The sequence below is a fragment of the Hemicordylus capensis genome, chromosome 5, assembly GCF_027244095.1.
Source record: "Hemicordylus capensis ecotype Gifberg chromosome 5, rHemCap1.1.pri, whole genome shotgun sequence".
Lineage (NCBI taxonomy): Eukaryota > Metazoa > Chordata > Lepidosauria > Squamata > Cordylidae > Hemicordylus > Hemicordylus capensis.
This window is the reverse complement of record NC_069661.1, coordinates 139,891,091-140,035,269: the sequence shown is the minus strand read 5'-3', so window position 1 is coordinate 140,035,269 and position 144,179 is coordinate 139,891,091. Positions and strand designations below refer to the sequence as shown.

General features: G+C 44.0%; 1 long non-coding RNA gene across 3 annotated transcripts; it reads left to right on the top strand.

The window, feature by feature from the left end:
• Positions 1-54,046: 54,046 nt before the first annotated feature.
• On the top strand, positions 54,047-136,869 carry LOC128328562 (uncharacterized). 3 transcript variants are annotated; one of them, XR_008309288.1, is made up of 6 exons: positions 54,047-54,612; positions 109,150-109,271; positions 111,835-111,909; positions 115,618-115,725; positions 135,247-135,467; positions 136,149-136,869. It is a non-coding gene; the product is annotated as an uncharacterized LOC128328562 (long non-coding RNA). The 3 variants fall into 3 exon arrangements; XR_008309289.1 differs by having other exon boundaries at positions 136,126-136,869; XR_008309290.1 differs by lacking the exons at positions 135,247-135,467; positions 136,149-136,869 and adding an exon at positions 126,943-127,886.
• The last annotated feature ends 7,310 nt before the right edge of the window (positions 136,870-144,179 follow it).

The window sequence follows — 144,179 nt, the reverse complement described above, 5'->3', positions numbered from 1 at the left end:
GTATATAAATATTCGTAGTAGTAGTAGTTTTGGTCAGCTCTCTGCCCTTTCTCAGAACTAGACTGAATACTTGTATGCTCACACAGTTTCCTCCACTATTTGCTGTAGCTAGCTGTGAATGTTTTGCTAAATTGCAATACAGCACGTAATAAGCAGGCATTTGTTGTAGCTCTGAGGCCTTTATCTTGCATTGTGATGCAGCTGTAGCAAGAGATTGACCAGGTCTCTGGCTGTGTCTGCACTAATGTGAAATGAGAAATCAGATGCACATCAGATACAGTGAAGGTGCTCTGCAGAAAACAATATTTCACAGCCCTGTATGCTGAGGCACCTGAATTTTGGGTATACATGAATGCAAACCATGAACATGGCGTGTGTAATCTAATATAGTACAGAAGAAACATCTATACTCACGTATATCAGCCCATTGACTACTGTGTCTCTTGGTTACACAAGGCGTCCAGTGCAAGGACCTTCTTCTTCCCTTATCAAACAGTGGTGGCTGGTGAGGGTGGCGGCAGGGAGGTAGCGAGAAGCACCTTTAAAAATAAATTAGCAGATGCTTACCAGCATTGTCACAGCACCTGCATGCTGCCTCAGGCAGCAGTGCTCCACCCAGCATCACGTGTGGGGAAGCAGTGCTTCACCTGGCATCCCACGCAAGGCTGTGGCACAGTCCTGACCTCTGAGCATGTGCAGAGTCCATTTGCATGGTCAGCATGGTCTCTGTGCACACGCAGAGGCCAGCGCCGCACCACCACCCCATGCGGGATGCGGGGTGGAGTGCAGCTGCCTCATATGAGATGCCAGGCAGTTGCTTGAGACAGCTTGGAAGTGCTCAGTAATGCTGGTAAGCCTGCCACTAGCAATGCAAGGAATCTGGTGGAAGGGAGGGAAGAGAGGCAATGGGAGCTTCCTCACAATTCACACGTCCCCTCTCTCTCTTTTTAAAATAGAGGACAGTGTGAATGACTTACTATTGACTTAAGTGGGAGATGTTATAGAGCTTCAGTCAGGTTGAATATTGGCATTTGGGAAAAATCTGCCACTCTCACCTGAAACTGTGGTAGCAATTGGTTGGGCAGGAGACTTTGCCTCTACTCTGTCCTTGCTTGCTAGGGTTGTGCTTTTTTTTTTTCTGTTTTGTTTTTGGCCCAAATCTGAAACACCCCCATTTTGTTCTTTGTTCGAAATCAGCCAAACTGAAACACCCCAATTTTGTTCTTTGTTCAAAATTGTAAAATACGAATCTGAAACATTTTGGATTTTAAAAAATGGCCCCAGGGCAAAACTAGTGGGTGGGGGTGGTAGTGCCCAATGGGTGGAAACTACCACCCAAATTTCAGAGGAATTGGGCAAAGGGCTGATTTTTGGTGAATTTTTGAAGTTTAAGGTTTTTCCCTTAGGGAAGAATGGAGGTTTCAACAAAAGTATAGCTTCATGTTGGGGGGGAAGGGGTGGCCGAGAGCAGAGCAGGGTGTCTGGTAGTGCCCAGTGGGGGCAAGGAAGCTGCCAGAATTATTTCAAAGGAATTGGGCACAGGGCTGATTTTTAAAGATTTAATGGAGTTTACACGTCTTTAAAGTTCTTCCCCATAGAGAATGATGGAGATTTCAGCAGCCCCATAAATGCACTTGGGAGGCACCAGGGTGGCCCAGAGCGAGTGGTGGAGTAGAGCACATAGGATGCCAACCTTAAAGACACGTAAACTTCAACAATTCCTAAGAAATCAGCCCTTTGCCCTATTCCTTTGGAATCTGGGTTGTGTCAGGCACTCCTTGGGGCACTGCCACCCAACCCACTGTTTTGCCAATCAGGCCCCCTTTCTGCCCTGAATCTGCCTCAAAGCATTTCAACTTCAGAAATTCTTTAAAAATCAGCCCTTTTCCAAATTCCTTTGGAATCTGGGTGACAGCAGGCTACTACCACCTGACCCACTCTTCTGCCCCCAAAGCCCCCTTTCTGCCCCCAATCCACCCCAAATAACATCAACATCACACATCAACAACTGCAGAGCTTTGCAAAGAACCAGGCAGATTTCCAAAGGTCATGCACATCCACCCCCCCACCCCCGAAATGCAATTGATCTACACACAACAGTCTGAAACAAAAACAATGAAATGCACACTGGCCAATGAGGGTAAATTTTACCCTCAAATTTCCTTAAAAGGAATAAGGAGGCATTTGCCAGCAGATCAGCCCATGCTTTTGCTGGCCAATCTGCAGGGTGGAAGGGCTGGAAATTCAAACAGATGTCAAAGCTCAAAATGGAGACCGAAGGAGAAAGACTTTTCGCGATTGCAAAATGGAGTTCCAAAACAACTGAAACAACAAAATGTGTTGTATCCGAAACAGGAACATTTTGTTTCAGCTACAAAATTCTCTGTTTTGAGCATTGGGTGTTTTGTTTTGGCTACAAAACAGCCGAAATGGCCTGTTTTGTGCACAAAACGTTTTGTATCCAAAACGAAACGCACATCCCTATTGCTTGCAGGTCTTTTACATTCTCTCATCAAAACCAACTGGCACTTCTGAGTGGTAGAGAAGAAAGTGAAGGAATTGCCATGGGGAATTGTTAAAATGAGAGGCCAAGGTGTCTTTGCCCCAGATTGATGCAAACTCAGAGGTGTGGGGCTGGACCATATGAATGATTGATGTTTAACTCTCTTCCAAAAAAAGTCAAAACTAAATAATAATTTTTAAAAATTGGCCTGCTACTTGTAGAATCCAGAGGAAAGAGTTGTGGTAAGGACAAAACAGAGGAGTGGAATTAGGAATATTAATAGTTGAATGAAATAGATATTATGTACAGAGAGGCAAGTGCAGACTGTTTTTCTGTGCTCTTGCTGCTAGCTCTTTGTTAGCCCTGCCTCTACTTCAGGACTGGAACACAAAGTAACTAAAACACCTTTCAAAAGCTTGGCCTGGATCAAGGAATGGATTAACCAAAAACACCACACTCAGTCACTGCGAGGCAGTGGCACGCAGAGCCTGTTACATCTTGGTTCCTCCGGTCAGATGGAGGAACCTCTGTGGCCCATTCTTACAACTTGCAAAGATAAAACTGTCTTCATCTGCCATTATTTGGATATTAACAGTCCCAAATGAAGAACCCATGGCATCTGTCTGCTCTGTAATTCTGGATTCTTCCAGTTCGTTTAGTCTGAGATTACAGACAAGATTATTGGGAGTGAGAAGACATCCACACACACACTTGATCCTTTTTCTTTCAGGTTGGTGAAGGTGATGGCCATGGAGGTGAGCCAGTTGGTTTAAGGGGGATGTTTAATGCTCAGTGGTGGCAAAATGCATTAATGGGTGGGTGAGCAACCTCATATTAGATTTCTGAAACAGAAATGGGGACAATGAGGGGCAAACCACTTTTCTGGGAGATTCTAGCCCTCCTGCCTCCACTCTGGAGCTGCCCTTGTTGATGCAGCTTTGGCAGGGGGTATGGGGATGGTGCCACCAACCCTAAAGTGACTCAGTTCCAGAGGTACCTGTATGAAACAGATAATCTGTATCCTTTTCAGTCCAGCTTCCAGCCCAGTTTGAAACCCAGCTTGATTGCTCTAGTGTAGGGATGTGCACGGAACTGGTCTGGAGGCCCTTTATGGGCCTCCAAACCAGTTCGAAGAACCTGTGGTTCCGCCAGTCCGATGCCGGCGGGGGTGGTGGAGGCTCTTTAAGGGTGGGGGAGGGTACACTTACCCCTCCCGCCGCTTTTCCCCCGCTGGCACTCCATTCATTTTCCAAAATCCATGGGGTGGCAGCATACCTCCCTGCTGCCCCTTCCCCCATTGTTGGCCAGAAATGCAGAAGTACTGTGTGCATGTGTGCCCGCTGTCGTGCATGTCCGCCGGCTATGCACATCACACATGACGCACGCACATCACGCACATAACTGAGTACTGGTGGGGGGAAAGTGGCGGGATGGGTGGGTGCTCCCCTGCCGTTAAAGAACCACACACACCCAGTGTCGGACTGCAGCTCCACGGTTCCATGCACATCCCTACTCTAGTGTATGCTGGGAACTGGGACAGGGAAAGTACAGCACTGGGGTGGTGGGGGGTGGGAGGATCAGGAGGTTCCCATGTGCAGGACTTGAGGGGAAATCCAGCGAGTGTGCAGGCAGGTGAATAGAGAAGCAAGCAGTGGCCCAAGTCCTTACAAAACCTAGAACTGGCAGCCAAGCAGCAGACACAGAGAAGACTGCCTGTTGTCCCAGCAAAGGCCAGCACTGAAATCTCTTGGAGTCGAAGACAGGGAAAAACAGTGGGTTGTCAGGATAAGTGGAGTCACTCTGCAGGCTGAAAGATCATAATGATATTGAGAGCCTTTTAAGTTGAAACTGCTGCTTGACTCATGAAGTAGAGTTCCAGAGGTCCTTAATTCTAGCTTCAATAGTTTCTGATAACTACCCGCTGCTAACAGAGCAAAGAGGCACCTTTTAAAATTGGTTTTTCTCTTTATTTAGCAGGGGGAGAGCTACTGGCCCTATCCATCCCCAGCACAGCATCCCTCCAGTGGCTGTTGCTGGTGTCTATCTTATATATCTTTTCTAGATTGTGAGCCTTTTGGGGACAAATCTTTATACTTAATTCTCTAAGGTATACCCGTGGTTAATCCCATGTATAGCAGCTCTCGCAAGAGTTCAGAGAGCTGTTGGATAGGCTAACCGTGGGACAGGTGGGAGGGAAAAAATGACGGCAGTGGCCGGCCGACTGGCCAGCTGGCTGGCGGTGGCGGCAGTGGGCAGAAGGAGGTGGTGGGGACAGATGGGGAAGAAGGAGGTGGCAATAGGTGGGCAGGGGGCAGGATGAGGCACCAGTGGGTGGGGGAAGAAGGAGGCAGCAGTGGGCGGGTGGAAGAAGGAGGCCATAACAGGCCGGGGGGAAGGGAGGGCGGTGGGAGGGCAGGTGGAGAAGGAGGCGGCAATGGTTGGCTTGGGGGAGAAGGAGGTGGCAATGGGTGGGCAGGGGGAAGGAGGCAGCAATGGGCAGGCAGGGGGAGAAGGAGGTAGCAATGGCTGAGTGACAAAACAGGCACAGTGACAGGCGACAAATTTGAGGTGCAGATGCTCTGTGCCTGGCCCAGCTAGTTTTATTTATTTATTTATACCTACCTACCTATGTAAACTGCTTTGGGAACATCTGTTGAAAAGCAGCATATAAATATTTGTCATCATATAAGGCACAGAAACTTACACCATCTAACAGAGGAGCATTCCCAAAATCCTGTTTCCAAGGATTCAATAGTCTTACAGTAACAAATTGTGACAAGGAGCAGGAAGCAAAACAAGTTTGTTTGTTTTTCAAAATGGACAGTTCCAAACACATGAGAAATATGTTGCAATGCAACATAACATTTATAAAGAATCTCCCCAGTATTTCATATGATAACTTGTCAAAGCTGACTATTTTTGATTAAATAAGCTTGGCGTGACCATTGCTAAAAGTGTAATTAAGAGCTTTCCAGTACTTCCTTAGTTTGGACAGAACACAACAAGCTGTGCTAATGGGGTTTTTTTTTACCCTCCAAGCCACATTTTATAATTGCAGACACATGACTTGATATGAGCACACTAGTGCTTTCCAGAGATTTGTAGTACCCATAGAGAAATGTTGCATGTTTTATCAGCTCCTATAGCTTCACTCAAAATTCCTAAAATGTTTCTCCCAAGTACTAACTAACTAACTAACTAACTAACTAGTGTTTCCTGATACTTCTAAAATCCATCCAGCCCTCATATTTGTATACCAATTTACAGCATATACTTTTAGTCACAGGTGAGTTAATTCATGCAGATGCAGAACCACTAGCCTTATGGAGCTTCACTTAGGATGTGGTCATTTATTTACCTGATTGTCTTCTCATGGTAGAGAACAGAGTGCAGCCTCATTTACCCATTTGTCAGTAGCATATGCCAGTGGCATATGCTTGTCTCATTATTAATATCAAATACTCTTTCCTGTATTCTTCTCATAGATTTCCTTTGCTGTATTAATAAATGCCTTTTCTACATTGGAAGAAGTTTTGGCAGATGTCTCCATAAAGATAAGCCCGTGCTCTCATGCAAATGCTTCACCTTGCTCTTTTTTTTGACTTCTGTTCTAGACTCTAGATCACTTTTATTTCTAATGAGCATAATAACCATGTTGGAATTGGAATATACCATGTTGGAATTTACCTAAGGAAATATGATGTGGGCACTCCAGAGTCCTCTACTGATGGAGACCCAATTTCAAAAATGGATGGAAGGGGGGAGAATGTACAGATAATGCTGATAGATGATGTCACACAGGGCTGGTCCAATAATTGGCCACCTGAGGTGCCAAAGCACAAGCGACTGCCTCTGCTGTGTCCTGAACTTAACCTTTCACTTAACTACTATTTGGCTGTCAGCTTTCTATTATCACTTCGTACATTGCTTTCTTACTGTTTCATTTAAAATACAAATTGTCTGCTAGACTGAATATCTAAATCGGTATGCCAAGCAAAATAGTGCTGATTTTAATGGAAAGGGGAGAAAATATGAGGAGTACAGAGATCTGTTTTTACATTTATAATATGAATGTTTGAAGGGAAGTGAACATTTTTAAGGATGCTGAATTCTGAATGGACAAGTTGGAGTTTCCTTTCTGAATTCCACCCCCCCACCCCCACCCCTGAAATAGATTAAATAAGCAACTCTTTAAATGGATCATTTATTTTAAGGGCTTCTGCTCTGCCATGAATATTTAGGCAAGTTTCCCATTATAATCCTTTGCCACTATTTATTCTGTAACGATTGTGTGTCACTCACAGTAACAGATGATTTGTAACGGAGGTATAAAAATAGCAGCCAGTGTTATATTAATAAAGTGTGACTGGACTTGCATTTCTGCCTATATTTTCGTTGCTCTTCCATGTGTATGTTAATATTTGTCTTTGACGCTAAGGAGCTTCACATATATAAGAATTTGGTTATGCCATTTGATCCCTGCTTAAGCTCTGTTTGGAAATTGACTTCCACAAGGAACGATGATGGAATGCTAGCCAACTGAATTGTTTTCTTTAAAGATAACTGTACACTAAAGAGTTTGGCAGTGCTTATATGTTCATTCCCACTCCCCAGTTTGGATAATTTCCCTCCCATTATTGTTTTTAGTTCTTTGGATACTTGGCTGTCTAATTCTCCTTTAAGGCTTCAGTAATCAGTGGCAGATTAACAGAGAGGCAGAGTAGGCATTTGCCTATGGTGGCAAAATTTGAGGAGTCGCAAATTTTGCTGCTCCTCAAATTTTGCTGCCCCTCTCTGTGGGTGGTGGCTGCAGCAAGGGTTGAGAGGAAAAGCAAGTCCTCACTCTTATCTTAAAAAAACAAAAGCTCATTCCAGCTCCTCTCCTCCCAAGTGACTGCACAGGCCTCTCTGCTGTGCACCCTATTTTTGGCCTGCAGAAAATGGTTATGTGTGGAGGAAGGCCGAAAACAGGCTGCACAGCAGAGAGGCCTGTGCAGTCACGTGGGAGGAAGGGAGCTGGAAGGAGCTTGCCACCCCCCATCCTGCCACGCAGCAGTGTTTTCAAAGGTATAAGGGGGGGGACTCTCCACTCCTCACCCACCCCACCATCACCTTCCCCCACAGCCTCCGCAGCCCATCCCGCCACCGGCAGTGGTGTTCTTTAGAGGGCAAAAGGGGAGACTTTCCCCTTGCCACCCCTTCCTGCCACCACTGTGACTGCCGCCGCTCAGTGGAGGTAAAAGGGCAGTAAAAGCCTTTTTGCAAATGGGTGGCAAAAAGCTTAATCCGCCCCTGTCAGTAATGAATGAAACTTTTTTTTTTAATAGAACAGTGGATTGTTAGTGTTCTAAAACACAAAAGAAATGGACAAGGATTTTTTGGTAGGATTGCAAAGTACCTGCATTTAAAAAAAGTTATATATATGAGGCTGCTCATACAGATGTCCCAAATATGTGTATTAGAGGCCTGGGCCAAAGATTTAGCTAATTGTTTCAAAGCAACACTCAACTCTTTACCTCAGGGTTAGAGTTAGCAGATCAATTCAGGCAGAAGATTTTGGACACTGCCAATTAGAGCAGCGCATTGTCTGTTGTTTAATACACCATTCTTTTGTTACTGCAGGAGGAGAGGGGCACCACTTGCATTTTCTGCTCAAGCTCCAAAATGTCTTGGGTCACCACTGCCTCGTCTTTGCAGATATTAGTCCTGTACATCTTCACCATTTCTCCTTTGCTCCTGGTATGCTTGGTACTGCCTCCATGAAGCCACCGCTATTCTTTCCTTTAAAGCTCGCCTCGAAACTCATATTTTTCATGAAGTCTTTGGCCCACCTGCTTTTTCTCATAGTACAATGTAATAAGTAAGCCTAAGTAATCATACACGGAATAACTGCATTTTCTTCTTCAGTCTTTCCCCACATCCACTTTTCTCCTTTGTATCTCTTTTAGGTTGTGGGAGACTCAGTGGCAGCCTGTCTGGATGGAGTTAAAATGAGCTACAGGTTCCAGGTTGGGGAACAGACTGATTGACCAGCCTGCACACCTGGGTTTAATATTGCACTGGGGTGAGGCGACAGAGAGCTAGGCAGCTGGGGTGGAGCAAGAAGAGTGGGGACAAGTTGCACCAGCGACTTGTTTTCCACCTGCCTGCCCCACCCAGATGGACCACTACAGGACACTACAGGGCAGGGGCCTATTTTCCCACTCAGTGTAAAGCACTGTGCATAGTGATTGGACTATGATAATGAGAATGACATTGATAATAATACAGTCTTTCCTGGCTTTTTATGGTCTCTCTCAGTTTTCTCTTTCTCCTGAGGCTCAAACTGCATGTTACTCCCCAAGTTGCTTCCCCCGCTGCAGCAGGACCTTATGTCTTCCCTGTATCTTTTCTCCTTGGGAGAAAAAGAAGCTTCAGGAGGGTGGGTTTGAGCTAAAAATGACAAGAAGGGAAAGAGTTTAACAGCCTCTTTTTGCTCTCCCTTCTTCTCTTCAGACTTAGCCCCAGGCTGCCTTAGGATTGAGAAGTTATTCCCTAGTAGGAATAGCTCAGGACTTCATGGCCACCATGACAACCATGGGCCTATCTCAACTAATATTGGGTCCTACATATATGGTGAGACATACACTGCATCTGGGTTTTGCCAATCAGGAACTGAATGATCTGCAGGTGGGTGAGTTGTGATATAACTCCTTTGTCATGGACAGATCATCATCTGATGGAGTTTAGTTTGGCTGCTTTGACCAACATCTGCAGGAAGGGTGGAACAATTAGAATGGTCTGTCCTCTAAGGCTTATGGATCTGCTTGGTTTCCAGACAGCCCTTGGAGAGTTTCCAGTGTCCAGAACTCTGTTGAGGCGCTGGTGAATCTCTGGAATGTGGAGAGAGCCTGGGCTATTGATATGCTCACTCCTAAACGCCCTCTCCAGCCTGGTGGAGCCCGTTCTGCTCCTTGGTTCTCCTTGGCACTTAGGGCAATGAAACAGATCAGATGACAGCTAGAGCAACACTGGAGGAAGACTCATAAGGAATCTGACACAGGCTAGAATCCATTTTAGAGACTACTCCAAGGGGGTGGTGAAGAAACTTTTTTTTTTCTGCCTCCAGTGTAAGCCAGCAGAGCTGCTTTGCGTGGCAAAGGCACTGCTTCACACAGGCCCTGGTGTGATGGGAGAAGAACAATCAGCAGACCACTATGACCAGTTTGCTTGTCATCCATGCCAATCTGGACTCCAGGATTTTGGCAGTTCTAGGAGAGATGCCACGGCAACCATTTGGTCTGATTGTGATGGATTATTTTCAGTTAGTGCAGCTTGAGGAAGTGGACAAGATCCTAGGCAGTATGAGGGCAACATCATGAGCTCTGGCCCCTTGCCCTTCATGGCTAGTAAAATCTGCCAGGGAAGGAAAAGTTAAGTGGTTGAAGCCGATTATTAATGCTTCACTAAGGGAGGACAAGATACCATCAAGCTTCAAGCAGGCGGTGGTAAGACCCTCTCTTGATTCCTCCAACCTTGATAACTATTGGCCAGTTACAAATCTTCTATTGGCGATAGAGCATGTGGTGTCTGTGCAGATGCAAGCAAAAGGTGTTGGATGATACGGATTATCTAGACTCTCTTCAATCTGGCTTTCACCCTGGGACTGAAACTGCTGTGGTCATCCTGGTTGATGACTAACACTAGGAACCAGATGGGGTGTGGATCCCTGATGGTTCTGCTGGACCTCTCAGTGACATTCAATACTGTTGATCATGGTATCCTTCTGGACCACCTCTCAGGTATAGGGACTGGGGTTGGTGCATTGGAGTGGTTTCAGTACTTTCTTGGGTGGGGGTGGGTTTCCAGAAAATGGTGCTGGGAGACTTCTGCTTGACTACCTGGCCCCTGGGGTCCTGCAAGTCTCAGTATTGTTGCCCATGCTGTTTAACATCTAAGTGAAACTGCTGGGAGAGGTCATCAGGAGATGTGAACTGAAGTGTTATCAATATGCAGATGACACTTAGCTCTACCTTTCTCTGACATCAGATCCTAGGGAAGCAGTGGATGTACTGAACCGGGGACTGGAGGCGATGATGAGCTGGATGTGGGCTAGCAAACTGAGGCTGAATCCAGACAAGATGGAGTTTCTGGTCAGTAGAAAAGCCATTCCGCCTCTTCCCTCTCTCCAGTCCTCTCCATTGATTTTTGAAGGAGTGGACACGTCCAGTGCTTTCTAACAGAGGACTTTCTGCAGTGGCATAGAGAAGTTGAAGGAGGCCCTGGTGAAAACTCTGGAGCACCCTGCCCACCCCTTCTCATGTCACTTTGCTCCCCCGCTGCCCCCCTCCAGTGATGGTGGAGGCACGCTCTTGCTGCAGCTGGCTCCAGCCCCCCAAGTTCCAGCTGCGCTCCAGTCAGGTCAGTGGCTGCGCCTGGGAAGAAACAGCGTGTAGAAGGAGTACCACACATAATGCTGGGGATGAAAAATGCCACTGCCATGCAACACGATGGCTTCACCCTGACAAGGGCAACACCATAAGGTGGTGTGCGAGGGAAGGGGAGAGGAGGCGGTCGGGGAGGTGAGTGAGGTGGCCCTTCTCAGGGTGAGGTAGTTCTGGGAAGCAGAGCAGTGCGGGTTCTTCAGAAGCTCCACTTCTGATTTCCTGTTTTTTGTAAATACTTTTGTTTCAGGCATCTGTCTTCAGTGCCCAACACTGCATCATAGAATTACTGTCTAATTAGTATAATTAGTGCCCCATGGCCAATCAGAATTCAACTGGTTTGTTGTTTTAGGGGCATCGGTGCATCTGTAGGGCTCAACAAAGGAATGTGGGTGTGCATATTTGTGAGAGGAAAGGAAACAGTGAGCACTATGTGTGGTCAGATACCTTGCAGTGTTTTGAAGTGGTCTGCAGCTTGTATGTATGCAGGTGTCAAATGCAAATGGTGCTCAAGAAGACTTCAACCTCCCACTCCAGTAATTCTTCTTTGCCTGGTCCTGCATTGGGTAAGGAGGACAGAGCTGAGGTTTCAGGGAGAGGAGAAATGGTGGTCATCCTGGTAGAAAAAGTTTATGAGGGAAGAGGCATGCAAAATTTAGAGAGCGGAACATTGCCACTTTCAGTGCTGGCACCCACAATTAACCAGTTTAAGGGCATGATTCCTTTACTCATAGCCATCCAAATGGCAAAGTTGGCACTAAATCGCCAGCTGCCAAGGACTGATGTGAATGATGGAAATTTTCACTGAAACAAGTAAACAACTTCATAGATTGGAGAAAACTACAGGTTGGTGGTTTGGGGGAAAATGTTGTTGTAATATGTCTAACCAGTAGGTGGCACTACTAAGATTTACTAGTAATGATCCTAATTGGAGGCAGAGTCCCTTCCTACTTCCTGCCTGTACTTCTTGTTGAACTTGTCTCTTCCTATAAAACAATAAAGAAACATACTTAAGTTTCTCCTCACAACAACCCTGTGAAGTAGGTTAGGCTGAGAGAGAAGTGACTGGCCCAGAGTCACCCAGCAAGTCTCATGGCTGAATGGCGATTTGAACTCGGGTCTCCCCGGTCCTAGTCCAGCACTCTAAGCACTACATCATGCTGGCTCTCTATTGTCTTCATCAAGTTTCATATATGTCCGTCTTCAACAATTCCATAGCAGCCTTTAGGCACAAAATCAGGGAAGAGATTGTGCCTCCTTTGGTCTGATGCCTTCTGAGACCCCTGCTTTCCTAACCTATAGTTCTTTTACTTCTCTTTCCCAGAGCCAGTCTGTTTGTCCAGGAAAGACCTTCAGCTAGCTGCTCAGGTCTTAAGGGCCCTAATACATGAGCTGCTAGCTGACACTAAATTAATGGCCATTTCAGAACCACCTATTCTTGCAGGCTCCACATAATCAAGTAAACAGAAGCGTGCCTTCTTACTTAGCATTGCAGAGTGGCATGGTGTGGAGCATTCAAAAGCCTTATCAATAAACATATACCAAAGCCATCCTCGGTCTGTACTAACTGATTTGTTTGTTTCACTTGTGAGTCATTGGCATACAGATAATACGAATACAGTACATTGAATATTTATATACCGCTTTTTAACAAAAGGTCCCAAAGCAGTTTACAAAGATAGATATACATAAATAAAATTATATGGTTCCCTGTCCCCACAGGGCTCATAATCTAAAACATAAGCAGAAGACAGACACCAGCAACAGCCACTGGAGGGATGCTGTGCTGGGGATGGATAGGGCCAGTTGCTCTCCCCCTGCTATATAAAGAGAATCACCAACTTTAAAAGGTCCCTCTTTGCTCAGTTAGCAGGGGTAATAATCTTTTAGAACACGAATGCCTTATAGAATTCTAGAAGCATCAACCAACATACAAAGAAGTGTGATATCTAGCAGTTAATTAGTTGAGAACTAAACTAATGGTTGCTTTGTAGGAGGAAAAAAACCCTGGCTATTTCATAATCTGTTTCATTTATTAAGGCTGATTGAATTCACACACAAAAATGTGCATGCTGTTTGCCATAGCATCTCATATTTTCTTTTCTCTTGTTTAGCTTTTAGGGCCCTATTTTTTTAAAACAGCAACAACAACAACAAAAATTCACTTTGTAAATTAAACCAGCATGGGCTGAAATGACATACATTAAAATGTGATTTGACCCGCCTGCAAATTCAGGTGCTTATAAAAACAAATTTGAGGAACAACTGCAATTTCAAACTCTCCTATGCTACGTACAAAACTTCGAAAATTATGGAACAACTTCCAGCTTTATAGGCAATTTGAAGTGGAAACTGATCGCGGCTGTGGGCATGTGCTCTGTATGTAGGAATTTTTTTCCCCATAGAGGGGCTTTTAAAAATAAGATCCATGTGTTCTCAGTTACCAGGCTTTGTGTATATTCCAATTGAGACTGGTCCGTTTATATATTTTTAAAATTCAAAATGCTGCTTTTATTTAAACTTCCAGCCAATAAAAAGAACATCTGCACCTTAAGTGCAGTCTGGCTGTTCAATTTGTACAAATTTTTTACATTGCATTATAGGACTATATATTTATTGTTCTTTCCATTTAAGGGTCCACATAATATTGCTTTATCTGTTATCAGAACTGTGGAGTATTGCATTAAAAAGCTGAATGTGCTTTTTAACCGAGAAAACTTCCAAACTTGCCAATGGAATTTAGACACAGAGCTTCCATTCATTTTGGTGGATTAGCACATCAAAGCTGAAGTGGTTACTTCTGAAAATTTCAAACTAAAACTCAACTATCAAGTTCTGTGTCAAAAAAAGAGAGAGGGCAGGGGGATGCCTGCCTGCCTTTGACACAATCATAACATGACTGAAATCAGTGCAGTGTTTACCTTTCCATTTCTATCAGTCAGTCAAAATCTCTATTCATATATGCTACCAAATTCAAAACACCAGTCTTCCATTAACAAGGTGACAGAGTACAGTAGATTGTGATGCGAGAAAAATCTGAAATGCAGGAATTTGGACACAGGCCTTTAGATATTCCAAACACACACACACACACCACCACCACCACCAACAACAACAACAACAGCATTCAATCATTGTAGATAATAGCATAAAACCACCCAGGATCAAATGTGCTATAAATTTGATAAGGCTGGTTAAGATCAAATGCCAACCATGGATGCCTTGAACCTGCCTTGGTAAGCTAAAGCATTCTGCAATGTTCGTCGTCGTCGACGACATCATCATCATCATCATCATCATCTTATTTATTAAACATTCTGCACAGCAATGTGTAACAGGTCCATGCAGTGTGTTGCTGAGCAGGGAAATGTGGGCAGAGGGATTTTTGCTGCTCTCTCCTTCTTCCAAAATGACGTTTTGACTTCAAGAATATGTCCTTGAATGCTGCACTGAACTGCTTCTACTTTAGTTCAACTAATTCAGCTCCACCACTTGTACAGGAGGGAGGCACATTTTGACAACCTCTTTTTATCCAAGGAATGCTTTGTGCCGCTGAACAATATGCTCCTCAGGGCTGCACAATACACAAGGACATTTTGGGGGGGTAGCACAACATTAGTCTGGAACTCTTCAGAAGCAATTGTGCCGTGTTCGTCTGGATGTCAGCTATCACTGTCGAGGTCATCACCACCACCACTATTTGTTTGTTTGTATGTTTGTTTGTTTATGTCTCCATTGTATTTATTTGCATTTTCAAAAAACAGAAATAATTTCATAATGTTAACAGCAAAAACTTTCAAAACCTCTGACTTAAGCTGAACAACGTAATATTTCCTAAGCATTCCGGTACAGGTACTGTAAGATAAGGAGTGTTTTCAAAATTCTTCCATTATAAGCCCTGAACTTTCTATCTATCTAGGCCCCATGAATTTTTTCACACATTAACTAGGGGACAAAAGATACTGTTCCTCCAAATTTGGTTCACATCTGTTGCAAAATGGCTGATATACAGCCGTTTAAGTTTTTAATTCTGAAAAAAGGGTTCAAAGTGCTGGTGACTTTTTTCACCACATATAGTGTATATTTCTAAATGTTTGATGCCTTTTTAACATTCCCCCCAAATTCCGGGAGACAGGGCTGACAGTGGGCGCATTCATTCCAGATCACCAGCTACTACAGCATCTTCAGGTGCCTCCCAGTAGCAGATTCAATCCAAATTACACTGCTGGGAATATCATAGCAGGGGTCATTGTTCCTGCTCCCCATGCAAGTTCAGTCATGCATGTGGTTTCTGTGGGGGTAAACACTCAAATTAAGGATAATTAATCAGGGGACGTGGCCAAAGTCGGGGTATTAAGTTCAAGGTGGGGAGAAGAGTGGAGGAGAAGCTGCGTCCTCCTCTTCTTCGGGACATAGGGACATAGGAGGCTGCCTAATACCGAATCAGACCATTGGTTCATTTAGCTCAGTATAGTCTACACAGACTGGCAGCAGCTTCTCCAAGGTTGCAGCCCTATCTTGGAGATGCCAGGGAGAGGACCTTTGCAGCTACGTTCGGGGAGGGGGCGGCAGGCAAAAGGCTTCTTAAAGCCTTTTACAACAGCAGCTCCGTTCGGGGAAGGGGTGGCAGGCAATGGCTTCTTAAAGCCTTTTGCAGCTACATTGGGGAGGGGGCGGCAGGGGGATTTGACAGAGGAAACAACAAAACATAAAAGATCTGAGAGCCAACGGCGCAACACCTATCGCTTAAAGAAATAAGGGAAGTAAGGGCGCACTCGCAGCCAAGCGGGGAAAGGGGCAGCAGGGAGGTATCCTGCCACCCAATAGCTAAAAGAAATACGGCCGCCGGGGTTGGAAAGTGCAGGAGGGGTAAGTAAACGCTTCCCCGCCCTTAAAGGAACCTCCCACCCCAATCTATCCGAACCCGAACCACCCATGTCCGGACCGGTCTGGAGGCCTTTAGAATGGCCTCCGAACCGGTCCGGGCACATCACTAGCCCCCTCTATTGCTTAACTGACAAGACATTAAAACTCAAGCAAATTATTTACTTATACCTTAATCATTATTTAAATTTTTAAAAGTTTTCTTCTAGATTTTTAAGGTAAAACAAAACAGTTCCACTGCCTATAATTTCATATATATAGCCACAACCGAAGGAATGATTGAGAAAAATATTTCATCTTCAAGGTCAGACATCATAACATATGACCATCTTTTACATTAAGTTTTATCAATATTTTGTACGCTCGTTAAAGTAATCTCGCAAATCAATGACTTTTTACTTAGATACATAGTTTAGTAGTTTATAGAAACTTTAGTTGCTCACCGAGCCAAATAAAATGTTTTTTTAACAATGCAGAGTAAAGTCGAACATGGCAGATAAAAACAATTACAAAAAACCGACTAAAAGTTGAGTGTGGCAGTGAAATGCAAGGTGGCAAAAGAAATGCAAGGTGGCAATAAGGGAGGCGAAAAGAGAGTTTGAAGAATATTTAGCTAAAAGTATCAAGGGGAATAACAAAAACTTCCTTAAATACATCAAAAGCAGGAAACCTGCCAGGGAGGCTGCTGGACCGTCAGACAATGAGGGAGTGAAAGGGATTATTAAGGAGGAAATGGAGGTTGCAGAGAAGCTCAATGAGTTCTTTGTGTCCATCTTCATGGCAGAGGATACTGAGCATATACCTGTTCCTGAACCAGACTTTTCAGGAATGGAGGCTAAAGAACTAAGTCAGATAGAAGTGACAAGAGATGATGTTCTAAACTGTCTGGAAAATCTGAAAACTAACAAACGGCCAGGGCCAGACCACATCCATTCAAGTGTCCTTAAATAACTCATATGTGAAATTACTGACCTCCTTGCTAAAATATATAACTTATCCCTGCAATCAGGCTCTGTACCCGAGGACTGGAAAGTAGCAAATGTAACACCAATTTTCAAAAAGGGATCCAGGGGCGATCCAGGAAATTACAGGCTGGTTAGCTTAACATCCATTCCAGGCAAACTGATGGAAAGCATTCTCAAGGAAAAAATTGTAAAACACCTAGAACAACAGGCCCTGCTGGGGGAGAACCAGCATGGCTTCTGCAAAGGGAAATCTTGCCTCACGAACCTTTTGGAGTTCATTGAGAGTGTCAACAAGTGTGTGGATCAAGGTGATCCAGTTGACATAGTATACCTGGACTTCCAAAAAGCTTTTGACAAAGTTCCTCATCAAAGACTCCTGAGGAAACTTAGCAGCCATGGGATAAGGGGACAGATACATGTGTGGATTGCTAACTGGCTGAAAGACAGGAAAGAGAGGGTAGGTATAAATGGAGAGTATTCACAACGGAGGAAAGTAAGAAGTGGGGTCCCCCAGGGATCTGTACTGGGACCGGTGCTTTTTAATGTATTCATAAATGATCTAGAAGCAGGGGTAAGCAGCGATGTGGCCAAATTTGCAGATGATACCAAACTCTTCCGGGTAGTGAAATAGGCGACAAAATAGCAAAAGCAGTTCAATGTTAGCAAGTGTAAAGCGATGCACGTTGGGACAAAAAACCCCAACTTCAAGTATATGCTGATGGGATCCGAGCTGGCGGTGACTGACCAGGAGAGGGATCTTGGGGTCATGGTGGACAGCTCATCGAAAGTGTCAATTCAATGTGCGGCAGCTGTGAAAAAGGCCAGTTCCATGCTATAGATCATTAGGAAGGGGATTGAAAATAAAATGGCTAATATTATAATATCTTTATACAAAATAATGGTGTGGCCACACCTGGAGCTTACAATTCTGGTCACCACATCTAAAAAAGGACATTGTTGAACTGGAAAAGGAGCAGAAGAGGGCAGCCAAGATGATCATAGGCCTAGAGCACCTGTCTTATGAGGCAAGTCTACAACACCTGGGGCTATTTAGTTTAGAAAAAAAGACAACTGCGGGGAGACATGATAGAGGTCTATAAAATCATGCATGGTGTGGAGAAAGTGGACAGAGAGAAATTCTTCTCCCTCTCCCATAACACTAGAACCAGGGATCGTCCCTTGAAATTGATTGCCAGGAAATCTAGGACCAACGAACGGAAGTACTTTTTCACACAACGCGTGATCCACTTGTGGAACTCTCTGCCACAGGACGTAGTGACAGTCAACAACCTGGATGGCTTTAAGAGGGATTTGGATAACTTCATGGAGGAGAGGTCTATCATCGGCTACTAGTTGGAGGGCTGTAGGTCATCTCCAACCTCAAAGGCAGGATGCCTCTGTGTTCCAGTTGCGGGGGAGTAACAGCAGGAGAGAGGGCATGCCCTCAACTCCTGCCTATAGGCTTCCAATGGCATCTGGTGGGCCACTGTGTGAAACAGGATGCTGGACTAGATGGGCCTTGGGCCTGATGGAGCAGGGCTGTTCTTATGTTCAGTGAAAGAGTTAAGGGCATGATAGCTAGGTGGGAAACTCTGTGGTGCCCCCCTTCACTTGATGCCCTAAGCACATGCTTGTTTTGCCTTATGGTTAATCCAGGGCTGCTTGGGGCTGGTGATGGAGAAGCTTAGGTCTGCTAAGAAGGACAACATCAGCTCTAGGCAGGATGTTGTCTGGAGCCAAGGTGTTCTTGCCTTTTGTGTTACAGGCAAGGCTCATCTGTGGTTGTGAGTCTTTAGGGGCTGCACTGTAGAAGGTAAGGTAGCAAATCCCCATTCAAATCTTATTTCAATCAATAAAGTTGTGGCCCTTTATACCAAAAATTATGGTTTCTCGTGTCTTTATTCCCTGGGTGCAATGTAAAGCATCTTAACTCTCATCTTAAACTGAAGGTTTATGGATTATTTATTTATCTTTTATTTATTTATCATATTTCTATAATGCCTGATATATTAAACTCTGGGTGGTGTACAAATATGCCAGATTACTGAATAGATATAGTGGATATCTATAGATACAGGCAGATTGCTGAATAGATATAGTGTTATTGGAGGTTTTCAAACCTCTTAGTGTGTGGTCACTAATGCTTGCTTTACCACTCTGTTTGTTCTAACATTAAACCTGGGTTATAAATCTGGTACTTAAGTGAGCTATTTTATTGCTTTGACAGAAGGTAAAACTTGGACAGTTCTGTACAGAGGTTTCATATAGTTTTTGTGCTGGATTTGCAGCTGGTATTTGTTAGTATTGAGCAGCTTTGCCAATCTGATTAAGATTAGGACTGGAACCAAACTTTCTCCAAAGTGAAATTCAAAAGAGGATGTCAGGGTTTCTCCCAAGGAGAATTTTCTCCGGTAGTTTCTCCACATTCATCATTAAGATATGTTTTCACTCAAGGACTTCATAATGGCAGTTTAATATGCTAATATAGTGGTTGCACATGATCAAACTCATGCCCATATGAAAATGAGAAGTTCCCATACACAGATCATTTGAGGATAATGGTGCAAAAACAATCCTTTCCTCCTGTATTCATTAGCAAGACATGATGTCTGATCACCTGATCATCTTTCAGTCAGACAGCAACATACATATGAGAGATGTTGAAATCCTATAGCTATAGGCCAAATACATCTATGCAGCAATTTAAAGAGAGAAAGCATTCACAGTTGTTTAGACAACCAGACAACTTTAATGTATTAAAGTGAACATATATCAAACAAAACAACTACAAAAGCTAAACCAGGAACTAAAACAATCAATTAATGACAACTCATAACAACAGCATCACTAAGAGAAAAAAGGTTGTTTACTCAACCATTTCCATTGGAGCTGGGGGGAAGGTAAGAGCCTACCTACCTTACCCAACATGATTGTCACCTCTTCAGGACTCCGCTGCTCATGTGCTTACACAACTGGTGTGGCGGTGGTTACCCAACATGGAATCGGGAGGAGGAAGTCCTACCACATCCCACAATGCACCACATAGAGACGCAGCCTGGCTGTGCTGCAGTCGAGAATCTATGGCTTCTGCTCCTAGTAGCTGTTTTCAGAGCCCCAGCACTGCACATGACCAAAAAGTGAAGAAGGACAGATTCCTTTTCCATCCTACCTCACCATTTGCCCGAATAGTGAATCTATCCAGATAGAAGTGGGGGACAAACGTATAAAATTGTGTTTGTTTTAGAGATGTGCAAAAATCGATTTTTTAATTTGTTTTGTGCCCAAATCAAATCACCCCTGATTTGTTTTGTGTCCAAATCTGTGCCCTCGAATCACCTGATTCAATTTGGATTTGATTTTATTTGGATTCAGTTAGATTTGGACCACTTATAAAGGTCCCAAGGGCACCAAATTTGATATTTGGGTAAGGCCCCATGGGTGCCACCTGCCACCCAAATTTCAAGGCAATGGGGCACTTGGTTGGTTTTAATGGTTTTAAAAAAAAGTTTTTACTGATTTTGTAACAATATAGATCTCAGAAATTTAGACTGCAGGGTTTCTAAAGCCATAAAGTTGCTGACAGGTCCTATTTGGGCTCCGTACAGCACTTGGGAGTGGACTTTAGATACAAACAGTTTAACTGCAGCGGGGATGTAAGAAGCCCCCCTCGAGAAATGAAAAGAGGTAATAAGGTTCGTGGTTGACTGTGCCGTCAGCAATGTGGATTTGAGGTGGGCATTGCATGAACCTGATGACTGAAAAACCACTCCTAGATATTTGAAGGAGTTGACCTGTGCAATCCTGTGGCCATTGATGGACCAACAATATTGCCTAGGTCGTTTGGCAAAGACTAGGACTTTGGTTTTTCCATAATTAATCTCAATGGACTCTTGGGAGCAAAATTTTGAGAGGAGACCCAAAGCACATCTCAAACCAATTGGGGTTTGGGACATGATTTCCATATCATCTGCATATAAAAGAATAGATACATGTTTATTTGCTATTTTGGGAGGATGCGTGGAAGGTATAGATACAAAGGAGACCACCGAATTAATATATAGATTAAATAATAAGGGAGCTAAAATGCAGCCCTGCCTCACGCCCCTGTATGTGGGTATCGCATTCGAAAGGGACCCCAGTGCATTACATCGAACTTTCAGAAAGGCACCTTCATACAAGGAGGAAATCAATAATAGCAACCTTCTGTCGATTGTAAGGTCCCACAATTTGCACCAGAGCCTTTCACGGGATATGAGATCAAATGCGGATTTAAGGTCAATAAAAGCGACGTAAAGTCCGGAAGCTGGCTTACTAGAATATTTTTCAGAAAAGAATTGCAAAATAAGGGCATGCTCCAAAGTGGACCGGCCCGGCCGAAAGCCAGCCTGCTCCGGAGCCAAAACGTTATTTGACTCAATCCAATCCTCCAGTTTACAAAATAGGTGTTTAGCATAGATCTTACTAATCACGTTCAGAAGGCTAATTGGGCGGTAATTTTGGGGGTCATCCCTGTTGCCCTTTTTATAAATGCCCTGTTGCCCTTTTATACCCCCCAATCACAGGGAACGTTAGCCGTGGAGTCGATGTAAGAGGAAAGAGAAGCAAGTAGGGGTACCCACCAGTCAAGATTGGACCGAAGCGCCTCAATAGTAATAAAATCACTTCCTGGGGCCTTGCCTCTAGGGAAAGATTTAATAAGGTTTTCAACTTTGGAACACGATACAGAGTCCCAACTGGAGATCATGGTGTTATTTAATTCATTGATAATATTGTCATCCATCCCGCTAACCCTTTGATAAAGGGTTCAAAAGTGCTCTTCCCAAGCAGCAGCTGAGATACAATAAGAAGGGGGAGAAAAAGCTTTGCCCATTACGGGTGAGATCAGCCTCCAAAAGATAGCTTGATTCTTTGATCTAGCCGCCTCAATTAATTTGGCCCAATTTTCTCTGGCAGCTTTAAATTTTTTATCTCTAATTAGCTGTTTGTATTCTGATTTTTTCTTTGAGACCACCTGCTTGGAGATTAGCGAGGGATCAGCCACATGGCTTTTAAAGGCCCTTACCAAATCTGTTTTTGCATTCAGGCAGTCAAGGTCGAACCACGGTTTAGATGAAGCCTTGAGGTTATTTGTAGAATAAGAATGAGACTTAACTAACACAGGGAGTAGAAGGGCCAAAATATCATGGTAACAGGCAAAAATGGAATCCCTCTCCTGCATAGTACGTGGGGCTAATATCGCCTCTCATAAGCCACTAGCTTTGTCTGAATGCAATATTGCAGAGAAGCGAAAAACACATTCTTCTGTCCATTTGGCTCTGAGGGGCCCTTGCTCCAGTTCTAAGTGGGACAACTGTCCATCCACCAAATGGATTGAGTCAGTCGACCATAAGCATAGCTCAAGGGGGGAGTGATCACTTTCCGGGCGAGGAACCACCCAAAAAGAGCTGACTCGCGAAGCTAAATTACGTGAAATTGCCATGTAATCAATCAAAGAAGGGTTGGAACCAGACCAATGGGAAAATTCCACGGGAAAATCTGTTATAACGGAACCATTGAGGAGATGGAGATCCTCCCTATGGCATAAGGATAAGAGACGGAAACCACGGCTATTATACCTAAGGTCCTTGGAGTATCTTGTAAGCAAGGGTGATGGTATAGGGATATCTACAGGATGGTAATGGAATTTATTGCAAAGAGTGTCGTTATCAGAGCCCAAGTGAGCATTAAAATCACCAGCCATTATCACAGCGGCCCCTGAATAGGCTGCTCGAGTAGAGGCTATAAATGCCTCTAATTTATGCCAGACCTCGTCTATATTTGTACAGGAACCAGCTGGTGGTACATAAACAGAAATCACTATTATATTAAGCGTTTTCAGGGTAATAAGAACGGCAAGTGCTAACAGATCTAATTGCCCAATTAGGGACACTTTACCCCTAAACATGGTGGAGATAAGAATGGCCAAACCCCCCTTTGGCCTACCCCTTTTTGTACCTGATACAGCATCTAAAGAGTGTACCAAATAGCCAGACAAAGAGATGTTACCAATAACCCATGTTTCCTGTAGCAAGAGGATGTCAAAGCTGCTAATGAAGGAGCAGAAATCTAAATCAGAGATCTTGTGTTTCCAACTGGCCACATTCCAGGAAAGCACCCTGAGTTGCGCCGTGAACCCTGCAAGTCAATTTTGTTCAGGGTGGGGACACTCTTTGTCCAGAGCAGCAGCACTCTCCTGCACAGAAGTCGCTTCTCTGCCTAAGAATATCTTTCTAGGGGATCAAATCTTCAACACTAAACCAGCTAGCTATCTAAGTCTAGTTACCATCCCCAAATTTAGACGTGCTCTGACGCTCGGCTCACCCGTCCTAATGCGCTTCCATCTGCTGTCATGGAGGGAAGATTTAAAGGTACCCCTTTTTCTGCTTGACTTTGCCCTTGCGGGTCTGGTCAAGTGGAAACAATTGCGCATGCCATACTTTATTGTAACTTTTATAGGGACACCCGCTTAAGTTTACTGTCCCCTTTGTTGCAACATTTGGATGACTTCTATTTGAAGTACTTATTGTCCAGTTCTGATGACAACCTAATCATCAAAATGGCAAGGGATTGTCATATCATTTGCACCATCCGCTCAGGTTTTCAATAATGTTCTGTTCTTTTCTTTCCTTCCCCTGTGATTCCTGTTTCATGATTGCAATGGAGGGTGCTCTGTTTAATAAGGTTTTCAGTCAGACCTATTTAGAGTTCACCAAATTACATGGAACTTCTTGGTTCCATGTAATATTCTAATTTTCTGAGATTGTGGATTTGGGGTTTTCATGAGCTGTACGCCATGATCATCACAATTATAACAAATTAAGGCTTGACTTATCTCGCTTTGCATGTAATGCGTCTGTCTCATATATCAGTTTCACCTTTTAATTTGCATTATTGAAATTAATGGACTTTTGCACGATATTCTAATTTTCCGAGTTTCACCTGTATGAGATATAATGGAAGCAACCATTCAGGCTAGGGTCTCCCTCACCATATGGACACAGACCAAGTAACCTAAAGCTAAAGATGTTGTGTGTATGTACCATTAGAATGGATTTGATGAACTTTGGAAATGCTTGCATCAATTTACCAAAAAATTATTTTGGATTTTTGTTCTTTTGTTTTAATTGCATCAATTTACCAAAAATCTAATTTGGATTTTTGTTCTTAATTCGCTTTTGGCATTTCAAGGGTGGCAAAGGGCTTTCTTAAAAGTTTAGTGCAGTTTCTTGGGAAAGGATGTAAAGTTCATTTCCTAAAAATGTCTAGACTGAGTTTTGTCTAAGGTGAACTGTTAAGGTGAATTTGAAGAGTTTTGCATGGGAAAAGCTTCCAGAGAATTTCAAGGGAAATAAACAGATAGAAGACTAGTACATTTCTCAAGGAAGTTCCACTTATTTCAAATTTGTTCATCAGAGGGGGAAAAAACAATTTTTCCAAAGTTTGTGATATTCACATACATTAATATGACCAGATTAGAGGACAATTCCATAATAATGATTCATAATCCTTCAGATATACTTTAAAGCTATATCCTGGCAAGACTAGATTATAAGATTGTGCAGAACTGGTTGTATTTGAACCTGTTTCAAATAGAACTGGCCTGGTTCGACTGATTTAGACTCAAACCGAACCGGACCCCCAAAACGGGGGTCTAACCCAAGTTTGAGCCGAACCAGCCCTAGTTCTAATGAACCAGTTTGGCGGTTCAAGGAGGCATGCTCTTAAAGGGAAACCCAGTATGGATTCCCCTTAATAAGCAAAGTGTGGAACCCTGCCTACCTTTTGAAAAAACCCTAATAGGGGCAATGAGAGGGCTCCTGTACACAAAGCACAGTGCAGCACAGCACACCACAGCTCCTCCAAAACGTGCTGCTGCCATGCCACCAAGAGCTCTGAGTACAACTGCCCTCTAACTGCCCCATTAGGATTTTTTTTCTAAAGGTAGGCAGGGTTCCCCCCCACTTTGCTTGTAAAGGGGAATCCTCACTAGATTCCCTTTTACAAGCATGCCCCCTAAAACCAAACTGGTTCTGAACCAGTTCGGCCCAAGTCAACACCCAGGCCAAACTGGGGGCCAGTTCGACTTGAAGTATTTTGTGGGCTGGCAGGCCAGTTCGAGTTCAGCTTGAACTCGAATCAAACCACCCTTACCAGATTATGCGTATCTTTAGATTTGGAAAAAACAACAAACCAAATCCTTATGTAAAATACAGACAAGATCTTTAAAAAGGCTTGGAGTCATTTGCTTACAGCATTTAATGTGTTGCAGTGTTTACAGTGATAGTAACCTTGGTACCTTAGGAGGAGTGCTTTCATTATATTCTCATTCTCCATAGCTCATAGATAGCTTGTGGGAAAGCCTTCCAACCCTTTCCCACACACAAAAGTTTTCTTTTGCGCAATTAAAGATGAAGTTGTATGGCTGATTCACTCTAGAAAAATCACTTCCTCCCAACTTCTAGGTTCTACCTTCACCATCCCCTGCGACCTGGGCAAAGAGGCAAAGACCCCACACAATATGTACCTCTGTCATCTGGATTCAGTCTCAGTTTGTTATCTCTCATCCAGCCCATCACTGCCTCCAGACAGGCATTTAGGGAGGTTATGCCTTCTCCTGATGATGTTGACATGGAGAAAAAGATTTGGGTAGCATCAGCATACTGATAACATCCTGCAGCAAATCTCCTGATGATCTCTCCCAGCGGTTTCATGTAGATGTTAAACAACATCAGAGACAATATGGAGCCCTGAGGGACACCAAACAGAAGTTCAGTTTTTGAAGAACAACAATCCCCGAGGGACACCATCTGGAATCTGCCTGAGAGGTATGAGTGGAACCACTGCAAAGCAGTGCCTCCCACCCCCAACCTCCTCAGACGCTCCAGAAGGATACTATGGTTAATAGTATCAAAAGCCACCGAAAGGTTCAAAAGGACCAACAGAGTCATACTTCCTCTTGTCAATTCCCAACTGGTGATCATCCATCAGGCCGACCAAGGCAGTCTCCACCCGAAAGCCAGTCTGAAACAGATCTAGATAATCAGTTTCATCCAAGACTGCCTGGAGTTGGGCGTCTCAATTACCTTGCCCAACCATAGAAGGTTGGAGACAGGTCTATAGTTGCTTAACTCTGAGGGATCCAATGTAGGCTTGAGAAGCTCCTTGGAAGAAAAATTCAAACAAGTTTTCTGTGATCAAAGACAGCTGCCATTTTTTGCCCTCATCTCAGGGGTGTCTGAGGTTGGAAGGTCTCCTTTGAATTTATTTTAGCATTCTGCATTTGTTGCTCATGTGGCCTGCATTTGCTGACTCCACAGCCCAGATTCAATACCAGCCCCAGTAACTGCTCTTTTTCAAACAGCTGTAGGGTTTAATTTCTAACATATTAACAGATTACACCATTTAATTTTAGAAACTTTCCACAATAAATAAACCATCCTGATCATATAACATAAGAAATTGGGGGAACCAATGAGATTGTGGCCATCTAACTCACCAGTGTCCATTTGCAAAAGATTTCTTTACAAACTGCACTTTAGAGCGCAGAAAGGGTCTTGCAGTTCTACAGTAACCATAATTCTTCGTGGGGCAGCAAGGAATGTAAAACAGCATCCAAAAACCTTCCTTATGGTAAACTGGTAGAATTACATTGGGTGTAGATAAACCCAAAATATTTATGATTGTTTGATTCACTTAAGTGCTTCTCGGCTGTGGTGAGATGAGTATTTTTCTTGTAATTTGTTTGCTTGTGGCAAGCATACTGCTTTTGAAGCAGATATTGAAATTGGAGAATATGCAGTACTATGGTGAAAGGGATAGCCTGCTGACTTGCTGAATTTTTAACAACAAATAACTCTGGAAAATCTTGATTAATTTGTTTTTATTATACTACCCAGCTAGTGATGAAATACACAGATACAAGCAGCCACATCATTATTAGATGTCAACCTATCTGGCTACTCTTATTTGCCTCTAAAATCCCTTCTCTAACCTTAAGCAGTGCCACTCCATTTTTATATGGCTTAGGTCCTATCTTCACTTTTCATTTCCAGAAGTAATAAGTCTCTATTCACTTCCTGCATTTTTGAAGCAGTGACTCAGGCCTCAGTCATCTGTTTAACAGGCTAGTTTTTCCTCCCTGGGAAGCTAAAGATAAATAGCTCTGATAGATATCTGCTATCTTTAAAACTGGATAATAAATAAAGAAGTAAAACCAACATTTAGTTTGGTATCAGGTTTACCTCCCCCCCCACCCCACCATCCTCACACCCTCACAGAATTGTACGAGAACAGAGTACCTTTACCATGGAATAGGCTCAGTAACACTCCTGCCGGTGGGTTAGAGTTACTTGTGCCAGCCTGTCGGAAGGAAAGTCTTAGGTACTGGATTCGATAAAAGAGGGATTATTTATAAAGGTCTAATAAATCCATAGGAAACAATGGAGAGATAGAAGTTATTATCAGTGGGCTCTGGAAATATAGCTGAACTGAAGCCCTTGAGAATGGACTTATCATTTGTGTCTGGTAAGAGGAGCTGAAAAATTCATTCAACTGCTAAAATGAAATATAGCCAGAATTTATTCAGCATGTAGCTAATCCTCTATGCAATAAAGTGAATGCTTACTGATGTAATTTGGGGTTTGCATTTCATGCTGTTATGTTCCTACAAACATGCACTGAACCGTGGAGAAAAAGAGTATGACTTTGAATGAATGTCTGGCAAGGATATAGTAGGAAGGAGGAATGGAAAAAAAAATTCTTCCAGTTGAAACTTCTCTTTTAAAATATACGCGAGGAACTGAGGCTATGTGGGACTTATTTTAACTAGTTTTCTTTTCCCTGGAAAAAAAACTTTAGGTACCAAGCAATTTCTGCTTTCAAGAAATGTGTAGGTGGGCTGTCTAATTTCACCTGGTGATATTTTAATCAAGCTTGCCAAAGTAAACCACTAGCTTGAAAACAGATGCATCACCCATGGGCAATGGGCTATAATAGAGATGTGCAATTTGATTTGACTCAAATTGATTCGAGCTTGAATCAAGGTGATTCAAGTGAGTCACCCCTAAAATGAAGGGCCTGATTTGAAGTTGAATCGAATCACCTCCTGATTCAAGCTTGAATTGATTCGAGTGATTCGAGTTGTGGGCTCCATTTTGTCTCCATGTTTTTTCTTTACTGATTGGTTTTCTGGCACTGGCTTCCAATTGGCTTGTGATCTTCTTGCTTCTTGGTGGGCTTCTTGTCATTCAGATCAAGTGTTGGCATGGGCAACTGTGCCCCCATTGGCTGGGGGGAGGGAGCAGGCAGGAGGGGGCCAAAGGTGGGATTTTAAAAATCTATTGAAGGGGCTGCTTGGAGGTAGAAAGACAGAGAGCCATTTGTGCCTCAGGGGAGAAGGCTCAGAGAGAGACTGCTGCAGTATAGAGAGAAGAGCAAAGACTGCTGGTGGTGATGGTGGCCTGGGCTTGCCTGCCCGCCTGGCCCAGTGAGTGGAGAAAGTGACAAAGAGTGCCTTCTGGGCTTATCTGACTCTCTCTCTCTATATATTTAATCCTTTTCATTTGCAGTTCCAACAACTGCTTATATTTTCTTCTGATTCTTTTTTTAAACTGTGTCCAGCAGTTCCGAGGCAGCTATTACTGAAGTGGTAGGTAATATTTTTAAGGCTGGGTACTAGGGATAGATTGGGGATTCTGTTGGTGTACCGTCCACCCTGCTGCCCAGCTGACTCCCTAACTGAGCTGACAGAGCTGGTTGCGGAGTTGGTGTGGAGTTTCTTAGACTTTTGGTGCTGAGGGACTTCAATATCCACTTTTGGACTGGCTAGTCTGGAGCAGCTCAGGAGTTCATAGTGGCCATGACAACTATGGGCTATACCAATTAGTTTCTGAACCAATTCATATTGCCGGCCACACACTCAATTTTGTCCCGTCCCCCCATTGTTATGTACAGACCACTACCTGATTAAGGTTGGTTTCACAGACACAATCCACCCCTGCAGGGGTGGTGGACCTATTAGGATGGTTCATCCAAATAGGCTGCTAGACCCAGTAGGGTTCCAAAAAGCCATGGAGGTTTCTGAAGCTGGTGCAGCCAGTGATTCTGTTGATGCCCTGGTGGGAACCTGGAACAGGGAACTCACCAGGGCAGTAGACATGATCGCTCCCTTCCGACCTGCTTCTAAAATGGCCCCTTAGTATACTGAGGAGTTGCGGGGGCTGAAGTGGCTGGGTAGGTGACTGGAATGCAAGTGGAGGAGAACTAGGCTCAAATCTGACAGTACGCAGCATAGGACCCATTTGAAGGCTTCTGTGGTAGTGGTACATGAGGCAAAAAAAGATATTTTGGTCTGTGCGCATTGCATCCGCAGATTCAAATTCATCAGAACTATTCTGGGTTGTGAGGAGTTTAACCTCTACTCCTTCTGCTTTAAACCAGTCCCTGGAAACATTCTGCTGTGACGCTTCTAAAGGGTTCTTTGCGGACAAAATTTCCTGTATTCGGGCCAACTTGAACTCCACTACTTTTGTGGGGCCTATAAAGGAGGTATCCAGCAATTCCTCTTGCAGTGTTAGATTGGATCAGTTTCAATCTGTGACTCCTGAGGATGTGGACAAGCTGCTTGGGGCAGTGCAGCCTACCACTTGTTCTCCGGATCCTTGCCCGACTTGGCTGCTTCTATCTAGCAGGAAAATTGTAGGAGGTGGCCTAGTTAATATAATAAATTCATTGCTGAGGGTTGTTTGAAGGAGGCAATGGTTAGAGTCCTTCTTAAGAAGCCTTCCCTGGATTCTTAGTGATGGATAGTTATAGACCAGTCTCTAATTTCCCTTGGTTGGGCAAGGTGATTGAGAGGGTGGTGGTCAACCAGCTCCAGGTGGTTTTGGAGGAAACTGATTATCTAGACCCATTTCAAACTGGCTTTTTTGCTGGCTATGGGGTTGAGACAGATGAGTTAGTTCTTCCTGCACTGGATGGGGTTGCACTCCCTCAGAAGGAGCAGGTACGCAGGTTGGGAGTACTCCTGGACCCAGGCCTCACCCTGGTTTCTCAGGTGGAGGCTATGGCCAGGAGTGCTTTCTATCAGCTTTGGCTGATTCAGCAGCTGCATCAATTCCTTGAAGAGGATGACTTCAAAACAGTGGTGCATCAGCTGGTAACCTCTTGGCATAACTACTGCAATGTACTCTATGTGGAGTTGCTTTTGTACGTAGTTTGGAAATTTCAGTGAGTTCAGAATGTGGCAGCCAGATTAGTCTCTGGGGTAACCTGGAGAGACCATATTATGCCTGTTTTGAAATGGTTACACTGGCTGCTGATATGTTTCTGGGCAAAATACAAAGTGCTGGTTATTACCTTTAAAGCCCCGTACGGCTTAGGTCCAAGCACCTTCTTCTGCACAATCCCCACCGCACATTAAGGTCATCTGAGGAGGTCCATCTTCAGTTACCACCAACTCATCTGGTGGCGACTCAGAGGCGGGCCTGCTCTGTAGCTGCTCCTGGGCTGTGGAATGCACTCCTGGCAGAAATCCGTAATCTGAGTTCATTATTGGCCTTCAGGAGAGCCCTTAAGACCTATCTGTTTGGCCTGGCCTTCCAGGGTTTTTAAACCATAAAGGTTTGGCCTGGTTTTCCAAGGTTTTCCAAACTGTTTTAATTGTTTTAATAATGGTTTTATGTTGTTTTTACAGTTTTTGATTATAATAGTTAATTGATTTTAATTTGTTTTAATGTAAATCACCCTGAGCCATTTTTGGAAGGGCAATATAGAAATCAATCAAACAAACAAACAAACAAACAAACAAACAAACAAACAGCAGCCCCAGAAGCTTGAACTGGGTGATGGCTGCTTGGAATTTTTCCCTGCTGTGTGGATTCCCGCCCCCCCCCCTTATTGCTTGTTTTCAGCCCCAAGTAGCTTTAATAACTGGGGTGTTGAGCTGATTTCACCCCCTAACTTTAAAAAAATTCTACCAGGATCCCCCAGTGGCTTTAACTGGTGCTGTTTAAAATTTTATTACTTGTATAGTTATTTTTCCTCATTGCTTGTAGCTCAACCCCAATGGCTTTAATAACTGGGATGCAGCCCTGCCACCTTGCTCCCTAGTGGATTAATTTATGTGATCCCTGATGTCCTGACCCATGTGTCAGCCTGTCAGCCAAGGCCCAGCACCAATCTGAAGCCAAGGGATCCATTTAGAAATAGACAAATATGCCTAGATCTCTTTGAAATAAATTTGACTCTGACCAGAATTTAATGTTAATGTAGACAGCAGCTGCATCCAGGCAGTAAACTATTAATATTGTCTCATGAATACAGCAGTTTTTGTAATGACACTTACATATTTTAAAGATTGTGGCAGTACAGAAAAAAGTCATCCAATCTGTGTGGTGAGCTTTCATATGCTACATAGGGACAGCAGTCACTGAAAAGCTATTTAAAAACCAACTCTTTGTGGCTGCTGTTTCTTTTGCAGTGTACTCTCTCCTCATTTGGACCCAAATGCTGCCATCCCAATCTTAATCACAGGTACAAACTTTTAACTCCCTTTGAAACTAATGGGTTTTATACATACATAGTGGTGTCTCAGGACCGCAGTCTGATTTATTTGTTTGGACATATGCAGAAATGGTCCTGGATATGTTGAAGATAGGAAACCTTGTGCAATCTGAACCACCTGCATCATTTGAAGATGCATTAGTGCCTGTCTAAGAAGAAGTATGTTTTCCAAAAATTGTTTGGGATCTCATTTCATAGATGATTTCAATTTTGGAATTTGTTTTGCCATAAAATTATATACAGGTGTGTATATGACTCAATGGTAAATCACTATGAAATAAATCCTTTTGAGGGGAAAAAATCATGGTACAGATATTCCAGCTCCTGCAAGTGCCTGCACAGTTGAAATAACTTCCATACGTTGATTCCAATAGTAAGTATTGCATACAAATGAATTTCATGTTTAGATAAAGCTTATTTTTGGAGCCAGAGATGTTCTGCATAGTGCTGAGTCACTCACTTAACACCCTGATCTAAGAAGGGAGATCTGTGTGCACTTGGCTTCCTTTTTCTCTTGGGAAGCTTCTAAAGATCAATCCAATGCTATCCCCATTCACACACAAGACGTAAGTGGGGCTATGCTTTCCCAACCATACTGTAGTGTAGATCGGAATGTGCATACTGATTTACTGCCACTTTGTACACAATGTTTTGGTGTGTGTGTGTGTGTTAGGGCCTATGTGTACCAATTGCTTTGCTAGTATGCATCTCATACTTATTTCTAATGTTGGAGCACCTCTTGCAAATGTATCTAGCTGACTGAATAGCAGTATAGTTTGCACTTAGATCACCTAACTGAGCTTTGATACGGATTCTGTAAATTATGTAGTTGGGTTCTGGTTATGTGTAGTGTTGCCAGAAAGCCTGATTTGGGGGAGCACAGAACACACACCCCTGTGGAATTGGAACTGTGGGCACACAGTCTCCATTCTTAATACTTCAGTTCATGGGATCATGAATCATTCACCTGCCTATATTTGGCAAAAGTTCACAGCTGGTCTCTTGGCATTAGCAAAGCATAAGGCAATGCACCCTGATGTCATAATAGTTAAGTCTGCAAGGGGTCATCCCTAATCTCACTCTCATTATCTCAAGAAAAGGGAATCAGCCCACAAGTAGACCTAATTCAAAATGCACTCCTCAAGAGAAGAAAATACTTCCTTATTGCAAGAGAGATAGTATTGCCAACATTCTCTGCTGCAGTTCAGATAAGAGTAAGCTTTTCCCCAACATCAACAGCTTAATTAGCTGTCAATGACCGGAGCAGATGCAGCTCATTATTTTATTTATTTATATATATGTTTGTGTGTTTGTTTATTGTTAAATTTATATACCGCCTTTCCGCCAAGATAGTTTACACAAAAATTAAAAAAAACAAGTCTATAAAAATGACAAAAATAAAATATTAAGCTAAAATACAAAACAAATATGATTAAAAAGATTTAAAATACAAGCATGAAAACTGTACAAAATACAAAGAAGTAGCAATAGAGACAATCATATAAAAGCCTGGGTAAAAAGCCAATATTTAACATGCTTTCTAAAAACTGTGATGGAGACTGAGGAGTGAATAGCCACCGGGAGAGCATTCCAGAGTCTGGGGGCAGCAACAGAGAAGGCCCTGTCCCGTGTGCATGACAACCGAGCCTCCTTCATTGTCGGCACCCAGAGCAGAGCCCCCTCAGATGACCTCGTCAAGTGGGCAGCAATCCTTGGGAGCAGGCAGTCCCTCAGGTATCCGAGGCCCAAACCATTAAGGGCTTTAAAGGTCAAAACCAGCACCTTGAATTGGACCCAGAAATTGGACCCGGTATCCAGTGCAGCTTTTTCAAAATGCTGTGATATGATCCTACCAGGCAGCTCTGGATAAAACCCTAGCTGCTGCATTTTGCACTAGCTGCAATTTCCGGATATTCTTCAAGGACAGCCCCATGTAGAGCGTGTTACAGTAACCCAGCCGTGATGTGACTAAGGCATGGGTAACTGGCCAGACAGTTCCACAAGTGGATCATGCGTTGTGTGAAATAGTACTTCCGTTTGTTGGTCCTAGACCTCCTGGCAATCAATTTCATGGCGTAACCCCTGGTTCTAGTGTTATGGGAGAGGGAGAAGAATTTCTCTCTGTCCACTTTCTCCACACCATGCATGATTTTATAGACCTCTATCAAGTCTCCCCGCAGTTGTCTTTTTTTCTAAACTAAAAAGCCCCAGGTGTTGTAGCCTTGCCTCATAAGAAAGGTGCTCTAGGCCCCTGATCATCTTGGTTGCCCTCTTCTGCTCCTTTTCCAGTTCAACAATGTCCTTTATAAGATGTGGTGACCAGAATTGTATGCAATACTCCATGTGTGGTAGCACCATATTTTGTATAAAGGTATTATAATATTAGCCATTTTATTTTCAATCCCCTTTCTAATGAACCCTAGCATTGAATTTGCCTTTTTCACAGCTGACGCACATTGAGTCGACACTTTCAACAAGCTGTCCACTACGACCCCAAGATCCCTCTCCTGGTCCGTCACCGCCAGCTCGGATCCCATCAGCATATACTTGAAGTTGGGTTTTTTTGTCCCAATGTGCATCGCTTTACACTTGCTAACATTGAACTGCATTTGCCATTTTGTCGCCTACTCCCCCAGTTTGGAGAGATCCTTTTGGAGCTGCTCACAATCCGTTTTGGATTTCACTACCCGGAAGAGTTTGGTATCATATGCAAATTTGGCCACCTTGCTACTTACCCCTGCTTCTAGATCATTTATGAATAAATTAAAAAGCACCGGTCCCAGTACAGATCCCTGGGGGACCCCACTTCTTGCTTTCCGTTGTGAAAACTCTCCATTTATCCCTACCCTCTCTTTCCTGTCTTTCAGCCAGTTAGCAATCCACACATGTACCTGTCCCTTTATCCCATGACTGCTAAGTTTCCTCAGGAGTCTTTGATGAGGAACTTTGTCAAAAGCTTTTTGGAAATCCAGGTATACTATGTCAACTGGATCACCTTGATCCACACACTCGTTGACACCCTCAAAGAAGTCCAAAAGGTTGGTGAGGCAAGATTTCCCTTTGCAGAAGCCATGCTGGTTCTCCCCCAGCAGGGCCTGTTCTTCTAGGTGCTTTACAATTTTATCCTTGAGGATGCTTTCCATCAATTTGCCTGGAACGGACGTTAGGCTAACTGGCCTGTAATTTCACGGATCGCCCCTGGATCCCTTTTCGAAAATCGGTGTTACATTTGCTAATTTCCAGTCCTCTGGTACAGAGCCCAATTTCAGGGATAAGTTGAAAATTTTAGCAAGGAGATCGGCAATTTCACGTTTGAGTTCTTTGAGGACTCTTGGATGGATGCCATCCAGCCCTGGTGATTTGTTAGCTTTCAGCTTTTCTAGACAGTTTAGTACATCATCTCTTGTCACTACTATCTGACTCAGCTCTCTAGCCTCCATCTCTAAAAAGCCTGGTTCAGGAACAGGTATATGCTCAGTAACCTCTGCCGTGAAGACAGATGCAAAGAACTCATTTAGCTTCTCTGCAACCTCCATATCCTCCTTAATAATCCCTTTCACTCCATCGTTGTCTAATGGCCCAACTGCCTCCCTGGCAGGTTTCCTGCTTCTGATGTACTTAAAGAAGTTTTTGTTATTCCCCTTGATACTTTTGGCTAAATGTTCCTTAAACTCTCTTTTTGCCTCCCTTATTGTCACCTTGCAGTTCTTTTGCCAGAGTTTGTGTTCCTTTCTGTGCTCTTCATTCGGACAGGCCTTCCAATTTCGGAAGGAAGTCTTCTTCCCTTTTATGGCTTCTTTGACGGTACCCAAGAGCCATGCTGGCATCCTCCTGGACCTAGTGATATCTTTCCTCCTTTTGGGTATACAATCTAACTGGGCTTCTAGTATTGTGGTTTTGAGTAAACTCCATGCACTTTGGAGCAAAGTGACTCTCCTGGATTTCCCTTTCAGCTTTCTTTTCACCGTACTCCTAATTTTGGAGAAGTTTCCTCTTCTGAAATTCAAAATGTCCGTGTTAGACATCCTTGGTGATTCTCTCCCCACATGTATGCTGAATTTGATGGCACTGTGGTCAGTGTTCTCTAAAGGGTCGATGACACTGACATCACGCACAAGCTCCTGGATGTCACTCAGAATTCGGTCCAAGGTCACCTTCTCTCTGGTCGGTTCCATGACCAACTGTTCTAGGGCACAGTCATTTAGTGTATCTAGAAATTTGACCTCTTTGTCCTGACCTGATTGTGAATTTACCCAGTCTACGTGTGGGTAATTGAAGTCACCCATAATTACAGCCCTGTTTCTCCTTGACGCCTCCCTGATTTCTTCCTGCAACTCCCAGTCACTGTCGGTGTTTTGATCCGGAGGGCAATAGCACATCCCCAGTAGCACATTCCCTTTCCGGCCTTGTATAGTCAGCCACAGGGTTGCTTTGGAGGACTCCAGTCCACCTAGGTTTTCAAGCTTGTTAGATTCTATCCCTTCTTTAACGTACAGTGCTACTCCACCTCCAGTGCTCCCCTCCCTGTCCTTTCTGTAGAGTTTATACCCAGGGATGACTGTGTCCCACTGGTTCTCACTGTTCCACCATGTTTCTGTTATGCCCACTATATCTATTTCTGCGTTAGCAACCAAGCACTCCAGCTCACCCATCTTGGCTCGGAGGCTTCTGGCATTGGCATATAAGCACCTATGCGCTGAATCGCTCACCTGAAGTATGCTATTCTTATGACTCTTTGACCTGCTGGCACAGGCTCCTGTCTGCTCTTTATGCAGTTCTGCACTGTCCCCTTCTGTTTTATCTGAATTCATTGCACCCTCGCACTTTAAGGGATGGCTTTTGCCAAACGGGATACTGCCCAACTCCCATCGGCTGTTCCCCAGGTGTCATTTTAAAAGCTGCTCTGCAACCTTTTTGATTTTAGCGCCAGCAGTCTGGTTCCATCTTGGTTCAAGTGCAGCCCGTCCCTTTTGTACAGGCCTTGCTTGCCCCAAAATGTGTCCCAGTGCCTAACAAATCTAAACCCCTCCTCCCGGCACCAACATCTCATCCACGCATTGAAACCCCTCAGCTCTGCCTGTCTCACTGTACCTGTGCGTGGAACAGGTAACATTTCTGATAATGCTACCTTGGGGGTCCTGGACTTCAATTCACTACCTATCACCCTAAATTTGGCTTCCTGGACCTCCCAACCACATTTCCCCACATTGTTGGTGCCAATGTGCACCACGACAGCTGTGTCCTCCCCAGCACTGCCTAGGAGCCTGTCTAGACGCTGTGTGATGTCCGCAACCTTTGCACCAGGCAGGCAAGTCACCATGCGGTCAACACGCGGGTCACAAACCCATCTCTCTATACCTCTAATGAGCGAATCACCCACTTCAAGGAGGCCCCCACCCCCGAGAGGAGTATCCCCTGTGCGAGAGGATATGGGCTCATCGTCCACGGAAGGGGTCCCTTCTAAAGGAGCGTTTCCCTCTTCCTCAGACTGATGTCCTCCTTGCCCAAGAGCTTCATTCTCCCTGACAGCAGAGGAGCTACCAGCCCTGGAGTGGGATGCCTCTATCACATCCTTGAAGGTCTTGTCCACATGCCTCTCTGTCTCTCTGAGCTTCTCCAGATCTGCCACCTTGGTCTCAAGGGAACGGATTTGTTCCCTGAGAGCCAGGAGCTCCTTGCACTGAGCACACACTCATGACTTCTGCCCATGGGGCAAATAGCCATACATGTGGCACTCTGGGAAGTGCCCCTTCCCCTGCTGACTTTCTATCTTCCTACTGTCTTGTTGGCTGTTTACAGTATTTAGAGATAGTTTATTGTAAGTAGTTTATTATCTGTTTATTAGAAGGATAGGTCTCAGCTGTAATGGTCAGCTATTTAATTGTCCAAACAGCCTTTCCTAAGAATATGAGGGATAAGAGGGAGGAATATGTACTTACGTTCTCTTCTCCACCAGGCTCCTTGTGATCCAAACTCCCCCACACAGTTCCCGCTAAACTCCTGCAAAACTCCTGTGTCCTGTTTGATATCCCTGTTCGCTATGCTCTCCCCCTGTCTAGTTCCTGGTGTAGGTCATCTACTAGAACGACCAAGGCAGTCTCAGTCCCATATCTGGGGCAGAAGCCAGATTGAGAAGGTTCCAGATAATCTGTATCATCCAAGACCCTCTGCAGCTGGGACACTAGGGATGTGCGAACCGGTTCGGAGGTTCAGATCCAAACTGAACCACCCCCGGTTCGGTTCGGATCCGAACCAAACTGGGGTGGTTTGTTTTGAACCGGTTAGGACCGGTTTGGACCAGTTCAGACCCCTGAAAATTGGTAGGTTGTTAGCTGAAACCCAGGGGTACCTGTCACCCAAACCCCAAAGCAATCGGACACTCGTATGATTTTTTATGAATTTTTGAAAAAATATTTTTATTTTTTTCTCATAGGATATAATGGCACTTGAACCAGGCCATTATTCCTTATTGTGGAGCACCCATGGGTGCCAACAACCATGCAAACCCTGAAGCAATCAGACACCCCTATGATATTTTATGAATATTTGAAATATTTTTAATTATTTTTCACATAGAGTATAATGGGACCCAAACCAGTCTATATCCCCTATTGTGGAGCACCTAGGGGCACAAAAGTGGGGTGGGTGGTAGACAGACAGGGGTGCCTACCACCCAAAAAATCCCAAGGCAATTGGACACTCCTCTGATTATTGGTGAATTGTTAAAGTATTTTGGAATTCCTCATAGAGAATAATTGCAGCAAATGTATAGCTTCACGTCGGGGGGAAAGGGGTGTTGTAGAGTGCAGTGTGGTGGCTGGTAGTTCCTAGGGTGGGCAAGCAAGCTACCTGAATTATTTGAAAGGAATTGGGCAAAGGGGTGATTTTTGGTTAATTGTTGAAGTTTATGTGTCTTTAAGGTTTTCCCCCATTAGATATAATGAAGGGTGTATCGCTTCATGTTGGGGGGAAAGGGGTGGCCTAGAGCGGTGTGGGGTTGGTGGTAGTGCCGGTTAGGGGCAGGGAAGCTACCTGAATTTTTTCAAAGGATTTGGGCAGAGGGCTGATTTTTGGTTAATTGTTTTGGTTACTTTTCTCCTGTTTCTGAGGTATTGAGTGTGGATTCTATGATAGCAAATGAGATTTTCAATGAGACACCATGAATCCACTCTAATATGCTATCATAGAATCCACACTCAATACCTCAGAAACAAGAGAACCCTGTACCCCATGGGTTAGAAACCCATGGGGGTGTTTCGCACCCTATGTGCACTACACCACCACTTGCTCTGGGCCACCCCAGCACCCCCCAAGTGCACTTATGGGGCTGCTGAAAGCTCCATTATAACTTCTTATGAGGAAAACCCTTAAAGACGCGTAAACTTCAACTGCTTTGGGTGACAGGTACCCCTGGGTGCCAACTACAATCCTAGCTACTTTTCGAGATCCGAACCGGTCCGAACCGGTTCAGATCCGAACCGAACCAGGGGGTGGTTCGGACAAAACCAAAACCGAACCACCCCTCCTGGTTCGGACCTTGTTCGGATCCGAACCGAACCGGGCGAACCGGTTTTGTGCACATCCCTATGGGACACCACCACATGCTCTATCACCTTGCCCCAAAAGGGCAGGTTAGAGACAGGTCTATAGTTGTCCGGGATGGATTGATCAAAGGAGGGATTTTTTAAATAATTGTCTTACGATTGCCTCCTTGAGGCATGATGGCATCCTGCCCTCCCTTAATGAAGCATTAATAATAACCTACAACCATCTGCCTGTCCCCTCCCTGGCAGCTTTTATTAGCCATGAAGGGCAAGCGTCAAGAGCACACGATGTCACCCACACACTGCCCAGGATCTTGTCCACATCCTCAGGCTGCACAAACTGAAAAGAATCCAAAAAACAATCCTAAGGAATCCTAAGGAATCTAAAAACATATATCTTTGCACCTGGAGTGACATGTCCATCTCCAGATATGCCTTAAGTTCACCAGCTATTCATATCTACACAAACACTTCCACAAGCCATTCTCACCTTTTTGTTTGGCAAGTTACACCCAAGACTGACCAGCTCCTGCAACTATGAACTTTATCTTTCTTTCAGTCCCTCCAGGGAGCGAACATTTATGTATGAATTGCCTCTGGGCATGTTTTGGAGTATAAATATTCCTGGCTGAGCCACATAACCTTGGAATCTGTATTGATTTTTACCCTGCTGGTTCTCAAGGGTGTGAGTGGTAGTTCTTCACTCCTCACCCTTTCTTCTTCCTCCCTTTTTCCTACAAGGAGACCTGCCAATGCATCGACCTCCAAGTGGACTAAGAATAGGTAAAACTAACCTTCTGGCCATTTGAGTCTCCTTGCCCCCTTTCTCTTCTCTCTCTTCCGGTCTCCAAGCATTTTCTACAGTAAGCCTTAACCTGCAATCTGGACCCTAAGCTAAATTACTACCAGTGAGATTCCTGTTAAGACTATCAGTTAAGATTTTATTGCCTTGCCTAACCAAATTGCTTATCCAAACCTTTGCCTTCCTGTACCCCCATTTACCCCTAAATAAATCTGTTGCATTGCATTTCTGCCTCCTCATCATTTCCAAAATGCAAAACTTGCTCAATTTGATACTATAACAGAAGTGCTTGCTTAAGCCAAACTAATGCACACACCTTAGACAAAAGCGTAGTTGGAACCTCTAGCCACCGTTCCAGGACAGTTCTGGTACACTGGAAATATTTTTCAGCTTTTAGGCATCTGAATCTAAGCAGTGTTTCAGTTTTTAAAATGTAGGGGGATGCACCAACCAACAGATACTGCTGAAGCAGCTTGTTGATGGTATTTGCTGCCTATCCTGCTATAAGAAGCTATTCTCATTTTAAAGGGAGAACACGTGTACCTCTTTTTGGCTGACAAACATTAGAGGCCATGTTGTTGCATGTTTTATTTGTGTGATAATGCAGTCACTCTTGCTGCAAAATCTTGTTAACATGCAGAGAGGTTTTAGAGTGCAGATGAGAAAAATTGGTCATAGCCATTGGTGTCACAGAAATTGTCAAACAGGTTCCACAAAGCTGCGGGAGAAGCTTCTTTGCACACCTGTTTGCAGATGCTCCTGGGTTTCTGAGGCTCTCCTGACTTCAGCTGCAAGTGTCTCCAACTTTTCCTCAGTGCACCCAGGGGCAGATTAAGCTTTTTGCCTCCCATAGGCAAAAAGGCTTTTGCCACTCTTTTAAACAAACAAACAAGGTGTTTTTTTTAAGGTAAAAGGGGGGACTTTCTCCTTGCCCACTCCACCCTTGCTACAGCCACAGAGAAAAGGGCGGCAAAATTTGAGGAGGGGCAAAATTTGCTGCTTCTCAAATTTTGCAGCCATAGGCAAATGCCCGCTCTGCCTCTCTGTTAATCCACCACTGAGTGCACCCTGTGGAGTGGAAGGAGACAGGAGAATCTTGTACGTGTGTGGAAACTCTTGGGCACATAAATAAGGCTCTTTGGATCCCGAGCACCACTATATTGTAAAATGTAGCACATGGTACAGAATGCTTCTATTATTATTTCTTGTTTACACAGTCAGACAGGTGTTATTGACTGGTTTGTTTTATCCAGACATTGAGTCCTTCCCAAGGACCTGGGATGGCTGGATTTTATGGTCAATTGTTATAGATATTGTCGCAGAATATAGGCTGTTCCCAGTAAAGCTGCTTTTTGTAATTGGCTGATGGTGATTTTTGTGGCCCCTAGGGTGTTGAGGTGCTCTTCAAGGTCTTTTGGAACTGCACCCAGGGCGCCAATTACCACTGGGATTATTTGGGTCTTTTTCTGCCACAGCCTTTCAATTTCAATTTGTAGATCTTTGTATTTGGTGATTTTTTTCTATTTCTTTTTCTTCTATTATTATTATTTTACACAGTCAGGTGTTGTTGTTGTTGTTATTATTAATTTGATTTATATACCACCCTTCCAAAATGGCTCAGGCAGTTCTAGAGTGGGAGCTTCCAACCTTGGGTGCCCAGATAATGTTGGACTACAACTGACTGCAACTACCAGGTGGTTGCAAGCTGGTTGCTTTACTACATCTTCTTGAAGCAATAGAGGTGATTCTACACATCAGTGGAATCTATGGATTAATAACACCAGTGTTATCAAGTTTCATTGAAGCATTCTAATTTCTTTGAGACTGCCATCCACTTCAGCAACAAAATGGAGGTCACCAGGTCACTGCTGTGATTTTGCAGAATATATAGCGGGTTTGTATGATATAAATTGCATTGACTTTTATGCTATCAACTGTATTATCCTCAGAAGTGTATTTTCATTACGTATTATCTCAGGTTGAATCTCAGCTCTATTAGAAATTGAATGTGTCTTCCTTACAAAATTATACTTCATAAGTAAGTATCATTTCTTACATTAACATAAAAGCAACCTATATCAACAGTGTTTGTTATACATTCTTTTTTATATAGTGGAGATCGTATTGCTTCTTGTTTGTTTGGACTGCAACTACCATCCTCCCCAGCCACAATGACCCTCATAAGTTGTTGTCCTACAACACCTGGGGACCCAAGGTTGGAAACTCCTGCTCTAGAAAGTTTGGGCAATGGGCAGAGTTCCAAAAAGCTGTAAGGACTAGACTGCAGTCCAAAAAAAGCCCTTAAGTAGAAGCATGTGTCGATACATCCCATCTTAACTTTTTAGGTGTTTGAAAATACAAGTTTATTTAAGCACACTGTTGACTGTTAACCCCTGCTAACTGGGCAAAGAGGCACCTTTTTAATGTGGTGATTCTCTTTATTTAACAGGGGGAGAGTAACTGGCCCTATCCACCCCCAACACAGTGAGGCAATTCTCACAGTTGGGTGAAATCGGTATATAGATATTTGTTGTTGTTGACTCACACTGTTAGTCTAGATCTTTAGCATATTTGGTCAAGTTGTGCCCTCGAGTCAGTGTCAACTCCTGGTGACCACAGAGCCATGTGGTACACTAAATATATCTATACCACAGACTTAAAATTATTTAACCAACACTCTGTGTGCCCAAGGAATTCTAGTTTTGTGAATAGGAGAGGGGTCCAAGCATATCTAACAGAAAATTCTCAGTGCTTCACCAAGGTAAAATTCCCAGAGGGTAGCAATGACAGTTAAAGTCATATAAAATCAAACTAAGTTTTTAAGTGTGTCTGTGCTCAGTAAGATTATGAGCCCTTTCTCATAATCAGAGAGAAAGGGCTCGAGGGAGAGCAGGGAGGAAGCCTCGAAAAGCTTACCTCCCCACAGACGACGATTGCCTCTGGTCTGGGCGTGGAGATTGTTATGTCCAGAGGTGTAGCTTTCTTCTCTGGAAGCACAGAGGGCCAGGGGCGGGGGGGGGTGTATTGCCCTCCCCCCCAGAACTCCCAAAATGCATCCAACAAGTGCATGGTGCATGATGGGGATCCCCCAATGCTGGCTGGGAAGCTTGTAGTCTTCCAGCCCTAGCTGCAAGTAGCAAGGGCTGGCAGATGATCTAAAATATTTAACGAAGGGAGCACTAGCAACCTTAACCCCATTTAAGAGGGTGGCTGGCTTGGCAAGTTTGCCTCCAAGGCACTGCTGGGATCAGGTCCGATCCCAATCCTATCGGTTCTCATGTATGGGCAAGAGTGGACTTGGCTTCGTTAGCCCAGTTTTGGCTGTGTGTGAGAACTGCCTCGATGTCTGACATCCAGACTAATGCTAAACATGCTGAAAAAGTGTTGTATGTGCAATGGAAGAGGGGCGATTTTGTGCTTTCTGAACATGTCCCCAAGAGCCCCACAACTCTTGCAAACTGTTTAACAGCATAGTGAGCTAAAGAGGGAAGGGGAGTTCAGCAAAAATTGCTCCCCCACACACACACTGTATGCATGAAACCTTTTCATTGTGTGCAATATTAGTCTGGACATCAACCAAAACTGTTGCATTCCATTGATTAACAACATCTTGTGACCAAATTCCATTGCCTCACATTGTTTTCTGTTTTATTCAAAGCCTTATAGGAGCAGCACAAAGACATTTTGATCATTCTACCTTCTGGGCTTGGCAAAGAAGTGAGCATAGGCCAGTTTCGCTGCCCATGTGGAAGATAATGATGTTCCAAAAGAATTGCCTGTGTGTGGCGGGGGGGGGGGGCATCACTTGGTAAAGAATGCACTTGATAAATCAAGATCTACATGAATAGCCTTTTAGAGTGCCTGCTAATAATTTCATGCCTTGATGCCTTTGTAAACCCTTCTAGTCCAATGGAAGGAACCTTAACTTTTTAATGAGAGTTCCCTGGGAATATGGAGATATGAATTTAATTGAGTCCAGCATGCTAATATTAAAGATCCTCAAATGCCATGCCACAAAAATATAGAAACCTTATGTTAGGATGCTACAACCTAGCAGCAGTTTTGGATATATTTAAAAGCTTTCAGTCTCCCTTTGAGTTTATTAAAGATGTTCCAGTATCAGTCCATGTTAGAAACATAATAATAATGCTCAAGTGAACCCCAGTTTGTTTGGGTTTTTTACATTTTATATCCCGCTCTTCCTCCAAGGAGCCCAGAGCTGTGTACTACATACTTAGGTTTCTCTTCACAACAACCCTGTGAAGTAGGTTAGGCTGAGAGAGAAGTGACTGGCCCAGAGTCACTCAGCTAGTCTCATGGCTGAATGGGGATTTGAACTCGGATCTCCCCGGTCCTAGTCCAGCACTCTAACCACTACACCACGCTGGCTCAGTTCTGTTTGAGAAACATATTTAGACATGACCAGTTTTTCCAGAATATGGATAAGAAAACATATTTTAATGCAAAGCCCATCCAAAGCCATGCAAGGTAGATTTGCAGCATCCACGTTCAGATTCAAAAGTATTTTTGATGTGCATTGATTTATGCCTATGGTTCTGATCCTGCCAATGATATATGCATGTGGAATATTACTTATGTGCAGGGTTCTTCTTAGGTGATTAAAGAAGCTGATAGTTGTCATATGACAACAGTGTAGTTGCAATGTTGCCCAGACTTTCAGTATTTATTATATCTAATGGCTACGTCTTGAATACCAATTAACTACTGCAAAAAAACCTTATCTTAATGTAATTGGCTGTACATTTCCAGATCATTCTGTTGTCCAAACAACTGCACTCAGACCACATCCTGGGACAAAGGCATGGTATGCTCTCAACTTCACCATTCTGACTTCACCTACCCAGTCACTGTACCTGATATTTTCTCTATCTCCCTGGGTATCAGTGTACTGTACTTTTGTTATGAAAGGATGGCAGTCCTACCCATACAATGATGCTAAGACCAGTCTTCAACTGGAGGGTCGTGGATGTAGAATCCAGAGCAAAGAGTTGTGGTATGCAACGACAAGGCAGTGGAGTAGAATCAGGCATATTAATGGTTTATTGAACTAGTTATTATTTACAGAGAGGCAAGTGCTGTCTGCTTTCAGTGCTCTTGCTGCTGGCTGTTTTTTGGGCAGTTGTTTTTTTTAGCTCCACCTCTACTTCAGGACTGGAATACAAGTAACTAAAGCACCTTTCAAAAGCTGGCTTGGATCAAGGAATGGATTAACCAAAAACACCGCAGTGGACTGACTGAAAAACCACACCAGTGCACCACCATTTCCTTTTCTTTCTTTCTTTCGTTTTAATGCTTTGCCTATTGTGAAGGTGGAAGGAGAAGATGGGGTGGAAAGAGAAGAATAATATGTAGCCATGAAAGAATCTAAAGTGACTGTCATGAGGGCAGTGCAGCTTGTGTGAGAATCATGGCTAGGCTGCATGAGGAGGGAAGCAGCATGTCCCACAAGGATGGTTGAGGATGAAGCTCAGTCCTGACTCTGGGAACGTGGAAGAGCACTGACTTGGATACATTTATTATTATTATTATTATTATTATTATTATTATTATTATTAAGAAGTGGGAAATGTGTATATGTAGCAGAAAAGATAGAAGTCTTCCACAAAACTTATCATTTCTGATGTAGACTCTACAGCTTTTGATTCCAAGGATTCTAGCCCTCACAAATGGATCCAGGAGTGGGGGGTGAACAAGGAGAACTAGTGACAGATCCTGGCTATGCTCATGGTCAGAGCTTAGGAGGCCTGGGATAAAGAAAGAGCAATTGCAGCCAGTTTTGGGGGTAAACCTTTTAATGAAGGCAAGCAAGAGGAGAGCTGGTCTTGTGGTAGCAAGCATGAATTGTCCCCGCTGCTAAGCAGAGTCCACCCTGGCCTGCATTTGAATAGGAGACATGTGTGAGCAGTGTAAGGTATTCCCCTCAAGGGATGGGGCCTCTCTGGGAAGAGCATCTGCATGCTTGCATGCAGAAGGTCCACTCCCTGGCATCTCCAAAATAGGGCTGAGAGAGACTCCTGTCTGCTACCTTGGAGAACCCACTGCCAGTCAGTGTAGACAATACTGAGCTAGATGGACCAATGGTCTGACTTAGTAGAAGGCAGCTTCCTGTGTCCCTATGTTCCTAAGAGGGGAAAAACATTTTTTTTAAAAAGGGAAACATTATAATTTGAGCTGAATTAAGCAATTTGAACTGAATTGTATTTTGCACCCAATATTATCAAGTCAGATCTACTGGTTTTTCCAACTTTAGTCCTCATTACTTACTAGACAGTGATTTTACAGATCAGTCTAGTAAAATAAAGGCAGTTAGCAGTTGTATCTGGATGTGGTTTGGGAGTCTCCATTGTGCCAAATCTGCTTTCACTTATTGATTTTCCATGATCCTTTTTTTCAAATGACTGTTTTGTGTCTGACTTAAATTTTGCCACAACTCAATTTCCTGCCCTTTCTAGTGAGAGATGGCCCAAACACAGTTAGAAAGATAAGGACTGGGACGCCAAACTGTGCTGGTAACACCTGAGAAAGCACTCAAGGTGTTTCTGTGTTGCTTGTTCCTTTGTGTATATTCCCAACTTTTATAACTCCTTCCACCGTCTACCATACAATATCTGCCTTCACTTAGAGTGAAATAAGTGATGAAAATTCATCATACATCTGCACCCAATTAGAAATCCAGGGGAGTGGGAATACTCCTCTTACCAGTTTACCCACACACTATGATTAAAAAGTTTCTATCTTGCAACCCAGGCTGTTCATGTATCTTTTATTTCCCTGGCACAGTAGGACACCAAGTGCCCTGCTTTTTCCACTTACTCTCTTCCCCTCTTCCCACACCTGCTGTGGCAAGTGGAACTCCAGGAGGTCATTCACTGTGTTTGGGAGCTATTTGTGCTCCCAATTTTCAGGAAAACCTGGGTAGAAGTGATTGTGTGAAAGCAAGGTAGGAGGAAAATCTGGGTAGCTTTTCCTCCTACCTTGTTTCCACACAACTGAAAATTGGGAGCACACACAGCTCCCAAATCTGGGTAGAATACAGTTTTTGATTGTGTGAATGACCTCCTGGTGTTCTATAGAGCAGGAAGGGGACAGGGTCAACAATAAGAGGAAACCAAGGAGGAAATAGACAGGAGAAGCTGTGGCTGCCATGTCTCCTGCTCCATCATGAATCGAAAGGTAAACAAACTGCCCAACTGTATGGTTGCCAAGTCACCTTATGGCGAATGATTTCCTGTCGCCAGTGACAGTAACACTTATCTACTATTTGGAATAATCATGTAGCACATGTGCAGCCTTTTGACTTTTGCTGGTAACGCTCAATATCATATACACTAACCCCAGAATTAGATATTGGCTCTTTTTCCTCCTTTCCTACACATCTGATTTCCTGTGATATGGTATAATATACTAGCATGGGCTGGAAAAGAGGGTGGTGATCTCTTCTTCCTCATCCTGGCAAGTTATTAAATGAATGGAATTATTTGTGTACTGTTTGCAAGTGATTTATTTCTTTAAGTAAGATACTGAACAAAACATTCATTGTATTTTTCAAAACTTGTCCCCAGATTTCTGAATGCTAAAACATGCTGTGGAACAACTTTCAAGTCTTGTTTTACTGCCAGTGGTATGGTGGACTTTGCCAACAGGCATGCTTGAATTCTTCAGTCCAAGATACCACAAGCCAGCCAGACCCCAACAAGGCATTTAGAAAATCTCCAAAACACTGTAGGGCTCTGACAGACAGCACAGTTCTACTTCAAACACTGCTCAGTATGATAAAGTGACATCTTAGAAGCTGCACAGTTTTTGCTTCCAGTGGTGTCCTGCAAAGCTATTTCAGACACTCCATCAAAGGACTGGTTATTGGGATGGCCACCAACATTCTAACTCAGCCATACTACAAATGATCAGTATGAATGGTTGTCAGGACCACTCAAGACATGTTGATGCCAAACAGCATTCCTCTTGCATGGGGTGCAATTCCAAGTTCTCCTGTCCAACTTCTATTCAATAGGCACAGCACCACAGCATGGTTGTGCTTTTTCACAGCTCACACTCATTGCCATGAAACTCGTTCAGGAGAATTTCCCAATGGATTGTGCCCCCTGGGTCAGAGCTGTCTCTTGTTCTCTGCTTCCCTTAAAGGTAAAGTTGTGCCGTTGAGTCGGTGTCTACTCCTGGTGGCCACAGAGCCATGTGGTTTTCTTTGGTAGAATACAGGAGGGGTTTACCACTGCCATTTCCCACAGTATGAGATGATGCCTTTCAGCATCTTCCTATATCACTGCTGCCCAATATATGTGTTTCTCATCGTCTGGGAAACATACCAGTAGGGATTCGAACCAGCAACCTCTGGCTTGCTAGTCAAGTCATTTCCCCACATTTAAAGGGGCCATTAGCAGCCCCTTTAAAGAGTGTATCACGTATTGCCTTAGATAGTTATATTTTTTCCCCTCTGGTCAACATGGTTTCTGTGACAAGGGTACTAGTGTAGCACATTTTCAAACATGTATTGTGTATATCTGCCTAATGTCTGGGGTGCGTTAGTGGTTAATTCACTTGATTCTCCATGAGCAAGAAACCAGTTGTCAAACATAATTAAATGTACAAGTTGATATTTACCTTGTGCAGTAATGTGGGATTTGGAAGTCTTCATAAACTGACACAAAAGGAGTTATGCAATGTGTTTCTCTGACAATAACATGAGGAATGTGTGTTCTCAATGGCAACAGCATCACTGCTGTTGGGACTTTCCACACGGACATATTATAAATGAACTACACTGATAAATTATTGTGATAAGAACCACAGTGGATTTCAGGGAAATGAAGCTAATGCCTGCTGGTGAATCTGTGAGACCTCTGAACAAAACATGAATAGGATCAGGCTGTAATTCACCTCAAATCCATGCCTGAAAAGTACTGTCACTATCATCTATTTCACCTGATTTGGAAAGGCCTGAATATGAGACCTCGGGGAGCTCCAGGGAGATGGCTAAGGAAGAGCAGGATGTAGTTGCTGCATTCAGTCACAAGGACAGACAATCAATACAGAACATGCATGAAGTCCACAAAGATTTCAGATGTGCATCAGAACCAAAGGCTATTTTGTAAGCTTCATTGATAGATATGCTAATCTTGTACTGATTGAATAGGATGCAGCTGTCATGTGACTCATGCCACTGACAATGGTGTAGAACTGTGCACCATTGTTCCATTGGCATGAGTCATATGGCAGCTGGATTTTTCTAGGAATTTTGCAATACGTCCCTCAGTATTTATAGGATTAGGTCTCAAGCCTAATATGATATATTTCATTGCATCTCAGTTAAAACATCCTTAATATGGCAATCGCTGCAGTTGCCAGGCTGCAACTGTAGATACCCACTTAATTTATAGAAGAGGGAGTCATGGCTTCTCTTGCCTGATTTCACCTTGGTCCTTTTATCCATCCACCATCCACCATTTCTCTGCCTGCAATAGTGAGCAGAACTTCAGGCCCACAGAGCTAATGTTTAAAAATCTATTTCACGTTTATAGGGCAAGAATGAATGATATGAAACAGCAAGCCTCTACAGGTTTTGGATAGAGAGAGAGTAAAGAACCATTGCAATACATTAAATGAAGCGATTTCACACAATAATGTGCAATTCATTGCATCTGACAAAGCCCAGATCTTTTTTGCAAACTCAGTTTTCTCTGAAATGTTGCAGGGTAGTCTGTCTTCAGAATGAAGGTCCCAGGTTAAACAACCCTTTTTTTGGCACATTGATTTGGCTTATTGAGTCTTCTTTTCCATCTGCTTTGCTTCACTTTCTTTTACAAATAGACAGGATTATTAAGGTTTGAGCAATTATACCATTAAATGTGTCCCTAGGTAATTAGAATTTAAGTTGAGCTTTTATAATGGTAAATGGCGATGATGTTTTTACTCATAGAAGGAATTACTGTGTAAAAATGGGTATTGTGAAGCCTATGGGGCAGTGTGGAATAGGGCTGAAGTGGATATTTGCAAATATTGAAAATATCCAAGTTTAATAATTTGATCAATTTCAAATTTTGACTCGGTAATTTGAAACTGAATTTTACAGAATAGTTTTCCAAGCACATCTTCAGCATGAGCATAATTACAAGTAATGCACAGCATATGGAAAGATGATGGAATTAAGAAAACCCTGGTTCGTAAGTTATCGTGCAGGTGATAACGTATCCATAACTTATTTAAACCTCTCTCCCTCTACCTTGGCAAACATAGCATGTGAACTTGCATACAAATCAAACAGGTAAAGATGAATAACAAAAGAGATTTTCATAACATATAGATGTTGCTCTTAATATATTGCTGGGTTGGGCATAGTACTGTCAGGTTCTTCTGTGTAGGGGATAAATGATAAGCAGAATTCTGAAACAATTTTCCTTTTCCTTCTCTGCCCTTTCAATATTCATGGAGCCGACCCTCATGATCAGTGAGACCCAGTTTGGGAAGCCCAGCGGGGAGAGCGGGCTAAGCCCACTCTCCCCGCAGACGATCAGGGCAGGAGCCCTGGGTCGCCAGATCAGCCACCCACAAAATTGCTGGCTCTGTGACGGAGCCGGCGGACACTGGGGAGTTCGGGGGCTGCGCGGCCCCTGGAAGCACCAGTATGCCCTGCGCGAGTGCACAGGGCATACTGAGGAGACCCCCCAAGCTGGGAGTCTACTCATGAGTAACCTCACCGTGGCTACTCATGATTAAAAAAAACGGGTTTCAAGAGCACTCGCTCCGCAAACCCAGTTTAAGGGGCGGGCTACTTGAGTGGGTTACCTGCTCAGGAACCACCGGGCTCACAGCCGAGCCCGGTGGTTCTCATGAATGTAGAAAATTGGGCTAGTGGAAGCTAGCCCGATTTTCTACAATCGTGTGAATAGCCCCATTCATTCATTCATGTATTGGATTTATAAACTGCCTGATAGAAAACATCTTCAAGCAGTTTACATAATCGATATATTTATTTCTCCTAGGTGTACCCGTCACTAATCCTGTGTGTGGCAGCTCTCGCAAGAGTTTGCAAGCAGAGGCACCATGGTGATTGGGCAGTGTGGATTCCATATGCAGATAAGGAGGAGGAGATTGTGATGGTTAAGGTCGGTTGGAATGCAACTGTTACTGGTCAAAAGATGTTCTTGATTGTAGAGGAGAGGAATCTATCTATATATTTAATTCAACTGGGTGAGCCTTGAAATGTGCGTCCCAGCACCCAGCTAATTGGCTGGGCGACAGAGGTGCCTGATTGGCTGAGGCACACCCAGGAGAACTGATCACTGTGGCAGGTTCAGCCACGGTGGCAAATTGGTGGTGGTGGGCCTAGCCGCGGAGGCAAGGTGGTTGCGACGGCATTCGGCTTGGCCACGGCCACAGCACTTGGCCTGGCACGGGCTGGCCAGAGACTGGGGCAGAAGGTGGGGGAGGAGAGGTAGCCAGCCACAAAGAGCGCACAGATGCTCTGTGAGGGGTCGGCTAGTGTATATATAAAAGGATAGCAGGCAGGGGTCTGCGAAAAGATGGGTCGTGAGGGAGGAAAGAGCCCCTTCAGGAGAAGGAGGCTTCCGTTGTGTGAATTAGACGAAGAAACAAAATGAACAAGATCTGTAAACTCACGGAGGGAGGAAGAGAGGGAGGGAGAGAGAGAAAACATGAAGGGAGGGGAAGAGTGCGTAAGACTGAGTGGAGGAGAAAGAGAGAAAAAGAAGGGAGGGGAAGAGAGAGACAGAAGGAAGGGCAAGGGACGGGCCTGAGCCTGTCAGTAGTCTGAGGGGAATGAATGGCCATGGCAGCACTGGCAGCAAAGAGGGACCCAGTCAACCACTGCTGCTGTTTGGGGCTACCGAGGCCATTGTCAGAGGGAGGCAGGCAGGCAAGGGACGGGCCCGGGCTTGTCAGCGGCCTGAGGGGAACAAGCGGCCATGGTGGTGGCAGCAGCGAGGAACAGCCTGGTCAACAACTGCTGCTGCTCCTATGGGGAGGAGCAGGAGTGGGGCTCGGGTGAGAATGGGGAGGTCTCTGGGGATAGGAGTCTGCAGCTTGGCCGACAGGTGCCAGCAACACTGCAGCCATGACCAAAAAGGGTGAGGGGGATGAAGTAAAGGGATGGAGGAGTAACCAAGAGGGATTAGGGGGATGAAAGCAAGGGGATGGAGGAGGAGCAGGTGTGCAGCTCAGGTGAGGGTGGGAAGATATGAGGTGAGGGGGGCTGTGGCAGGGGTGAGGGGAGCGATCAAGTACTAGCGCGCAGATGCTCTGTGCAGGTTAAGCTAGTATAGACAATTCATGAAGACTCTTTGAGCAGTTGCCCTATAAAACAAAGATTATGCTCTCATTGGGGTTTGAACTTAGTGACTTCCAAGTTAATGTGTGGATATGGCATTGTTTCTGGATTCTTATTTACATTTAGAGGTGGGTGGGTGGGTGGGGCCGGACTGGGGGCACTGAGAGGGTGGTGGAATGTATGTGGGGAGGGTGCCAAGTTTTGTGCAGAATAGGTAATTAAGGGTGGGAGTTGGGGCACTGGGGCGCCACATAGGTGGGGTGCACCGGGAATATGCCCTGTTGCCCTGTGGGCCAGTCCGAGCCTGAGTGAGTGAGTGAGTGTGTGTGTGTGTGTGTGTGAAGGATGTGCACAAATCAATTTTTGCAATTCAATTTGAGGTCAAATAGCCATATTAGATTCAAACTGGAATCTGCAAACTTAAATCTGATCAGATTCAATTTGAGTTGAATAAGTTGAATAGAATTAGATTCTATTCAGATTCAGATCAATTCAACCCACTTTTAAAGGGCCGGGGGCACCAAAGTAGGGTAGTGTTTAGGGCCCCATAGTTGCCACTAACCACCCAAATTTCAAGGCAGTGGTGTACTTGATTTTTTAATGAATTTTTTGTTATTGGTGATTTTATATATACACCATAGGGAGTAATGGGTATTCGAAGCAGCCCTATCCCTCCCCCTAACCTGGATCTCCAGCTTTCATTATATATAAGCCAAGCTCTAGCCCTTGTAGAAGTGGAGTTATGGAGCAAGATGTGTGGTCATTATTTTTGAAGTGTTTAGGTTCTTTTGGGTGTAATTACTTTTCCTCAGGATTTCATTAGGAGAAAAAGTCATTACACACCAAAGAGTCTAAACACCTCAAAAGTTCCTCATGCACAAACAGTGCCTTGATACTGCTACCCAGAAAAAAAATTCATTCCGTACACAGATTTAAAAAAATAGAGAGAAGACTGGTGGGTATCACTGGCTTCTTCTTGCCACAGTGACTTGAAAATTTTCTAAGCACCCCCTCCTTTATTTTGCTTCCAACTTTGGCACATCATTTTCTCACTCATACTTGGTACTAGGCTTTTGTCTCCCTCCCCCATTAGGTTCCATTTAAAGCCCTTCTGATGAGCTTTATGAAGCTCCTGCCATTATTATTATTTCCAGTCTTCATGAAGTGCACCCCGTCACATTCCAGGAGTCCTTCATGTAGGCAGACTAGACCCTGGTCCAAGAATCCAAACCTTTCTTGGTGACTTCATCTTTGCAGACAGCTGTTTACTTGCAGAATCCTGCATTCTCTTCCTGTATCTTGCTCTTTCATGGACAGGACTGATGATGCCCCCAATTTCCACACATTCCTACTTAGTGCTTCATAGTTCTTGTGGAGTCAAACGTATCATCCAAGGGTATCATTCATTCCCACGTGATTCAGTAGAAAAGTAAAGCAGTTAGTGGGTGTCAGATCAGCTTGGTCCTGGGCAGCAGTACCTGGTGCTCCAGAAGCCAGGATGGAGAACATCAGGAACAGGGTTCTGGTCAGGCAGATGAAAAGGAGTTGAAGAATCAAACAGGAGTTGAGAGCTAAGTACACACCAGAAATCGTTAGGTAGTCCACCAAGAATCAGAACCAGGGACTGAGCTAGGAGACAGGAACTCACAGAAGGTCAAGCTGGTAAGTCATCCATTCGGGGTGGGGTTGGAGGTCAAGACAGGAGTCAGAGCCACAAGTCAAACTACACCAAAGCTCAAACCAGATCAGGAGCCAGGAGGATTAAGCAGGTAACACTGTTACTCCTGTTACTTACCATAACAGGAGTAACAACAAGCCAGGAATTACACTGAGGCAGTCAAGAGAAACAACTGGGAGATACACACCAGAATCACACAAATCTTGATACTGCAGCAAGGTCTACCCCAGCCAGGAAGTCTTTATATACTTCCTGTTCCAGAGAAGGCCAATGAGTAGATGCCTGGGGTGGGGCTTGCTCAGAGCTGCAGAAGCCCAAGAGTCTGCTTGCAACATGGCCAGCTGCCACAGGGGGGAGCAACATGCAGAGCAGGCAGGGCATGACAATGGGTTTGATTATTGTCCGGTGGCATACAGCAGGAAGGCAGACTATATTGATAATCTGTCCAGTTTGCACACATGTAGCTCCATCCCACTCTGTAGAGAGTCACCCATTACCAGCATACACACAGGACAGTGGTTGGATTCCATAGGCGGAACTGGGGGGAGCAGGCAGGGCATGTGCCCTGGGCGCCACTGAGGTGGAGGTGCCACACCAGTTCCTGCCACCCTCCACCCCATTGCCCACCTGCCCAGCCCCAGGGCCCCTCAGCTACTTGCCTCCAGCTCCGGCCTAGGATCGGCAACGAGGCCTAGGATCGGAGCAGCCTACAAAATGCAAAGGTCTTCTCTCCCCGCCTCTCAGCTAATCGGCGGGTGGGCGGGGCTTCCTCTGAGTAGGCCTCCCTGAAGCCTGAACTCGGCAGGCCCCAGAAAGCCAGGAAGGGGGCTGGCAGACCCTCCCTGCAGCAGACCAGACCAGACCAGACCATCCAGTACAGCTTTTGCAAGGTAGGCTGTGAATTCCTTTTTGTGGTTACCCCCGTATATAGGGGTCTGCTTGCCATAGGGCTTTGATATGGGGGGTGGGGTGAGACTGAGAAGTCTCTGAATATTTAATTTAAAACAGACTGAAATATGTGCTGGCTTTAAAAACAAAAACTATCTAAGGCCTTTAAGTGGCTTGTTTCATGTCAGAAAATTACAAAAACTTCTGGAACAAATATTTATTTATTCATTCATTCATTCTTTAATTCATTTATAAATGGACTTATGTTCAAGTTGTTTTGCAACCCAGAAGGTCTGAGTGAGAACTGTGAAGCATGTGTTGTGCTTTTATTTTATTTTATTTTTCTTGTATGTGAACTGCTCTCCAATAACTTGCAGGGACTTCAGGGTAAATCTGGCCAACATGTGAATGCAGCACCTCCATTCCAGAGGAGATGTGTGTTAAAGGGCTTTAAAAGCCTCGTGTGAAAAACCTCCTGGAATCAAACTTGACTGAATTTGTTCAGAATTCTGAGAAAACAAACATAGCTTCACCCTGCATGGTTGAAAGTCTCCTTTGCTAATCTGCAGCGAGGGGGCCAAAATTAGCGTTGCTAATTAGCATTGCTACACTGTGTTCTAGGCATTAAAAGTAGCACAAATATATAGTACTCAATGTATATCACTATATACTGTGAAGTGTGCATGTGTGTATTCAGTGAAATATATTTCCAGGCAGCATACTTATTTTGAAATATCAGACTTAAATCCTTGGGGGCCTGGGATGTGTGGAGGCCCTGGACATTGAGGGGCTGGGGGCCCATTTTAAAATCTCAGCTTGGCCCATTCCAACCTTGCTATGCCCCTGGCGGTCACTACACATGGGTTTCTGCACAACACCTGCACAGAAGAAACTTCCATGTAGAAAATGTGTCTCTTGTAAATTGACCCTGAATTTTCCATCCATGACTGGGATATCTGAGAGTTAGAGTCAATAATAAAAGAACAGCACACTGCTTGTGACAGGAAGGGGCAAATTACAATGATTTCTTAGTCTGGCAGGGGCTGGTTTTGGCCCAGGCTGTCTGCTCCTGTCGCAAATGCCTCTGTCTAGTGTGGCAAACTAATGTATCCTCCTCCCTCTTGGTGTCAAAGTAAGCACTAGTGTGGTGAATGCACATATACCCCATCATGAGCCAACAGTCATCATAAGACAAAGGCTGGCAGCAATCATTCACTGGTTTATAGACCCCCCACCCCCACCCCCTTCTTCTTCTTCCCCTATTTTGCTAGTGGCTATTTGGGCAGGTGATCCTCTAGGACAAAGTCATGTTTTTAAAAAAGAATGAGATGAGACAGAGAAAATGACACTTGGAATCCTCACATAACTCCTGACTGTTGTTCTAAGTCTTTTACAGAGATAGCTCATGTTTTCAGGTTTTGATCAACAACCATGTCTAGATGGTACAGTGTTCCTTTTAACAAGGATTTCCAGATATTGTTGACTACAAGTCCCATCATTCCTGTTTGGACAGGGGCGCAATTTCAGTGCTTGCCCTAGGCGCAAGTTTCCCTAGTTACGCCTCTGTTGGATTCCTCCCAGTCATAGGGGATTTGGTGTCCTTTTCTCTTATGTGTAAACTAAGATAGCAGTCCTTATCCAAGTGACAGCAGGTCATCCTCCATAGGTAACAAATGCTCATTACCAGTTGCATTGAATGTCTTCTGATTCTCCTGCTCTGGTGTGTCACATTTCCATATTTTCACCACTTTTGATGGGATTATTTCATCCTCTGTGGAAGCCCCCACCATGGTGGTCACATTCCTGGTGAACTTCTTCAAGGAAATCTGGTCAGATCAGCCTGAGCTGCTTTGTGTCAGTCTTGTGAATGCTACAAAACACACTGCAACACAACATGCCCTCCTGGTTATCCCCCACGCCACCTCCTGATGATCCTCCCTCCTTTCAAAGATTTTTCAGGATAACATGAGTTATTGGCAGACATGCTGAAGGAATCACAAAGCTAGTTGACTATTAAAAAAACCCTTGAGTTGACTGCCAACATATGAAAATGGCAGTGAATTATGCCAGCTTTATTTTACTTCAATAACTTGCATGTGTTGAAAAAGCTAGGCTACTCCCAAATACAAATTATACTCAGATTTAGTATCACCTGATACCAAATCCCTCTTTTGCCTGCAAACTTACTATGACTTAAACATATATACATAAACTCTGTCTCGATTTTGTATTCTCTGCGATAGGACTAATCTGGGGCCATGGACAGCCATACTCAAATGTAGCTTAGAGCCGTTGAGACCAATATTTGGAGGCTAGAGCCTGAAGTATAAGCCAAGAGAACTTTACTGTTCAGCTGTCCAAACAAAGGTTGAAGATGAGAATCCTAGTATTTATGCCAAGCAGTGACAGTTCAGGGCTTTCATACTGCCTGTACACTATAGGGTCTGTGTTGCCAGCCCTCTTCCCTTCTACCTCTGAAGAGAACCTGGCTGCTTCTATACACACAGGGTTGCCAACATTCCATTGCCTGAATACGGGACACAAGTAGGGGTGGGGTGTCTTTGGGCGGGGTCGTGTGTGGGTGGGGTCATCCTAGAAGTCTGAGGAAGAATGCATTTGTTTAAAAAAATTAAAAAAAAAGCAAGCCCCATGATTTCACAAAGCTTCTTGTTCACACCAACCATCCCACGTAGACATAGAACAAGTGTCAGATGAAAAATGAAGAGAATCCCCCAGGTTTACACACACATACACTGCATCCCTGCACCTTCCCCACTGAAAGCCTCACTGAAAGGCATTTTTAACTGCCAGAAGTGGTGAGTCTAGGTCTATTTACATTTGATAAGTAAACAATTAGCAACTTGTAAGATGTAAATAAAACCAGCAAATTTGCAGAGCAACTGGGACTTCTTTTGTTGTTTCTTATAATATGGACTTTACCCAGACTTCAAAGGGCTCAATGCAGATGCATTGAGGGATGAAGGAAAGCCCCAAGCTCTGCCAATAATATGGGGGGGAAGGCATCCTGTTCAGGACAAGAGATTTTTGCCTCAGATACAGGACTTCCCGTATAATACGGAACTGTTGGCAATGCTACACATAATTCATAATAGCTTACCAAACTAGGCCCCAGTATAAGATAATGCCATTTCTGGTTCAAGTTTTGGTGTCCCTAATGCCAGGTTACTAGTGAAAACTTTACTGGCATAGTTGTGCCAGTATAGTTAAGATAGAGAGTAGTTTTAACATTCCACCATTATAAGCCCTAAATATTCTATTGTTTATAAAATCAAAACCATTTGTCTTATCTGCCTGGCCATCAGCACACATTCACTAGGTGACAGGAGACACACACACCCTGCCAATTTGGTGAAGATCCATTGGAAAATGGCTTAGACAGAGGAGTTTAAAGTTTTTCTCTTTTGAACAGGGGTTTAAAGGGTTGGCAACGTTCCTTCAGACTGAGGAAGTGGTATTTAAATGATTTTGTAGTCCATTTGCATAGTTTCAACATTTAGATTGCATGCCAGAAAAGTGCCTTTTCTATATCCCTCTGGGACCCAATCAGTAGTTTCAGAGTTTAATTTTAAGAGACATATGCATTCAGAGTGGGAGCTTCTTGATTAAACCTGAGCAGGATCTAAAATTAACTGAGTGGTCATCAAAAAACTTGTGAGCGTGCACACACACATACGCCTTAGAAGGAACACTGATACCCACAGTCTCTGATGTCTATACACTAATGTTCAGAATATAGGAAACAAACAGGATGAACTTGAAATCCTAAGAAGGAAGACAAATTTGATTTGATAAGTATCACTGAGACTATTGGAATATAAAGAATGTCTACACCTGCACAGAAAGCCATAGATATCAGCACAGAAGCCCAGTCAAAAATGTCTGGGTAAAAATAAAATGAGAGATAAATAGAAGTGATACCACCTGGCCAAGCGGAAGACATGGACAAGGCTTTCCTTGCACAAATTACCATTTAAAAGGAGGTAGGTGTTAGTAGTAATGGGGGACTTTCTGCTGAAAGTCTAATTCTAGATATCTGCTGGAAATCCAGTTATGCTAAGAGTGGCAGGTCCAATAAGTTCAGGGTTGGTCCGTCTACTAGGCAGACCTAGGCAGACATCTAGGGCACCAATTCTTGGTGGACACAAGGGGAGGGGGAGGTGTGAGAGAGCAAGCAAGCAAAGCCAACCTTTCCTTATTTTGCTTTGCTCTTTCTCCTGGCCTTAACCCTTTTCCATTCCAGCAAATGAGCAGCCTGCATGGCTCAAGTTAAAGCCAGGGCTCCGCCCTTCTTGGATCAGGACCAAAGGCAACCTTCACTTACGGTGCCAAATATCCTAGGGCTGGCCCTGAACAAGTTCTTGAACTCCCTTGCTGACAACTTCATCTTTCAGAAAATAGAAGAAGGAATAGGGGTCAGCTACCCTGAACAGGGAAGGATTGGTTGGTGAAGTGAATGTGGGGGGAACCCTGGGGGAAAGTGGCCATGCCATCTTGGAATTCATGATATCAAGGGGAGTGAAAACATCAGGAAGACAGACATGTCCCCTGGATTTCAGAAAAGTGGACTTTAGTTAGCTCAGAGGAAAACTAGGTAGGATCCCATGGCTAGAAATCCTAAAAGAAGGTTAAGGAAGCAGTAGGCTTGTTGCTTGGAGAAAATGGTGAAATTGTAACTGGCAACAGAGAGAAGTCAGACCGGCTTGATGCCTATTTGACATTTGTTGTCTTCTACAAGGCAAATGTGGCCCAGCCAGGCAACAGATGTATAAAGGAAGGGGGGAAATGCACTTCAAGATAGTTAATGAAATGTAAGAGAACACCTAAATAGGGATGTGCAAACTGGCTTGATTTTGAACCAGTTCAAATTTGAACCGGTTCGGTTCGAAGACTCGAACTCGGACCAAACAAGGCATTATATTGGCAATGCCGGTCTGAATTCGAACTGCCTGAGCCCGGTTGAGTTTGAGCCTTTTTGAAGGTTTTAGTGGCCATTTTAGATCTTGTCCTCCATTTTGTGTGACTTGTTTTGCTTGATTTCATTGGCTGAGCTCTTGCTTCCCTGATTGGCCAGATTAGTCTGGCTCTCTGGTAGGCTGTGCACTGTGTCAGTCCTTGAGAACTGGCACCCTATTGGCCAGGGGGGAGGGCAAAGGTGGGGGCTCCCAAAGGAGGGAGTTTCAAATCCTATTTAAAGCCAAGCCTCTGGTCCAGGCAAATCACTCTGGCTGCAGTTGCTGCTTGGCTTCCTCTGTCCCTGCTGGTGTGGTTAGAGGCTGCTTGGCAGATTGCTGCTGTGTTTTTGTCTCCAATCCTTTGTTCCCTTCTGCCTGTTTCTCTCTGCCCCTGCTTTAAACTCCCCCACCCACTATGTGTTTCCCCCACCTGTTTTGCTTTTGATGGCTGCTGCTTTAAACTCTGTTGGCTGAGCTTGTTTCCTGAGTTCCCTTGTTTTTTCTGGAGCAGGTGCTTTTCTTTGTTAGTTCCTTTCTTGCTGTGCTTAGCACACCGTGTGCTCCAGACTCCACCCTCCCCCTCCTTCCTCCCATTCCCCAATTCCCACAGCCTTGTTTCCTCCCACCAGCCTTTTTATTTATTTTCTTAGTGTTTTAACTTTTAATTTGTTTTTTGGGTGGGTGAAATTGCTGGAAAGCCTTTTCATTCCACCCTACCCCTGCCCTGGCTGTGTCTGCCTACCTGCGCTGTGTGACAGCCTGCCACTGGTCTGGGTCTTCCTTTTTTCCCTTGACCAGTGTGTGGGGCAGAAGATCTCCAGGGTGACGGAGGGGGTAAGTGATTGATTTTTGTTGCCCCCTTTCCTCCCTTTAGTGTTTTTTTTAAATAAGGCCTCCTTTTTTGTGTTTGGGTGTGGGGAGGTATATTTTCATTGTTTTTTCTTTGCAGATTGTTTCTTGTTTTTGCAGGTTGTCTCTTGTTTTTACAGTTTCCCTTCCCCCATTTTGTAGTTTATTGATTGCATTGTTTTTTGTTATATTGTATTGTTGTGGGTAGAGTGGGTAGGTAGGCTTGTTTTAAAAGGGGTTTTCCTTCAATAGGGTTTTTTTTAAAGTCCCCCCCATAGGTTCTTTTTTAAAAGGTTCCCCCAATAGGCTTTTATAAAAGATTCCCCCTCCCCAAATAGGTGTTGTTGTTTTTTACAATCCCCCCTCCATTTTTAATTTTTTTAAAAAAAACATTTTTCAATTTTAAAAAATGTTTAAAGTTTTTTCACGGGTATGTCTGAGCGCTGTGTTGTGAGCAAAGCTTGCAGCAGGGTAGCCGGCAGAGGTGGTAGGGGTCCCCCAGCTGGTGCAGGGGATGACGATGGGCAGAGAAGATGCCATCCTGGGGTCCCACAGGTCAGCACTGGTGAATTCTTTGGCCCAGGTGAGGGCTATCCTATCCAGAGGAGCCCGCTGCTGCTGCTACCTGGCCCAGGTAAAGGCTATCCTATCCAGAGGAGCCCGCTGCTGCTGAACCAGTTTCTGGATCAGTGGTGGGTCTATCGGGTGGTGGTGTACCGCCAGGGCTGGTGCCAGGTTCAGAGCCTGGCGGTGCGGGGGGCTCTCCTGCCAGGGAAGCTCCTTCCGTGGCGAGGGCAGGGAGTTGACTGCAGGCTCAGCCTACCAGGCCCCCCCAATGCTGTGCAATGCGTTGCCCAGTATTTTGAGGAGCCTGTGAAGGAAGACCCAGAGCTGGACCATGTGCAGTTCTGGGCAACCCACCGCCAAGCCTGGACGGACCTGGCAGTGGTTGCTGCATCCTCCTCTCCTGCCCGCCAATCAGCATCCAGAACGAGCAGGTGTTTTCACATGCTGGCGATGTGGTAACCCCGCTGGGTCCCAGTTGGACCTTGGCTTGGTGGAGCAGCTGGTTTTCCTCAAGGTCAACCTCCCCCTGCTGGGCTACCCTGAGCTGGAGGTTGAGCTGGGCGAGTGATTGGCCCATGGTTGACCCATGGTGCTGGTCACCTGCCCAGCAGCAGCTTCCGCTTATCCCTTCCCTCCCGACTTCCTCCTTCAGCTGTGCCAAGTCGCAGCGTGCTTGCTAGTGCTGTGACTTGGTAAATGGATACATACCCATTGGTGTAACCCGATGCTGAACCATGGGCCATGGGCACACACACACACAGACACTAGGTGTTTCATGCCAGTGTGGCACTGTGTAGATATGTAAATATGTTGGTGTGTAAATATGTAGATTTGTAAAAATGTAGATTTTTAAAGTATTTTTAAATGTGTTGTGTTTGTGTTGCTTGCGGGGAGGCAGGGCAGCGGGACTGCCAGAATGTGCATTTGTAACTATTTCAGTGTATGTAAATATGTGCTTGTGTAGATAGGTGTTGGTGTGTGTCTGTGTGTGTATGTATGTATGTAGTCAGTAGTAGAGGTTTTTTCTTCCTTTCTGTAGATAGTGTTTTTGGTTCATTTTGTGTATAGATAGTAGTTGATGGTGTAAATATTACTGTATAGCTGCTTTATAGCTGGATTTGTATATATACTTGTATAATGTGTACTGTATATATGTATTTGTGAATTGCTTTTATCCCACCCCCTTTCCTTTCATTTGGTTATGCTGAAACGCGCACGCACACACACACACACACACACACACACACCCCAGACACGCATGCACCGGCCATAATGAGTAGGTGGTCTCCCACCAAAACATGTCACGTGTGGCCTCCACTGACCCGCCTCTGAGCTGGACTTTCCTATCCCTTTAATTTGTTCAGAGCCCCCCTCTTTTCCCTCTCGTTTGGTTCTCCTAACATACGCATACACACACACACACCAGACATGTGTGCATTGGTCCAGCATCATGATGAATTAGGTGGTCTCCCGCCACACCACATGTGTGACTTCCATTGACCTGCCTCTGAGCCAGACCTTCCTATCCCTTTAATTTTTTCACAGTCCACTCCCCTTTCCCCTTATCCAGCTAGCAGCACACATGCAACATCAAACGCAAACACGCATGCACACCACTGCACTGGTGCCACCACGTGCCTGGGGCCCTGTGTGGCCTCCACCAAAGATGTGGTGGACCAGACACAGTCTGAGGTGTTTCTTTCCCCACAGGCAAAATGCATGCATTGCACATACGAAGAGAAGAGCAGAAGAACCAGGTGCATGTCATTAAGTTCTCCTTAAGTGTGTTTGTGTGTTTTTGCCTTGGGGCTCTTTCTTCGGAGTTTGCGTGCCAGGTTGGTTTTACTTCCTTGCACCATCTAATATGGTCTTGTTGGTTTGTGACTGTTGTTTGGTTTGGTCCCCTTTGCTTTGCAGTTGTGCAGGCACAGCAGCAGGTCTGTTTCTGTGGTGGTTTTTGGTTTCCATTTGGTTGTCTTCTTAGTTGTGTCACTGTATATTGGTATGGTGGCCTGCTAGGGGCACAAAACTGGGGTGGGTGGTAGGCACCCAGGGGTGCCAAGCACCCACCAAACCCTAAAGCAACCAGACACTTCTGTGATTATTGATGAATTTCTGAAGATTTGTCAAATTTTTGTATTCCTTCCATAGGGAATAATGGGGATTTGAGGCGGCCCAACCAGCCCATTCTCCTCTTTGGTGGGTACCCAGGGCACCCCAAAGTGGGTCTGGGGGCACAACAGTTCTTGCCTCAACTCCCCCAGGCAGCCCCAAGTTTTTAGGATTTATTGTTTTGTTTTGTTTTAAAGTATTCTTTAAAAGAATTTTTTTCCTTCACTGCAGTGCATTAGGAGGACTATCTCCATCCATAAGCAGGACTCTGTGCACCCTTAGTTGCTGTGAACTCAGAGTTCACAGCAACTAAGGGTGCACACAGTCCTGCTTATGGATGGAGATAGTCCTCCTAATGCACTGCAATGAAGGGAAAAATTCTTTTAAAAATACTTTAAAAAAAAAACCCCCACAATAAACCCTACAAACCTGAGGCTGCCTGGGGAGAGTTGAGGCCATACCTGCCGTGCCACAAGACCCACTTTGGGGTGCCCTGGCACCACCACCCCCCAAAGGGGGGTAATGGGGCTGCCTCAAATCTCCATTATTCCCTATGGGAAGAATACAAAGCAAAACCAAAACCAAACTTACTCACCCTGGTTTGAAGCTGGTTCAAATTCGAACCAAACAGGCCAAGCCGGTTTTGTGCACATCCCTACACTTAAATGAGTTTCTCTCCAGATTGAAATGGATTACTTCCTGGCAAACTGAAGAAACGTATGGTCTGAGCTCTCAGAACCACTATCTGTAATTTTTGAGACCTCCTGAAGGATGGATGAGATGCCAGAAGACCTAAGACTAGCACATGCTTCCCCAGTCTTCAAAAAGAGGTAACATGAAGAGCCAGAAAACTGCTGACCTGACAACTTGATATCGATACCTGTCAAGGTCCAGCAGTCTGTGAACACTAAGAAAAGAATCTAGTGATTAGTAGGAAACAGCCTGGATTTGTCAAGAACAAGTCTATTCTCATCTCCTTTTTTGATAGAGCTATTTGTTTAAATCAAGGGAATGCTGAGGATGTACTGTATCTTTGTTTCAGCTATCAAATGTTTTGACAGTATTTTCCATGCTACTGGTAGGTGAATCCACAGCTGATTTATCAACCGTAAAGGACCTAGGTATCTTAGTGGAGAACAAGTTGAACATAAGCCAGCAGTGTGCTGCAGCTGCTAAAAAAAATCTAATGCAATCCTAGACTACTTTAATAGAAGCATAGTGTCCAGATAATGAGAAATAATCACTCAACTCCATTCTGTTTTGATCACATCTCACGTGGAATACTTTTCCAATTCCAGGCTGTGCAAAGGATGTTGATGAACTGGACCATGTTCAGAGGGCAACAAAGAATAGAAACCAAGTCCAAGGAGGAGGAACAATGGAAAGAGTTGGTTAAGTCTTGCCTGGAGAAGAGACTACAGTGCTGACGTCAAATATCTCTTTGCTCTTGCCTTCTTTTGCTCCTGAGGGCAGGACTAAACCCAACAGGTCAAAATTACAAGGAAGTAGAGTGAGGCTAGATATTAGGAAGAACTTCATACCTATAAAAGCTGTTGGGGCTCTTCTTCACTGGAGGTTTTTCAATGGAGGCTGAACAAGCACCTGTCAGGGTTGTTGTAGCAGTTGGCTGCACTGAGCAGGGGGTTAGACTTGAAGACCTCCAAGTTCCCTTCTAATTCTACAATTATATGATACACAGAGGTGCAATTAAGTCATTTTGGAGCCTGGGCCTAAAGGCCTCCCGAGCCCCAGTCCCCCCCCCCCCCCGCCTGCCAGCTGCCCATTAAGCATCATCCCCCTACATACACTGTGACACAGTATTTTTCACACGTGGGTTCTTGAGGGCACAAGCAGCAACTGAACTCACAAGAATAAAAGGATATAAAACAGGTATATTTATGCAAATATGCAGTAGCAGAAAAATTTCAACACACAATCTAACATATTCCCATCCCACATATTTCTTTCCCCACTCCCCCTTCTGTCTCTAAAGCACCCGGCAAAGGTCATTATCACACTCGGCCACCTAAAGAGGATTTGGGGGCCCCCAGGGGGTGTGGAGGCCCTGGACTTCAACCTCAAAGTCCAGGGGTAAGAGTGCCACTAATGATATGCAGTGTATATTGGTCTAGAGGTGCGTCCAGCCCAGAACAAAGGGCCCTTTCTCACATATTAAAGTCATGGCTTTATTGATTGTTCTTAATAATAATAATAATTTTAAAAAAAAAGACAGAAAATGGCCTTTTAGAATGAATGAAAATTCAGAAGTGCTTTTTTGAAAGATGCATTGTACAAAGATGTCCAGGAGCTACTGATTGGAGCTTGAGTTTATGTTTTAGTACTGCAGGATATAAAATTTCCTTCCATGTATCTCATTGGACCTTTGTATGGTTTTCATTCCTTAAAATAGCCTGGTTTGGGGAATTGTGGTCTCCTACATATTGAATTTGGCTTTTTCTTCTTTATGAACAGTAGCCAAGTTGCTGTCATTGACTATAAGTCATTAATTCTTAGTGATAGACATGAAGGTCATTAATTTGAACTGTTGGGGAAGACAGACAGCCAAGTCTGCTCTAGGTGTTAACAGACAGGAAAACCTGAGATGTGCCGTAGAATCTTTAGAACTCTGATCTGCTAACACTTAGCACAATCGTACCATTTACTCACATTATTAGCAGCATTTGATTTAGAGCCCATTCATGTATTTCGTGGGGTTACTCACAGCCACATTTAACATTAATATGAAGAGTTCCCTTCTCATATATTGCACCAGTTTTAACATCTGCTAAATGCAGTGCAATGTATGAGGAAGGGATTTGCTAACCTTTCATATATACAAAATTTATATTATGCCACCCCCTAGTTTGTCCCCTAAGGTTTTTTTTTAAAAGAAAAACCATAACTAAGTAATTCTTGGAAGCATGGCACAAAACATCTATTGAGGCTGTTCATATGAGCAGCCCTACCTGGGCTTCCACAGCCCTACCCAGGTAGGGCTGCTCATGAGGAACACTGGGATCGAGGCTGATCCAGGTGCTGCATCTCTGGGTAGCCCAAGGTTTTTCCCGACAAGCACACCCTTCTACCTGGGATCCCGGTCATGTGTGTGCTTGGGCTACCTGCAGCTCGAGCAGACACAGAGCTGGGCACCTAGAACATGTGGGGAAATCCCCCAATGCTCCACATGGTGTATTGTGGGATTTCTGGAAGCCGGGCAGCATTTCCCTGGCTGCATCACTTGCTGCATCAGTGATCGTGTGCTCAGCTCAGCAGTGCTCCATGAAGATCACTGCACCAGGATCACCACACCAGTTGTGTAGGCAAAGGTAGGTATACCCCCCCCCCCACCAGCCACCAGGGATTTGGGTTGTGTGAATGACCTTATTGTCTCACTAAAGTTTTATAGTGTTGGCATCCAATAAAAGAAGGATTTAAGGACAAATGGTAGAAAATTGCAAACATTTTGCTGGTAGGAAAACAAATGCTTCATTGGTAGGAGTGGAATGTGAATTTTCATGAACTGGTGATTGTTGGTATACAATATTTGACCTAGCTTTTAAATGGGTGGCGAGGCATCTTTTTAAAGCTTGTTTCATTTCTCAAATGAGAGCTATGTAAAGTTTTATGGCTTTTCTTGCTTTCATAAGACGCTTGCTAGTTCTAGTTCAATGTATGCCAGAAGACAAACAAAACTGCTTTAACATTGAAGCACTGTAAGGTATTGGCATCTCTAGGCTTGTGCAGTCTACTCTTCCTGATAGTGGATATACAAGGTATCAGAAGGAGGCTTGTCTCAGCCCTGCTAACTGTGATCTAGGGATGTGCAAATTGATTTGGGGTGATCTGGAGACAAAACAAATCACCCCTGTGGTCCATTGGCTAGATTTGGGTACAAATCAAATCGTGCCTGATTCAATTTGAATCAATTTGAGATTTGGATCCCTCTTATTATTTCCCCCAGATCCCCAGTTTTCTTTTCTTTTTTCTTTTTAAAAGAGAAAGCTAAGCTCTAGCCCTTGTAGAAGTGGAGTTATGGAGCAAAATATGTGGTCACTATTTTTCAAGTGTTTGGATTCTTTGGTATATAATAACTTTCCCTCAATGAATCCCTATGAGGATTCATTACACACCTTCATTACTTTTATTCATTTTGACTGTCACTGGACAGTGCCAACTGTCAACTGCCATGGGCCAACTACAGCCTCGCCCCCACCTGCAAGGCAGTGGGGTACTCATTTTAATTTTTAGGAATATTGAAATGTTTAGATTCTTTGGTATCTAATAACCTTTCCTCATAATGAATCCCTATGAGGATTCATTATATGCCTTGATTTCTTCTGTTCATTTTGACCACACTGCTTTGCAGGTGGGGGTGGGGAATTAGTGGCATCCCATGTTCCAACTACCCCACAACCCACAAGACACTGGGTATTCAGTTATAATTTTTGAGGTGTTTAGACTCTTTGGTGGGATTCGTTATGAGGAAAGATTATTAGACACCAAAGAGCCTAAGAGCACTTGAGAAAAATCCTAGAACATAGATTGAGTAGTACCTACTGCCTTGCAGGTGGGAGTGGGGTGTAGTTGACACATCAGTTGACAGTTGGCACTATTGAAAATAAAGTCAAAATGAATAGAAGAAATGAAGGTGTGTAATGAATCCTCATAGGGATCCATTGAGGGAAAGTTATTATACACCAAAGAATCCAAACACTTGAAAACTAGTGACCACACATCTTGCTCCATAACTCCACTTCTACAAGGGCTAGAGTTTAGCTTTTTTTTTTTTTAATGAAAGCTGGGAATCTGGGGAAATTAATAGGAGGGATCTGAAGCTCAAATCGAGTTGAATTGAATCTGGCGTGATTAGATTTGTACCCAAATCTAGCCAATGGGCCACAGGGGTGATTTGTTTTGTCTCCAAATCACCCAAATCAGCTAGATTCAAGTACAAATCGATTTGTACCCAAATCAATTTGCACTTCCCTACAATGTGTGTCCTCTACTACTGAGCCTTTATTCCACACTATAGCTTACCCTTGCTACCAGAAATAGATCTTATTAATACATTTACTATTTTTTCCTCAGAAAACAGATGATCAGTACCTTGATTCTCTGTTTCTTATACATTTACCCATAATAGCTCATTATAATAATGCCATATTATAGAATATTTGTTATAGAAGTAAACTCTCTGACTGCTGGTCTCGACATTTTCTGAGTGCAGGATTATAAATCTTTTAGGAGGGTTGTGGGAAGTCTCATATTTTGTTGTTCTTTGGCACCGAGTTCAACAGACTTGGAATATTTCTGCTGTTGGAAACTCAATTCTGTTTGCCATGAGCTTATTCCAACACATACAGAAGCCAAGTTGAACAGTGGTTGGTTGCCCATGGAACCTTCAATACGCTGTGGCTGAACCACACTGGAGTGTGTGTGTACCCACCCAGGCCTGGATTGGTGATAGGATATAAAAAAGCAGTGCTGGCTGAGAACTGGGATTTGTGCCTACACACAATAGTAAATCTTAGGAAAGGGAGCTGCCCAAAGAAGACACATCAAGAACCACAAACCAGATGTTGACATCATCTAGTCTTTAATTGGTGTCAGCACTAGTTTTATGCAAAAACCAAGGCATAATACATGGGGAAGAATTAGGGAAGAGAAGCCTCTTCTAAATCAGATCCTCCCAAAGAGGCCTCTGTAGGGCCATCTTTTAACTCTTACCTATTTTAAATTAATACCAAAATTTTCAGTTTAGAGAGATGATCCAGCTGCCTAGCCATGAGGAATGTAACCACCGTTTATGTTCCAGTGTGGTCTGGTCCAATTGGGAAGGTGATTCTCCCAAGTGTGTGTGTGTGTGTGTGTGTGTGTGTGTGTGTGTGTTTTTAAAGGTTGAGGCTCCGAGTCAGGGAATTGCAAGTATAACAGAGGACTTCATGCCAGGGGGAATTGGGAGCTACCCAGGCTGTCCAGTTCAGCAATGAATGTGTAGTGTCTAGAGTTTGTTCTAGACAGAAAGTCATTCTTTGAATGGTGAGAACTATTTTAATTATATTCAGCCTGAATTTTACTATAGACAGCTTGTATCAACTTGGTCCTGTACATCAAAGGTGAAAGCCTAGTTATGAAAAGAAATGTAGGTAGATCTGAGGCAGGGGGACAGCTTGTCTGACAACTGAACTCCTGGCATGACCTCCGATATTAAACGTCTCTAAACAGCTATATGGAAATTGTATACATTTCAGCATTTGCTTTCAGTTTCATGATACACAGTTGTTGTGAAAAGAAATGTGCCAGGGGGATACTAAATACAAGGCTGGTTTGCTTTGTAAAGTTAGTCCACTATCACAAGCATGCCATCACTGTTACATACACACTACAAAGTTGTACTGTTCTGCAGCACTTCCATAAAATTAAGCTATGTTTACTATGTTCGTTGGACTTATTCATGTGGAAGGTCGTGTGCCCTAGAAAATGGCATAATCCTAACAAAGGATGCAATCTCATCCTATTGAAATTGATGGCAAATCTCCCAATGCTTTAATAACACTAGATTTTGTCCAGGATTTGTTTGTAAATGTAGGTCACTGGATTAAATTTTGACTTTACAGAAAAGGCTCATGAATACTTTGCTCTCTAAAGGTCATGTGATATCAGTCAAAGGAACAATTTGGGTAAGGACCAAAACTCACTACACATTTCCTAGAACTGTTAAGCAAACCTTGTATGTGAACATATATGAAGCTGCCTGAATCAGACGGAAGTGTTTGCAATAGGGGTGCGCACAAAACCAGGTGCCCCAGTTTGGTTTGAGTCTGAACAGGACCCAAACAGGACCAGACAAGAATGGTTTTGCCCTCCATCGAAACCCCCCCCCCAGTTTGTTGGTTCAGTTCAGGGGGGTTCACAAGTAATTTAAAAAAATATTAGTACTTATCCCCTCTGGGACGCTTCTGTGAGGCCACCAGGGGGGAGTCCAGGGAAGTCCCCCCCCCCCGCTGCCTGCCTCCCTTGTGTAAGAAATGGTGAGGTTCAGACATTCTTTGGCCCTTTCCAGGCCTTTCCAGGCCTTTCCCCTTCACGGTGGCCATTTTGGAGGCTGCTGCGCATGCACAATGGGCTTCTGCATGGCCTGGGTCATGACCTGGCCATGCAGGGGCCCATTGTGCATGTGCGGTGGCTTCCAAAATGGCCACTGTGAGGGGGAAAGTCCCAGAAAGGGCCAAAGAATGCCCGAACCAGGTGATTTTTGACACGAGGAAATCCAGCAGAGGAGGGGAAAACCCCACGGACCCATCCCTGGTGGCCTTGAAGAAGCCCCCTGGAGGGATTAAGTACTATTTTATTTTATTTTTTAAAAATGCAAATTGCTTGCAACCCCCCTGAAAGACCGGATCAGTCCAGGGTCAGAGTGAACAGGGGGTGGTTCAGTTCAACCCTGAACTGTCAAACTGAATCAGTTCAACGTCAAACATGTTTGACATTGAACCTGTTTACACATCCCTAGTTTGCAAAAGAAAGACCACCAGCCACTTTAGGAGAATACAAACTGCAGAAGAAGCCTCCCCAGGGAGGCAGTCTTCCTTTATTTAACTCCACTTAGTAACATGTCAAACTTTTAATCTTTAACCCTCTAAGCACTATACACTATTATGCCACATCTCCCCTTCTTCCAACTCTATAAATCTTAAATTGTTTGCAACTTAAACCCCAAAAGAACCCTTTTAATTTAAAATTATCATTTTATGAAAGTGTTCTCCAACCATTTATTTAACATTTGTGTCTATCACAAATAAAGTCTCTAGGGAGATCTGACATCTTCCTGGCTGGGTCCCTACTCCAGGGGCGTATCTAGGGTAGGGCAGGCAGGGCACGTGCCCTGGGTGCCACTTGAAGGAGGGTGCCATTTTTTAAAATTAAAAATTATTTTAAAATGGCCACTGAAAACAAAATGGCCACCGTGCATGCTCAAATGGCCTCTGTGAGGCCCTAGGCCATGCCAGGCCTCACAGAGGCCATTTGAGCATGCACGGTGGCCATTTTGTTTTCAGCGGCCATTTTTTAAATAAAAAAATTATTTTAAAAAATGGCCACTGCACATGTTCAAATGGTCCCTGCAAGGCCCCAGAGGCCAGTGAGGGGAGGAGAAACCTTTGCAGACCCCCCCCCCCCCACCATGGCCTTTAGGAAGCCCCCCGAAGGGGCTACAGATTTTTTTTAAATTTAGTTTTACTATAAGTCACTGTACACATATTCAGTTTGGCACTATGTACAGAGAATCAGGGCTTGTGAATACTGAGCTGAAGCTTATGAGCTAGTATTCATTTGTATTCATTTGCTCTTACTTGTGAGTTAAATGTGATGTCTTAATAACATGGCTATTAATGGTGAGTTTGTCTTTGAATCAGTGTGAAATCCTTAGTACTAAGCCCCACTGGGAGTTTCTTGCTCTCTTTCTCTCATTTTAACTGTCTTTCTGAAATACCAGAATGTATTCCAAGCAGTGACACAGTTTACTCTGCATATCCTTTAATTATTTTCAGAGTATCTGGGAAAAGTCAAATTCTCCATTTATTATTAAAACTTATGTAATAGTGATGCTACAATGCATAGTAGAAAATTAGACAGACACTTCCTGTTTAGTTTCCCAAGTAAATCTCCACATAGTATTTGGGTATTTCATGAGCCCCAGCATACTGAAATTTGTAGTTTTCCAGCATTTTTTGGTCTGGCTAAGTCCACTGCTAAATAGTTTTTGAAATATGAAAAGATTAACGAGCTTGACTTGTATTTTTCAGCTGATATTATGGTAAAGTTATCTGAAAGATGGGTGTCAGATGTTTGGACAGGGGGCTCAATTTCAGTGCTTGCCCTAGGCGCTATTTTCCATAGATACGCCTCTGCTGTACTCCAATTCTGTTTTCCTCATCAGCCTCTCTCTCAGACAACTGGCTGAACTGGAGATGGCTGTTGTGGCAATCTCTCTCCATCTGAAGGTGAAAAGCTCTAAAGATGATTTGACAGACACTTCCTCAGCGAGTATTTAAGATAAAAGATCTAGGTGTTGTAGCTTTTCCCTGCACAGTTCCAAATGTCTGGGAACTTTGCATCCAAACTCTATCTCCAGGAAGCAATTCTGATAATAGTTGAACCCTGTGCTTCTGCCAGAAGTTCTGCTGGTGAAGATCTTGAAACAAGGGGCTCTTGAAGCAACGGCCCAAAACTGGGTTGCCTAGCTTTGTTGGAGTCTAAACCGGACTCAAACCAAACCAGGCATGTTCAGTTTTGTGACCCTATACAACTCCCCTGTCCCCGGCTTGGCTTGAATTCAAGCCAGTCCAGGGGTTCTAGAGTCTTCAAAATAAATAAATAAATTTAACTCTGCCAGGTTCAGAAACGGCATTGTGCTGTGGCCGCCGGGGGGGGGGGTGGGGATGTCTCCAGAGATTTCCCCTCCCCCTGCTGGCCTCCCCCCCAGGTTCCGAAGGGCCATTATGGACTGCTTTCAGGCCATTTGGTCCCTTTCTGTGATGGTGGCCATTTTGGAGGCTGCCATGCTTGGACCCTGGCCATTTGCATAGCCAGGTCATGAACCTTTGTAGCAGCCCTTTGCAGACTGGGGGAGGCCAGTGGGGGAGGGGGAATCACTGGAGACCTCATACTGCAGCCATGGCAGCACCTGCTGAGACACCGCCAAACCCAGCAGTCCCAGCTATCTATCTATCTATCTATCTATCTATCTATACACACACACACACACACACCAGCTCAGTTTGGGGGTTCTCAAGTCATAAAGGTTAGATAGATATAGATAGATATAGATATGACTTGATAACCTCCAAACTGAGCTGGTCCCTGAGCCAGTCGGGTTGGGGGGGTTGGCTCGAGCTCAAGCCAGACTGGGCCCAGTCTGGCTCAAGGGTGAGCCCTCAAGCCAGACCAGTTCAATGTCGAACTAGCTGGAGGCTGAGCCAGTTCACACATCCCTACAAGAGGAGTAGATCTATATGCCAATAGAGCTAAATATGGATCATCTCCCCTTTTCAACAACCCTTTAAAAGTTTGTACTACATGTTCATCTTCCCCATTGCTTTAAGGGTAATGAGCGCTATTGGTATGGTGTTTAATGCTGTATGTCTCTGCAAACGTTTTGAAGCTGTCAGAGACAAGCTCAAGTCCATTGTCCAAAATAAAAAGCTCAGGAACTCCATGTCTAGCAAAAATAGCTTTCAGTTTCTGTATGACCTGAGGAGATAAAAGGTGAGGGTGTAAGGCAAGGTCAATATACTTGGAAAAATCAAACAACAACAAAGAGCCCCTGGTGGCGCAGTGGTAAAACTGCTGCCCTGTAACCAGAAGGTTGCAAGTTCGATCCTGACCAGGGGCTCAAGGTTGACTCAGCCTTCCATCCTTCCGAGGTCGGTAAAATGAGTACCCAGAATGTTGGGGACAATATGCTAAATCATTGTAAACTGCTTAGAGAGCTCCGGCTATAAAGCGGTATATAAATGTAAGTGCTATTGCTATTGCTATATGTAATCCCTTGCCAAAGCTGTAGCTACTTGCTGCCAGGGTGTCTCAGGTAGCTTTGTCAAAATTAAAGGTTCAGGGCTCTGTTTTCTTGTTTTTATAATAATTTCACAATTGTCCACTAATGTTTTTATTTGCATACTTAGTCCAGGTATGGTCTGCTGTGCTCTTGCGCTTCACTTAGTAATGCCTTGATAGCCTTCATGAATTTTATTTAGTATATCCCTCTGAAGTTCTTTGGAGATGGCAAATGCACATCTTGGTGCATAATCCTACACCCTCCACAGAGCATCTGTGTCGAGAAGTTCCTGTTAGGGCTTTGACTTGTGTAATATTTGATAATTTCCCCCCAAAATAATTTGCCATGCCTAAAAACCAGCACACTGCAGATACACTGGAAGTGCTGGTAGACTTACAAGTGCAGTAACCTTATCTGGATCAGGCTGGATTTTCTTGGCATTAATGATATGTCCGACAAACTTTAGCCTTGTTTTCCCAAATTCACATTTTTCATTCAGTGTAAAGCCCACTTGTTCGAAATGCCTCAGTACTGCCTGCAGCCTCTTGTCATGTTCTTGTTTGTTAGTGTCATAAACCAGGACATCATCGGAACTCCTGGAAATCCAGATACCAGTTGTGAGATTCTTTTGAATGTGCTCTGGAGCAGACAAAAAATGGAAGGTGGTTGAAACAATACCTGCCAAAGGGTGTAATGAAGGTAGTCGGTAGTTAATATTTTTCTGCCAGGATAATTTGCCAAAACCCTGCTGTAGCATCAAGCTTTGAGAAAACCTTTGCACCAGATAATTGAGCCAATATCTGGTCAACTGAAAAATGCGGCAATCAGGTTGGTCTGGTTAATCTCAGAGACCATATCACTCCTATATTAAGAGAACTACATTGACTACCAATACATTTCCAGACAAAACAAAAACTGCTGGTTATAACCTATAAAACCCTTTAACAGCTTCGACCCAACTTATTTAGAAAATGTATTCTTTGCTATGAATATAGGGCTGTGAATATGGCCCTGCTGCCCACTGAAATCATCCAGAGATGTCTGTTTTTAATTACCACCACCTCCTCTGGTGGTTACTCAGGGACAAACCTTCTCTGTTGCTGCCCTGAGGTTTTGGAATGCTCTCCCTGCTGAAATAAGACCTCCCCATCTCTGACAGCTTTTTAAAAGATCCTCAAGACACAGGATCAAGACATTTGGTCATCCAAGATTTTAACCAGATTTGTAGAATTGTGGCTTGTTTTAAAACTGATTTTAACGTTCTAATTCTTGTTTTAATTTGTTACATTTGTTGTAAACCAAATCAGAGGTATGGGTTTCGGGTCGTATACAAATATACTAAATAAATAAACAACAAGTCCCTGTAATTACAATTTAACTTTGGCACTCTCACTTTCCAAGGATATAACCTCATGGATATCCAGAGCAGGGGCCAAGAGGGTCAGTTGCCCCACATGGATCAAGCCAGTTCCCATTTAATTTAATGGCCATACTCCTAGGAAAGGGGTATTGGATTGCTGGCTTTGCCCCCACCCCTGGAAAAGGTCCTGCGGATATCCTTGCAACCAGTGTATTTTAATGGATTGGCTTGGAATATCTGAGCGTGCAAACATCTTGCATTTCACAGAACATGTCTGTCTGATTAAAAATCCTATACTGCTTGATGGTTTGTATTCAACCCCTAACTTCAGTCAATAAAACATGGTGATTGACATGATGTGCAGCCTCCCGCCTCCCAAATGACTCACCTGGGGACTACTGCAGACTTCAAAGGCAGCCCCAATGCTGTTTTGAAACAGTTATTGCAGAAATTGCAGTTCTGGAAGTTTTCCCATTCATAATGGGGAAACCTGTGGAAATACAGCTTCCACAACTGCTGAGGAAATTCATTACCATTTCAGTGCTGGGAGCTTCTCATTTCTATACTGGACAAATATGACATCTATGCATGCTTTTGGAATTTACACCCAATGGGAATTGATTAAACTGAAACTCAAGCTGCTAAGCTCTTTAATATGGGTCATGAATGTTCTTTACCACACAGAAGCATGTTAAAAATGATTAATATATCTTTCCCCTGCACAATTATAACTGAAACTGATCTTGTTTCCACTTTTAATATTTTTTAATATACTTTGGGAGCTGTTGTAATAAGAACTGCATTCCTTTTTAAAATGCCTTATTGTTAAACTTGGGATGAAATGCATAATTGTTCCACCTTCTAAGTAACTTTATCCTTGCTCCTTACATTGGGGCAAAATACATAGTTTGTATAACCTGTGGACATAACAAACAACTCACTAATGGAGATCAGTATGAACTTCAGTTGGAACAAAGCTTTAATATCAACAAAGTGCTTCATTACTGGCAGCCCCACTGAAAATGAGAAATGTAATCAAAGGAACATGCATCAAGAAAGTATAAGAGTGTGATTACATTTATTCATGTTGCTATTAAAAACATAAGTGCATGGAATGACTATAGCCAATGAAATCACATCCTTTCTGCAAAAGAGCTCAGTACCCTGTGTTGTTGTTTTTTAATGTTCTGCATCCTGGATTTTATATGCCTTGTAAAAATGCCTCAGCACTGCAAATCCACTGTTCAGCTGAATCGATGAAAGCAAAATGAGGAGACAATACCTTAGGGCGGGGGAGAGAAATGACACAGCACCAGCAAATAAGAAATGGAAAAGGGGGAGGGGAGGACTCTCAAGGGTGCTGATGGATTTCAATAGGTTTATTCAATATATCTTGGTGCTGCTGCTGCTGCTGCTACTACCACCACCAACAACAACAACAACAACAATGATATTTATATACCAAAGTTCACAAAGCAGTTTACATAGTAAGCGAATGAATGAACGAATGAATGAATGAAATGGTCCCCTGTCCCCAAAGCACTCACAATCTAAAAGAAACATAAGGCAGATACCAGCAACAGCCACTGGAGGGGTGCTGTGCTGGGGCGGGATAGGGCCAGTTGCTCTCCCCCTGCTAAATATAAGAGAATCACCACTTTAAAAGGCATCTCTTTGCTCAATTAGCAGGGGTTAATACATTCCAATAAATTTGTTCAGCATTGCCTTATGCATTTCAAACTGCACTTTATGAACTATCTATGGACTCCAACATCATCATAAAAGAAGCAGATGAGGGTGGAGCCATAGTCATACTTAATAGATCAGATTATGAAAAGGAGGTGTAGCATCAATTATCTGATTCAGCTACATATAAACTATGCCAAAGATCCGCCAACTTCTATGCAGTCTAAAATCAGAATAATTCTAGAGGACAGCGTAGGAATGAGATACATTACAACACAGGAATATGAATTTTAACAAAATGACAAGCCAAGAACATTGGTGTTGTATATTTTACCTAAGATCCATAAACCTGGGTTTCCAGCACCAGGGCTGCAGGGCGCCCTATAATATCAACCAATAATTCTGTTTTGGAACCACTTTCTCAATATGTGGACTATTTTTTAAAACCCTTTGCACCACTAATGAGATTCTGCAGATTTTATTAAGAAATTATCTACAATTATTCATATACAGGAAGAGGATATTTTGGTTACTTTGGATATAAAATATGTATATACTAGTATTCCGCAGCCTGAGGTACTCATGACCATTGAAAATGCACTTAACAGTAGAACAGATAAAACATACCCACCCACTCATTTTATTACATTTTTGGCAGATGTAAATCATGCTATTTCAAAATTATTTCTCTTTTAATGGGAAATAATATTTGCAAACCAAAGGAATAGCCAGGGGTCCACCATGGCACCGGAAGTGGGGGATTTATAAATGGATCATTTTGAGAGTAAATACATCTTTTCACAGAATCCATAACAGGATATTTTGTCGGTGGTGTTACATAGATGATGTATTTGTCCATAGTAGTATTAGTATATACAACACAATCTAAAATGCATGAATTATTTGGACTTTCTTGTATATAAGGAGGAAGGATGTCTGAATCTAGAAGAAATCTACAGGCAGAAATACATATTTACAATATGATAGTTTTCATCAGCAGCACATTTGAAAAGGAACTGTTCTGAAAGTTCCCATTTTTTTGTCAGAGGCAGACAATTTAGAGAAAAATTTAGTGGCCAGAGATTATCCAAGGGAGACACAGTAAAAGCTACCAGAATAAATCTCTCACTACAAATAGGAAGAAACTACTCAAGATTAAGAATCGGAACTCTGCATCCAAATCTGTGGTTTGTACCTTGACCTTTGACACTGTGAGTACAGCTTTAATAAATATATTCATCGGCATTGGCACCTTTTACAGGACATACCCACTTGCAAGGATACTCACTACATATAAAAGAACAAGGAATTTAAGATAACATTTGGTACATGGTGATATATATTTGAAACCTAGTAACCCATTGTTGCCAGGATCTGTTCCCACAAACGGGTGTTTTCCATGTGGAAATTGTATATATTGTAGACAGACACATAAGAAAAAGAAATTATAATCCTATTGACAACAAAACATATATTGAGCCATTTCACTACACACAATACAGCTGATGTGGCATTTGCAATAGAGTGCTCCTGCAAACTATTATGTGTGCAGACTTCTAGAAGACTTTTAGAAATCTTAAGAGACAGATTGGAGAACACAAACGTAAGATTTAATAACAAACGTAGAGGGGAACCATTAGTCAACCATTTTCTAAAACATAACCATAACGCCACAGAATTCATCTTTTGGGTGACAGAGCAAGTAAAGAATCAAAATGAGGGGCTGTGTTGAGAAAGGGAATGCAATGTATCAGTAAGGAAGCAATTTTATTCTTCACATATTGCATTTGCAAATTCTCATCCAGCAGAGTTTTTCTGGATTGTTAGGAGTTTAATTCAAACCCCTTCTGTTTCAAATATGCTTCCAGAAACATCTCACTGTGACACGTTCAATGAGTTCTTTGCAGATAAAATCTATCACATTCAGGCTGATCTGGACTCCATTATTTATGCAGGTCCAGTTAGTGGGGGTGTCTGGCAATCCCTCTTGTGAGATTAGATTGGATCAGTTTCAGTTTGTGATTCCTGAGGATATGGACAAGCTGACTGGCGTGATACAGCTGAGGCAGACTCAGTTTTATGGTCAAGAAATGGTTAAAGAAGGTCTGCATAAACCAAGCTGCTCTAATTGCTACTTGCCGGCAGCATAATAAACTCCTGTCCACTGTTGGTATGCAGGCAGGGGGCCCCTTGCTATCTGTAGATAACAAACTGCTGGTAGACACTTGCTCAAGGCCACAGCTGAAGGGAGTGAAATAGTTGTAGTGATATGCAGGGAGAAGGAGGGTAGGGGAAATGCTTAAGTTATAGTTTAGTAGAGAAATTGTCTGATTGGTGGTAATTGTTAAGATGATGATTAAGTGATGCTTATCAATGAGAATTGTACCCACTATATGTAAATTGTTATGTGTATAAAAGGCGAGGCCGCAGTGTGATCAGGGTCTCAACCTTTGGAAATTATTCCGCTGAGGCCATCTGCCGGCAAATAAATAAATCTGCTTTCTCTCACCTTTGGTGTCAATCTCTGTCTCAGAACCCGGGGAATTTCCGATACACAGCCTCCCACCTGTTCTTTGGATCTTTGCCCAACATGGCTGATTTCAACATGCTGGGAGGTTGTTGGAGCTGGCCTGGTTGATATCATTAATACCTCACTGAGGGAGGGCAGGATGTCATCTTGTCTGAAGGAGGTGTTGGTTAGACCCCTTCTTAAGAAGACCACTTTGGGCTCCCTGATGATGGATAATGATAGGCCAGTCTCCAACCTCCCATGGTTGGGTAAGATGATTGAAAGGGTGGCAGCTGGCCAGCTCCAAGGAGTCTTGAAGGAAACAGATTATCTAGGCCCATTTCAAACTGCCTTTAGAGTGGGCTATGGGGTTGAGATGGCCGTTGTCAGCCTGATAGATGACCTTTGCCAGGGAATTGACAGAGGTAGTGTGACTCTGCTGGTTCTTTTGGATCTCTCAGGCTTTCTATACCATCGACCATAGTATCCTTCTGGATCTCCTGAAGGATTTGGGGATAGGAGGCACTGTTTTACAGTGGCTCCACTCCTATGTCTCAGGTACATTTCAGATGGTGGTGCTTGCAGACAGTTGCTAGGAAAGTGTAAACAGGTTCAAATTCGAATCAGATAGAATTTGAACTGGATCAGTTCAAAGGTTCCAACTTGGATAAAACAGGGCATCCCTATGGTATAGCCAGTCCGGATTCAAACCAAACAAACCAAACCCGGTTCTATCAAACCAGTTCAAAGAGGCTCGAAGGCTTGAGCCTCCATTTTAGGTGCTGGTGGCCATTTTGTGACTGTTCTGTCACTTGCTGTGATTTGCTGAGCTCCTGCTTCCCTGATTGGCCAGATGTATCTGGCTTTCTGGTATGCTTTGCAGAACTGTGAATCCTGGAGAACCGGTACCCTATTGGTCCTGGGGGTTGGCAAGGGTGGGGGCTCACAAAGGAGGGACATTCAACTTCTACTTAAAGGCAGCCCCTGGGTTTGCAAATCACTCCTTGCTGAGATGTGAGAGAGCGAGCTGCTTGCTGCTGCTTTTCTGGCTGTGGTTTGTGGTGCTGTCTCTAGGGTTGTGCACGGAACTGGGCAGGAGAAGTTCAAAGGTGAGAGTGTTGACTTTAAGGGTGAGGGAGGGTGCACTTATCCCTCCCTCCACTGTCCCCCTGCTGGCACTCCATTTGCAAAGGTTCCATTGGGGCAGCAGCAAAAAGGGCCTCCGAACTGGTTGTGTGCACATCCCTAGCTGCCTCTGTCTCTGGTCTCTGGCTGCTGGTGAGGTCTCTGCCTGCTGCTTGGTTTTTTTTGGCTTTTGTCTCTCCCCCCACCCCCTCCTTTTCAAAATAATTTTCCCGGCTGTGTTTGGCTGGCTGCTGTACTGTCCCTTTTGGATCCCCCACCCCATTTTAAGTTGAGTGTCTCCTCCTGCTTTAGCCCAGCTAGTCACTGCCAGAGGGGGGCACAGGCCTTTGGCCTGAGGCCCCTCTGGCCCAATTTTCCCCCCTCAACACTCTTATCCTTTGCCCCTCAACACCCTTATCACCACTCAGTGGGGCCCCCCCTGATGATGCCTAACATTTCGTGGCAGAGTCCAGTTCTGGATCCTCCGGGGGCCATCTGACTGAGGAAAGCGGGGTGGAAGGGTGATGATGTTGGGGAGCAAGAAGCCCCAGTAGGTCCACCATCACCAAAGCGGCCCAAGATGGTATCCAGGACATCAGAGGCCACCCAGAGCAGCAATGTTTGATGGCATTTTGAAATCCCTCAAAATGCCCCAACTGCAGCTTGTAGGAGCAGCAACCAGAGACGTCTCGTCAGCTGAAGGAGTGAGGTGCTTGGCTGGAGACAGGAGTTGTTGCAGTGCTCAGATCATGGCTGAGAGCCGGAGCACCATGGCTGGGGAGTCTTGACTTTCTCACTGCACAGTAGAAGTCACAGACAACCTCTGACCATGGGCAGAGTTCCTGCTTGTTGCCTCGTGGTTTAGCAGCAAACTCTGGGAAGGCGTGGGAGCAGATTGCCCGTAGGCACAGATCTGCTGACTCTTTGTCTATTGGCCTCACTTTTTTATAGTGTATTTTTCTTTGATCTTTGAATAGAATCTATTCAATTCTCATCTTTTCCTGTGTCCCCCCAAAAGGTGACAACTAGCTGCTACTTTCTGGACAATGTCTTTTTTAATTATTCAAGATATTGGCCAGTCCAGAGAGATCTCTGAATCTCATCTTCTGTAAACTCTGTGCTGAGAAGGGAGGGAGGGGGACATTGCCCACAGCAAATCTGCATCTAAGATGCTGCAAATTACATCTTCCCCCAAAAGGTGTTAAAAAGTCTCAGGAGTTAGTGAGAAAATTAGTTGTGAGACATCAATTACATTATTTCTTGTGTACCTCTATCTGGTGTGTAATTATAACAAGAGAATATTTAAAGTAACATATATGTGTGAGACGTCCAATACATTTTGGCTAGGACTGAAGCATCAGTGAGGTAAGAATTAAGTCTACAGGCATTTTCTTTGTATTCATTTGGCTATGTGAATCTCTATGGAGAGCAATTGAGCTAATCACTGGCAAATATTAACACTGACTTCTGCAGCAGGAAAGAGGAGTTCAGCCCCTGGCCTCTTCCACAGACTTTAGCATATGGATATAACATTCAGCATTCAGGTCTAGCTTTTGTGTTTTCTCGAGCACCTATTTTACAATACAATGCTAGATTGTCTCCTGCTCCACAGAGCAGTGGAGATCTCGTATGCCAGTTCACCTCCAGTTCAGGTATCATTCCATTTCTTAATATAACATGAAATCAGACAGGCCTATATTCTATATATGTAATATTTTGGGGTGCTTATAACAGTGTGTAATGAATCCTCATAGGGATTCATTGAGGGAAAGTTATTATACACCAAAGAATCCAAATACTTGAAAAATAGTGGATCCCTATGAGGATTCATTACACACCAAAGACTCTAAACACCTCAACAATTCCTAAAATATAAACTGAGTATCCAGTGGCTTGTAGGTTGGGGGTTAGCTGGAACATGGGATGCCACTAATTCCCCAATCTCCACACTGCTCCCGGCAGCACAGGTAAGCAGAGGGCAGGACGCATTATCCCAGCTTCTGGAAATTCCACAATGCACCATCTGACATGTGTGATGCATTGGGGGATTCCCTCAAGAGAGAGGCGCTCTAGGCACCTGTCTCTGTGTGCGGCTGGGCTGGAAACAGCTTAGCTTGCACATGAGCAGGTAGCCTGTGTTAAGGGAGCATTCACTCCCTTAACCTCAGGTAGCAACCGGGTTGAAAAGCTGGACTAGGCAGCACTGACCCACTGGGATCAGGCCTGATCCTGGCGGATCTTACACACAGTTTAACCCAGGCTGGGAGTCCTTAGCCTGGGTTAGGCTTTGCATGAGAACAGCCTCATTCATACAAACACACACACATGACACTAGCAACAGCCACTGGAGATAGGAACAAGGGAAGCTGCTATATACTGAGTCAGACCATTGGTCTATCCAGCCCAGTATTGTCTTCACAGACTGACAGCGGTTTCTCCAAGGTTGCAGGCAGGAATCTCTCTCAGCCCTCTCTTGGAGAAGCCAAGGAGGGAACTTGAAACCTTCTGCTCTTCCAAGAGTGGTTCCATCCCCTGTTCTGACACTTCTAGTCTCCCATTCACATGCAACAAGGGCAGAGCCTGTTTAGCTAAGGGGAAAAGTCATGCTTAGCATAGCTAAGGGGACAAAACCCTGCTTAGCTAAGAGGACAAGTCATGCTTGCTACGACAAGACCAGCTCTCCTCTCCAGATAAGATAAGATATGGTCAGCTGAACAAGGACAGTTATCCCCCCCCCCCGATAAATATGAGAACCACCACTTTAAAAAGGTTCATCTTGCCCAGTTAGCAGGGCTATATGTAACCTGCTCTGACCTTTTCAGAAGAATAGGGTATACATAGTTTTAAAGAGACAAGATAACTATTCTCACTGAATTTCCATTTGTGAGCAATGCTTTGTGCAATACTCTGCTTCCATAAATACAAATTCCACCAAAAAGCTCCAGCCACTTCAGAGCTTTGAAGATGCTTAATTACAAGGAAAGCAAATGTAAAACTAGTCTTTGTTTCTATATTTCTGTGGTTACTGCTAGCCATATAATAACACTCACTTTACTCAAAGTATAGCTAGCTGATAAATCTTGGATAGCATCTTGAACACAGTGGAATGTGAGGTCAAATGATGTTCCCAGTTTCCATCAGAGGTTCCTACATAATTACATTTAGGTTAAGCATAATGATTGGTAACATGCAAAAGAACTGATATGGTCAGGGCTGTGTATGATCTTTAAAGCAGAGCCTCAAATTTACCTTTCATCAGTAATGCTTAAAAAAAGAGGAAACCATGTTCCTAGTCCTCATGACTGCAAAAAAAAATGCATTCAGTACACCACATCACCAATTCAGACAAAACACTTGTGAGCAGTGTAGAATATGAAATAAGAACTCAGTCAACATTTGTTATTTCCAGAGGCCTGATAAGTAGAACACAACATTTTGCCAAACACACAATCCAAAGATGCATCCCCTCCACCAAAAAAAAAAAAATCACTAACCCAGAATTCACTACCAGCCACAGTGGCTTCACCACAGTATTATTATTATTTATTTACACAGTCAAACAGGTGTTATTGACTGGTTTGATTTATCCAGACATCGAGTCCTTCCCAAGGACCTGGGATGCCAGAATTTTATTGTCAATGTTGTTGCTGTTGTTATAGATATCGTCGCAGAATATAGGCTGTTCCCAGTAAAGTTGCTTTTTGTAATTGGCTGATGGTGATTTCTGTGGCCCCTAGGGTGTTGAGGTGCTCTTCAAGTTGCTTTGGAACTGCACCCAGGGCGCCAATTACCACTGGGATTATTTTGGTCTTTTTCTGCCACAGCCTTTCAATTTCAGTTTGTAGATCTTTGTATTTTGTTATTTTTTTTCTATTTCTTTTTCTTCCATTCTGCTATCCCCTGGTATTGCTATGTCAGTTATTTTGACTTGTTTTTCTTTCTTCTCGACTACAGTTATATCTCGTGTATTGTGTGGCAGATGTTTGTCTGTTTGTAGTCGGAAGTCCCATAATATTTTTACATCTTCATTTTCTACCACTTTTTCAATTTTATGGTCCCACCAATCTTTGGCTACAGGACAGGTAGCTTGTACTTTTCGCAAATGTTCCAGTTTATCATCCCTGCTACCTTGTCATGCCTTTGTTTGTAGTCAGTCTGTGTGATCTTTTGACAACAGCGGATTAGGTGGTCCACGGTTTCATCTGCTTCTTTACAAAGGCGGCACTTGCTGTTTGTTGTTGATTTTTCTACTTTTGCTCTTATTGCATTTGTTCTTTGTGCCTGTTCTTGCGCAGCCAGTATTAAACCCTCTGTTTCTTTCTTCAAGTTGCCATTCTTAGGCCATTGCCAGGTCTTGCTGATGTCTGATTTTCCAGTGATACCGTGCAAATATTGCCCATACAGGGGCTTATTTTTCCATTTTTCTGCTCGGTTCTTGACTTGTTCTTTCTTGTAGGCCTGCTTTGTTTCATTGGTGTTGAATAGTTTCGCGTTATTGACCATTTGAAGTGCATCTTCTTCACTGTCCTTGATATATTCTTCAAGGCCTCTTTTCTCCTGCTCTACTATTTGATGGACTTGCAGCATTCCTCTTCCACCTGAGCTGCGAGGGACGTATAGCCTATCTACATCACTGTGGGGGACAGAGCATGATTGATGGTCATGATTTTCCTGGTCTTATGATCTAGCGTCTCTAGCTCTGCCTGGGTCCAGTCTATTATTCCCGCAATGTCTCTGATAACAGGTATAGCCCAGGTGTTTATGGCTTGTATGGTGTTCCCGCCATTGAGTTTGGACTTGAGGATTTTTCTAACTCTCCTGATATATTCACTTCCCATTTTTCTTTTAACTTCAGTGTGTGCAATGTTATCAGCCTGGAGAATGCCCAAGTATTTGTAAGGTTCTTTCTCTTCCAGGTTCTTGATCTTGATTCCATTGGGCAGTTCTATTCCTTCTGTTTTTGTTATTTTCCCTCTGTTCATTATTAATGCAGCACACTTGTCTAGTCCAAACTCCATTGTTATATCGCTACTGAATATACGGACAGTGCTTAGCAGTGATTCAGTTTCTGATTGAGACTTTCCATACAACTTCAGATTGTCCATGTACAGCAGTTGGTTTATTTGACTTGATGTTTTAGAAGTTTGGTATCCAAGGCCTGTTTTGTTGAGTATTTGTGAAAGTGGGGTCATGGCGATTACAAACAACAGAGGGGATAGTGAGTCCCCTTGGAAAATGCCTCTTCTAATGCTAACCTGTCCGAGTGTCTCACCATTGATTGTTAACTGTGTACTCCACATGCGCTTTGCTTTTTTAAAATAAATATCTGGATGTTTTTGCTGATACCGGTTGTTTCTAAACATTTTAGTATCCATGTGTGACTGCACCACAGTATTACTGTTGTTGTTGTTGTTGTTGTTGTTGTTATTTACATTTTATATCTCGCTCTTCCTCCAAGGAGCCCAGAGCGGTGTGCTACATACTTAGGTTTCTCCTCACAACAACCCTGTGAAGTAGGTTAGGCTGAGAGAGAAGTGACTGGCCCAGAGTCACCCAGCAAGTATCATGGCTGAATGGAGATTTGAACTTGGGTCTCTCCAGTCCTAGTCCAGCACTCCAGTCCTAGTCCAGCACTCTAACCACTACACCATGCTGGCTCCATCAGTGCACAACATCAGTGGTACAAGTTGCTCTCTCTCACACATGATTATGAATCCATTCTCACTTGCAAAAGCTGCCATAGCAACACCATCTATGCAACATAAGCAACACCCTTAGCAGCCAGCAAGCATAGCCATAAGCTCAAATATAGCAATGTCTTAAGCCACATTTTGACTGAGTACACCTTGCAAGCAGAATGCAGACTGCAGAGCAGACCAGAGCAGTGAGTGAAGCACAAGCTACTCTTAAGGCCAGACATAGAGATCTTCACAGCAATCACCAAGAAATATTAGAGAGAGAGAGATAGCGCAAGAGAGTGCTGCCACTGTCCATTTCTCACTGCAATACTATCTCGCAAGCAAAGCAAACCCCAACTCAAGGAAGGTAGGCAACCAAGTTCGCCTTTTTCAATCTGAGACCCTAGAAAACCCGATAGTTATAGCAGCAATAAGTAGCTAAAAGTAAAGTGTGCCGTCAAGTCTACTTCGACTCCTGGCAACCACAGAGTCCTGTGGTTGTCTTTGGTAGAATCCAGGAGGGGTTTACATGGCTCCCTCCCTTTCAGCATCTTCCTATATCACTGCTGCCCAATATAGGTGTTTCCCATAGTCTTGGAAACATATCAGCAGGAATTCAAACCAGCAACCTTCTGCTTATTAGTCAAGCATTTCCCCTCTGTGCCACTTAAGATGGCTAGCACAGAATAATTACTCAGTACTAAAAGAAAACCACAAAATCAAACCTTCCTTGATACCTTCCTCCTCTAAAATTCCTCATTTTTTTGTTCTCCTTTGTCAATCTGAGATCCAACAAAACAGTCCTAGCATCAATAGCACAGGATATACTCAGTGCTGAAAAAAGAAAATCACAAAATTAAATTATTCTTCCTCCTGTCTGACTCCTGATGTATCCCCTTCCTTATAAGGGTGCTCTCTCTTGCTCACTGCCTCCCAGTTCCTTTTAATATACATTTTGAAATTCCCTCCAAACGTGTTCCCCCTCCCTCCCCCCAGCCAATGGGGGCACAGTTTCCCATGCTAACACTTGATTGTATGATAACAAGCCAAGCATGAAGCATGGAGATCTCAAGCTAATCAGAAGCCAGTGGCAGAAAACCAATCAGCAACAGGTAAAGCCCGCCAAAATGGCCACTTCAATTACATAAACTGATTCACTCTGAATTTGATCTTGAATCAGCCCCTTAATTTAAGGGGCAATTTGATTCATTGTCAAATCCATGAATCTCCCCTAAATCTATTTGCGCATGAATGAAATTGCAGATCCCTAGTACAAACTCCCAATCTAGCAGAGATTAAAAGATTACCATATATGTATCTCCATGCAGCTATTGGGTTCCCAGCATCATTGGGCAGAACTTGGGTGCTAGTGTTGGTTGAGTTCATCTCCCTCAGCTGAAATACGGTTTTCCAAGTAGTAGGCAGGAAAATGTCAGGTTGCTACTTGTATGTAATGCAAAAGTAAAGGACCCAATTTACACATCTTATATCCTTCATAGGTCACCTTAAGTGGTGCAGTGGGGAAATGCTTGATAAGAAGCAGAAGGTTGCTAGTTCGAATCCCTGCTGGTACTATATCGGGCAGCAGTGATATAGGAAGATGCTGATAGGCATCATTTCATACTGCACGGGAGGAGGCAATGGTAAGCCCCTCTGGTATTGTACCAAAGAAAACCATAGGGCTCTGTGGTTGCCAGGAGTTGAAATCGACTTGATGGCACACTTTACCTTTATATCCTTCATAGCTCTCGTATTGTGCAACTAGATTATAAACAGTCTCTGAAGAAGCAGCCCTAAATATTCATGGTCACATACCCTTCAGGTCTATAGATTACAAACTGCCACTTTGATCTATTATGAATTTGTTTTAATGAGGGATTCTATTCCTCATCCAAGTGTATAGTGATAATTTTCTCTCTCAGTCAGCATGTTAAAGATTTTTTTTTCCTGCAAAGGACCAGTTACGTTGATATGAATAGTAACATTTAACTGTTAAACCGCCCAATATATATCTCATTTTGTAGGATTTCTGCTTGGCTAAATGAATTGTCCAGGTGTTTGAAGGCATGAGGTAAAGCATTTGCTTTTGCTTTTTCCAGGCTCTGGGGCAACATATACTGGAGTAAAATATCAGGTTTCCTCTTAGCAGAATTGGGTGTTTATGAGTGCTATTCAGGGGAAATGCCCTGTGCATTTTGCAAGCAGATTGCTGTAGTTTGGAACACTAAGAATATCATACATTTTTTTCAACAATTGTCCAAAGCCAAAACAAATAAGACTTCTGGGCCCACTGGGTGACATACATTAGTCAGTCAAAGCATACAAAAAATAGAAGTGGCCAATAACAAATTTTAAATTCATGGTGTGTGAAATCATGAATGGCAAAAAACTTTTCTTTACAATGTTGCAGTGTTTTCATATGACCTGCAATGCACTCCCAGTGTTTTCAAAGAAAAGTAATCCCTTAAAGACACAAATGGTAACCTCAGCCTTCAGAATGAGCACCAATTCCCACTTTACCCATGTACAAAATATTAGGCCTATGCATATACAGAAAATTTGGATTCAGATTCTTGAATGGGGAAGACAAAAATAAATATAAAATCAAAGCAATGTCCCTGTTCTTCCACATGGTGGTAATTCCACCACGATGTGGAAAAACAGGGACATTACTTTGATATTATATTTATTTTTATCTTCCCCATTCCAGAATCTGAATCCAAATTTTCTGTATCTGCATAGGCCTAATATTTAGTACATGGGTAAAGTCCTTGGTCCTTGGGAGGGCTTCAGATCCAGAAATTTTTGTAAAGTTTTGGTTTGTTTTAAACCAGATTTCACCTTTTTTAGCCATTTTAAAGAAAATTTTCAAAAATTCACCCCAAACCAGATGATTGATCCATGGCTTTGAAAAAGAATACACAGAGCCCTGACAATGTGGACTTCATGTGTGCCAGATTGCATAGCTCTATGCAAATCCATTCCAGAAATATAAAAGAGGGCAAAACAGGCATGTGGTTAGCCTTTTCATGAAGGCAAAGGGCAGATTCCTTGGATCCGCTGGAGACTCCAAGGGGGGTCTTCAGTTTCAGAAGTTTTGTAAAGTTCTGGCTTGAACCAGATTGTGTTTTTTGCAGATAAAATCTCTTGTGTTTGAGCCGACTTGGATTTAGACCCCAAAATTACTGCAGTGTTTGAATCGGAGGTGTCTAGCGACTCCTCATATGTGGTCAGGCTGGATCAGTTCCAGTTTGTGACTCGTGAGGACGTAGACAACCTGTTTGGAATGGTGCAGCCTACCACATGTGCTCTTGACCCTTGCCCGACATGGCTTATGCTATCTGGCAAGGGGGCTGTTGTAGAAGGCCTAGAAGAGATCTTAAATGGTTCTCTGAGGGAGGGCAGGGTGCTTTCTTGCCTTAAGGAGGCAATTATTAGGCCTCTTAAGAAGCCTGCATGAGATCCCTCAGAGTTAAGCAACTATAGGCCTGTCTTCAAACTTCTGTGGTTGGGCAAAGTAATTGAGAGGGTGGTGGCCTCCCAACTCCAGGCAGTCTTGGATGAAACCGATTATCACGACCCGTTTCAGACTGGCATTTGGGCAGGCTATGGAGTGGAGACTGCCTTGGTTGGCCTGATGGATGATCACCCATTGGAAACTGACAGAGGAAGTGTGACTCTATTGGTCCTTTTGGACCTCTCGACAGCATTCGATAGTATCGATCATAGTATCCTTCTGGAGTGTCTGAGGGGGTTGGGGGGTGGGAGGCACTGCTTTGCAGTGGTTCCACTCCTATCTCTCAGGCAGATTCCAGATGGTGTCCCTTAAATAATTTTAAGATAGCAAACCCCCCCAAACTGAAATGAACCGTGGCGGGGGGGGGGGTTGCAGAGGCCAGTCCGGCCTCAAACCGAACCAGGCCAGCTGGTTCTATGCACATACCTACTGCTGGCAACAGCAAAAGCTGGGGATTCCTGTTACAACAATGTTTAAGAAGAATTTGGAAACATGTGCCTCTGAGCTGCATGACTGCCCAGAAGCACTTTAAGCCTTTCCATACCAGCCTACTGATGTTATACCATCAGGGCTGCTTTTGAACTTGTGCAGCAGCCCCGGCACATCCCTTGTAAGAGAGGCTGTTCACATGTGCAGCCAAGAGAGGGCTAAGAAGACCACTCTTGGCTGCACATGTGAATCACCAGGAGGTGAGCAGCTCCTGGCACCAGCAAACCAGCTTAGGGATCCTGCTACTTAGCCAGGGTTAAGTGCATGAGGGCACCCTTACCTCAGGCTAAGTACTCGTGTGTTGATGCTGTGCAGTGCTGACACAGGAGCAGGCTCCCGGCCAGCACTGGTAGGGTCCCCACAATGCACTCTGCACTCACGTGGTGGATTATGGGATTTCCAGGGTCCATGATAATGCATCCCAGCCCCCAAGCCTCCATACTCCCTGGGGAAGCCAGCAACTATCTGGGCATTTGATCAGCAAGCCCAGCAAGGATGGAGGAATCATTTGTGGGGAAGTTTTAGCAGCCTTCCCTGTTGCCTGCATGGTAGCCCTCTCACATACTCGTGAGAAAGGGCTCAGACTGTCTTTCATGCCAGCCACTTTCTTTTTTATGATGTGATAACCTGAACTGTACAAAGCATAGATGTTGTGGGGCTTAGGGTGGTATAGTAGGCTATGTTTTGAGGATAATTGATGTATGAATTTCTTAGGCTATATTGAACTTTTACACATGTTGCCACCAGGAAAAATAAACTCTAAAGTCTCCATACTACTTTAGATGCATTTCATTGTATTGGTAAATGTAGCTTTGCTTGGCATGAGTAGGGAAGTGACAACACTCACAAAGACCAGCAGTTCAAAACAAATGAACAAGAATAAAATTTATTTAAAACAGATGTTCCCGAGGTTCTGTTTATCTCTACAAGGCTGTAGGGTATTGTACTTGCTAGTGTTAGAAGGTAACACTTTGCATTGTTGCAAGGTACTCTGCCTTTAAACGAAAGTCCAAACCAAACACATTCACTGAAACCCAGCCCTTATTTCAGGCTTTTTTATTCTTTGAGTCACAGAACATCTCCTTTGCACCCAGACCAATAAAGACACCAGACACTTGAATGGAATTTAAACGGGGCCACAACTTCATTGATCAAATCAGAAAGAAGAATGGGAGGATAGGTGCTCCACCATCCCCCACAATGCAGAAGCTAACTGTTCACTGATCGCAGTGAATTCACCTACAGAGAACGGTGATACACCTTGGCTCCAGTCAGCATCATCCCTGTGGTTAATGCTGACATCTTAGCCAACCAATGTCAAAGCATCCTGCCTCAAGCTCACCCCCCTCAAGCCATGAGGTCCTTTGGGAGGCAGGAGAAACTTCAGGGCCCGCGCTCCTTGAGCCGTGAAGCCTCTAAGGACTGCCAAGGACTCTTCCTGATGCCAAACGCTTTGCTTTAAGGTGTTCACCAGAAACTACACTGCCCCCATTTACCGCACTGTGCTTGCCCCTGGGAGGGCCAGCCTAGCTTGGCACTTCCGCTGCCCACCAACCATCCAAAAACTTGGCCAATCTTCCCTGTACATCTGCCAAAAATATATCGCACCCAATGGGAGTCAAATGCACCCGTCCCCGCGAAGCAACTCGGGACACGGAAAAATTATGCCAGGGTGTGCTATAAAAGTACCCCCAACTGAAGAAACAAAACCACCCAGAGTCTGATTAACCTTCCTGCAAGCCTTGTCCACCTTGCTGGGCCTCAAAGCCCCGCCCCATACCCTACGCTGCAACAAATTGGACCACAGCACTCTAACACCCGGGATCCAGGTCCTAATAATATCAATATCACTGACAGCCTGCTGGGACACGGCCTTCCCTGACCTGTCTACCAAATCATTCTCCTCGAGATGCAGCAGGGGGATGCCAGGGGGCGAAGAAGTTGCAAGGAACCCCCAGATGATAGGCAAGAGCTGAGAAAAAAACATGCCCCTCCTACCAATCTACGAGATCGATGCTCGGCCTCCCAGTCCCAGCTGCATGCCCCTGTCTGGATTCCCAGACCCTTGTGGGCCCAAAACACAATAGAATGTCCCACTATCAGCACCTTGGCAGTCCGCCGAGCCATAGCAGGACCTGCCAAGAGAAAAAACAGATAAACTTCAAACATCAACATCATGCACGTAACACTTGTAGGCATTGGAATGCCATTGCCCAATCCTCTGTATCATAGGCTCGGTAAACTCCAACCTGGCAGGGGTTCGAGCCGCAACTATGCAAAATGTAAAGTGTAAAGAAAAAACCCATACGTGCCTTCTTTCTTTAGGGCACGCTGCAGTATTGTCCAGAGCTGAAACTTGGTCAAGGGTGAGCCATCCTCGTGCTAAAACAGACATCCTGGTGCAGAATTGGCCAGAGAAATATAACGTTCCAAAGCTGCCACCAGGCAAATTGAAATGTCCACCACATGGTGCAGGGTGATGAGCTGCCCTCTGCCCCTCTGATCAGTTTTTGAGTAATGCAGCTTTAAGGTTACATGCTGTGCAAATATGTTCAAATTGCACCTCTCAACCACCCGCTCCCTGGGACCTGCCCTGCCCCTGATAAATAGCCAAAAAGGCCACCAAAATGGCAGCATGGAAAGGGAAGACTTCAAAAGCTACATCACATGCAGAAGAGAGAAGGGCTATCAGGGCCTCAATAATATCAGGTGTGAAAGGTCACCGGGCATCAGGCAAAGGTGGGCAGGCCCACAACCAACCTTCAAGCATGTGACGTATTCAAAAATTTAGGGTGGTGTCAGCCAGGCCCTGTGCCTTTGAAAAGAAAGCGAGATCCACCACATAACGAGCCATGGTGGTGGAAGACAAACCAGAGGCTCTAAGATGAACCAGAAATTGCATAATGTACACTGGTGGGGCAGGCCAACAATCATCCAGCCCTACCTGGGACCTGAAGCTTAGGAAAAACCTGACCTTTCTATTGTATGCCAAGCTCGTGCTGGGCACTATGGATGACCAGATGGCATTGCTGGCCTCTACACGCCAAAACTCCAGAGCCCCGGCGGCATGGGATTCCTGATTTGCCCCTTGTGCTAGCTGTCGGAAATGCTCCTCCTCATCCACTATGCCGTTTTCCAACCCTGGGACGTGGCGAGTCATGAACATAATATTGTGGCTGAGGCACTGCAACACAAAAGGCCTAACCAGGGACATCACACACGATGACCTGGATGTTTGGGAGTGAATGACATGCACCATGGCCATGTTGTTGCACCAGAAACGCACCGCTGAGTTTGCAAACTCTTTTGCCCATATGTGTACGGCTATGAGGATTGGAAAAAACTCCAAAAAGGTAAGGTATTTGGTAATTCCCCGAGCTTCCCAGTCGGTGCCCCCCCCCAATATACTCCAAAGCCATGTCCCACAGCTGCACCTCCATGTCCCACAGTGCACCTCCATGTCCCACAGTGCACCTGCAACTCCACCTCTAAGAGCTGTTCCGTCCTCCAAAAGGAGACACCATTAAAGGGCAAAGAAGGACGCCGAAACTTGCAAGCCCGCCCTCATGTCTGCAGTGACCTGAACCCTGTGGAGGCCTGATAATGCATCACACAGGAAGCATCACTAAGGAAGGCCCTGCCCAGGGGCCAAAGGAAGGCATCACTAATGCTACACTAAGGAAGGCCTTGCCCAGTGCAACCACCTTGCAAGCAAAATTCAAATGGCCAAAGAGGACCTGAAGCTGGTGAAGGGTGAGTTTCCTAGCTCTCACACCCTGGTCAAGCAACCCTCTCAAGTAGCCAGTTTCTTGCCCGGCAACTGGGAGCAGCCGGCCAAGGTATCTAACTCAGTCCCCAGGAACACAAGCCTGCAGGTCAGGCCCTGTGTTTTGTCCCTGGCCAATGGAACTCCCAACTCACACAAATATCAGAAAATGTGTGCAGTAAGTGTGTGCACTGACTGGACCCACATGGGCCGACCAAAAAAAAGTCATCTAGGAAATACGCGGTAGACGCCATTCCTCAGATGCCATTCTAGAAAGTAACTCGTGTACGAAACTGTACACCCCATGGGAAGAGCCCTATCGACATAGAAAAGGTCTTGAAAGCAGAACCCCAGAAGGCTAAAGTCCTCAGGGTGGATAGGCAGCGGCATAAAAGCTGATTCAATGTCACATTTGGCCATAAGGGCCCTGGGGCCGCAAGCATGCACAACATGCACTGCTTCATCAAATGACATATAACGGACAGAGCAAAGCCCAGCTGGGATGCCGTCATTGACCGAAGAGCCTCTGAGGAAGGAGAGATGATGAATGAGCCTGAATTCCCCAGGGCGCTTCTTTGGCACCATGCCCAAAGGCGACATGTGCAGATTCAAAAGAAGCAGGGCTTGGAAGGGACCCAATACCCTGCCGAGAGACACTTCCTTCTGGATTTTCCTGAGAACAACCTGCTCCATGCCCCTGACAGATCTCAAGTTTCCCAAATGAACATGTGCCCTTGGTAGCTGGCACGGAATATGAAAACCAAAACTTAAAGCCTCTAACAGATACTCAGCTCCCTCTCGCAGGGGGTATTCACGCAACCACCCCTGCAAGATGAGCAAATTAATGAGACTATGTCCCTTTTCCTGAAGCTGCTGGTGCAGATTCCCCAGGGCCTTTCTTACCCACCCCTGGCTCCCTGTTTCCACTCCTGAAACCCCACATCCTGGGACAAGTTATACCGGGATGTCTGGTCCCACAGAAGCCACAGTCATGGCAATATCTACAGGGAGACCATGTGCACCACCCATCGTTACTGAACTCCCAACACACAAACTGGAATTGAACCAGCTGTTGGGAGGCCCCCAAAGAGAAAGAGGCCAACAGTGCAGGGCCTCTGGATATGAGATGCCCACTGTCAGCTCTCTCGCCCTGTATGGGTCGAAAGGGTGCCATGATCTGAAGCCAGAGCTCTTGGTGCTGCCTATCCCAGGAGATGGAAGGTTCCAGGATAGCTCTCTCATCCTAAATGATTGATCATAACGTAGCCAGGCACTGTCCGCTAAATCCCTATAGCCACGATGAATATAGCCGTCGAAATATTTTACCAGTGAAGGCCCATGGGCAGGCTGTACCTGCATGACCACACCCATGAAAACCATATAGGCAGACAGCCAGTTATCCCAGTTCCTATCGATGGGCTTCTTCTTGCTCTTCTCCTTACCCCTAGCCTGTTCCCCTTCTTTAGGCACAGCCTCTGGCTCCCTTGATAGAAGTTGAAATATGTCCACATACTCCTCCTGACATATACATTCCTTAGTGGCAGGTAGTAAATGTAGGTATGTGGGTAACCCGAGGAAACTTGTAAGTATGTGAGTAATCCTGCTAACTTGGCAAAGAGGCACCTTTTAACGTGGTGATTCTCTTTATTTAGCAGGGGGAGAGTAACTGGCCCTCTCCACCCCCAGCACAGTACCTCCAGTGACTGTTGCTGGTGTCTATTCTATGTTTCTTTTTAGATTGTGAGCTCTTTGGGGACAGGGAGCCATCTTATTTATGTATTATTTCTCTGTGTAAACCGCCCTGAGCCATTTTTTGGAAGGGCGATACAGAAATCGAACAAACAAACAACAAACAAAACACAGAGGCTCTTCTCATGATCAGTGTGAAGAGCCTGGATGGGGTTTGTGGGGACACAGACGAGCAGTCAGTCTGCTCCGGGCGGCTGAACCAGCCAGCGGGGGCTGGGGGGATCGGGGGCTGTGCGGCCCCCAGAAGCTCCAGCATGCCCTGCTAGAGAGCCTCCTGGTCGGGGGTCTACTCGTGAGTTGCCATTCTGTGGAGCCGCGCCATGGCAACTCATGATCGGAAAGCCCAGGTTAGCTGAGCACTCACTCCACTAACCAGGACTTAAGGCGGGGCAATTAAGTGGGTTACCCGCTTTGACTAAACCAGGCTCGGCTGCAAGCCCGCTGAGTCTCATGATCGGTGGGAAGTGGGCTAAGCACCCTTAGCCTGCTTTCCACTAATTGTGAGAATAGCTTCACAGTCAGTTAGCAAGGGGTGAGAGCGTGCTTGCGTCCTTAACTCCGGCTAACAGACAGTGCTTCTTACAGGGTTTGCCGCCATGCTGCCGGGAGCTGTGTGGCTCCTGGTGGTTCTCACATGCATGCAAAACTGGGCTGGGCTTCCTTAGCCAGGTTTGCCTGTGCATGAGAATAGCCTCGTGAAATAGACAACTATTCCCTCCCAAGGCCATCAACCTTAGAATTTCCTAACCTGCCCTTGGGATTTCAATGGAGCTACTTTTTCCTTATCATGCCAGCAATTTCTTCCCTTTAGGGATGAAACTAACAAAGGATTTTAAACTCCTTGCTCATTTTACCTGTATAATGAAAGAGCACCTCCCAACTTGCTGCAAGGTCAGGGAAAGCTTTTTTATATTTAAAGAATATCTCATGTCGCAAATGCAAATTGTGTGAATGACCAGTGATATTGTGCAAGCATTTGCACGTGACACACATGCCAGGCATTGTGCATAACTGTTCTTTCAGGAATAAAAATAAATTACATGTGCAGAAGCAGATTTGAAAAACAAGGGGAGATGTGTGTGTGTGTGTGTGTGTGTGTGTGTGTGTGTGTGTTTGTGTGTGGCTCTCTGGGCAGAAATAAAGGATCTGGCTTTGCATATCTCTAGACTCAAGCAAATGAATCTTGACTTGTCAGGCGTTGACTTCAGAAGTCTGGTTTGTGCAATTGTCTTAACACTATTCAGGTCAGAAGAGGTCCTCTGGTTAAACTTAAATAGTTTAGAACAGGACTTCCCAACCTGTGGTATTCCAGATGTTGCTGAACTATAGCTCCCATCATCCACAGCCAGGAATCAAGTATAGGTGGGAATGGTGGGGTTTGTAGTTCAGCAACATCTGGAGTACCACAGGTTGGGAACCCCTGGTTTTGAACATTAGATTGTGGTGATCTTCCTTAAAGTGAATTGCTTTAACAATACGTTGGTGGCAACAACATTATTAGCATTTTGTTATGTTGGCTCTGTTTGTGGCTTAGATTTTTTGAGAGCAACAGAAGCAGAAAGACATGGCTATGTGCTCTGAAAAAGGATTAGACCAATTCAAGGTGGATAGCTATGTCAATAACAATTGGCCATGGAAGCTAAATGAAATTTGGTCTAAACAGTGATTGGTGTATGCATTAAACCCAAACTGCTGATGAAGATCTGGCTTCAAATGTGTGGCATGTTTTAATTAACTGAAACTTCATGGAATAAATTTATAGGTGTTTTCAACTACATTTGACTGTATTTACATTGCAAAATCTTCATAAATTATTTACATTAATTAAACATTGATCTAACCATTCACACTTGCAGTTATTATTATTATTAGTATTAGTATTTATTAACACAGTCAGACAGATGTTATTGACTGGTTTGTTTTATCCAGACATCGAGTCCTTCCCAAGGACCTGGGATGGATGAATTTTATTGTCAGTGTTGTTGCTGTTATAGATATCGTTGCAGAATATAGGCTGTTCCCAGTAAAGCTGCTTTTTGTAATTGGCTGATGGTGATTTCTGTGGCCCCTAGGGTGTTGAGGTGCTCTTCAAGGTCTTTTGGAACTGCACCCAAGGTGCCAATTACCACTGGGATTATTTTGGTCTTTTTCTGCCACAGCCTTTCAATTTCAATTTGTAGATCTTTGTATTTGGTGATTTTTTCTATTTCTTTTTCTTCTATTTTGCTGTCCCCTGGTATTGCTATGTCAATTATTTTAACTTGTTTTTCTTTCTTCTCGACTACAGTTATATCTGGTGTATTGTGTGGCAGATGTTTGTCTGTTTGTAGTCGGAAGTCCCATAATATTTTTGCATCTTCATTTTCTTCAACTTTTTCAATTTTATGGTCCCACCAATTTTTGGCTACAGGTAGCTTGTATTTTTTGCAGATGTTCCAGTGTATCATCCCTGCTACTTTGTCATGCCTTTGTTTGTAGTCAGTCTGTGTGATCTTTTGACAACAGCTGATTAGGTGGTCCACTGTTTCATCTGCTTCTTTACAAAGGCGGCACTTGCAGTTTGTTGTTGACTTTTCTACTTTTGCTCTTATTGCATTTGTTCTTAGTGCCTGTTCTTATGCAGCCAGTATTAAACCTTCTGTTTCTTTCTTCAAGTTGCCATTCTTAAGCCATTGCCAGGTCTTGCTGATGTCTGATTTTCCACTTATATTGTGCAAATATTGACCATGCAGTGGCTTATTTTTCCATTTTTCTGCTCGGTTCTTGACTTGTTCTTTCTTGTAGGCCTGCTTTGTTTCATTGGTCTTGAATAGTTCCGCGTTATTGACCATTTGAAGTGCATCTTCTTCACTGTCCTTGATATATTCTTCAAGGCCTCTTTTCTCCTCCTCTGCTGTTTGATGGACTTGCAGCAATCCTCTTCCACGTGAGCCGCGAGGGAGGTATAGCCTATCGACTTTACTGCGGGGTTGCAGAGCATGATTGATGGTCATGATTTTCCTGGCTAGATCTTACGATCTAGCGTCTCTAGCTCTGCCTGGGTCCAGTCTATTATTCCTGCAGTGTCTCTGATAACAGGTATAGCCCAGGTGTTTATGGCTTGTATGGTGTTCCCGCCATTGAGTTTGGACTTGAGGATTTTTCTAACTCTCCTGATGTATTCCCTTCCAATTTTTCTTTTAACTTCAGTGTGTGTAATGTTATCAGCCTGGAGAATGCCCAAGTATTTGCAATGTTCTTTCTCTTCCAGGTTCTTGATGTTGTTTCCATTGGGCAGTTCTATTCCTTCTGTTTTTCTTATTTTCCCTCTGTTCATTATTAATGCAGCACACTTGTCTAGTCCAAACTCCATTGCTATATCGCTACTGAATATACAGACAGTGTTTAACAGTGATTCAATTTCTGACTTGGACTTTCCATACAACTTCAGGTTGTCCATGTACAGTGGGTGGTTTATTTGACTTGATGTTTTAGATGTTTGGTATCCAAGGCCTGTTTTGTTTAGTACTTGTGAAAGTGGGGTCATGGCGATTACAAACAACAGAGGGGATAGTGAGTCCCCTTGGAAAATGCCTCTTCTAATGCTAACCTGTCCGAGTGTCTCACCATTGATTGTTAACTGTGTACTCCACATGCTCATTGCTTTTTTATATAAATATCTGAATGTTTTTGCTGACACCAGTTGTTTCTAAACATTTTAGTATCCATGTGTGAGGCAATGAATCGAAGGCTTTCTTGTAGTCAATCCATGCAACACTTAGATTTGTTTTTCTTCTCTTGCAATTTTCTAAAATCATTTTGTCAATCAGTAGCTGGTCTTTTGTGCTTCTGGTGTTCAGACAATTTCCTTTCTGTTCAACTGGAAGCTTTTTGTTAGTTAATAAGTGTTGCATCACTTCATCTGCTATTATTCCAGTTAATAATTTGAACATGGTTGGCAGGCACGTTATCGGTCTATAATTACTTGGAACTGCACCTTTTGCTGGGTCTTTCATTATGAGATGAGTTTTCCCATTTGTTAGCCGTTGTTCAATATCACCTCCTTGCAAAATGTGATTTAACTGTTTTGATAGTTGTTTATGGAGGCTTGTTAGGTGTTTAAGAGAAAAGCCATACAGTTCATCATCACCTGGCACAGTCCAATTTTTAATTTTCTTTGCTCTTTCACTTATTAATTCTGGTGTTATTATTAGATCTTGCATTTGTTGGTTACATTTTTCGACCTCTTTCACCCAGCCTGCTTTTTTATTATAATCTATTAGTTTGTCCCATAATTTCCCCCAGAATTGCACTGTTTCTTCTTTATTTGGTGTTTCTATGTTTCATGCACTTCTTCTTCTTCTTCTTCTTCTTCTTCTTCTTCTTCTTCTTATTATTATTATTATTATTATTATTATTATTATTAATTCAATTTCTATACCGCCCTTCCAAAAATGGCTCAAGGCGATTTACACAGAGAAATAACAAACAAATAAGATGGAACCCTGTCCCCAAAGGGCTCACATTCTAAAAAGAAACATAAGATAGACACCAGCAACAGTCACTGGAAGTTCTGTGCTGGGGGTGGATAGGGTCAGTTACACCCCCCCTGCTAAATAAAGAGAATCACCACAGTAAAAGGTGCCTCTTTGCCCATTTAGCAGGGGACAAGAGGTCTGTACATATCTGAGAAAGCAGACCTCTGAACAGAGGCAGTACACTGCTAGTAAGTGTCTAGAATGTAGAAATGTGCACAAAACTGGTTTTACTTGTTCAGTTTTGGCAATGGTTGAAAGCGACCCACTCCAGTTCGAACTGGCTCAGTGCTCTACTGGTAAAGTAAAGGGGCAGGGGGATTTCTTAAGTCTAGAGGGGGCGGGAGGGGAGTCAACAACTACTTACAAGCACTACTTGTAGTGGTGGTGGCTGGGAGGCAGGGGGGCAGGGGATGGCAGGGGCTCTCCCCACCCCTGCCAACCAACCCCAGAGTAGCCAGAGCTGGGGGCGGCCTGGTTCTGGCCTCTGTGCACACATGGAAGCCATTTTAGTGACCTCCATGCATGCAGTTGTATGGATACCTAGGGAAGCCCCAATGGTGTACTTTGTGATGATGTCATCCACCCCGATCCAAGATGGTGGACGTGTGAACTTTTGAGGTGCAAGCGCACTAAATTGAGTACTGTCTAACCAATTTGAACCAAATTTGGTACAGTTGTAGTGAGTGACACACAGGGACACATCAATGATGTAGTTTGTAATGATATCATCCACCCTGATCCAAGATGGCGGACACAGCATTTGAGGTGCAAGAGATCTAACTTGTGGACCTCAATTTGAACCAAATATAGTCCAGTTGTAGAGGCAGTGAAGGAAAGTAGGCTGATTAGTTTTTACTAGAACAACTTGATTTTTCTTATAAAAATGAACAAAAATACAAAGAGAGGTTTTTTTAAAAAAGTAAAATGTGTCACATATTTAGGCTAGCAGTCCTTGGTAGTGAAAAATTGAGTGTGTGTGTGTGTGTGTGTGTGTGTGTGTGAGAGAGAGAGAGAGAGAGAGAGAGAGAGAGAGAGAGAGAGAGAGAGATTTTCACTCATTCATTCCACTATTCAAATGCTTGATGTGGCCTTTTCTCATTAAGTACAATGTTGAATCTTGGTGTCATTAATAGAAGCCAGGAGGGCTCTCTTTTTTGATTCACTGCACAGCATGTTAGCTCTGAAGCACTGAGAAACATTGCCAGTCTTTCAAGCCCCTTTCTAACAGCTCTGATTTATCATAGCTTTTTCCAAATGTGGATGGAGCAATTCCATGCATGACTGATTGATTTAAGGGAGTATTTATGTCAAGCACCATGGCACAGGGATGTTATTGCATTTCCACCCCCTGCCAGAGAAGAATCTAACACTTTTTTTCACTGCTAATAATTCTCTCTTTTGCCTGTGGCTAAGGTTTAGAGTGCCTTCAAGTATCTGCTATTGCCTGCAGGGTTTTTGAATCTTTATACATGTTCTGCTCTGTTCTTTCGGAACATTTTATATCCAGGACTCCAGATAAGAGGCCAAATATTTATCTGATGGTTTGCAAGTCTTTAGTATTAAGGAACAAACATCTTTCAAAGAAGAATGGCAGTACTATCTTCGTTTTCTGTAATGAGACTTTGGAGTAAAAACTATGAATGCGCTGATATGCTGTTCTCTGTAGTTCATGACTTTACATACTTGTATGCATACTTACACAAAGGGGTTTGAAAGCTCAAGAATGCAGTGATTGTATACATATAAGTTTAAAATTAATACAATGTGACCTGTGCTTCTGAAAGCTTTTGCAGAAGAATAATTAAAAAAAAACTGGGTCCCATAGAACATTTGTTGTTGCAAAACAGTTTATAATTTGTTTACTACAAAGTAAACAAAAGTTCTCGAAGTGGTTTATGTAACAAAAGGTATGGGGGGAAATGGTATCCTGTCCCAGAGGAGAGCTGGTCTTGTGGTAGCAAGCATGACTTGTCCCCTTAGCTAAGCAGGGTACACTCTGGTTGCATATGAATGGAAGACTTGATGTTTGAGCGCTGTGAGATATTCCGCTTAGAGGTTGGGACCACTCTGGAAAGAGCAGAAGGTTCCAAGTTCCCTCCCTGGCATCTCCAAGACAGGGCTGAGAGAGACTCCTGCCTGCAATATTGGAGAAGCCGCTGCCAGTCTGGGAAGACAATACTGAGCTAGATGAACCTATGGTCTGACTCAGTATATGGCAGCTTCCTATGTTCCTATGATCACGTCAGTGTTAAAACAAGCTGCTAGAAATAGATGGGGGGCGGGATTAATAAGAAAATATCTTTTAAAATATAAATCTGTGTTTAAAACTTTAAAGAGCCAAGTGAGCAAAGCAGGACATTTCTGCAATCTGCTGCATTCTATCATGTGAGCTCCTGGGGCATTACCCATGCCATAGATTTGACCTCAAAATTCTGAGTGTTGCTCCACTGAGCTCAAAACTATGTACATTATAGTATGCTAACTATGCATGGAGGCATGCATGATAAGAGGTATAGCTAGGACTGTTGGGAACATTTCTAGCAATATATGTGTTTTCTAGCAAAATGAACTCCTCAGGATTGAGACACTTTTTTGTTGTGTTAACAGCAACTTTACCACATAATCACCATTCTGTGGATATGGCATTTTGGCAACTTTTAAATACATATCACTCTATTAGAAAGTCTGCCTCTTTGATGAAAAAACAACTGAATTTGGAATTTGAAAATGTGCTGAATAGTTGCTGGATATCCACAAAATTTAATATAGTTAAATAGTAGGTCAGTGCAAGGAAATTTCTGTTGTAAAGAAATTTCTCTTGTAAAGAAACAGAAGCAGCAGCAGTAGCAGTAGCTACCATGGAGGTGTCCAAAGAGGTGCACTTACCACCTCTCCCTTACCCTTAGGGTATGAATTGTTGCACTCTGTACTGGGCTGAGTGCCTCCTTTAACAATGACTGCATTTGCACATAATGCAGAACTGAGGGTCCAATGGACCCAAAGTTCTGCTCCCACCCCCCTCTCCTATCTGAATTCTGATGTAACGGGAATCAGGCTCTCTGCAGTCAGAGAAACTGCAGAGAAGAGGGGCAACTGGCTGTTTGGACCTCCTTCTTGCATGAAGGACAGCCTGCACAGCCAATCACAGCCAGAGAGATGGAGGAACTTCCTCCTACAACTCCGGTTTCAGACAGATGAGCCTTCAGTTCAGCATTCACATGCTGTTAACCTCGGGTTAGGGTGGCGAAACTCACAAAAACCCAAGGGCTCAGATAGGAGATGCGGAGTGAAACTTCAGGTTGCTCCCCATGTGGAACCGGAGTTTCACCAGGGTGTCCTGTATGCAGGTTTGGCAACCTCCCCTGCAACTCCGGTTTCGTGTTTCATGAATGGGCTCAGTGTCTGTTGTTCCAGCATGAACACAGCGCCACTCTTTCTCCTCGGGTGTGCATGGCACATTCCTGATTGTTCTAGTCCAGGCACACACCCTCCCAGGCTGGCGGCAGAAGTGAAGGGTGGGGGGCACTGGGAACATTGTGGTGTGCCTGGCCAGTTCTGGGCTGGATTTGGCAGTGGCAGTTTTCTGGTTAAATCTTATTATTTATTTATTAAGTGCATTTTGATACTGCCCTAACTCAAAGTGTCAGGGTGTTTTTTTCTGGGTCAAATCTTGTAGGTAGTTGCAGTGAAAGAAGGCCTTGGCAGTAGTGCCCTTTTCGAAAGGGAGAGACAAGGCCCTGATCTAGTGGTCACAAGCATGAATTGTCCCTTTGCTAAACAGGGTCCACCCATTTTTGCATTAGAATGGGAGACTACATGTGAATATTGTAAGATACTCTGCTTAGGGGATGGGGCCACTCTGGGAAGAGCATCTGCATGCTTGCGTGCAGAAGGTTCCAAGTTCTCTCCATGCCAGCTCCAGATAGGGCTGAGATAGGGCTGAGAGAGACTCCTGCCTGCAACCCTGGAGAAGCTGCTGCCTCTTCAGAGAGACTGTCTGGCTGTGTGGGGTGAATGAAGTGAGACCATGTCCATTATGTACCTCTTCAGTCACTTCTGCCAAACCACTGCAAAGGCACCACTTCCTGGCCCATTTCCTATGCCTGCCTTCACTCTGAGCTTCTACCTAGTTGATATGTATGTAGTTTATGGTATGTATATACACAAGATCACACCCTTGTAGTCCATGGTAGCTACACTAGAACAGCAACTACCTCCTGGGTCTGCACTTGGTAGTTTAATAACAACAAAAACAAATATTTATATACAGCTTTTCAACAAAGGTTTCCAAAGTGGTTTATACAGAGAAATAAATCAATAAGTAAGATGTCTTCCTTTCTCCAAAGGGCTCACAATCTAAAAATAAACATAAGATAGACACCAGCAACAGTCACTGGAGGGGTACTGTGCTGAGTGTGGATAGGGCCAAAGGTGCCTCTTTGCCCAGTTAGCAGGGAACTAATATCAGTTATCCATCAGCCATAAGGGTGGGATAAAATCTGATGACAATAAACAGGGTTGTCAGTTGCAAGTTACTAGAAAACATGCAAGTCACTAGATGCAGGTTACTAGAAAGTATATAGTTAACCTGCTGTGGAAATAGGGAGACTTGTCTTCTTTGGCAACATGCAAAGAAGTCTGGATACCTCCAAGGTACATGGGATACAACATGGCTTGTTGACTGTATTGCTATGTAGGTAGAGCAGCAAGTATATGCACTTCATGCAGTTCATTGAATATTTCACTTCTGTCTGAAGGACAGTTCAGCTGAAGAGTTGAGAAACTTCTTACTTGCTGCAACAGAATAACATTGGTGCGTTGTTCTTGGTTTGTATTTCTTAATTTTTATTCAAGAACTTCACACAGTACCTCTGCCTCAGGACATCCTTGGTGGGGTGGGGTTGGGGGTACAGGGCCTGAACAAAGAGTGGTGGCAGCAGTGTGGAGTTATGGGGTGCCAGTGACAGTCCTGCCAGTAGCAGAGGGCAGGGCTGGGGGTTCACTTAAACAAAGTTACTTGGACAAAGTAACAGGTCTTTGGATATGCAACAATATGACACAGCACTGTGGAGAGAGAGAGAGGGAGAGAGAGAGAGAGAGAGAGAGAGAGAGAGAGAGAGAGAGAGAGGTAACTAGTGTAAGCTGGTAAACTCCAAATTCTGATAAACCTCTGCCCAGACTTCAGCCCTGGTTCTCTCCTCTTTCTGTTCAGTTTTAATCATTGCTTTGCCACTGACTTGCCAGATTCCTCCAGGCTGTGCTCTAGGTCAGGACAAGAGCATGCCTCAAATATTGTGAGTTGATACAATAAATTCTTTAGTGGGATCATATTGACTAGAACATCTGTTGAATGGTTTATGTTTTTGGTTAACCATAAAACCATGCCATTTTGTACCATAACATTGTGATTTTCTTTTCACTAGGGGAGGTAATTCTGTCATCTTAATGAAAGCAAAACATTGGTAGCAGGAGTGAACCATTTAAAATTAGAAAAAATCCTGTGGCTTCTAAAAACTTTTCATGATGTACTGAATCACCAACCAATGCCTAATTACAAGACATTGGCTGCCAAAAACTGTTTAGCTACAGGCTTAATTAACATTTTTCACCACCAGAACCAAATTAGCAGCACGCATTTTACCTATTTTACAATTTTTCCAGACAGTCTGCTTTGTGAACTACATAAGTGAACCCAGAAGAAGATGCTATGTATGGAGGATATGTGGCAGCTGTCCTCTGCCCCATAACATCTAGTGATGAAAAGTATATGGCACCACTGCACTCCTAGGTTTCTCCACTTCTACATCAATTCATTGTCTGCTGTACATAGTGAATGGGGAAACTCTGAGTGCTGTGACATCACATTACACATCACTTGAGGCTGTCGCCTCGCCTCATGGATGAGTTGCCCCTGTTCATCTAGATCTGGCCTGAGAATGCCACAGAAATAAAAAGTGAATATAAACTTTACATTTACCTAATGTCTTGCCTTTATACATGATGTTCATATTTGTTTATAAGATTTAACATGTAGGTGGTGTGATGAGTCTCAAGCTGTCCATCTCAGGAATCCATGTCATGAATTCTGTGATTATCTGAAATGTTAGGTTTTTCTCATGGCATTATGTTCATTTGTGTTATGCTCACATAGGACACTGCTCAGGCAGATGTTCAGCTGCAAGAGTAGCAAATCTTGTAGAAACTATCTAGGCTTATACATCTCTTTACAAAAGATAAAATAGTTTGAAAAACATTTTGAGAAACAGTGCCATTGCATCCACACTAATAAGGACACAAGGCATATTTGGGATATAAAAGGTCACAACTATATATGACAGCAATTAAGCTTTCTACCCATCGACAGTGTAGACCCTACAAACTCACAACCCATGGTGCGATTCTGGCCTATAACACAAAGGGTCTATAATGCAAAGCCAAAAACTTTGGCTCCAAACAGCATCCAGACTAGAACTGATGCTGCCCATCTTACCTGACCTACAGTCAGGTGTCCACCTTCACATTGCCAGCCTCAAGCCATGAAGCATTTTAGACTGGATCCAAAGGGGGACTGTGAGAGTGCACACATTTGTGTTTCACTTGTGCCAGTAGAGGGCACAATTTTCACCAATCCCACCCTCTGTTAGCAGCACCCACTTCATATCTCACACTATCTCTGAGGACTTCCTATCTCTCAGGGCTGGATTTTGGCTTTTCATGAGGGTAGGGGTGTGCATGGAACCAGATTGGCTGTTTTGGCTCCTTGGTTTTGGCCTCGGTTTGAACTGAGTTGTCTCGACTGGCTCGATGCTATACTCGTAAAGGGGAATCTGGTGAGGATTCCCCTTTACCAGTAAGGGGCAGGGGGAGCTTTCCTGTGTATAGAGAGGGTCAATATGTACTTATAAGTACAAGCCGTGGCTGCGTAGGCAGCCGTGGAGTGGTGGTGGCTCCCCCTGTATAGCCCAGGCCAGTTTGGGCCTGGTTTGGGCCTCTGCGTGTGGTGGAGGTCCCTAAAATGACCTCTGTGCATGAATGGAGGCCATTTTAAAGACGTCCACACCTGCACAGAGGCCTGAACCAGCCTGGGCTACTCCAGGGGAAGCCGGCACGGGTGCATGGAGTCATCGCTACTGTCATGGCTCAGACTTCTGACTCAGAAGAGTCAGAGCAGGAGGATTCGCCTGCTAGTGAGGGCTCAGAGGCACAGCAACAGGATTTGACAGGGAGACCAGACTCTGGAGCTGAGGATTCGCAACAGCTGCCAGACATGATTTCTGATGGGGAGGAGCCTGGGATTTCACCTGTCTTGAGAAGACGTCTCAAGAGGCAAGCTCAGTGGGAGTCACACAGGCACAGGAGATCACAAGAGAGGAAGCTGAAGTGCTGACTCAGGGAAGCCTGACTGGCTGCTGTTTCTCTTGAGCCATAAATATTTAGCAGTCTCTCAATTGCTCAGATACTGTTTGTAACTTTCACTGGCCGCAGACAGTGTGCTACTTGAATTCCAAACTTTTCCGAGTTCCAGTTTGCCTTGTTTATGCTTTCCTGCTTTGCTCTGTTACTTCCTTGTTCTGGTGTCCTTCGCTCATTTCATTCCTTGCTTTGTGTTTTCTTTTCATGTATTACTCAGTTATTGGTAGAGGGGGGTACTTAGTTCAGTTCAGGGGACTTAATTAATGTACTATTTTCTTTGTGAGCTTTTTTTCCCCCTTCTTGAAGTTTCGCTGCTGCTTTCTGTTATATCACAGGGGTAGTGCTGAAGGGGGTTGTAAATCCTGCTGGGTTAGCCGAGCTAACAGATTTACGACAACTACAACCCCCACCATCCCCTCTGTGGCTGCTGCCACAGCCATGGCTCATACTTTTAAGTACATGTTTTTACTCCCCTCCCACCCCCTCTATATGTAGGAAAGCCTCTGCCTCTACTGGTATAGGGCAATCCTCACTGGATGACCCCTTTACTAGTATAGCTCTGAGATGGCTCGGTTTAACTCAGAACCCATCGAGCTAAAAAGACTTGAAATCGAGCCCTACTCAAACACCCCCAGTTGGAGGTAGCAGCAAGGCGGAAGAGATGGACAGCCGCTAATATGAGTAAAATACTGGTCATGATTCTCTGGATCCAAGGCTATATTTTTGGACTTCAGTTTTGTAAATTCTATTGCAATAATTCTGACCTACCCATTGGACCTACCCAAAAGAAGCATTTGTACTGGATGTTCATTTTGCTGCCTGTGACAGCAACATGCCACTTAGAGAAACAACTTTGACAGATCAAGTCAACCAGAGGGAGATAGTTTCTGTTTCTCTTCAAGAAAATTGTCATATGGAGAAGGGCAGTGTTAAAAATGCCCTGTTTTTGCTTCATTTTTTGAAACAATTTGCTCTCTCATTGGTACTTTGTACCAGTAGGATAAGACAAGATTCCTATGTGTGACTGATTTGGATTCACTCACTGGCTCCAAAAAGAAATAAAATTAAGCACAGAGTAAAAACATTCTTTTTGAGCTAGCTACATTGTTCTGATTCTTTCCAGTTTGGAATTCTGAAACTATAAGAAATATGAGGGGAAACTAGCCCATTCCTTTACCTCTGCTGAACTAATCTTTTTTACCCCCCACCCTATATTTTGGGGGATTGGTAGGCTTTGAGCCATTTGCCAAACCTTGTCAAATGCACATCTAAATAATTATTCTCATGTGACAAATATCTATCTATCTATCTATCTATCTATCTATCTATCTATCTATCTATCTATCTATCAGAGGCGTAACGATGGGGGGGGGGCAGGGGCGACACATGCCCTGGGCGCCACTTGGCAGGGGGCGCCAAAAAGTGCCCCCTGATCCCCTGCCTTTGCAAAAAAATATTTTTTTTTTTGCGCAGCGGTCCCGGTCCCGGCGTGGCCCCCCCATTGCTCAGCTCTGGGCACCACGACCTCTTCATAGTCCGGTCTCTGACGAGTCCCCGCCCCGCGCCACCCCGCCACCAGTCGCGCATGCGTCGGGACGGAGGAGGACACGCCACGCATGCGTGTCTGGTCTGGGAGCTCGCCACCAGCTTGCACGTGCACTTTGTCTCATGCAGTGCATCGGACGGGCAAGGAGTGGACTGCGGACGGAGCGGAGGAAGGAAGAAGGATTTGGCCGGGCCAGCCCAGCGATGACGGACAAGCAAGAGGAGTCAGAGGACAAACAATTTAACAATAGGTGTGTGTGTCTTTTGTGAAATCAAATCTGCCCAGCCTCACTAGCGGCTAGCCCCGCTCAGGGGCGCCGGCGGGGAAGCGGTGGGGGGGGGGCTCCTTTCCAATCCTCCTGAAGCCGCAGCGGCCAGCGCAGCCCAGAAGAGCGAAGATCGTGCAACACATTATCTCCCAGCAGCGGCCAGCCCCTGCCATGGTTACCAGTGAAGGAAGGGAGCGGGCTGGGAAGGAGGGGAGGGAGGGGACAACTTCTGCCGGAGTGGTTTTGGTTTTGGTTTTTTTCAAATATATAATTCCTTATTTATTTTCCCTTTTCCTGCTGCCGGATCCCTGAGAAGACAGGGAGATCTGGAGAGGTTTCTTTCACTTTTTACAATCTTCTTGGCTGGGTCTGAAGGAAAGCCACTTCGTCCCCAAGGCTTTCCCCAACTATTGCTTTTTTTTTTTTTTTCATTTTGCTCTAACGCTTCGCTCTGCAGCTCCCTCTCTGCGGTCTCTTTGAGCTCCAGCAACTGATTTGGGGCCGATTGTCCAAAAAAAGAGCCTCCCCCCCACTCCAGTGCAGACTCAACAAACCCCAGCCACACCCCTGTACTGCGCGCTGCCTCCTTCCTTCCTCTTTGCGTCTGCCGGATCATTGCGATGCTCTAAAGGGCCCCGCCAGGTGGGGGCGGGGGCGGGGGAGCTGTTTCACTGTGCCTTCAGGTTTTCATTTATAAGAAAGGAGGGTATTTCCCCCCCCCCACTCGAGTCAGAACGTTTATTCCGAATGGCAGTGAAGGATGAGGTGAGAGAAGAGAATGGATTCCACACCTTGGAGGGAAGTTTTTTTGGGTTTTTTTAACGAGTGAATCAAGCACATTTCTCCTCCTTTTGCAAAAGAAAAACGGGGGGTGGGTTTGAAATGGGAGAAACCGGTGTTCAAACCCCCCCCCCCCACACACACACACGAGTATCAATGGTATCAGTAGATGGGGGTGGGACACGCAAAAATCCTGCTTCCTGCTCCACTCCCCCCAAAACAAAAGCCTCATCAACTGTGTGGGGGAATCATCTTGCTAGCCACTCTACTCACTGGAATACTGAATGCTATTTTATTAACTACTGTATTGTTAATTATTTTACCCAGACTAGCTTAAAACTGTTATGAGCTACTTTGAACACCTTTTAAGTGGGATATAAAATTTTAAAATAAATAAAGAAAATGCTTAATAAACCTGGAAGTCCTGCTCTATATCTAAGATGTTTTAAGGTTGACTATGTTACTGAACTGTTCTGATTATTTGAAATTACAATAAAACAGGGTGTTTGTAGAAGCTCACAGGACAGGGTATGATAGTGATAAAGATGGCCATTACAAATTTTTACACCATGTGTTAAATAAAAAATGTACTTCTGAATGTGGTTTTCCATGTAGCTGGTGCATTTGCATGTAACTCATACTTTGTTCAAATGTGTGAATCTTAACTCAGCTAACATCAGCAGGTACAAGGAACAGGCCTTTACAGTGGTGGTTCTATGAAATTCTCTGCTTAGCAAAGCTTGCCATCACTCTTCTTTCCTTGCCTTATGGAAAAAAAACTAAAATGTTGTTTAAGAAAGCTTCTAATCTGCCAAAGAAGTTGAATGTGATGTCTTCTTAAACTGTGATGCTTTATTCTCATTTTTATTACTTGTGTTTATTTTAAAAGTATATCAGTGCATCACTGGAAACTGTTCCTGTGGGTTTTTTTAAAGGAATATTAAATTTTAAGTAAATAAATTAATGTCTTCTAGGAATACTTCCCTTCTGATAAATATCGATTTGGCTTTTCCATTTATCCCATGGCATTGGTGTGCAGGCCTGGCTTAGATGCAAGTTCCACTTAAATCAGTAGGACTCTCTGCTGTGGGCAATATGTGTTAGCCATTTTTTTCTTTAAGGACATAGCCCGTTGCGTGTTATGTCACCTTAAGTGGTGCAGTGGGGAAATGTTTGACTAACAAGCAGAAGGTTGCCAGTTGGTATCCCCGCTGCTACCATGGCAAGGGCCCTTGTGTGAGCTCTGCTGTCTCAGGCAGCAGCAATATAGGGAGATGCTGAAAGGCATCATCTCATACTGCACGGGAGGAGGCAATGGTAAACCCCTCCTGTATTCTACCAAAAAAAACCCCACAGGGCTCTGTGGGTGCCAGGAGTTGAAATCGACTTGATGGCACACTTTACCTTTGCATGTTAAAGACAAATGTAATGTCTATTTTCTTACATGCTTAGTTGGTGCTTCCTCCAAGGAACATAGGGTGGTGAATATGGTTCTTTCTCCCTCTCCTCATTTCATCCTCCTAACACTGTGAAGTAGATTAGTCTGAGAAAAGATAACTGATCTAAGATCAGCCAGTGAATCTCATGGCTGAGTGGGGGTTTGATGCTGGGTCTCCCTGGTGTTGGACTGACACTCTAAGCACTATACCGCATTGGCTGTATGCCACACTGGGCTACTTGGAGGGAGAGTGGGATATAGACTGTGAAAATAAATAAATTGAAATACAAAAAATAAATACTATTTTCTCTCAAAAAACAATAATAGCACCTCTGCTGAGCTGACTGGAAGAACTGCAGGCACAACCAACCAGCGCTTAGTAGCAACTACAAGCCTTCTAATGTAAGTGACTATTAATGTTTGCTTTAAGTCAAATGCAATTTGATGTTTAGCAGTGTAATTTATGTAAATGAATTAATTTGCACACTTCATCATGTATTTCTCTAGTACCATTAATTGACTTGCATCATCCACAATTTAACAAACCTTTTAAAAAATATTATAGGATGATGATGTTATATTGAACATTTCTTGGCTTCATGTGCTGATCTTCATTGATGGGGGGGGGGGGGAGAATTTAAAATCTTGTCTCTGGGCCCACTACAAACTTGCTACGCCCAGACTTCAATACAGAAAGAGTTGGGTGTGTGTGCTGGCTCTCAAGAATTCCAGCATACTGGATGATGTTCTATTTAATATTGCTTGACTGCATGTGCTGAGTCAGTCAGATGTATGCTGGGGGGGGGGCGGGGGGGCGGGGCGCAATTTCAGTGCTTGCCCCGGGCGCCGTTTTCCCTAGTTACGCCTCTGCTATCAATCTATCTATCTCAAGCCCAGAAGCCTCATCCCTGCTTGGAATAAAGTGAACAAATGCTGAGATCAGAAGGACAGTATCAATTTTCTTCCCCTATTCAGATATTTCTATTTTGAATCAAGGCATTGCCTGTGAGCTTTCATTGCCCTAAGGAGGTTTTCTGCTTTTATTAAGCTTTCATTATTGCAATGATTGGTGGCAGTGGGTGACCATTTCAATTCTACCTGCTAGCTTGATGAGCCACTACTTTGCCCACTAAATAAATGCCATTTCACAGCTTTTCATTAAAAGGAGCTCAGTAGACACTGCCGCAGATTAGCCCATCTGCCTTTCATCTCAAAAGGGCAGCATTCAGAAACCATCCCTTAGACCATAAACCAAAATGAGCTGCTGGCTTCATCCAAGTCCTCATTTGTTCACATCATAAAACTGCCACATGGCTTGGCACTTTGTGTCTCTTCTGTTTTGGTGTTTTTTCTCCCCCCTAGAGTAAGAGTTATGATGGTTGTTGTGGTCAAGACGTATGCAAGAAGGCTGTGTTGTATTTAATTAGTACTGGTGCTATTGCCATGCATTGCTCTCAGCCTTCAGCAATGGCATTTTAAAAACATTGCCTATAATATTTGTTTTTCTCTGCTTTGGTCATCTTCTTGAGTCATAGATTTTTTTAAAAAAATGAGCTCATTACTTTCCCTTTCATTCTTGGCTGTCTTTATAAACGCGGATTTTATGAATGGGTTTCTTTCTTTTGAGCCAGCATTGCTGAAACAGTAGTGTGGCCACAAACTCATTAGGCTTGCTTAAATGTTTGCACAGTCTGCTCGTAAACACACTTGGGGTAAACAATTAATGTTATGAAGTGAGATCTTTCCGTGTGTCCTTTCTTGAAAAATGATAATCTAGCCAACAGGCTATGATCTAACCAGGCTAGAAATTCCATTTTAGGAAACAGGACAGGCATGTCTCAGTGGACCAGCCTACCCTGACTGCAAATCTGAGCAGTTCCAATCAAAGCAACTCCAAACTAATGCAAGACACTGCAGAATATCAGGAGCTAGCAGATACATTTTAACAGCTGTCTCAAAGCCTGTGAGAGCTGGGGAATAGTTTGATGAGGATGAACTCATGGCTGATCTAGAAGAACTAGAACAGGAAGGCTTGGACAAAAGCTTCCTGGAGACTACTGGTCCTGAGACAGTACCACTACCTAATGTACCCTCAATATATGTACCTTTGAAGCTAACTACAAAGAAAGAAGAGGGAGAGGAAATGGCATGAAAGAGCTATTGCATTTCTACTAGTGCTTAGCTAATTTCTATTAATGTGATTAATTGTATATTGTTTTATTTGTTTACTTTTGTGAGCTGCCCTGAGTAGTATTGCACTAGAGGGCTGAAGTATGAATATTTTGAATGAATGAATGAAATTACATTTGGCAAACTAAAGCTCTTTTATGTGGCATATCCACCTAGAGCTTTCCCAGACAGCAGGCTTTACCATGGGTTTTCTGTGAGGCTTTACTGCGAGTTTGAAGTTGCCCCCCAAAAACGATGCAAAAAGTGGATTTTTTAAAACGTGGATATAAATTGTAGGGCTACACTCTAACACGCAATGAAAAACCCAAATTGTGTGTGAAGTGCTCCTTGATAGTTCTCAGGGACTTCAGAATAAATTTGGCTGAACTGTGAGTGCACCCCCTCCATTCCAGAGGAGATGCGAGCTAAAAGCTGGGTGTGAAAAACTTCCAGAAGAGCTACACCCCACTCACATAATAGAAGCCCACCAATTATCCCTGTTCAGACATCCAGTTCAATCCATTGAACATATGAAGCTGCCTTACGCTGAGCTGAATCATTGTTCTGTCAAGAGAAGGTTCTCTCTCCACCCAGCTCACCAGGATTCTTACCAGGAATTGGAACTGGGACTTCCTGACTGCAAAACATTGCTGTGGCCAACTGTAATGTTAGTTCCGATTTTGCACTTTCTTGCTTTCTGTCTTTCTTAAAGCATAACAGCCTGAAGGTCCTGGACTGTTCAGAGAGAATGAAACGCTCTTGCACTACATGTCTGCAGAGTGTGTTGTTGCGCTGTGTGCATTTCATACCATTGTGAAAGGACGAAGTAGAAGAGGAAGTGAAGTTGCATTCTGGCTTTTCTAATGTAATAGATCCTAATGCGGAACTTTTTCATTCTAATTAACCTTTAGCCACCATTGGCAATGCACACAATTATTTGCACTGTGTCAATGGTTGAGCGTTGGCAGGGGAAATGTTCAATTAATATTGCCTAGCTCAAATGTAGACAGCCACCCTCTCTCTGGAAGGGCCTTTGTTGACTCAGAGTCAAATGGTGTCAAAAGCACAGCAGGAAGTTGTCACTAGCTGCTCTGCAGTTTCTCAGATTTGAGCTTTGCAAAAACCCTGTCATTACAGAAAGTAGATGTGCAATTTAAGTATCAAGTCAGCCATGCTCAAAGAAACTGTCAGCCTAAGAGATTCTGACACAGATGGAGCCTTGCTTCCACACATCCAGCTCCCAACCCATCACTTTTGCAAAAGAAAAAGAAAAGAAAAGAAAACAACTAGTTTTCCTATTTTAATCATGCAGGAAAAAAAGAGAGATTTGTACAACTTATATTCAAATTCATTGCCATCGTTAAATGTCAAGGGATGCATTTTGAGTCTTTGCTTGATAGAAATATGGCATTCTTTTTTTTAAAAAAAAAGTATGTAATTTGCTCTCTGTGTAGCGGGGAATTTGTTCATTTTTCATTCTTCCTGATAGAGATTTCTGTGTAATGCAAGTTTTCATGGTTTGGAACCCAACATAAATTCAATCTTTGTTGGTTGTTTTACTTCTACTTAACTCTCTCTAGCCTATTTCATATGCTTCCATTAATGTGATATTTCTGCTTGTTCTTTTATCACTTCCTTTTAGTGCCACCTGCTCCCCCTTTCTGCTTGCCTTCAAGTTTGTTGTATTTACTTTCAAGTTGGCATGATTTTGGCCCTCTAGATCTATCTTTTCTTCTTCCTCTACGTGTATCTCCTTAGAACCTTTTCTCTGCAGGTAGAACTCTTTGGCCTTTTCCCTTGCAGTTCTCTATCACTGAGATGCCCTTTCCTCCAAAATACAACTCTCTCCTTTTGTTTTTACTTCCAAGCACCTCCCAAGGCATATCTATTCACCCTGGCTTTTCCTCAATGTCCCTCCTTTGTTTCACTTTCTTTCTAAAGGGCCCAAATGAAGCAGAGATGTGCATTTCCATGATTATCAAAAAAAGCTGACAGCATTGCTAGGGTGAGTCCTGCACCCAGAAAAACACTGGGACAGCAGTGGAGCAGGTAAGGACCTGCTTATTGACTCCTTAAGGGAATTGCTCCCCATCCTGCCAATTCATGTAGTTCATGCTGAATGCATTGCATGTGACATGCAGATCAGTTTCACATGTAATGTCGAGCCTGAAGCTTGGTGGAGCAGCCAAAGCCCCAGGAACATATGTGAACCCAACTTCCAGTGGCAGAAAGGATATGCCAGCATTGGGCATGATGTGCAAACCTGCCAGTGTTCGCATATTCTGCCATATGCAGTATGGAACTCAACATCTATAATGTTGGGTTCCATATTGCCATAATATAAAACATGTATGTAACCTCACATCTGTTACAGATGTCACTTTCTTTACCACAAGTAGGGAAGAATATGCTGACATTGGTAAGTTCACACGTCATACCCAATGGTGGCACATCCTTCCCGTTACTAGAAATCAGGCATGCATGTGTTCCCAGGACTCTGACCGCTTTGCCAAACTTCCAGGGGTGGAACTCTAATTGGGCAGATGCATCGCAAGAACATGGGCTGCTTCGGGGGCCACCTCACCCTGCCTCACGGGTCAAGTTTCTCCCCTCCCCTGCCAGCCTCCCCTGTTGGCCAGCCACTCCTGCTGCTGCCGCCCTCTTGCCACCTGCTGCCAAGATCTTACCACCTTTTCCCTCCCCATGGCACACTGTGCTGCCCATTCCCAATGACCTGTAACCTCAAGCAACCACTGCTGCTTCCCAGACACTCCAGGTTCTGACCTTGAGGCAGCTGGGAATGAGGATGCTCATGTGCCTGCCCTGTATTATGACCCATGATCATTCCCCTCTTTCCTTGGTACAGTAGGAATGGTAGTTCTGCTAGGAAGGTCCAACAGATTTCTTCGCATCTCACCAAAGTATGATATCTGGGATTCTTTTGCATTTAAAAGGACATAATAAAACCAACAGAAGTTTGCAGTTTGTATATGCTTATTGGAACTGTGTATGTCCAAAGAAAAGCCTGCAAACATGCTGTGGGGCAGGGGAGAGGACATGCTCTTCTGCCATTAATAGCAGCAATATATCTCTCATGAAGTGGAAAGAGGCTTCTCTTCCTTCTCCACCAGAGGCTACCCTTGGGCTCCCAAATTCTGCCTTAAGGGAGATCTGCCAAACATGCCTGGCTGCAAGGCTATATGTTATGAACTAAAATTCAAATTGTCTACTTCCTAGTGCTGAAGTCAAGTTTAAGCAAAGTAGGTCGGTGGAAATAAAATTAATACACTGACCTCATGGAACTCCTACAGTCAGCTCTTAAACATATTAGTGGAAAATAAAGTATGAACCCTTTTGCTTTCAACAGAATTTGCTTCCAATTAACTTGATGAAAGGAGATGTAATAATAATTCAAATGACTGTAAGATTTGACTGTAACATCCACCACTATGTTCTTTAGTGCACATAGAAGGTACTAGGAATTAATGTTTTCCATATTGACCCATATGGAATTTAACAATAGATTATAATTCTGATAAATATGTCCATAGATTTTTGGAATGATGCCTAATTAACTCCAATTTCATTTCAGTTCAGTTCATTTTAAGTTAGGCATAACCAGGGTCAGCATGGCCAAGTTAGCTTTTAATTATGTCATTTGTAACTCTATCAGACAGTCAACTGACCATTGTTGTATAGTGATCAATAATATTGTCAACGTTGCCTAATTTTCTAATGTACACATTGTTATTTTTTCAGAAGATATTAATGAAAATGTTATTTTCAATTTTACTTTATTATAATCAGTAATATTGTGACAGCTTTTTGAATATGTTGCAATGGTTTTATTCTATTCAGAGTGTATTGCTCCTGCCTTAAGGATTATTGTTCAATATATTATTTGAGATTATGGTCCCCAAGCTTTCGGTTGATTAACTAAGATGTTCCTTTTCACCACTGAAGCTCATAATTCAATGCTGTACAGAGCTTTACTCAATGAAATTTCTTAAATGTGTCTTGTTTGACCAAACACCGGCCAACATGGCCCACAGGCTTATGAGGGTGGAGCAAGAGCTCCATCCTTGAAATAATCTAACAAGTGAAGTGCATGTGAGGTTTGCCTCTCAGCAGTAGCATGCATCCAGGGATATGTCCATGAGGACTGTATACTTTCCTCTACCCTCCTTGAATACTGCAGCTGCAAGGCAAACCTTGCAAGTGGTTAAATTATTTTGAGGACAGACCTCTTGCTCCACCCTTGTAAGTCTGTGGGGCATGTCAGCCACAGATCTTAAAGCTACAGTTTCAGATTTTTACCATCTTTCAGTTGATTAATGACAGTGATTAATGCTCTGTTTCCTGTGTACGGACCAGACTGGCATTGACATAACAAGCATAGTGTATGTATATATGTATTATGTATGTATGTATTTGCTTTATATACCGCCTAACTCCAGAGGCTCCAGGCGGTTCACAAAAACAAAGACAAACAAGACCAGCTTTTAAAACAATTTAAAAAAACCACACACAAACATTCAGAAATTACAGCAATTAAAAAATCTAAGCAGCAATTACAAATTTAAAACTTTTAATAGTCTTAAAACTAAAAATATTATGATTTTTTAAGTTTATTATTAATCTTCAGCATAACTGATGGTAGAAAGATTTGTCTACTCCCGAAGCAGAAGGAATGATCTTGCAATGCCCGCACTTTGCTTAGCACTTGGCAACTGTTTATCATTATATTGGTGGTTATTATTGCCAATGTTGCACTTCATGTTTGTCTTCAATCATAATAGATGAGACCCCAAAACTAGGGTTGACTTATGCTAGAGCACAGATAGTCAACATTTTCAGAACCTAAATTCTCTTTAGTCTAGCTGCTTAGGAACCCAAGATGCGCACACACACATGACTAAGGCATCATTACCACTTTAGCTGTATGGGTGGAGGAATCCGCCTCTTGTCAATAGGGCTAAGAGCAGTGTAAGAGGATCAATGTAACAAATTGACACTGGTGAATGGTGGATTTAAACCTAGCCTTTGTCTCCGAGCAAGTCCACGTGGGAGAGAGAAAAAGCTGATTCATTCCCTCCATGTTTGCTCAACAAGGCTGTCCTTCTGGTAATTGCTGCCACCATACCCAAATTATTACAGAGTTTGCCCCACCCCCACCCCGCTCCCGGATTTGGGTGAATGTCCAGGGAACTCTTCTCCTCATTTACCCAAATGGAAAAATACAAAAACCTCCCACATGCAGCTTACACGTGGTGGGAAAACTTGGTAGAATGCTGAACAATTAACCTTGAAGCATGTCTGCAGCAGAGTAAAACCTCTTTTTCCTGAGTAAAAAATCCACAGGTGAAATTACAGGAATAAAAAGAGAAAACTTTATTCAAAAGACAGAAGACTGCTTTCGTCTTGAGGCTCTAGCAGCCTCTGTTACAGAGTAAAAAAAACAAGGAACACTCAGTCCTGGCAAGAATACTTCCAAAAAGCACTCCAGTTGATAGTTGGAGTGGTACACTTTAAAATCTTGGTTACCTGGCTAATTCAAAAAGCACCCCCAGTTGTAAGGAACCTTTAAAAGCACCTTTAAAGGTTACAGAGACTTTTGCAGTGCCCTGGATGGATAAAAAGGGCAAAGGTACAACATTCTTACATTATAAAATAAAACACAATAGACCAGTTGTAAGGATCTGCAAAGCACTAAAATAAAGAAATCTGATGCCAGCTACCTAACACAAGGTTGCCTGGCTACACCCTTCTCCAAAGCCAAGCCCTGGCTTCTTCCTTGAACTCACCCAAACCATGGTAGAAACTTCAGACCCCTGCAGAATTCCTGTTTGCTGCCATGGCTTGGCCAGCCAATCTGTTGCTTCCCCTGCCTGGCTCCAAATCCATGAGAACAAAGAACCCCTTCACTTTCTGCCACAAGGCCCTCTGCCGTCCGGTCACTGTATGCTGAGTGGCTGATCCCTAGAGATCACTGCCTGACAGACAGGACAGAATTCCCTTCCGGTTTACTCTTTAGGGAAAATGGAAAAGCTGTTCCTGACTGATCACAACAGTCACATTCCACTTTCTACTGCTCTTCCCGCCGAGAAATGGGAGCTCATCACCACAAAGTTCCTGCATCAGGGCAACTGTTTGCAGAGCACTTCCCATGCTACTTCTGAAACAACTAGCATTGCTTTTCTGACACAGAGAAATCAGCCTGTCTCACATTCCCTGCTAGGAGATGCATGACATAGCAGCAGAAGCAGAGTGCAGCACTGGTGGTGTTCCTTTTGATTTTTCTAGCACCATTTCTTGAGGGAAATCGTTCAGGGGGTGCACAGGCCAAACCAAAAGTCAAAAGATCGGTTAGCACTCCACTCGCTTTATGCTACTTTGCTGAGTAAGAGGGAAGCTGGAGAAAATGCTGATAACCACAGATTGCCAGTAGGCTACCCTTATACTACAGATATACTTCAAATATGTGTACTTAGTGAAGAAATATCATTCTTCCATCCAAGCAGTCGTGTATTGGAGGGGTGGGGTATAAATATTTTAAATAAATAAATAAATAAATAAATAAATAAATCTTTGGAAATACCATGACATGGTACATGGATGTCTTTTTGTAGACATCCATCCACATCATTTTTACCAGATTTTGCCATGTCTTAAAATAGTGTGTGTTCTTAAAAGCTTGAAGAGAATTCTGTTGAGGGTAGATGTGCTTATATCTTCTGAATATTTGATCATGATCAGTCCATTTTTCTCAGATCTTTGCTATGCTCTCAAACTACTCTGAGACTTTTTAAATTGAAAAACATTAGAAAACCAGTAGAAAACCAGTAATTTTATTTACTTAGATTTATATGTCACTCTACTCCCATAGGACTCAGGGCAGCTTACAAACAATAACAAATACAGCAACACAGTTCTATAAAATACATCTTACATAATGTCATAACCCCAACCCCATACAGTACTCATACAGTAAACATTAATAATAATAATAAAATAATTAATTTAAAATAAGATTGCTTCTTCACTAGCATTTTGTTAACACAAAAACCAAACATTTGGTGGCATCCAACTTATTGAAATCAGAAGTTTTTTTGCTCAAGAGGTAGACTCCTTGTTCCAGAGGAAGGAAACGTCTTCATGCCACCCACTATGCTAGTTAACTAATTTTCATTCTTATTGCACTCCAAAGTATTATATGAGAAGTTTTTTTAAAAAAATAAAACAATGTCTGGCTTCATTCTTTTGGTGTGGGTGTAATTAAGGAATTAGCTATGCACATTGCATTAATAGATTAAGGACTGTAAAGTTGCAGGCTGCAAAAACAAGTATCACTATTCTTAAGAGAAGGAAATCAAAAATTCAAAAATTAGTTAGAAAGCTAATATGCAAAACTAATTTAAAATGTATTTGCTCTACCCTGTCAGTTCTTGAATAAGATGTAAGGTTAGTACATTATCATCCTTTAGTACTGAGAATTTAGCATTAATTTAAACTTGATGCTATCTTTTCTCTCTCTCATACTGTGGGATTCAGTTTTACTAAACACCTCTTTGGAGACTGTCTTTGCTGTCTCAGTAGTCCTGGTTCCTCCCTGTCTGATCCAAAAATGCTGTAATTAAAGGCTCACATTCCTCTGACTGTTTTTAGTTTGTTGACAATAAATTGTTAGTGGTCCAATTCTAGAGTTCTGGGAAGCATATATTTAAAAAGCCAGCGGAAGGAAGCAACCCAGCTGATAAGAGTAACTGGTCTGCAGTTGCTATTCTTATGGTCAGAAAAGAATGTAAACTATTGCCCTGCTCAAATTCAATTAAACTGTCTGTCCTTTCCTAAACAAAAGTGTGGATAAAATTGATATCTCACGATTACCACATTGCACCATCACAACAAAGCTGGCATGGTTGCTCACACAAATAGTGGACCACGAGGTCATCAGGCTGCTGGCAGGAAGTATTTTCTATATTTCAGTACATTATGAAGTGGGAGAATGAATTCTGGGAGTAGTTAAGCAAACAATAATGGTACTCTTGTCTGTTTGTCCTTTTACTAAGTTATGAGAGCCATACAAGGCACATCTTCTAAATATTTGTTTTTGTATAGGCTCATCTTATATCCAGTAATTCTAACAGGTCAAAATCTGACCTGAATCTGATCCCAAAACTTTAACTGCAGGCAAATCACAAATCATATTTGTGGACACATTTCACACAGACACCCCACCTTTACATAGGGACATAGGAAGCTGTCATAGTCAGACCATAGGTCCATCTGTATTGTCTACACAGACTGGTAGCAGCTTCTCCAAGGTTGTAGGCAGGATTCTCTCTCAGCCCTATCTTGGAGATGTCAGGGAGGGAACTTGGAACCTGGATGCTCTTCCCAGAGTGGCTCCATCCCCTAAGGGGAATATCTTACAGTGCTCACACACCAAGTTTCCCATTCATATGCAACCAGGGCAGACACTGCTTAACAAAGGGGGCAAGTCATGCTTGCTACCACTCTCCTCTCTCATTAATACCTCCCAAACAGCAGAAGATAGAGAATTGCCTAGGGCAATAGGTGAATCTCCTGTCTTTCAGGGCTGTGCTGCAGCAGAAAATGGAGAAGTCTCTCCACACTGCCAGATCAACAGGTAATTCTCCAACCCAATACAGATATCACACCAAACCTCAGATAAGCTGAGGTAGGTGTTTGTGATTGTCTGAATGTTGAAGCTGTAGTTCTGTCACCCAGGAGGCTGCCGTTTCAGGCCCAGGGCCCATCTAGTCCAGCATCCTGTTTCACACAGTGGCCCACCAGATGCCACTGGAAGCCTACAGGCAGGAGTTGAGGGCATGCCCTCTCTCCTGCTGTTACTCCCCTGCAACTGGTACTCAGAGGCATCCTGCCTTTGAGGCTGTAGGTGGCCTATGGCCCTCCGACTAGTTCATTAGCTGAATTTGTTAGCTGCTGTAACTTGGGTTTCATAAGGAAGCTACTCCTGCTACCCTAAAGAAGTCATCTAATAAATGTGTCCATTCTAGGGTGAACACATCTCTCACTGCCTGTCTCTCAGAGCGAACACTCTACTTCTGCTATAGGGTTGCCAACATTTCATTGCCAGAATGGGGAACACTATTTGGGGGGGGGTGGCTGGGGGGCTGGCTCAGAGGAGGGGAGTTGGCTGGGGGCCTGGTAGGTGTATGCAGTGGTAATCAAGAACTTGTGTATCATTGATGTATATGTAATTGAATTATATGCTTTAGAATAGTGCCAGCATTGTTATTATTTAGAACATATTCAAGTTATAAAACTTTTTAACTTGTCAAAATAACAAGCTGCTCACTCTGCCACCAAAATAAGGGACAAATGCTGTCCCTATAGGGAACAACATTTCATCCCTGAAATGAGGGACATTCTGCTTAAAGAGGGACAGTTGGCAACCCTATTCTGCCATCACCTCACTCCTTCTGCCACTGCTTGGCAACAGGGACGCTGCATCCGTAGTGTTCCTGCATTTAAAGGGAATAAAAGCCAGATTGGAATAAGCCTGCTTTCCCCTGCTTGCTTTGAACCTGACGTGTTTCTGAGCAAAAAAACAGCTGGGAGGGAAAGACAGAGACAGCAGCAGAGAGTTTTCACACATTATCATTTCAGTGTTTAAGTTAAGGACCCCCAAAAGTGGTACACAGGGATCCTCGTGATAAACAGTTTTTTTGTATGTTTAACTTGAGTCTGTCAAATAATCCAGATTGGAACCTATGTGCAGCAACACTGCAAGTGGATTCCCCTAGGGAGTTTCCACTTGCAAGCTGTAGGCTCCTTTCCAGTGTTTGGCTATAGGTTTGCACCACAATCCCTGCTGAGCCCCCCCTGCTCTTTAAACTAGGGTGCGTTGAATCCAGTGTAATCCTCCTGACCAAAAGTGGTGCTCACTTGGCTTTGTCAGTAGAGATGTGCAAAATGATTCAGGTACAAAATGAACCCAAATCTACTTGTCTTGGGTGATTTGTGGACAAAATAAATCACTCATGTGATAGCTGGCCAGATTCGAGTCCAAAACAAATCACCCAAATTTTGGACCTGAAAGATTTGTAAATTTGGACCTCCATTTTGTGGTGATCTCTCTTGCTGTCTCCATTTTGTAAAATGGAGGGTTTTTGTAAAGAACTTAGTAATTTTTTTAAAAAATCCCACCCTCCTAAGCTTCAGATTGGTGATTTACAGTGTGCAACAATTAGCTGGTGATTCCCCTCTGGTTCTGGATTGGCTTATTTCCATTCAAATCTTGTATTGCCAGGAGTGACTTTCCCCATTGGCAAAAGGTCAAAGAAGGGACAAGGGTGGGAGAGTTTGAAGGAGTGATTTTCAAATGTACTTAAGGAGGCAGCCAGCCACCATGCTGCCTTTCTGCCTCATGGGAGGAGAGAGAGAGAGAGAGAGAGAGAGAGAGGATCTTTGCTTCACCTTGCCTGTCTGCTGTCTGGAGTGGATTCTCTGCTTTTAGTTCCTGCTTTTCTGACTGAGGAAAAGAGAAGAGAATTTTTTTCACCCCCTTCCTGCTCCTGAGAGAATCACTGCCTGTGCCTGCTGTCTGTACAAATCGATTTGGGTACAAAACAATTTGTACCCAAATCTACCTCTTTCAGGAGATTTGTGGACAAAACAAATCACCTCTGTGCTAGTTGGCCAGATTCAGATCCAAAAAAAATAAAAATAAAAATTGAGGGTGATTCAATTTGGGTACAAATCTATTCTTAAAAATTGATTCGTGCACATTCCTCTTTGTCAGGCGTCGTCTTCTCAGCCAGATAACAAGTCCCAGAACCACCCATTACAATTACAATTAGATTGTGAGCCCTTTTGGAGACAGGGGACCATCTCATTTGTGTATTATTTATTTTTCTATGTAAACCACTTTGAGAACTTTGGTTGAAGGGAGGTATATAAATATTTGTAGTAAATATCCGTAGTAGTAATACTGTGCATGAGATTTGCTTTAGACGCTGGTAGCAGCTGTGCAGCCACTGAACCATCCCTTCTTTCATCCATCCACCCACCTCCCCAGGGGCGTAACGATAGGGGGGGCAGGCAGGGCACGTGCCCTGGGCGCCACCCCGGCGGGTCATGTGGGGGGGCGCCAAAAAGTGGCATCCCCCGACCCCCCCGGATCGCCCGCCGAGTGCGGCGGCGGTGGCGGCGATTCAGCGGTGCCGGTGGCGGGCGGCGATTCGGCTCTGCTGCACTCCTCGAGTGGTGGTGGATCAGGCCGCTACAGCCGAATCTCCGCCAGCCACCGCCGCACTCGGCAGGCGACCCGCTGCCGCCCGCCACCAGCACCGCCGAATCTCCGCCACCGCCGCCGCACTCGGCAGGCGACCCGCCACCGCCTGCCACCACCGAATTGCCGCCACTGCCGGCGATCTGACGCCTGGGGCGCCGGCACAGGTATGTGGGGGCCGGGGGGGCGCAATTTCAGGGCCAGAGCTTGCCCTGTGCGCTGTTTCCCCCCGTTACGCCACTGCACCTCCCCCTCCTTCCCATTTCTCAATGAGTCTTTTGTGTTTCTCCCACAAGATCCCCTTCCCATCTGGAAGAGCCCCTTGCCATCCTAGGGTATCACTATTGTGCATATGCATAGCTGTGTAGCTTAGGAATTCCAGGAAGTTCACTGCTATAAGGAATGACAGGAAAGAGTTGAGTCTTTTCCCTGCCAAGGATGGGCTATTGATGCCGAAAAAACACGATTGCACAGAGCATGCACCCTTCATCATGGCCAATAGTTGCTGTGTGACAAACACACTGATGCAATGCCCAGTTTGGCAACACAAGCAGAATGGAGTGTGCTGGTATGGAGCTTCGGCAGACTAGGAAACCGGAAGAGGGAGGGATTATTCTGGCCAGCAGCTGGAGGTAATGAAACTGGAGTTGCTCATTCATTTGCGGCATGATTCTTGATTCAGAAATTAACCACTGATTTGTTTAACTGAGCTTTGGTGCTACCTCTGAATGGGGCCTCCCTGTCTTACAGTGCTCAGCTGCAGCGTAGCATGAGGAACAAAATGGCTCAGATCATGTAGGATGTTTACAAAGTTAGGGCACATTTGAGCTACTTTCCGGGGGGCATTTTGTACTATCCGGTTTTACCACAGATTTACTGTTTGGCAATATTTGGCTCCATCTTAACTAAGAGAGGACCCTACAATATTGTCAGGAAAGAGCAGTAATCTGGGTGCAAGCCATCTTTCAATGAAGCTTGTACATGATTGCCAATCTTCTTTCTAAGGAGCCACTGATAAGCTTTCAAGGATCTTGCCCAGGATTTCCTAGAAGACAATCTGAAAACCATTGCTAAGACTAGCAGTTCTGTGGCTGCATTCCTGCAATGCACTGTGGTTTATGATGTCCTTTAAGATATACTCTTCACCACTTATGTTTTAGGAAAGTAAACATACAGTGTAAGCATTGTTCCGTTGAAATCACTGTGGTAAAATTCAAGTCAAAAATTGCCAATATCTGCTCCTCTTCCCTTGCTCTCACATTGTGTGTCTTTCACTGCCTCTCATCATTTCCCCCTTTTCAATTTGTCAGTACTCAGATGAAGGGGTGTTGTGTTGTTATATAATTCAGACTGATGTTATGGTAGACTCCAGAACTTTGTATAGTGTGGAGGAACAACACCTTCATACAATTTATTAAAGGCACAATAACTTCTCTCAACAACAAAAATGCCAACCATGCTCACACCATCAACACAGCTAAATTATCAGCCCCATTCTAAAATAATGCCTGCTGCGGCTTTTCCTCATGTTGTGCATTTGGTAAGTGGCCACTTATGCTAACAAAACAAGGTTGTTTTGTGAAGAAAAGAAAGAGAAGAAAACAGTTTCATGTATTGATTGTGTTTGTTGTGTTAGAACTGCTGGATTGGCCAGTGTGGAGGAACGAGGCCTAGGCCTCTTGGTTCTGTAAATAAGGCCCTGTATTGTAATGCAAGTAGTTTTAATATTCACAGCCTCTTCTTGTGTAAATAAGCCCCTGCACTGTATTATTTCATTGATATTCCTAAAACTCTTCTTTTTATAATGGGATTGTATGTAACTTGCCTTGCAAAGAAAACCCTTAGGGTCAAGCGTTAATGCCTTCTTCAGTTTGAGAATATCAGTTTGACAGTTTGGTTTTGGAGGGAAGGGAAGTTTTGTAAATGGAGGGAACTTTGAGTACACTGATTGGGTTGTTTAAAAAACTGTTGTAACAATTTGTGTACAGAATGGTTGTTCTGAGAGATAGTCAGAAGAAGTTATCAGAAGAGTCAGAAGAAGAAGGAGTGAAGCTGGAGTCTGAGTAAGACAACAGTGGAAATGGAAGTTGGAGTCTGGGAGAGACAAGAGTTGAGGTTGGAGTGTGGGAAAGACAAGAGTTTAAGCTAAAGACTGGGAAAGTGAAAAGAGAAGAGCTCTGCCTGCAGTCAAAGCTAAAAACTTGCAGAAAGACAGTCTGGAGAGAGACTACAGAACTGAAGAATTGCTGGCACTGAGTTGTTTAATCACTGATAGAGTGGTGTAATTCTGCAGAGTTGAAATAACTAAGAACTGGAAAGACCAAGACCTGAGACTGAACTAAGGAAAGGCCAGAGTTGCTAAAAGTGATTGTCTATGTAAGGGCTCAGTGAGAGTCAGGTTAGTAGACCAGATTTTGTTTAGTCCTTATACTCCTTTGGTTGATGATTTTGTTTTATATATTTTAAACTTGTGAAGCTACTTATAATTGAACTAATTGCAAAATAAAATTTCTTGTTTACTGCTATAGGAAAATTATAGCTTCTGGTTCTCCACCCCATGCCTATAAGCCTTAACACTTTACCGAATTTGTTTTGTGACAGAAAATGAAAGGCTATTGTGGTAGACTCAGCCTAAAGCACATAAGTCTTCTTGGTGGTAGCGGTTAAACTGGTAATTGCCAGGAAGATTCATGTCTTATGGTAAGGCAGCGGGGCAGATCCTCCATAGCCTGCATTTGCAAGATAAGCTGGAAGATCTGATGAATCTGCAGCTATGAAAAAATTGTAGCAGAAGGGTGTGGTGTATTAGTGGGGTAGCGCCGATATTTTCATGAACAATCTGTATAATTGCATCATGAGCACTGTGGCAAAGCAAAAAGAGAGGAGAATCTGTATTTGATCTTTGATCGAAATAAAGTTTGATTTGATTTGAGAGGAGAATTGGTCTTGTGGTATTACACATAAATTGTCCCCTTTGCGAAGCAAGGTTCACCTGGTTTGCATTTGAATGGGAAATTACATGTGTGATATTGTAAGAATATGAAGTAAATGAGGGCCTGCGCAAAAGCCTGAAATTGGCCCGTCTGCCTCATTTGGGAGGAAGGCAGGGCTGAGGAAGGGACTCTTTTGCCGCTCCGTCCCTCCCTCATGCAGTGAGTTAGTGGCAGTGAGTGCTTTTAGTTCAGCTGCAGCGTATCTCTCGCCAGTGGCCCAGATGATGTGGGGGGGGGGGGGAGAAGCATGGTCAAAGAGAGAGAGTGCAAGTAATGACCAAAGAAGTAGGGATGTGCACATCAATTTGGGTACAGAATGATTTATTTTATTTATTTATTTAACACACTTCTGTACCACCCAAAACTCACATCTCTGGGTGGTTTACAACAAGCAAACAAAAAGTTAAAACAATCGTTAAAATAAATAACAAGAAAACTTAAAACATTAGTTAAAACAAAATAAATGGCATAGTAAAAGCTAAAACATTATTACAATTTAAAAATTTAAAACAACTTTTTAAAATGATGATAAAACTGTTAAAACAATATTTACTGTAATTTGTACCTGAATCTAGCTGATTTGGGTGATCTGTAGACAGAACAAATCACCCCTGTGCTCAGTTGCCCAGATTTGGGCACAAAACAAATAATCGAGATTCGGACCCGAAAAAATTCAGAGATTTGGACCTCCATTTTGTGGCCAAAGTGAGTTGGGTGGTGATAAATGAACAAAGATGTTCATTCTTTATCATCATCTTTATGATCTTTAGTGCAAAATGATGAATGTACCAAGAATCCAATATCCTTGTTCATCTTTGTTCATTTATCATCCTTGGTGCAAAATGATTAATGACCAGAGAATCCAATCCACTATAAAAAAAATTTAAAAACAAAACCCAGTTCCCCATGGGCTTGTGATTTGGGGGGTAGATTTGGGGGCACCACAACCTGCTCCCCATGTGGCATTATGCAGCTGCTGAAATCCCCTTTGTTCCCTATGGGGGAAAGCTGAAAGATGCGCAAACTTCAAAATAAATAAATAAATTAAAAATCACCCCTCTTGCCCAATTTTCCCTCTTCTGGTATCCCTTTTGCTCTAAATTTGGAAACTCGTCTGCCACTTTATGATTAAGGAATTAATGATTACAGGAAACCAGAGCTGAAATAAGTCTAGGATCATCATATAGTTTGAGCCTTGAACATATGCCCACTTCAGGGTTTCCCTTTGTGTTTACGGCTGTGTTTGGTGGATCAGAGTTGAGCAGAACATGCAAAGAGATAGCAGGGCTTTTTCTGTGCAAAGTGAATCCATTAATCTTCCATTTTCATCCCTCCTTAATGTACAGCAAGATGGTATTGAGCAAAAGAGGGTTGGGTTAATGAAGGATGTAGAACATAGTTTAATACAGGCAAAAAATATGCTTTGAAGAGTATAACTCTTTTCCATTGGCACTGAGGAAAGCTCCTCTTCATAGGCCTCTGTTTCACAGAGGGGATAAGCCTGTTTCTGAGGAGATAAGTAGGGATGTGCACAAATCAAAAGCTGTGATTCAATTCAAGGTTGAATCAAATTGCAGACTACCTGAATTGATTCATCAAAAGCAGTCCGGCTTGGCTAGCTGCCTTGACTAATCAGCCCCAAATAACCTGAATCGATCTGGGTAATTTGAATGCCATTTTGAGGCCCATTTTGCTGAAAAACAAACCTCAAAATGGCTTTCCCCTGGGGAGAACTGGTCTACCAATTAGGATCAGCAGGTAGACCACCCCTCCACCCCGTGTCAGCCTGCTTTAGAGGACAAGTCTGCTGGGGTCAAATTGGGGATGATTCTCCTCAGCCCCAAATTCGGCCCTCTACTTTGAGTGTGATTCGATTTGGGGTCAAATTTGTGATCACCCCTGATTCAACCTGAATCGATTTGATAATTAATCAGATTGCACACACCAGCACTTCAGATTGCTGGTGGGGGCTTACGTGACTGAATGTTCTTCTATAAAGAAATTGTCTGAATTTCTGGAAGAAACTGAGATATTGGGTTTTAGCTACAACATGGTAGTTTTCTGCAAGTGGGGCATTTTGTTGCATGCTGGGGCATTCAGTCATTTGCCATCTGCAGAGATGCAGTCCAGACACAGGTCTACTACTTCAATGAGAGCAGATCTGTTGTTTCATGTTTGTTTTAGAGGTTTCATTTCAGATTTCCCCACTAAGTTTTTTAGCTACTTCCAGGGGATTAGGACCAGTGATTTAGGAGTTTCCTTTTCTCTGTAGAAATGAAATTGCAATTTCTCTGTGGAATAAAATTGCAACAGACTGGGTACTCAATGATGTCTGCCTACATGAAAGATGAATTGTACAAGGCGGCTCTAGCTTTTTGCTCTGTTCCCCTTCTGTTTCCCCCATTCTTCATGATAAATGAGTTTTCCAGATCATTTTGGCAGTTTTTAGAATATCAATCCATGTGGCTTGATAACTGTGGATGCCTTAATCATATAAACCAAATCAAAGATTGAACAGACTTCTGTAATATAGACAGGATATAATAGTTGTTCACTATAAGATGACAGAAGTCTTGCCATCAATTTAGAACTAAGAGATGTTGGCCTTTAAAAATTCTGCTGAAACCACTGTCTCTTCATGCTATCCATTGATCACCATTGTCTGAAGTCAGACATGAAGTGCAATGACCTAAAAGCAATTGGATTTGTATCACATTACCATCCCACTGACATTGCCAATTCCAAAAGCCCTCCATAATGTGTATTTCTCTTAACAGATGCTTTTTATATCCAACATGTTGTTCAGCATCATGGAGAATTGCTGACAAACCGATTGGCTTCTAACATACTTCTTTTTTTATGACAAAAGCATGATATATTTTCAATGTCTCACATTTATTTGATTTGAAGGCTGAATTGCTTTTGCAGATTTCTTTTATGGTTCAGCATGCATTCATTGGGTTTTAATTTGAACCTTGGCAACTTGAATATGGATACTGATTGTGACCTGTTACTCATTACTCCTTAAATCATAATTATGTCCCTAGTTTAATAGTATGCATGGAGAATATGTAAGAGATTACGACATGTTTTGTCATTATGTGAAGATTTGGAACTTCAGTCATATGAAGATATTTCCAATAGATGTATGTGCATTCTGGTGTGGCTGGGCACCTGGAGCACATTTTGAAATTTCCCTTTAAAAAGAGAAGTTCTTTGTTATGCAGAAGGAGTTTGCATATATACTCAATTAGCATATATACAGCAATATATACAGCAATCTGGGGAAAACAGAGAGCCTAGGAGAGCTGGTCTTGTGGTAGCAAGCATGACTTGTCCCCATAGCTAAGCAGGGTCTGCCCTGGTTGTATATGAATGGGAGACTTGATGTGTGAGCACTGCAAGATATTTTCCTTAGGGGATGGAACTGCTCTGGGAAGAGCAGGTTTCAAGTTCCCTCCCTGGCTTCTCCAAGATAGGACAAGATTTTTTTTATTTTTTTTTATAGGACAAGATTTTTTTTATTGAACCAACAAACTACCAAAGCATACAGTATGTTGCCAAAGCACAATTATATACAAAGTGGTTGTTTGTACATGATATATCTACAAAGATTTACACACAAGGATTGGGAAACCCACAAGGTTATGAAGTATATGCAGGCAGTACTGTCTCTCGGGGCTGGGGGATTTCAAGGCACATCAGGTAATTGGGGGGAGGGTGGTGGTGGTGGTAATCGCGTCCATTTCCACAATTTGTCCCATTGCTGTTTAGAAGAGATACTCTTGTCTTTTTGCACATAACCATACAAACTTTTCCAGAAGAGATTTACTGTCTCATCTGCGTGAACCTCTTGGTCGCGTCTTCCCTCCCTATTCCTATGCAGGAGCATTGCATAAATGACATACAGGTTTACTAACCTGATTACGAGAAGGGGAACATTCCAATTCCCTAGTATGAGGGCACCCATTCCGTCCCATTTCCTTGAAGGTTTCTTTCTGGGACCTCGAAAGGAGGTTCTATCGCTCAAACCCGAGGTTAGTTCTTCCCAAGTCTGTTTTTCCAAATTAAAAGCTTGCTTACTCCCTGCCACACTCTTTTGGCTACCACACACTCTTTTAAGAAATGTGAGTGGGTTTCCCTGAATGTTTTGCCTAGCTCACTAGCTTTCTGTTTGCAGGTGATTTTTGGGTACTCTTGCTGGTCCTCTGGGAGCCATGGCTTAGCCGCATTAAGTGGTAGTACTTGATGGTATAAGCGCTAGGGGTGTGCAATTCGGGATTTCGGGTGATTCGGCTCGGACCCGAACCGAATCACCCCTGTTCTGTTTTGTGCCCGAATCTGGGTCACCCGAATCACCCTTGATTCGGTTCGGATTCGGATTTAATCCGAATCCGAATCTGAATCGATTCGGGGGGTAAAAAGGGGCCCAGGGGCAAAATTGTTGGGTGGGGTGGTAGTGCCCAATGGGTAGAGTCTACCACCCCAATTTCAGGGGGATTGGGCAAAATCCTGATTTTTGGTGAATTTTTAAAGTTTTAGTGACTTTGGGGCAGTTTGGGGGCATAGCATGGGATCTGGGCAAAAGGAGTGGGGTGGGGTGGTAGTGCCTAATGGGTGCAGGCTACCACCCCAATTTCAGGGGGATTGGGCAAAGGGCTGATTTTTGGTAAATTTCTGAAAATTTCATGTCTTTGGGGCAGATTGGGGCATATTGGGGCAGAAAGTGGGGCCTGGGGCAGAATAGTGGGGTGGGGTGGTAGTGCCTAATGGGTGGAGGCTACCACCCTAATTTCAGGGGGATTGGGCAGAGGGCTGATTTTTTGAGAATTTTTGAAGTTTGGGTGTCTTTGGGGCAGATTGGGGGCAGAAAGTGGATCTGCCCCAAAGGAGTGGGGTGGGCTGGTAGATAGTGCCTAATGGGTGGAGGCTACCACCCATCCCCAATTTAAGAGTGATTGGGCAGAGGGGGGAATTTTGGTGAATTTATTTGTATGAGGTTTGTCTTCATAAGGTGAAGTGTGCTAAATTGATTACTTCCTCATATTATTCATAGTAAAGGAAAGTGTGAAAAAGTGAAAGTGGGGTCATGAGAGTTGTTTAATTGAAAAATATCTCATTTGCTATGATAGAATGAGAATTCACACCTCAGAAGTTTTTTCTGAGGTGTGAATTCTCATTCTATCATAGCAAATGAGATTTTTTTCAATTAAACAACTCTCATGACCCCACTTTAACTTTTTCACACTTTCCTTTACTATGAATAATATGAGGAAGTAATCAATTTAGCACACTTCACCTTATGAAGACAAACCTCATACAAATAAATTCACCAAAATTCCCCCCTCTGCCCAATCACTCTTAAATTGGGGATGGGTGGTAGCCTCCACCCATTAGGCACTATCTACCAGCCCACCCCACTCCTTTGGGGCAGATCCACTTTCTGCCCCCAATCTGCCCCAAAGACACCCAAACTTCAAAAATTCTCAAAAAATCAGCCCTCTGCCCAATCCCCCTGAAATGGGGGTGGTAGCCTCCACCCATTAGGTACTACCACCCCACCCCACTATTTTGGGGCAGATCCACTTTCTGCCCCCAAACTGCCCCAAAGTCACTAAAACTTCAAAAATTCTCAAAAAATCAGCCCTTTGTCCAAACCCCCTGAAATTGGGGTGGTAGCCTCCACCCATTAGGCAATACCACCCCACCCCACTATTCTGCCCCAGGCCCCACTTTCTGCCCCAATATGCCCCAATCTGCCCCAAAGACATGAAATTTTCAGAAATTTACCAAAAATCAGCCCTTTGCCCAATCCCCCTGAAATTGGGGTGGTAGCCTGCACCCATTAGGCACTACCACCCCACCCCACTCCTTTTGCCCAGATCCCATGCTATGCCCCTGAACTGCCCCAAAGTCACTAAAACTTTAAAAATTCACCAAAAATCAACCGTGAACCGAAACACCCGAATTTTTCGTGCCCGAAATTCGGGTGATTCGGATCGTGCCCGAAAAATATTGGGGGACATCGGGGGTGATTCGGTTCGGCCCCGAATCACCCGAAATTGTTCATTTCGGGCACAGATCGTTCTGTGCCCGAAATTTTTTGCACATCCCTAATAAGCGCCACCTTGTTTCCCATAAATGGAAAGGGACTTTTTTCTCCTTAAAGAGAGCGATAGGGTGATCGGGTTGCAACAAGTACTGTGAGGTGCGGTGTTTGTAGCGTTTACGTTCTAAATCAGGTTTTAAGAAACCCACTTCTAGAATCTCTCCATAAATTGTTTTCCTTAGCTGCTTAACTGACATAGGGTTGAGAGAGATTCCTGCCTGCAACCTTGGAGAAGCCGCTGCCAGTCTGTGAAGACAATACTGAGCTAGATAGACCAATGGTCTGACTCAGTATATGGCACTTTCCTATGTTCCTAGAGTAAAATTCTACCATATTTATCTGAATTCAAAGATTAAATTTTCTTCTTCTTTGATGTTAGAAATCAGGGGGTCATCTTAAATTCAGATCCTTTTCTTCTCAGGTAAATACAAGTAAAACCTGCATTTAGCCTCTATTTTTATGGAGGTTGTCTTAAATTCAGTGTCTTCTATATGAGTAAAAATGGCCTTAAGACAGAGGCTGCCTTTGGTCATGATGCCAAACTGGAGGCAACCATGGCAGAGGTAGAGGTTTGTTGTTCTCCAAATGTGGGAAGCTGTGCTTCCAGGAGAAAAGTGACTCAAGGTTAACGATCACAAACCTGAATTTGAACCATCTGTTGCTCTTCATTTTTGGCAGCAAAAACTCCAGTTCAAAAGTGGTGCCATGTCATCCAAAGGCTCCCGCTGCTTAGAACCAGAGTTGGGAGTAGAAAACTCCTCCTTTTCTCTATCCCCGATTGGCTGCTGTGGCTGTCCTTGATTAACAAGAGGAAGCCAGTGCAGCCAGTTTCTCTCCCCCCCCCCCGCCCCCCACTCCCGATCTCCAAGACTCCAGATTGGATCGCCTGGGAGCGGTCGGGGGAAGGGGGCAAACCTTTAAAAGTTTTCTCATTATGTGTGAAGGTAACCAGAGAATTGATACATTGGAAGCTGTTTTATGGTTTAATATAGTTCATTTAACCACACCTGTGACTTGTATGGGACCTGAGAAAATAGCTGCAATTAGCAAAACAAGTCAAACAGAATTTTGCTGCTCTTAGTCCAGCTCGCCACGCCTGGGAAGACCTGTGCATAGGAGGCAGGCAGCAGAGCAGGGGGAGGCAGGCACCCCCCAAGCAAGTCTTCCCCACCTTGGCTCTTCACTTTCAGGCAAACAGGTGGTGTCTGTGAATGGAAGATTCATCAGCCCTGCAGAGACGGATCCCCCGAAGTTCTAAGCAGGGAGCGGCCGCCACGTCACCACCCCCAGCAGCCCTCCTGCCTGCCTGCCTCGCTCCGGTCTCTTGCTTCCTCTTCTTGCTCTGGGTTGCCGCCGGGACTCCTGCTCTGGTGAAAGTGCTATGAGCAGCTAACTGGCTCACGTTCAAAAGGTGATTGACTGTTTCCCCTCCTGCTTTGCCTTTTCTCTGATGTTTGTAAACTAGAATCAGACTTTTGACTTCATTTGCGGACTTCATATTTCTCAGAAAATTTATAGAGGGAGGGAAGGATTATTGGGGGTGGGGGGTGGGAGAGAGACGAGGTTTAAAGCCATGATTCCCACCCGGTTTATTGATGGTGAAGAAAAAGCTCTGTGCGTGTTCCGCTACAGAAAAGGTCCCAAACAATGCTACCGAAAATGCTACTTAAAACTCCATCACATAAACCTGTGGATATCTTTAGCCCTATTCCACCCGCTGGCTTCTGAGATTTCTGAGATTTCTCTGAGCACTGCCTAAACATTTTAAAGCTGATTTTCCCAGCCATGAGGACTAGCAGCTTGATTTTCAATCTATTCTGAGATATCCATAGTGCTGGATCTCACATTCACAATGCAGAAGCTTTATAACCACACAAGCCCTCACCCACCCACCCCTCCGCTAGCTACCACATTTTAAACTTGACTCATCACTGTGGCTAGTTTATTGTACTTTTAAAAATATGTTTGATTTCCATTTAGGGGGCATTGCCAAAAAGCAGCATATATATAATGAAACACTGCAGCTAATGATCATGGCGTGTCATTGTAGTTTTTATTTTTAAATATAGATGCTTTTTTAATGAACTTCCAGAACCTTATAACTGACTGCCGCAGAAGATTATATGGACCTGATTCAGCAAAGCAATCATCATCATCATCATCATCATCATTATTTTTTAAAGGTTCCCAGTGTTTACATATTTCCCCAGCTTTGGGTCCCCAGATGTTGTGAACATAAGAACAGCCCTGCTGGATCAGAACCAAGGAGGCCTCTCTAGACCAGCATCCTGTTTCCTACAGTGGCCCACCAGATGCCTTTGGGAAGCCACATCACCAGGAGTTGAAGGAACACCCACTCTTCTCCGCTGCTCTCCTGCAGCCTTTATTTGGAGGAATCCTGCCTCTGAGCATGGAACACTGTGGGACGACCACTCCCATCATCCCCTGCCATGTTGTGGTTGTTGGAAGTGAAGGACTTTGCGCAGTCTCTTGTCTCAATGACAGTGGAGGACAGACGAGTGACAGACGAGAGGGCTAGAGGGTCAAGACATTGGTCATCCCTTCTCTACTGCTCTGACACTATCCCTTTGGAATGTAGATTGCTAATCTTAGGGAGTTCCTTCCTTCCAGTCACTTCCTTTCTCTCTCTTCTCTTCCTGTTCCTTTTACCTTGCAGCATGCAAGCTCCTCTCCCCTGCACCATGTGTGCAGAGATGCAGAATCCATCTGTATCCAGCTAGATAGATAGATTAGAGACCCTAACTCCTCACTTTCCTATCTAGAATGGAGTTCTCTAATAAATACCATTTATATTGATTTGAAATTATGAACTGCCTCCAAGTTACTTTACTCTCAGCATACATGCATGCCTTAACTAAATTCCACTGTGTTGTGCCTCTGTGCACTCTGCTATAATGAAAAAGGGTTTCTCCTACCAGAGAGAATTCCCAACAGTGGTTGGGTATAATGGGAGCTGTAGTCCAACGACATTGGCCACTGCCTCCTCCTCCTGCTCATTCATTAGCACGGGCAGCTGCCTGACTGTGCTAATTGGCACCCTTGGGAAAGCCCAGGTGGAATTCGCTTCCCAAGGTGCACTCCTTTCCTTATTCCTTAACATTCTGCAGGTTCTAGGTTAGCAACCCCTCTCCCCCCATCCCGCTCAATCCAATCTTCCTACTTTGTGCCCCCATTGTTGTTGGAGGGGGTTAGAGGGGAGGGGGAGGGCGAGGGGAGGGCAGTAGGCACTTAGCCGTGCTGGCTTACCCTTCCAGCAACTCATGGACACATGGTTTTTTGATTGTTTCAGAAGGATAAAAGAAATCTCTCTTCCTCTGCTGTTTGCTCTGATTTATTGAAAGGAGGAAGGAGGGGACAGTTTCATTAGCATTCCAGGAGTGTTCATAAGTGTACCCCTTATGAATTAATTTGTTTGTTTCTCTCTCTTCCTTGCCCTAACCTTGAGATCCCCAAGTAATAACTCTGACTGCTCATTATGTGTATCTTACTCTTAAGATTGGGGTGGTGGTGCATGCTGTAGCTGTATGTGCATGTAGGCTGACGTGTTTTGGAAGAGGCACTGAGCAACCCCTCTCCCCCCATCCCGCTCAATCCAATCTTCCTACTTTGTGCCCCCATTGTTGTTGGAGGGGGTTAGAGGGGAGGGGGAGGGCGAGGGGAGGGCAGTAGGCACTTAGCCGTGCTGGCTTACCCTTCCAGCAACTCATGGACACATGGTTTTTTGATTGTTTCAGAAGGATAAAAGAAATCTCTCTTCCTCTGCTGTTTGCTCTGATTTATTGAAAGGAGGAAGGAGGGGACAGTTTCATTAGCATTCCAGGAGTGTTCATAAGTGTACCCCTTATGAATTAATTTGTTTGTTTCTCTCTCTTCCTTGCCCTAACCTTGAGATCCCCAAGTAATAACTCTGACTGCTCATTATGTGTATCTTACTCTTAAGATTGGGGTGGTGGTGCATGCTGTAGCTGTATGTGCATGTAGGCTGACGTGTTTTGGAAGAGGCACTGAGGCTGTAAGTCAACCCATGGTATTCCGTATCATCAAAGCTGATGAGAGCATTGCCAAAGTAACGGGCGAGGGGGAGCAGAGAGCGGTTGCCTTTTAACAGACAAAGATAGAGCGTTTTCTACTGACCACAGCACCCTCCACATCTGTGCAACCCAACATCAGAATAACACACTCTGTAACTTCTAGCTGGTGACCTCTTGCATTCGAGCATTAACTCAACTGCAACACAATGGTCTTTGAGGGGAAGGGAATCATTTTTTGAGTGTTAGAAGAGTCTGTATATAGAGAGATGAGAATGTGCACTCAAGATCAATGAATAAGGATTTATTAGCCCATATCCTATTTCCTGATTGAAAATGCACCAGTCTAGTCCAAGTCAGTTTACTAATAAGGAGAGACCCAAGTTCAAATCCCAGTTCAGCCATGAGACTTGCTGGGTGACTCTGGGCCAGTCACTTCTCTCTCAGCCTAACCTACTTCACAGGGTTGTTGTGTGGAGAAACTTAAGTATGTATGTATTACACCACTCTGGGCTCCTTGGAGGAAGAGCGGGATATTAAAAATGTATATGTGAATGTTGCTGCTTGATGGCACATAGCAGCTGGCGGGAGGGATTGCTAATACACACTGCTGGATTTGGAATAGAAGGGCGGCTTATGCTGCTTGAAAGACCATCACTGGCTGCCTGAGTGTCTGGCTGCTACTCTATGCTCCATGTTTATATTTGTAAATATAACAGATATCACAAAAATGCCATAGGACTCCATGCCTTTGTTGCTGCCAAGGACGGAGACTTGGGTAGCAGACTTGGGTGGAGAATACTGTTCTGAAGGCCCAATTGAGCACCTTCTGCATAGCCTGAACAGGAGATGAGCCCCAAGACACTGCCCCCCACTTACCCTACCCTGTTGCTGATGGATTATTTGAAGGCAAGGCATTTATCAGACAAAGTATTCTGAAAGACTAGTATTTTTAAGCCCGTTATAATAACGGGTGCTAGCTTTTTTTTTCTCTTCCTTTAATAGTTCTTCCTTTCTATTGGCCTTTTAAAATTATTTATTTATTTATTTATTTATTTATTTATTCCTCCTTTTCTATTTTTTGTTTTTCTCCCAGACATTTTCAAGACATACATCCCATATGCCACCTACTGGCTTTTACAGCGGTTTTGTATTTCCCCTCGTGTGTGTGTGTGTGTGTGTGTGTGTGATACTATCCATCCAGCCTTATTTTTAAAAGCCAGCTGATAAATCCCTTATGCGCTTAATGCTGTGAAAAAAGATTTAGCATTTTAGGTGCAAGCGTTATTTTGCATGCTGTAGCATTACTTAGCATACATTCGTGAAGCAAATGAACAAAGGCTACCACATTAGAAACCAATGAATCAGAAGCCACTTGTTAATTAGCAAAGGTAACCCCTTCAGGCATACAACTGGTAAGCGCTTGCAAAATGGGACAAAACTATTCCTGGCATGCATTTTGAGGCTTGGAGGAGACAGCCTCAAGTGGGCAACCTCCCAGCATGCACTGGGCTCCTCCATTTTCCTGAGAGCGCCCTAACAGATAAAGGAGGTCAACAAATCCGCCATTTTCGGCGTGCGGTGCACGATGGGAATGCGAGTAGTGCTATTGGCCGGTGCCTGCCCCGCTTTTTGGCGAGCTAGGCGGGCACGAAGTGATAGCAGTGGCCGAGGCGGCCCGGTGGAGCAGGAGGCACCTTGCGGGTAAGTCCTTGTTGGAAGCGCCCGGTTTTCTCGGGGTCTGCGAGCCCCTCTGGCCGAGGCGAGCTCCCCGCGACCGGTCTGAGTGCCGCCCCCGCCGCCCATAGTGCCGCCCGGTCCCGCCGACTGTCCCTTCCTTGCGGCCGGTCCGGACTCTTTGCCGCCGCCTCTACTCTCCTAGCGGCTGGTCCGGACCCTTTGCCGCTGCCTCTGCTCTTTTTGGCGGGCGGGCCAGAGCCTGCGCCGCCTCTCCAATCTCTGCGGCTGGCCTGGAGCCGCCGCCGCCTCTGCCTCCCTGCGGCCGCCGCAGCCGCTTCTGCCTTCCCCGTGGCCGCCTTTGTCGTCTCCGCGGCCGGGCAAGCAACTGCCGCCTTTGCCCTCCCCGTGGCCGCCTTTGTCAACTCCGCGGCCGGCAAAGCAACCAACATGGCTGCCTGGTGCCTGTGTTCGTTTTTGCCGCGGCCGACCTGCGCATGCGCAGAACAGGCCAGGGAGGCACGAACACACGCCTTGGTGTCCGTCCACGGACGGACACCAAGGCTTTTATTAGAGAGGATGGGTGTCAGGTGTTTGGACAGAGGGAGGGGGCGCAATTTCAGTGCTTGCCCTAGGTGCTATTTTCCCTAGATACGCCTCTGTTAATGGGGCTGAGGCAGGCTGAAGCAAGGCAATTACAGCAGACTGGGACAAGACAGGAGATAGCAGAGCTGATGCAATAGGCTGAGCTGAGGGTGAACAAGGAAGAGAGGAAAGCTGGTCTTGTGGTAGCAAACATGACTTGTCCCCTTAGCTAAGCAGGGTCTACCATGGTTGCATATGAATGGGAGACTAGAAGTGTGAGCACTGTAAGATATTCCCCTCAGGGGAAGGAACTGCTCTGAGAATAACAGAAGGTTCCAAGTTCCCTCCCTGGCTTTTCCAAGATAGGGCTGAGAGATTCCTGCCTGCAACCTTGGAGAAGCTGCTGTGAGTCTGTGAAGACAATACTGAGCTAGATAGACCAATGGTCTGACTCATTATATGGCAGCTTCCTATGTTCCTAAGGAAGATGAGAGCAGGTCTGAAAGAAGAAAGGTATTCAGGCAGTATAGGCACGAGTCAGAAAGCACAGCTATAGGAGCTGCTGTACTGGGATTTAGAGTATGGGACTTAAACTGGAGGTCTCCATCCTTCTCCTTGACTCTCAGAGCCTCATCTGCTGCAGTTGGACCTGACTGATTCCTTCTCTTGAAGAGACCCTTCTTGTGCATGAGGAGATATGTCATACAAGCAGCAATAGGCTGCCAAGTGTGCAGTCTGTCAGTACTACAACAAAAAATATTTATATACCGCTTTTCAACCAAAAGTTTCCAAAGTGGTTTACATAGAGAATTAATAGATGAATGAATAATGATGAATGAGTGAGTGAGTGAGTGAATGAATGAATGAATGAATGAATGAATGAATGAATGAATAAGATGGATCCCTGTCCCCAAAGCGCTCACAGTGTAAAAATAAACATAAGATAGACACCAACAACAGTCACTGGAGGGATACAGTGCTGGGGGTGGATAGGGCCAGTTGCTCTCCCCCTGCTAAATAAAGAGAATCACCATTTTTAAAAGGTACCTCTTTGCCCAGTTATTTACTTATTTATTATTATTTTTTATACCACCCCTATTCAACAACTCTGGGTGGTACACAACAACAACAAAACAAAACACCATTTAAAACAAACTGCTTAAAACATAAACATGGATTTAAAACCATTAAGAACCATTTAAAATCAATTATAATATTTAAGAAAATTTAAAAACCTTGGAAGGCCAGGTCAAACAAGTAAGTTTTTAGGGCTCTCTTGAAGGCCAACAATGAGCCCAAACTACAGATATCTGCTGGGAGTGCATTCCACAGGCTAGGAGCAGCTACAGAGAAGGCCCAGTTCCGAGTCACCACCAGACAAACCGGTGGTACCTGGAGACAGACCTCCCCAGATGACCTTAACATTCGGTGGGGATCATACAGAAGAAAACACTCTCCAAGGTAACCCAAACCTAAGTTAGCAGGCCACTCCTACTGCAGCACCACTCTTGGGGGCCAGTGGTGACAAGAGTGATTCCACCCCAAGGCCTGGATCCACATCTCACACATCACCATTCTCCACAGGGGTGGCATCTTCTTGGGGGTTTGCTTAGGAGCCATTGGTGACACTGTGTTCTAGAGGGACCACCAGTTCATTGTCAGCAGAGTTCTTAGAGTCCATGTTGGGGGAGTCCTTATTTGACAAGTCCTCAGGGTCCTCAGTGGGGGAATCTTTTTGGGGGGGGGGGAATCAGCAAAAAGTGCTCCCCCAGTAATCTCCAAGAACAGGTGTGTACTATTCAGGAGAAGTAAATGTGCCCTTCTCTGTTCTTTCTTAGCATGCATAGATATTGGAGAACTATTTGTTTAAATTAGCTGTGGTTCAGTGAAAATGTGTATGTATATCACAGCTTGTAGGGCATGATGGTGGCATTAAAACCTCACTAAGAGACCACCCAAAGCTTAGGAATGGTGAGACCCTACTCTGGGGAAACAATGGACCCCAACCACATGCTAAATGTACTATGTATCTGAGTCAGAACTACAAAATGCTGAAGTAATGCACTTTTGACAATAACATATGGCCCTAATTGTGCACAACTGATGTAAGATGATATGGCAATATCCTTTTTTCCATATTGTTTAAGTAATATGCCCTTAGCAATCTGCTACCATCAATGCCAGGGAATGTGGAGATTTGAGCAAAGCCCATATGGTTGCATGTCATATTTGGAGATATGAGGATCAGTTGTGGCATGTCCTGTTCCAAACTATATGTATGTATCAAGTAGGATTGTGAGCGGACCATTTTCTGAGGTTCAGTCCAAATTTGGATTGAGCTAGCAGTCCGCAGACTGGATTGGTCAAACCAGCAGCTGTGTGGCTGTTTGAAAGCAGCGGGCCAGTGATGGCTCCCCTAGGCCATGCCTGCATGCCCCCATCAGCACAGGCCCTGCCAGTGAGGCCTAAGCGAGCTGCTGCCCGCATGCCACCACCAAGGAGCCATACGACTGCCACGTGTAAGGTGACTTCCTGCCTGCTCCCTGCTCTCCCCTTTCAACCCCATAGGGTTTCCTCCTTTGTTTGTAAAGGAGAATCCTTACTGGATTCCCGTTTGCAAGCATGCAGAACCAAGTCAAACCAGGCTGAACTGGTTTGACCCAGTTCTAGTGCACGAACCGACCCACTGGCCAGCTCTAATGAACAGCTCACAGACCAGGCAGTTCCATTCGAGTTCAGTTCAAACTCAAACTGAACCACCCGGAGTGGTTCCATGCACACTGCTAGATGCATCCAGGCAGGTGCCATTTAACAGGTGCAGCTCCTCCAATCATTTCCAAGAGATGTCCCAATGAATTTATGCCTGCTGCATCCCTGAGCAAGACAAGGTGTGGGTGCATGGAGCCTCATTTCTAAAGCCATCATAATATACCAGATTGTGCAAAGTCTTCACAGCTTATATGGCACTGAAGTTAAGATGGGTACCTTAACTTGCAATTTCCCTTCTTTTTAGAGCATAAGTGAAAATTTAAACACCTTAATTCTCATCTTAAACCAATGATTTTTGGATTACAGAATTTCCAGGTGTTTTAAAAAGGAAAATCTGATTAGACACTATGGGGAAGAGCTTACCCATGCTGGTTAAGTGGAGTCTTTCCATTCTTAGGCAGTATTTCTCTAATGTAAAAGTCTGAGCTGGGTCTCACAATCAGTGAGACCCGGTTTTGGAGGGTGTGTGGGGAGAGCGGACTAAGTCTGCTCTCCTCGCACAAGAGCAGGGAGGGAGCCCTGGGCGGCCAGATCAGCCGCCCACACAATTGCCGGCTCTGTGATGGAGCTGGTGGGGGCTGGGGAGCGCGGCCCCCGGAAGCTCCAGAATGCCCTGCACGAGCACGCAGGGCATACTGGGGAGACCCTGGAGCCGGGAGGTGGCTTTTCGCCTCCCCTCCGGGGGATCTACTCATGAGTAACCGTGATGCGGAGCTGCACCACGGCTACACACGATCTGTAAAACCAAGTTTGCGGAGTGCTCGCCAGAACCTGGATTTAGGGGAGGGGTACTTAGGCGCGTTACCTGCCTAGGAACCACCGGGCTCACAGTTGAGCCCAGTGGTTCACACGATGGGGCGAAATCAGGCTAGCCTCCGCTAGCCCGATTTCGTCCCATCGCGTGAATAGCCTCTCTGTGTTCAAAGGCAGTCTGCCACCACCTTATATGCCAATGAGGCCCCAGTCATCTCACCTCCGCCTTGCATTCCCTGGTACATACAATTGCCACCTCACTCCTGCTATACATGCCTTCACAGGTCCAT